The sequence below is a fragment of the Pantherophis guttatus genome, chromosome 2 (assembly GCF_059756535.1).
Source record: "Pantherophis guttatus breed Tessera chromosome 2, ASM5975653v1, whole genome shotgun sequence".
In the NCBI taxonomy this organism is placed as follows: Eukaryota; Metazoa; Chordata; class Lepidosauria; order Squamata; family Colubridae; genus Pantherophis; species Pantherophis guttatus.
The window spans coordinates 251,677,285-251,821,463 of NC_142064.1; the positions used below are offsets into that span (position 1 = coordinate 251,677,285).

Sequence of the window (144,179 nt, forward strand, 5' to 3'; positions counted from 1 at the left end):
TCTCTCTCCATCTCTCTCCATCTCTCTCTCTCCATCTCTCTCTTTCTCTCTCTCTCCATCTCTCTTTCTCCATCTCTCTCTCTCTCTCCATCTCTCTCTCTCTCTCCATCTCTCTCTCTCTCCATCTCTCTTTCTTCATCCATCTCTCTCTCTCTCTCTCTCTCTCTCTCTCTCTCTCTCTCTCTCTCTCTCTCTCTCTCTCTCTCTCTGGCTAATCCCAAGCAGGCTAAGAAAGGTGGGAATTGATAAGTGTTTGGATGGGAGGCTACTGAAAAATCCGAGAAAAAAAGCGGTAAACCTCTTCCATAAACTTACCAAAACAATTACATGGGCTATCCATATAGTCATCAGGAGTTGAGACTGACTTGAGGGAGAACTGACTTTTTGTTAATGTGAAGAACCGAAAACTGCTAATGCAGGTAATCCTTGATTTACAACAGTTCGCTGAGTAACTGTTCAAAGTTACAACAGCAGTGAAAAATGTGACTTACAACTGTTTTTCACAGTTGCAGCATTCCCATGATCATGTGATCAAAAGTCAGATGCTTAGCAACTGGTTCATCTTTATGATTGCTGTGTCCCAAAGTCATTTGATGACTTTTTGTGACCTTCTCACAAGCAGGGGAAGCCAGATTCACTTAACAACCAGGTTACTAGCAACTGCAGTAATTCACTTAACAACTGTGGCAAGTAAGATCGTAAAATGGGGCAAAACTCACTTAACAACAGACATTTTGAACTCAATTGTGGTCGTAAATTGAGGACTACTTGTATAGGGTCACATTCACATGCACCCTGCATTAGAATTTTTGTATTGGCCAGGGTGGCTATCTTTGTGCTTTTAATAGATATACTAAACTTTAGAATACTTTATACTGTGCCAATAAAGACAATTGTTCCAGTCACTATCATGATTTTCTGGTCCTTATAATGGCAGATAAGGACCATGGAATCATGATGATAACTGCAACAATTGTCTTTATTGGCACAGTATAAAGTATTCTAAAGTTTAGTATATCTATTAAAAACACAAAGATAGCGACCCTGGCTATCTAATGTAGGCAGTAACTTTATTAGAAAAACTCACAATTACAATAGCACATCAGGTGGTTCAAAAGTTGCTCATCAGAAAAGGTAACGTGGTGGAAAGTTAACAAGAAGATACATAATTGTTTGGAGAAACTTCAAGGAGACAGTAACTTCTCCTATTTTAGCTGTTCACTTCTGTCTACTCCTGGGAATTCTGACAGTTGGTCTGCACAATTGGATTGTGAACATTGACAACATGCAGTACTAGCCAGATAACTTTATCTCTTTAAGGGTGCAGTCTTCGTTCATTTAAGATTTCTTCCCACCCATAGACTCTCCATTAGTGTTGGAACTCATTGTTGGAATGTATTTTTATGCAACAACTACAGTAGTATTTAGCCAGTAGATGACAGTCAATGGTTACAGATTTGGATCAATGGTATATACCCTATGCTCTTTTGGTCTAAGGAGTTTCCTGTTTCCTGTTACAGTTACATAGTTGAGCAGTAAGGCACACGGTGACTGTACTCTTTGTTTGCTCTATGTGGTGCTTTTACACAGAATTCCTAACAATTAGCAGTTTTAAATGCAAAGCATGTTGCATTTTTGTTAAAGTGGTTTTAATTTAATTTTAGCCGCCCAGAGTCCCTTGGGAGTGGGGCGGCATAGAAATGCGACAAAATAAATAAATAATAAATTTTTAAAAATAATTTTATTTCAATTTAAAACCAGATTATTTTAAACTGGTTTATGCAGTTTAGAGTCCCAGGGATTTCTCCATCTCTAGGCCCAATTTAAAGCAGAAACGAAAAAACCAAAAAATTGAAGAGGCAGTGAAAATTATAATGTATGCTTTTATTATCATTTTCTGTATTCCTGGTTTTCCAGAACTCTAATCAGAGGAGGGTTGCAAACTGGAGAAATTACAAATTAAGGCTGTCTACAGGCCTGCTTGATGCCATAATGTGTTTTCTTCCCCATCAGTGAACCTGTAGCACTGACAATTTTTGATGGTTACAGGAAATATAGAATCAAAGCTTAGGAACAGTAGATGCTTGACATACCAAAGAAATATGGTCATACATATGAGATCTTTTAAAATGAAGTAGTAGCATAAACACACAAAGCCACTTTTAATAACAACTGTCTGTTTCTTTTCCATTCCTTTTTGAAAAGGGCAACAGAAGGACCCTATCTTTAGACAACCATGACTTATTGGTCATCCCTTTAGAGACAGTTCTTTACTAGATTCCTCAATCACTTGAACAATGGCAGAGCTAATGTACTATCTTCACTGAAAAGTTGGGACACATTCACAGATACAACTGCCTTGAAAATAGTGCATGGTGAACTTTATAGCACAGTAAAACATCAGCACAGGAAATGTTTTATGGTATCTTGTATTATAACATAAGCTGTTTTTATGATAATTTTTCTGTCAGAATAACAGAGTTGGAAGGGACTTTGGAGGTCTTCTAATGTAACCTCCTGCTCAAGCAGGAAATGCTATACCATTTCAAACAAATGACATAAAATGTATCATAAAATTTGCCAAATTTTAGTACTAAGAGAATCATAGGTTCTGGATTTTGGGTGCTTTTTGTAAGTTAGCCCATTAGAGGTATTTTGGTTCAAAAATTCTTGCCCTATGATGCATTGTTTCGCCATTGTTAAAGATGACAGAAATGAGAGTTTTAGTAGTACATATAGATTTTCCTGAGAGGATTTCCTTTCCAAATTGGGGTGGGATGCTAATAATCCTTTTCATTCTGTGGTTTATTTTTGTTTCCTCTAAAATGCTCTTAGATAGTTTGACATGTTTTGGCTGATATAACTTGATAATTTAGGTAGGCCAAATCAGCTTACTTCCCCCAATTCCTTCTGGCTCCAAACTCCTGGGACTACAGTTCCTAAAATTCCCAGTTAGTATTTTGGAAATTTTAGTCTGAAACATCTGGAAGTTGCCAGAATGGGGAAAGTGGCTGTAGTTCTCTGTTTATAATTCTCCTTTTGTTGACTTCCTTCTTAAAGTTGATTGTCACTGATCAGGCGGATTTTTGATGGCTTCTCAGAAGCACGATTCACATCTCTTGCTGCTGTCAGCCCTGACTTAATTGTGCTGTCCAACCAACCATGAACTTTGGTAGTGTGCTCCCCTGCAAAGTAGATTCTGCCTACAGGTTGAGCGAGTGGTTCACTAAACTCTTGAAACTGGTAGGGAGTGAAGGAGGTTATAGAACCCATAGCATACTTATCCAGGCTCCATTTTTTAATCACTGAGGGGTAACAGAGGGCCTGGATCTCTTTCTTGGGCAGCTGATGGATGAATGAAAGGTCATTAATGACAATATCAGCAGCACTCTTGATATCAAGAGCTTGAAAGAAATCGGCATCATCAGCAAGGACATAGGCCACGAGAACCCCAACACCACTAGTAAAGTTATGGTTAGGGTAGTAGATGAATCGGGATGGAAGATCAGTTGTGGACTTCCCACCATGAATGCCATCAGCCTCCCAAAACTTCTTAGTGCAAGTGAGGAAGATCTTGGTGCCACTTCTGTAGTGGGTAGACCGCAAAGCGTGTGCTTTTTTTGGTGGAAGGGGTGGTTCAAAATTGATGCGACGGGTGGCCCTTGACGTGGAGCACACAATGACATAATCAGCTGTCACATTTGACAAGGTCTTTGCCGGGGTTTGATATTCCACTCTGACTTTCTCAGCATTCTGTTGTATCTTGATTACTCGGGCATTGAGATGCACACTTCCCGCAATGGCTTTATACATGGATATAGGCAACTGATCAAATCCACCAATAATTTCATCAAATCTGCAAGACCAAAATGGGACAGAGGAAGTAAAAACCTGCTCTCCTAAAATTGGATAATGATATTAGTGAATAAAAAGTCACAGGACAATGAAATGAAAACAGTTCTGGAAAGAGGTTGGCAGCAGATTTGATAGAAAGCAAAGAACATGCTTTATTCTTACTTTGAATTTGCTGTCTATTATTTGTTATTTTTGCTCATCAAATTTGTTTGCCCTCCATTTCACCATGAGGCGGCTTACAATGTTACAATATCTAGTGATACCATATCAGGGATCTCACCAGGTAGGGCCATTAAACAAAAGATACCACTATCTTAATGCTTTTGTTTAATTCTTTGATAAGCAGACATCTGAAATATGAAATAAGTTTGATTTAAAAATGCCTTTCAAAATTATTGGCAATATCATTTTATCTATACAAATTTATCCCAGAAAAATATACACTGATAAAATAATTTTATATTTTTAACGTATTTTATGTAAACACATTTTATGTTTGGAAGAGAAGATGGCATTATCTCAAGTTGTCTACTCAGCAATAGCTGTCAAATATGATTCCATAAATCTGAGAGGAGGGAGAATATAAAAAGGGAAATTTATACCTGAGCTGAAATGAACAATTTAGTTCTTATTGAATTGTGTATAGTTTGGATAAGCAAATACTATACAAGTCTTGATATAGAAACTGACTGTGTGAATATTTGCAATACTAAGCAAAGTTTGCAAAATTCCGATACCTTTTTTGTCTATTTTAGAATTAATTGTGTTTTAATAAAATACAAAGAGTAATGGGTTAAGCCTTGCAGAATGATTTAACATGAAATGCTGTCTTTACAATCCAGAATGTTAGTCCCAAGGTTTGTTTTACAGAATGCTTCAAAAAGGATATCTGGCAACTGTTAACCTAATGGTTTAAACCAGGGGTCAGCAACCTGCGGCTCTGGAGCCACATGCGGCTCTTTGGGCCCTCTGCTGTGGCTCCCTGTCAAGTGATCCCACCAGGCTGTTCCTGCCCTTCGCCATCCCCTTTCAGTCACTCCTTGCCTGGCCTGAGAAAGTAAGGGCGACAATGGGGGATGGAGAAGCGGCCAGGGCAGAGACAGAGAGATGCAGAGAGTGGGGGAGAGAGAGACATAGAGAGATACAGAGAGAGAGAGAGGGAGGGAGGGAGGGAGGGAGAGGGGAAAGAGAGATATGTTAAAATGATTTTGTGGTTCCCGGTGTTTTTTAACAACTGGCCCTCTGTCCTAATGACTATCTGGGTAGGCGTGGCTAGGGGGAGTCATGTGACTGGTGGAAGTGAGTGATATCGAATTGGCCACGCCCACCCAGGTTTTGTGGCTCCCAGTGTTTTCTTTTCTGTTCAAATGGCTCTTTGAGTATTTAAGGTTGCAGACCCCTGGTTTAAACTAATGCAGAGGAGACGTTACATATAGAACAAGTCCGCACAAATGACAATCTACTTCATATGCCATTTCTAACTGATATAAAAATTAATATCTACCGATAATGTTACCATTACTGATAATTGCCATTTCTTGCAACTGCAATAGTATGTTAGCTTTGGTTTCAGTTGCCAGCTTATGGTTTGGGTTAGGGTTGGTGGGGGGGGGCGAAAGCCCTACTAAGTAGGTATATACAAGAGTATGAAGACTATTGCTTAACACATTGTAAGCCGCCCTGAGTCTCCGGAAAAGGGCGGCATATAAATCGAACTAATAAAATAAATAAATAATAACCTATACCCAACATAGCTATGCCATGACTTTATTTGGCAGCAAAGAGTTAAGAGTTTGTGTACATTCCCTCACCAATATAGGGAGGATTTGACTGTGACCATGTATGTGCCTGCCCTCCCGAAGATTTCTTATCTCCAGTTCCTTGCAGATTCCCATGGATCCTTCAATGGATAAACAAGGGTTTCATCTTTAAATTGGGACAATGATGAGGAAGTCATGTAATCCAAGTGATATAAGTTTGCTTACCTTTTTTCGTTAGAGAAGATATCATCGCTTTTCAGGCTCTCAATAAAAGATATGTAATAGCCAGAATCTTCATTCAGTAAGTCTCCAATCATATCTACAGCTCCGCGGCTCAGATTTCCTTCTTTAATTAGATATTCCTGTTTGAGGAGAGAAATCCTTAAATTTATCTGCAATACATTGTTCAAAAATATCATTTCAGAGCAAGGAGCTTGATTTCAGATTGAAACTGGTGGGCTGCAAATCGGACAAATTCTTCTAATTCTGAGGAGATGTTGAGTTAGAGGTTTAAGCACAAAGCAGAATCATTCTGTTATTGTTCTACTTAATGACCTCCAGGGGAATAATCTGTCTCTTAAATAACTTCCATTTTGTTGAAAGCAATTTTATTTATTTATTTATTTATTATTCAAATTTCTATACCGCCCTTCTCCTTTCGGACTCAGGGTGCTGAACAGCCAAAATAAAAACATCTATACATAACATTACAGTTAGAAATATAGTTAAAATAATTTATAAATTTGGCCCGTAATTTAAAACTTGTCAATTTAAAATCAATATTAAAATTTTAAAACTAACCCTAAAATCAAGACAGACCGGCTAACTGAAAAAATAAGTTTTTAGGGCCCGACGAAAATTCCGGAGGTCGGAGATAACTCGTATCTCTGGGGGTAGATTGTTCCATAGGGTAGGTGCCACCACAGAGAAGGCTCTCCTCCTGGGGGTCGCCAGCCGGCATTGTCTGCCCAACGGCATCCTGAGGAGGCCCTCTCTGTGGGAGCGAACCGGCCGGTGGGAGGCTATTGGTGGCAGAAGGCGGTCCTGTAAGTACCCTGGCCCTAAGCCATGGAGCGCTTTAAAGGTGATCACCAACACCTTGAAACGCACCCGGAAGTCCACCGGAAGCCAATGCAGGTCGCGCAGGAGAGGAGTCACATGGGAGCGCCCCGTCGCTCCCATAATCCCCCGCGCGGCCGCATTCTGCACCAGTTGGAGCCTCCGGGTGTACCCCAAGGGGAGCCCCATGTAGAGAGCATTAGTCCAGACGAGAGGTGACGAGTGCTTGAGTGACCGTGCGTAGGGAGTCCCGGTCCAGAAAGGGGCACAACTGGCGTATCAGGTGAACCTGACAAAAAGCCCCCCTGGCCACGGCCGTCATATGCCCTTCTAAAGACAGCCGTGCATCCAGGAGGACACCCAAGTTGCGGGCCCTCTCCGTGGGGGCCAATGATTCGCCCCCAATAACCAGCGATGGCATCAGCTGGCTATACCGGGACGCCGGCAGCCACAGCCACTCGGTCTTGGAAGGGTTGAGTCGAAGCCTGTTTCTCCCCATCCAGACCTGCACGGCCTCCAGGCACTGGGACATCACTTCCAAGGCATCATTGGGATGGTCTGGGGTGGAAATGTACAGCTGAGTATCATCAGCGTACTGATGGAACTCCACCCCAAAGCCACGGATGATCTCACCCAGCGGCTTCACATAAATGTTGAACAGGAGGGGCGAGAGGACCGACCCTTGTGGCACCCCACAAACAAGGCGCCTTGGGGTCGACCGCTGCCCCCCTGTCAACACGGATTGCGACCGGTCGGAGAGATAGGAGGAGAACCACCGCAAAACGGTGTCCCCCACTCCCAGTCCCTCCAGCCGGCACAACATGATACCATGGTCGATGGTATCAAAAGCCGCTGAGAGGTCTAATAGGACCAGGATAGAGGAATAACCCCTATCCCGGGCCCTCCAGAGATCATCCACCAACGCGACCAATGCCATTTCCGTGCTGTACCCAGGTCTGAAGCCGGACTGGAGTGGATCCAGATAGACAGCTTCATCCAGGTACTGGGGAAGCTGTCGCGCCACCACACTCTCAACAACCTTCGCAATAAAGCGAAGGTTGGAGACTGGACGATAGTTAGCCAAAACAGCCGGTTCCAGGGATGGCTTCTTGAGGAGAGGCCTCACCACCGCCTCTTTCAAGGCGGCCGGCAGGACACCCTCACTCAAAAAGCGTTGATAATCCCTTGGAGCCAGCCTCATGTAACCTCCCGGGAAGCCAGCACCAACCAGGAGGGACACGGGTCCAATAAACATGTGGTCACGTTCAGCCGTCCCAAGATCCTGTCCACGTCCTCGGGAGCCATGGGATCGAACTCCTCCCAGATAACACTCTCAAGGCCTGTCTCAGTCATCTCGTCTGAACTAACCCAGTCGGCAGCCAAGTCTTCCCGAATCTGAGTTATTTTATCATCCAGATACTGTACAAAATCCTCAGCTCGGCCCTGCATTTATGGATAATCCTCGACTGGCGACCACAATTGAGCCCAAAATTTCTGTTGTTAAGCAAGTCAATTGTTAAATGGGTTTCCCCCCCATATTATGACCTTTCTTGTCACAGTTGTTAAGTGAATCACTGCAGTTGTTAAATGAATCTGGTTTCCCCATTGACTTTGATTGTGAGAAAGTCACAAAAGGTGATTTACATCACTCTGGCACACTGCAACCATCATAAATAGGAGTCAGTTGCCATGTGTCTGAATTTTGATCACATGACCACAGAGATGCTGCGGTCATAAGTGTGAAAAACAATCATAAGTCACTTTTTCCACTGCTGTTGTAACTTCAAACAGTCACTAAATAAACTGTTTTAAATTGAGGACCAGAGATGGTATTCAGCAGGTTCTGACCAGTTCTGGAGAACTGGTAGCGGAAATTTTGAATAGTTCGGAGAACCGGTAAATACCACCTCTGACTAGCCCCACTCCCATCTATCTCTACCTCCCGAGTCCCAGCTGATCGGGAGGGAATGGGGATTTTGCACTAACCTTCCCCTGGAGTGGGGAGGGAATGGAGATTTTACAGTATCTTCTCCCTGTCTTGCCCACTAAGCTACACCCACCAAGCCACACCACGCCCATCAAGCCACGCCCACAGAACCGGTAGTAAAAAAAATTGAATCCCACCACTGTTGAGGACTACCTTTACATTATGTTCAATAAAGGGGATAAAGCTTGAGATGATATGACCAATGCCTGGGGAAATCTCAAGTAGGGTTATAATAGGAAGGTAGTCTATATTTTAAATTTTGTTGTTGTGCCTGCATTTCACTACTTTAACTTTGCATATATACATTTAATTTAATGATACACTTATAAAAGTGTATATGCCTATTAAGATCTACCCACAAAAAAGAAAGTATTGACAATTCTGACCCAGAATTTGGGAGGACAAAACAGAAGGGGATTGTTCAGTCTGTGAGTCAACATGGTAGCCTGCTGTTTAACCTAATTATATTCCATCTCATTCATTAAATACTGTATAATATGGACACCCTCTCCATTAGAGCAAATCAGGAGTGAAATGTAAAATTTGTTACTACCGGTTCTGTGGGCGTGGCTTGGTGTGTGTGGGGGGGTTAATGTGACTGGGTGGGCGTGGCCAACCTTTTTTTTAAAAAAACTTTTCAAAGCATTTTTTCTACAATCTCTTCAGATGAAGAGGTTGCAAAAAAATGCTTTGAAAAGCCTCTGCCGATCAGGCAACTCAGCTGGGATTGTCAGAGAGGCTTTTCAAAGCATTTTTTTTACCACCTCTTCGGCCGGAGAGGTTGCAGAAAAAAATGCTTTGAAAAGCCTCTGACAACCCCAGCTGAGCCGCGCGATCATCAGAGGCTTTTTTTTATTTTTAAAAGCATTTTTTCAGTGGAAGAGGTTGTAGAAAAAATGCTTTTAAAAGTAAAAAAAAAAAAAAGCCTCTGAAGATTGTGCAGCTCAGCTGGGCATGATGGGGAGGTGCAGGGATTTTTGCTACCAGTTCTCCGAACCACCCGCCGCCATCATTACCGGATTGAGCGATCCGGTCTGAACCGGGAGCATTTCACTCCTGGGCCAAATCCTTTACAAACTATAGTCCAAGTGTCTTAGACCAGACAGACAATTTAGAGATAAGCCAGCATGAGCAAAGAAAAGTTAAGCATGTAATGTAATTACTATATGTCCTAAGATGAAAATCTGGTACTTCTGTGATGCCCTTAATGACTTTTTTGTTGTGCTTTACTACATTTGTCATCGACTGTGATGCTTTACGGCAAGCATGTCGTAATTAGAATTCAAATTGATTTGGGGAGTCTCAAGTTCTCACTCACCACTTCGAGAACTAAGTTCAAATAGGCCAAACAGGCATTATCTCTGGCTGTGTCTGAGTCAGGCTTGGATTCTTTTTAAGAAGGCCATTGTGTGGCTTTAGGGGAGACACAATTACTTGCCATCAATCCTGCATGACAAAAAGGTCCCTCCAACCTGTGTTTTTATTTATTTATTTATTTATTGGTTCGATTTATATACCGCCCTTCTCTGGAGACTCAGGGTGGCTTACAATGTGTTAAGCAATAGCCTTCATACTTTTGCATATACCTGCTTAGTAGGGCTTTCAGCCTCCCCTAAGCGGTGTTCTTTTTTATGCAAAGTCAGCTTATTGCCCCCACAATCCGGGTCCTCATTTTACCTACCTCGGAAGGATGGAAGGCTGAGTCAACCTTGAGCCTGATGAGATTCGAACTTGCAGTAATTGCAGGCAGCTGGCAGCTAAGTGCTACTTAACAGCGCTTTAGTCCACTGCTCCACCAGGCTCCTTCTTTTACTACAGGTGTGTTGCATGTGCAAAATAAAAACCTCATCAAAATACAGGTGGATCTTCAAATGACACCATTGTCATTGACTGCCATCTTGCCCTTTGGATTGCAATCTGTTTTAGTATTTGAAACTCTCAGGCTCAGTAAGTAATTTGTCTCATATTCTAATAATACTGTAAGAAGAACATGATAATACATCTTAAAGATGACTCGCCAGGAGTGGGCTGCTGAGGATTCGCAGAGGTTCGGAAGAACCTCTAGCTAAGATTCTGTGCAGTTTGGAGAACCCCCAAATCCCACCCCTGGCTGGCCCCGCCCTGCCCCCCCCCCCCCCCCCAGGAATCCCAACGCGGCCTGTTTTGGATGCAGGTAAGTGCAGGGTGCGCGCGGAGGCTCGGGGAGGGCAAAAAACAGGCCTACCAGAAGTTTGGGAAGGCCGGAAACGGACCAGTTTTTGGCCTCCAAAGGGCCTCCAAAGCCTGGGGAGGCTATTTTCACCCTCCAGAGGCTCAAAGAGAGCTTCCAGAGTCCAGGGAGGGCAAAAATGCCCCCCCCCGTCATGGTGCAGGAGGTTGACTAGGCAATGCCCACCATGGCAATGCCCACACAGCAACCAGGCAGAGAACCTCTTGCTAAAATTTTTGAAGCCCACCCTCTTACTCCTCCCCCAAACACCCCCCCCCCAAACTGTACTATTTGGAGACTTGGTTTCAGGGCACAATCCAAATACCTTTGTTGAGTAGGTGTCATATTTATTCATTATATAGCTGCAGTTAGTCATTTTCAATTCTTCTATAACCTGAGAATGATTTGGAAAGGAGAAAGGAGACATAGGAGAAGGAAAAGGAAGTATTTCGTTAAATATGTATTACATCAAACCAAAGAAAAAAGCCACACCTAAAAAGGACAAATGTAGACTCAATATTGATAGATTATTATACTGTACAGATTAGAACTAGGTTTATGATAAATGGGAAAAATTATTAAAGTCAGTATGGTATAATAAAACTATAGCGCTATAATGAAACTATGGCACTCCCACACATACAGCCAAAAGTATGGATCCAATATGAAGATAACAGCTTTGTTATAATAAAAAAGGAACAAGTAGAGAATGCACATGAAACAATCAACAACATATTCCAAGTGATAAAATTCACATGGGGAGAAAAAACAATATGTTGCTACCCAGGGGTGAAATTCAAAATTTTTCCCTACTGGTTCTGTAGGCGTGGCAGGGGAAGGATACTGCAAAATCTCCATTCCCTCCCCACTCGTGGGGGAAGGATGTTACAAAATCTCCATTCCCGACCCCGCTCTGGAGCCAGCCAGAGGTGGTATTTGCCGGTTCTCCGAACTACTCAAAATTTCCACTACTGGTTCTCCAGAACCGGTCAGGACCTGCTGAATTTCGCCCCTGTTGCTACCCTTCCTGGATATCCTCAACAGCACAGGAAACGATGACAAATTAGAAACCCAAGCCTATTGAAAAACAACCAATACTAAACAAGTGATCCATTATTACAGTAACAATCTAACCTCCCATAAGAAAAGCTGTGCAAACACACTGCAGCAACCTTGAACATTGGGAAAATGAACCATCTTCCAACAAAATGGATAATTGTGCAATTTTATCAAAAAGTGCCTGACCACTCAACCCACCACAGCACAACTGACATAAGCTGTGAAAAGGATAACACTATCATACACCAATAATATCTCAGAAACAGCCAACAGACTATTACAACCACATGACATTGCAATAGCACAGAAGCCAACTTGTGCTTGTGTGGCCCTCCAAAACCATCCTAAATAAAGCAAAAGATCCAATAATCCAAGAACAAAAAACAGGTGTCATCTACAACTTACATTGTAAGGACTGTTACAGCCAATGTGTAGGACATACAGTCAGGAGACTAGCAGAGCGCATCCATGAATACCAACTAGCAATCTCCTTAATCTTAAGAGACTGACTCAGTCATATTTTCAACTAGGAAACTGTGAGCATCCTAGACCAAACTAAATCCAAAAATGCTAGGGAATTCCTGGAAGACCCAGATAAGCAAGTATTGATATCAGACAAACAATCAAGCAGGAAAAAAAAATGAACTAATTAAGGAGGAAACCACAGTTTCGCCAGTACTGGCAGGACACAGTACTGTATGTAAACAGGGAGCAAACCACACACTCATTAGCACTGATGATATTACCTAGTCAGGTAATGATGCAAGCAAACAACCAAACTTAGAAAAGATCAAGGTTCCCACATAGCTTTTACAGGTAGTCCTTAGTTAACAATTCCACTATTTAGTGACCATTCAAACTTACGGTGAAAGTTTGAATGGTCACTAAAATGCTGAAAAAGAAGGTTTGCAATAGGTCCTTATATTGGCCACTGAATATAGGTGGGAAATCCAAACTTATTCCATTCCATTCCATATTTATGTAAACATAGTTCATTAAGATAATTTCCTTTTCAATGTATCAAATTGAAACCCATTCAGAAAATGGATTAATTTGGCAAGTGGGTTGAGAGCTGTGCAAATACCATTGATGTCTGATTGAATAACTTTATCCACATCTGGTCATCTTTTAATTTGCTGAGGCTACAAATACCAGATTGTATTGGTGTTGAGTGGCCGACCCCCTAACCTTTCTCTGTGAGTCTTGGAGATTGGTATGGCCAGCAGTTGCAGGAACATTCTGATCAGAAAAGGGAGATGAGTCTAGGAGTTGCCTTTTTAATTGCTCCCAATGGCAATTAAATATTGCTCAGGGTTTATTTAGGATGGTAGCTGGAGTTGTATTTTCAAGAGACACCTAGGGCTAATGTTAAAAATCAGATAGATGGAGTCTGATACCATCATTTCAGACTAACACATTTTATTAAAAGACATAAATCCATCAGATGCATAGAGTGGCTAGACCAGAGTTTCCCACCTTTACAACATTAAGAGGTGTAGCAATCCCAGGTGCTAAGGCCTTAGCTTCTGAATGCCATTTTTCTTAGTCCCACATTTGAAAGCTGGTTTTTAGGAATTACTCTGAAATAAAATGGTTTATTCTTAAGCAAGGATCTCTCAGAGCTTTCTTGAGCAAGATTTATTAAAAGAACGTAGTATTGATACATGCATTCTAGCAAGTATAACATTTGTTAAAATAAGAACCAATTTATTATTTTATTAGTAGTAATTTTACTTATTGTTCTGTTTATATACCACCCTTATTTTTGTACAGCTCAAGACAGTGTATTTAATGCTCACTCCTATTTTCCCACAACTACCTTGTGAAATGGGTTGGGTTGAGAGAGAGGGGTTGGCTGAGCCAAAATCAAGCAGACGGGCTATTCCTTCCTTGACTTTAGTTTATGCATTTTAAGTGAAATAAACAGCCCAGGATAATTCTTTCCTAGCAATAAACTTAGAGAAGCCAAAACAAGACCAGGTAAACTTCACCAAAGAAGAAACAATAGCCCAATCAAGGAACTATCAAGGAAGAAACCACATCCCAACCATGATTGCTGGGGCTAACTACCATCTATTATCGGCCAACAAACTCCACTCTCCCCTTGCGGTGATCAGGTTTGTCTGGTAACAAAGCACCTGCAGGAAAACAATCAAGAATTCAACAGCTATCATTTTGTCAAGATGGGAATCTTCCCTGCACATTAAAAAACAGAACCTCAATCACCCCATTATGGGCTTCATTTTGGCTTTTTTGACCGTACCGTCAGGACAGCTCTGGATGATAGAGAAACAAGTTTTGGACAATGCTTTTAGTACCTTTCGTCTATGTATGCTTGAAACAAGCCATTGCATAAATTTCCTGATTAAAGATAAATTTTACGACTTATCTGAACCTTTTTGAGGGACTCTCGATATAGCTGTGAAGCAGATTTGCCTTCTTCTGAGGGCTTCACAGGATATTTGAAGACGCTGGGGTCTTTTTTCACTTCCCATACTCTCTTCCTGATGTTTTTAATAAAATACCAGGCATTCTCATTTTCCTGAAAAAATTCGTTCAACCGGAGACCAAACTTTCTGATATATTCCCGGATAATTCTGGGGAGAGGAAAGGAGAAAACAGTGAAAATAAAAATAAAAATAGAATGATGTATAGTTCTGTGCACTGAAAAGTATCCGATTATCAGGAAAATTAACATGGAAATGTGAAGTGTGAAGGTGAAATAATTGTTCTGGCATTATTTCTGGAGTATACACTATTGAAACAGCGAAGTCTACGCTGGCTGGGGCATGTCATGAGAATGGCTGATGGTCAGATTCCGAGAGATCTCCTGTATGGAGAATTAGTGCAGGGAAAGCGCCTCAGAGGGAGACCACAGCTGTGATATAAGGATATCTGCAAGAGGGAATGGACATTAACAACTGGGAAACCTTGACCTCCGATCGTTCAGCTTGGAGGCTAAAGACGCAGCATGGCCTTCTCCAATTCGAAGAGACACTTGTTCGGCAGGCTGAGGCAAAGAGGCAGTCCCGGAACCAGCGAAATCTGGGGGCTGGGCAGGGGACAGAATGTATCTGCCCTCAGTGTGGAAGGGATTGCCACTCTTGAATTGGCCTTTTTAGTCACACTAGGTGCTGTTTTAGGACCTCTTTCCAGAGCACGATACCATAGTCTCTTGAGACTGAAGGATGCCAATGATAATGATTTCTGGAGTATCACTGTCTCTCTTTCACTTTGCTTTACATATAGAAAGTAAAACTGCACACATTTAGCCAGAATTTCCAGTTTCAACACAACTTTTTCCCTCCGTAAAAAAGAGCTACCAATTGAGAAGAGGGGAAGAAAACAGCACAGAAAAACAACAACAACTCTCAAATTGCTTGATAAACTCTTACAAGTCATTTGTCTTACCAAAATCATTCGGGCTTATTTTTCTCCCATGAATAGATACTTGGAAGAGAGATAAGATCAAACAGAATGATTCCAATCCAAATTAAACTTGTTTTATTCTCAATTATTTTCCCTGGCTTTTAGGATGCTTTTTTTGACTTCCCCATGGAGCCTACAGTCTTAGGATTTCCTAGTAGTCTGCCATCCAAGTACTAAGCAATATCAGGTTGGGCCTGCTTAGCTTTTTGAAAGCCAAGCTAGATATTTCCAGCTAATTTGTCCTCTTAATTCTGAAGGAAATTAGCTTAACCAACCCTGTGAATGCTCCAGCAGCAATACTCCATTCCATGCCTCATCACATTTATCCTGTTCACTCAGTATAAATTGCTGTGGGCTCTGTTGCCAAGTTTTAAATGGCTAATGAACTACCCTTACAAATATGTGGAATTTAATGCTGGATTCCCAGAATCTAAAATAGCAATGTTGTTTCGGGACATACCTCCACGACCCTCCAGTCTTCTTGGTATGCAAAGAGAAGAGATAAGTAAACATGATCATCTCACATCTCACCTGTGTCTCTCAGGGAGACGCATGGGTCCCAGATTGACATACCAGCCTTCTATGTCATTTCGATAAGTGGTCACTCGTCCTCCCACACGTTCACTAGCTTCAAGAACCGTCACCTGGAGGCAAATAGGAAAGCCATGGCATCATTTTGACAATTGTTTCTTATTAAAACTTCTCTGCTTGGCTGCTTTGTGACTTATTTTGGGGAGATTTTCTTCATAGCGTGATTGATTTGGCTTTGAGATGTCAGTATTGTATGGCTGTTGGCACCTCTTCCCTTCCCTAAGGTTCCTTACCACAAGTTGGCATTTTTCTACGGTACCTGCCAGTGGTGGGTTTCAAATTTTTTTACTACCGGTTCTGCTGATGTGGCTTGGTGGGTGTGGCATGGCTTGATGGGCGTAGCAGGGGAAGGATACTGTAAAATCTCCATTCCCACCCCAATCCAGGGCAAGGATACTGTAAAATCTTCCTGATCAGCTGGGACTTGGGAGGCAGAGAATAGATGGGGGCGGGGCCAGTCAGAATTTTTACTACCGGTTCTCCGAACTACTCAAAGTTTTCGCTACCGGTTTTCCAGAACTGGTCAGAACCTGCTGAAATCCATCTCTGGTACCTGTTCTTCTCAACATTTGACATCTTTCCCTTCTGACACCCAGAGACCTTTCTCACTATGTTCTTTGAGGCACCTTCCCCCAATAGAGTCCCAGCACTTCAAATAGCAGAACTGCAATGTTGAAATGTGTTATGCTTGACGATTATTGGAAGTTCTATCACATTGGATTTGCTTTCCACCCTTATTTTGTGCAGGGAACATTTTGGGTGAAATAGCATTTCATCTTCAGATATCTCACTTGAATGTGTCTTAGAATCTAAGGAGATCTATTCTTTGCAATCAGGAGGACTTTTTCTTTTCTTTGTCTTCATTGTTTTAATCTATTTAAACTTTATTTAGTCACCTTTTCTTTATTTATTGAAAAGTATTCTAAACAGCATGATTACAGTTGCAGTCATTGTGCAATAGAAACTGAGTTTTGTCCTCCTATGAAACTCATAGCCCCATATCTCTGCAGCCACAAAAATAGGTTCTATGCTAAAGCCTCGAATTCAGTCACAAGACTCTATGCTTTGTTGTGGTCAGATCACTTTCTGATCAAAGTATATTATCCTGGATCTCTGCTAGGTAGGATGCCCTATTTGAATGGTCTATGTCCATCTCAGTGTCTAATGGATCTACAGCAGGAGTCTCCAACCTTGGCAACTTTAAGCCTGGCGGACTTCAACTCCCAGAATTCTTTGCTGGCTGGGGAATTCTGGGAGTTGAAGTCTGCCAGGCTTAAAGTTGGAGGTTGGAGGTTGGACACCCTTGATCTACAGGGTTTCCAGAGGATGTTTGGGGATTATCCTGACAATCAGTTGGACAGCTTGGTCTTACAACTTGTGAATTCCTAGAGATGGGAGGGCAATGGAGAAGATTGCCCCTTCACAGTCTCTCTCCAGTTTCTTAGGCCAAGCAACTCTTTTGTTTTCCAGGTTCCTACAGGAATGAAGCAACTGAAGACATTCTTAGAGCATAAATAGCACAAAAGTAAAAGTAGAGATTACTAAGTGTTTTTGAACCTACACTTGAGTCACTGCCACTAAGAACAGCAACTCATTAATACTTCTTTGTGCTTATTGCATTTGGAATTTTCTGATTGATAACCCATTCAGAGTGACCTAACCCCTTATTAAAAAATGTGGTTACAACAGGGCACCTGCAATGGCACATATAAGTTTGCAGGGATTTTTGCAGATAGTTGCTTGATTTTTATTCTTGGATGCCATTTGGACAAGATCAAGGGAAGGCAGCTTTTTGCGTTATGATTTGGGATATATTTGAGCTTGTGGAACCCAAGGAAATGAACTCTGTAGCATAAATTCTTCCATTTCTCAGCTAGATCCAGGACCTTCCTGGCTCTTGTAAGCAGCCAGGTGGGTATATAGGTGGCTGGATTTAGGAGGTAGTCAATGATTTATTGTGGGAAGTTATTATGCCATTGTCTTTAAATAGGGCGGTCGGTTTGAACTTCTCTCCTAAAACAATTCTCTTGACTTGGCTATGTGTGATGACTTTTGCACTGTCTACCACCTTCCCATTGTGAGGAAGGTTGTTGAAAAGGATGAAGATATTAATAATATAGAATCCTAGAGGAAGTGGATTATCTATATCCCTTTCAGCCGAGGTCTAGACTCAGGATTATGATAGAAACAGGCTGATTTGCTCTAAAGTATAATTTCTGGGACCTGGGAGGGGAGAATGCAGCTCTCATAATCCTAGTAGACCTTTCATTGGCTTTTGGTGCCATCATGTTATCCTTCTGGATTACCCAAGAGTTGGGACTAAGAGGCATCATTCTAAAGTAATTCTTCAATGGCTTACCTTATGTCCAGCCCCTGCAAGAACGTAGGCTGCACTAAGCCCAGCCATTCCTGCACCTACAACCACAACATGTTTTGGATTTGATGTCTGTTTCAGACCATTTCTGGCGATCTCTAGAAATTCTTCATAATCATCTTCTTTGAAGCATTCTTCTAGGGGGCTTCTGTCATCTGCACAGCTTCCCAAGGCAGCCAAGAATAGCACTGAGAAAATAACTGGATAAAACACATACAAAAATGGAATATGTATGAGGGTGGCATTTTCCTGGCTTTTCTTATTCTGGATTTATTGCCTCTTGCTCTGTTCATTTGTCCCATTCTTTTATGTGTGTCATTGAACCAACTTCTAACCAGACTTCCTACACTACATCTAAACCGCAATAAAACAAGCAAAAATGGACATGCAGTCATTCCTTCCACGTCTCTGGTCACACAAAGGATCTGATAACAAATATGTCCTCTTCATCTTAACTCCTTAACATCTTCTTTTCTTGGCAACAGTGGGAAAGGGGTTACAACTTGAAGGGTTTTTGCTTCCCAATTTAGTCCACTATCCAAGGATTTTCTTGGTGGACTCCTATTCAAATTCTTACTTGCTTAGTTTTTTTAAGATAATCCTTTCAAGTAGCTGTTAAAACACTTAAAAAGAAATTAATCTGGCCTGAAAATGCTGCTCAAATAGATGTTAGTGCTTCCCCGGATATGTTTCCATTTGTAGACAACTCCCCTGTCATCTTTTCGGGTTTTTACTGGCAGATAGAAAAGACACGAAGAAAAAAGTGTGCTTCCAAAGTCTTTTCCTTTGTCTTCAGCCACAATATTTCTTAATATATAACCCGGATTGTGGGGGCAATAAGCTGACTTTGTATAAAAAGAACACCGCTTTGGGGGGAGGGGGGTGAAAGTCCTACTAAACAGGTATATACAAAAGTATGAAGGCTATTGCTTAACTCATTGTAAGCCGCCCTGAGTCTCCGGAGAAGGGCGGCATATAAATCGAACCAATAAATAAATAAATAAATAAAAACACAGGTTGGAGGGACCTCTTTGTCATGCAGGATTGATGGCAAGTGATTGTGTCTCCCCTAAAGCCACACAATGGCCTTCTTAAAAAGTATCCAAGCCTGACTCAGACACAGCCAGAGATAATGCCTGTTTGGTCAATTTGAACTTAGTTCTCGAAGTGGTGAGTGAGAACTTGAGACTCCCCAAATCAATCTGAATTCTGATTACAACATGCTTGCCATAAAGCATCATAGTTGATGACAAATGTAGTAAATTAAATTGAACCAATAAATAAATAAATAAATAATAAATAAATAAATAAATAAATAAATAAATAATTTGGTTACAGAAAGAAAATCCATCCAGATGCCATAAGACCAGGCATTTGCCCCTGATAGGCTTCTATCTTCCTTATGGAGGAAGGAACCAGGTTAAGGAAGGTTGGCATGGATGCTATATCAGAGAAAAAGTACAACTCCAAATATATACCGGTAGATCTATGTCAGGTTTCTATCACCTAGTACCCTCAGGATGGGTTGGATGGGGTAGAATCAAGATCGTGTGAAGTGTTAATACTACTTTATAATGCCTTGGTAAGACCACGCTTGGAATATTGCATCCAGTTTTAGTTGCCATGAGATAAAAAGGATGTTGAGACTCTGGAAAGAGTGCAGAGAAGATCAACAAAGATGATTAGCGGACTGGAAGCCAAAACATATGAAGAACGAGAGCAGGAATTGGATATGTCTACTTTAATGAAAAGAAGGACTAGGGATGATATGATAGCAGTGTTCCAATATCTAAAGAGCTGCTACAAGGAAGAGGGGGTCAATATATTCTCCAACGCATCCAGAGGCAGGACAAGAAACGAAGGGTGGAAACTAATCAAGAAGAGAACTTAGAACTAAAGTGAAATTTCCTGACAGAACAATTAATCTGTGGAACAACTTGCCTCCAAGTCATGGGTGCTCCAACACTGGAGGTTTTAAAAAAGAGTTTGGACAACCATTTGCCTTGAAATGTCATAGGGTTTCCTGCTTGAGCTGGGGGTTGGACTAGAAGACTTCCAAGGTCCCTTCCAATTCTATTATCCTGTTATATCTGTAGGTTTTCTGATTGGCTAGGTCTCATGCTGCTACGTCACTTGGACAATTTCTGATTGGCTACGTCTCATGATGTGCCATTTAGTGTATAATACTTGAAAGTTGATTTTGGGACAGTCCTGATTCCTAGATTTCTGCAAAGATTACAAAATTCAAGACATCATTCTATTCAACGTATTTCTTGCCAAGTGGATATTTGGCTACTCTGACACTCCTCCAGCACTATCGTTCAAATTGCCTATGTATTGATGCTAATTGATTTTGAACACAACTATTTTCTAGCTTTATGCTACCCTTTTTAAGGAGTGATAGTCAGAACGGTACATAATATACCAAGTGTGTTTCCTTCGCAGATATGTCCAAAAGTATTATCATACTGTCAGTTATATTTTCAGTTCTTCTCCTAACAAATCCCATGCATTCAATTCACCTGGGCTGATATTTTCATTGAGCTGTTAATCAATATCCCTTTTCTGGTTAAACAAAGTTGGGAATATTTGTCTTAAAAAATTTCCTTACACTGAACACTTACTGACATCTCTCAGAAAAGATTCAAAGGCATCTGGATTTTATGTTACCTGCAGACCACATTTATTTATTTAAAGCACTGATATGGATGGTTGTCCAACTCAGAAAGAGTTGAGACTCTGGGAGATGTACAAAAAGCATAAAACACAAAAGAAAACAGCACACATCAAAAACTAAAAACAATTAAATGTAGATTGGAACTGAAATATACTACAGGTAGTCCTTGTCAAAGTTATGATAGACAGCAAAAAAGGGACTTATGAGCTGGATTCTAAGTTCCAACATCTGCCTATTTCCATGCCCACATTCTGGGCACTCAGCAACAAACCTGCATTTAGGATCATTTGCAGTGACTGCGATTTACGGTGGTTTTTTTCCTGGAAACTGGCATTTACTTCTGGTTCCTGGAAAAACCAATGCATAGCAAACAATGAGTTTGCATAATGACAGTGGCATTTGCTTAATGGCCACTGCAAAAAAAGCTGAAAAACCACACTTTGTGAATGTCACAACTTATGATGAAAATGGCCAGCTCAATTTCATTTGTAAGCTGAGGACCATCTATATAGCTCTTGGAAATTGGAATTTTTGCTCATCCTAATCCAAAGGTTTGGGGAAAGAGCCAGGTTTTCTCTGCCTTTTTGAAAGCCTGTAGGATTCTCAACCTATTGTCTGGGTGTAAAAAAGATGGCTCTGTTTTAATAAATTGTATCATTAAAGCAGCACAATTACTGATTCAGAACCTAGAACTAAGAAAAAAGTTCCTGACAATTAGAACAATTTGCCTCCAGAAGTTGTGAATGCTCCAATACTGGGAGTTTTTAAGAAGAGATTGGACAATCATTTGTCTGAAATGGTAGGGGCTTTGACTAGAAGACCTCCAAGATCCTTTCCAACTCTGTTTATTCTATTCTATTCTATTCTATTCTATTCTATTCTATTCTATTCTATTCTATTCTATTCTATTCTATTCTATTCCATTCCATTCCATTCCATTCCATTCTAAAATAAGAGGTGCAGCTTTCTAGGACTGCTGATGGCTCCAAATGTTTTTCCAAAGCATCCCAATGTGGAATGCACATTGTTTCCTTGGACATGTTTCCTTCTATGTTCAAAGCAATTCTATCAAAGCGTTCCAAGTTAAAAAATAACTTCCTTCTCCTACATTCCTTCTCCATGTTTGTTTCAGTCCTGGGAATTAACCCGTCTCCTCTCCTCTCCTCCATGAGATGGATGCCTTCTGCGTTTTTAAAAAACTCCCTTTATAAGTCTGAAAGTTGAATCATGACAACTGGATTTCTTTTCTTTTTGGTTTGAAGCGTTTTGCTGCTTATGCAGTTAGCTTCTTCAGTCACATACTCACTCCCTTTATAAGCAAAGTCAGATGGCATTTGGCCACAAACGCAAAGAAGGTCTTGAACTTTTTCAGAAAATTGCTTCAGGCTCCAACTGATGACCTGACTGAACTGAAATGATGACTGTTCCTTCTTGCTGCTGATGTCGAAACCCAACTGCTTTCTTAAAAGAATTTCATTAGAGGTGCCTGGAATATGTCAGACCTGGGGAAGTTACCTAAAAGCCCTGAGGAAGATAACTGTTCTGTCCCCAACCGCACGCACACACACCAACAGATGTTCAGGAGTTAAAGACCAAACCAGCCGGCAAAATCCTTTTCCTTATGATAACGGAACTTGGCAACAACCTAGTGGCTGCATGCGAAAAGTTTATTATTTACAAAGAGGAGAGATAACTTCTCCCCACTTCTGATACATCAAAGGAAAGCAGCTCAATAATTACAATCAAGTCCAGAGATAATCCAGTCTTAAAGCAAAAGTCCGGCAATGCAGAATGGTGTGGAAGCTTTCAGCTTTGTTCGTCACAAGGTTTGACTGGCCACCACGCTCCCTTTTATATCCTGTGGGGTGTGGTCCAGTGACTCAAGCTAATCTCGGGCACGCCCTTTCTTCTGTTGTGCGCGCTTATCTCTGCGACGCTGGCGTGGGTCCAGCCAAGACTCATTACTCTCATCACTGTCCATCTGTGGCTGCGTGGACTTGCTTGGCCCTGGCCCTATCTCTTGCCCTTCGGTGGACACCGAAGGCATTGCCAGAGAGGAGGGTCCTGGAGAGGGAGGCCTTGCCAACTCCTCCCCTTCACTCTCGGAGTCCTCTCCTGACGATGACACAGGCTCCGGTAACGGAGCGACAACACAGACCTGGGGAAGTTACCTAAAAGCCCTGAGGAAGATAACTTCTATAAAGGGTGGTTATGACTTCTGTTTTCTTCATCTTAGAAACTTTATAATCTGTAATTCTAAATTGCACTCCCCACCCTGTTTCCTCATGTTCTGCTGTCTAAATTCTTTTCCTGACTTTTGACTCTAATCATCACCCATGTTTGGATGCAGTGTCCCTCAACAAAGCACAGAAACATTATCAGAATGTAACTAAAAGATAAAGATTTTTGGGATTTGCAGTTATTCAGTTTCTATTAATTAAGTAGTGCTTAATTATAATTAATAGGGACACGGTGGTTCAGTGACTAAGACCCTGAGCTTGTCGATCGAAAGATCTGCAGTTCAGCGGTTTGAATCCCTAATGCCACATAACAGGGTGAGCTCCCGTTATTTGTCTCAGCTTCTGCCAACCTAGCAGTTCGAAAGCACGTAAAAAATGCAAGTAGAAAAATAGGGACCACCTTTGGTGGGAAGGTAACAGTCTTTCGTGCGCCTTTGCCATTTAGTCATGCCGGCCACATGACAACTTCGGACAGTGCTGGCTCTTCGGCTTTGAAACGGAGATGAACACCACCCCCTAGAGTCGGGAACAACTAGCACGTATGTGTGAGGGGAACCTTTATCTTTACCTTTTAATTGTAATTATGTATTTATTTTATTACATAGCTTATTGTCCTTTTGTTGCATTGACTGCAAGAGTTTGCTTTTGTACAACAATTAGAATTGCCTTACTGAACAAGTTTCTACATTCATACATAAAATTTAATTAATAGAATTGGAGGGTCCAACCAGAAGAAGGCAAATTGTTATATAACAAAATAACCTTTAAAAATCCCATTTAAAACAAGATCCTAATTCAATTCAGTGTTTGAAAAGGATCTGCTGCAGGGATCACTTGATTCCAGCTTTTGGGCACAGAGGACACAGGCAAAAGGCTGAGGGTGAAGAAAAAAGAAAAGGAAAGAGAAAAGAAATTTTAAAAAAAGCAGAATTCCCACTTAAGTAGCTGTCCCTTAGAGGTAATAGCCTCCAGGCATGAAGCTTAGTGGATGTTTTAGGTTGACTTTCACTGAATAATCTACTTAACAGAATAAATCAGTTCTTCAACCTTATGAACTTTAAAATGTGTGGACTTCAACTGCCAGAATTCTCCTGCTCCCAGAATTCCAAGCTGGCTGGGGAATTCTGGGAGTTGAACACTTCTTAAAGTTGCCAAGCTTGAGAAATCCTGGAATAGATGCATGGCCAAACTGGAGGACGGATATGTCAATGGCTATGAGTGACCTCAAATGACTATGAATAAATAAAAATAAAATAAATAACATCCTTTAAACTCTATTTACCCTATTAACAGAACTGTAACACTTATGGGTGCATTAAAAGACTTCTTGTAAGACTGGTTTGATTCTTCAACATAAAACTGGAAATGTGGGAAACAGAGTCTGAAAATAGCAGGTACAACACTGTGCAGATGATTAAATGTTTTCTCTGACGATTGTTTTTCTAGCTCAGCTTGAAGCACCACTCTAAAATTTTGATTCAATTATCTGAAATGTAATTTGTGAACAGGTTGCTGAGCCGTTTTACTTTTAAGTTCTCCCTTGTTCAGTTGATGCTCATCAAAGAATGGCTTTTTCATTTTTTACAGGTAGTCCTCAATTTACAACCACAACTGAGATCAGAATTGCAGTTGTCAGTTGTTGCGGTCATTAAGCGAGATGCCCATGTGACTGCTTTGCTCAACAATTGCATTCCTAAAAGTCTATGGAGATTCCCAGTCATCCAGGTCATGGTTGTCCTGAAGGTGCCTTTTCAGGAGGCAACTGGACTTTCTTGTTTTTTCTTGGAAGACATTTTGCTTCTCATCCCACAAGCTTCTTCAGCAGTCTTCCGTTCCCCACCATCCACTCCGAGCTGAAGAAGCCTCTTGGATGAGAAGCGAAACGTCTTCAAAGAGAAAACAAGAAAGTCCAGTTGCCTCCTGAAAAAGCACCTTTGGGACAATCTCATTCCTAGCCTTTGTAAGTGAGCATGCAAGGGATGCCTCAGAGGATGGGGCAGGACCTGGGAGGCCGAGCGCAGACCAAGCATGAACTGGAGAGATGCTGCAATGCAGTATATAGCATAAGCCGCCCCAGTCTGGCCTTGCAGTGCAGCGCTTTCAGTGGAAGCACTGGGCCTAGCCCTGAAGTAGAAGCCTGGAGCCTTCAGCAGTCTCAGTCAACTGCCATCATCCAGGCCTCAATCTCAGCCCTAGTGCCACCATTGCTTCTAAGGAGCGCTGCCTAATTTTACATATCCCCCTATTTTTCTCTTATTGAGGCCACCAAGCAGAGCAGTCCATGTCCTTAGGGCCTTCTGCAGTCTCAGCCTGCTGCCACTACCCAGGCCCCAACATTAGTCCTAGCACCACCATTGCCCCTCAGAAATGCCAGCTCGCATTGTTCTCCAAGGCGTCTGACCATTGGGGAATAGCGTGTTTGTCCCCATCACCCAGCGCTCCCAAGAATATGCCACACATAGTTTACCTTCAGGTGTTTTTCTCCTGCTGTTGAGAGGCTCATGTGGCCTATCCAATGCACCAGGCCTTCTTTCCAAAGCTGCCTTGGAGCCAATTCCAACAGGGCTTTGAAAATCTTCTAAAGCATCAGATCGGCCTGCATGGGCATCTCAATAGTAGGAGCAAAGTGCCCGGAGTGTCCAGCAGATCAGAGGGCTGGGCGGTGGGGACAATCACATAATTTTCCAAAGCTCATGTGCCTTGGAGAAGGGCATTATTGCCTCTGCTTTATGCTGCCTGCCTTCAAGAGCTCAACATTTAATCACACAACGGCAAGGTTGCTGCAAAATTGTAACTCTGGGCAGAATAACAGTTGGAAGGGACCTTAGAGGTTTTCTAGTCCAACCCCCTGCTTAAGAAGGAAATCCTATAACATTTCAGACAAATGGTTGTCCAATGTCATCTTAAAAACCTCCATTGTCAGAGCACCCACAACTTCTGGCGCAAGTCATTCCACTGATTAATTATTCTAACTGTTAGGAAATTTCGCCTTAGTTTTAAGTAGTTCTAGGCAGCATGAGTCATAACTTCCTTTGACCATCACCTTCATAATTTCAAATGGTTACTGAGTAAGTGGCGGTTAAGGGAGGTCCTTTGTACCACCAAAGACTTTGTGACAAACCTAACTTACTAGTTTTTAGTATACTCTTCTCTTATTACTACAAATATTAGAAATGTATCAAGGCAAATTGACTATAACCCATCTCATTAATATGAATTTGACCACTTGATTAAATGGCAACTGATTTTAAATGATAAAAGGTTATGAAATTTTGAAATCTAATTATGGAATAAATAATAATACACCTGTGACTTCACATTGTGTTGAACTAATCTTCTTCTTCTTCTTCTTCATCATCATCATCATCATCATCATGGATAAATTCACCGTCAGTCAATTGCAAAATGCAGCTTTACTTGGAACAGCTGACATCCTGTGAAAATACCTCTAATACAGGGGTGTCAAACTCGCAGCCCGTGGCTTGGATGCGTCATGTGCTGGCCCCGCTCCCACCTGATTTAGCGAAGGGGGAAAAAGTCCCGATATGTCACATGATGATGCCATGACGACACAAGTTTGACACCCCTGCTCTAACATCATAAAACATTGGTATCTGCCTATCCCAAGTCCTTAGGAAGGACTTGATAAGTGGACAAAAATGCCAAATCCAGTCTGAACATCTGGCTGATTGTGTGATGAACCAGTAATTAAAAATGTCTAATCTAGCCTAAACATTTGCCTGACTATGCTTTGAGCCATAATTTATTAAATAATACATTCCATTCAAGCCATAATTCAGTTAGTGAGTCTTAGGAAAAAAGGTACTTACAGAAGACTTTCATCTTGTTGGCTTGGAGACTGTCAATGGCAATGCTTGGAAGAAGATTTATTGATGCTATGTAAAGTGCTCAAAACACTTTGATTCACATGTCGAGAGGATGCATTGGAGAATGCTTTTATACCCTAACCTTCTCGCCTACACTTTTATCCTCCCCTCCCATTCTAATGATACATAAAACAAGGAACAAGGAAATCAGCTCTTTTGGATTTACACCCATGAGGAACACATTAATTCGGAGAGTTACAGAATTAAGGAATTTTAGATGGTGCTTATATATCTGGACCTAAGTGTAAAATGAAAATAAGTTTCAGTTGTCATTTCACATCCTAATTCCTCTTGCAATAATCTAAATAGTTTAAAACACTTGATTGAGCAAGCTGGTTGAGGAATTCTGAGAGTTAAATGTTCACACTTTTTAAAGTTGCCAAGGTTGAAAAACACTGATTACCGGAACATTTCTCAATCTTTTTATCTTGGAGGAACCCTTATAATAAATTTCAAGTCTTACTTGAAAAACGTCTGCATAAAGATCACAAAAATATAAAAACATTGCAATATAGTTAACTTCTAACCTAGATAATACATGTTTTACATGAGCTAGCAGCTAAGTTATAGCACTTAAAAATGTCCATCAGTGTGAGCAATAGCATAGTTCAATGTGAAAAGTTAAAGAAAAAAAATCAGATTTACAGTATTCTTTTCTGTCATAATCTCTTGTAGAATCTCTGGGTCTGAGGAATCCTAGTTGAGAAAGGCTGCAGTATTAATGTCCTGTGAATTCCCTCCAAATTCCCCCTTCAATTTTCAGATTGGGATTATTCAAAAGTAAATTTAGTATATTGATAAGAGTCAGAATTATACATCTGTTCCAATACCCTCCAAATATACGTTGCAAACTTTAATATAGGAAATACAGAACAATTTCTGACGTGATGCAAGAGAGGTCATACAATATATTTCTAACTGTGTCCATAGTGGGTTTCGAACTTAATAGCTTGGATTCTTTAGAAAAATAGAGGTCATACCGGTATATATGGCCAATCAGAAAAAAATAAATGATGGAAAGATTTAAAAAATCCTGTTGTTGTATTCTAGCTATAATTAAGATACAGAAAATTTAATGGTTTGTCATTCCATTAAATTGATGGAACGTAATGGTGGCGCAGCAGACTAAAGTGCTGTTAAGTAGCCACTTAGCTGCCAGCTGCCTGCAATTACTGCATGTTCAAATCTCACCAGGCTCACGGTTGACTCAGCCTTCCATCCTTAGGTAGGTAAAATGAGGACCTGGATTGTGGGGGCAATAAGCTGACTTTGTATAAAAAAGAACACTTCTTAGGAGGGTCCGAAAGCCCTACTAAGCAGGTATATACAAAAGTATGAAGGCTATTGCCTAATGCATTGTAAGCCGCCCTGAGTCTCCGGAGAAGGGTGGCATATAAATCGAACCAATAAATATAAATAAATAAATAAATTTTATAAATAAATAAATAATCAATAAATCAATATGGGGATTCCTCCAAATCTATACATCCATATATATATTAATACATATAATATATTTATTTTACAACTTTTAGTTTTTCCCAAAATCTCACTACTGTAGATTTTAACCATTTATTTATATTTAAATTTATCTGAGACAATAAAGGCAATTTAAAGCATCAAATAAACTCCAGGTTTTAGATTTGCATAAATATCTTAGAGACTACAGGAAATTTATGTGACTAATTATCTGAGTAACCTAATAATATGCAAAAGCTGTATCAATTTATTTTGGTATGGATCATTTATACTGTAACAGTGAATAAGATTTAATGTATTATTGGCACAGAGAACAATCTATGACCAGCTCAGCTTTGTTTATGCTCAGGGTGGCTTTGATACTCTGATCAGACAAAGCCAGTCAATATTCCATTAAACATAACTTAATGTTGATAAATATTGCTACATTGAACATTTGTTTATTTGTTTATACATCTCCTGCCTTTAATATTTTTAAAAATAACTCAAGTCAAAGAACATATCTCATGCTCTTTTTTTGTTGTACTTTCCCCGCAACAAAAACCCTGTGAGGTGGGTTAGTGACAGGCCCAAAGTCACCCAGCTGGCTTTCATGCCTAAGGAAGGACTAGTACTCCAGTCTTAACCATTAGACTAAACTAGCTTTCTAACATAAACATATTAAACATAAGAGATTAAGGATGTTCTCGATAAATTTCATGAGACATCTTAATTGGTGAGTAAATTATCTTGGTTGAAGGATTAGAGAAATATGTTTGAATCCAATTAACAAAAATAGAAAGCTCTCTGTATTTTGTTCAGGAATATGCTTTGTATCTAACAAGGCCACTAATACATTCATTTTTTTTCTGAAGGAAGATCAGAATTATCAGTTTGCATTCTATCATTATTCAAAGCGGTTTCATTTTTTAAAACTAGACTGCATAGGATGGATAAACAAGGCCTTGCCAAAATGTTGGCATTTATATTTAGAAGAAAATTAGGCAGCTAAAACTTGACAGTATGATTTTTCCAAATCAGTTATTTAATGTATGTAAAGATCACCCAGTCTGGCTTAGTTCTTAAATTCTGAAAACGTCAGGCTAGAAAGTGGGAAACTGGGAATCCCAATTCCACCTTAGGCACAAAGCCAGCTGGATGACTTTGGATCAGACTCTGTTTTAGCCCTAGGAAGAAGGCAATGGCAAACAATTTCTGAAAAGCCTTGCCCCATGCAAACGACTAGCTGTTTGCAAGGAATATAAATCCTTCCGTTGCCCACCACCCGGTCAGAGCTGGAGAAGCTTCTTGGATGAGAAGTGAAATGTCTTCAAAGGAAAAACAAGAGAGTCCAGTTGCCTCTTGAAAAAGCAGCTTTGCGATTTCTCCAGTAACCTTTGACTCAGTATTATTATAAAGTAAAGAATGACGAATAATGAATGCCAATGCATCAGATCAGTATCATTCTACTATGCATTTTTCCCCGTGGATATTTACCAGTATTTATCACCATAGCACTGTTAAAGATGCTATCATAGGATTGCCTGGAAATTTCCCATCAAATACTCATCCTGCCTACTGCTGCTTAGTTGTTTGAAGAAAAGCCAAGATCAACTCAGTGAGTATCTAAATCATGCATCTCTCAATGCGTAACACCTTGATCATTTGCAAAAGAAGCGTTGTGTTGTGGCAATCATTCCTATGACAGTCTCTAGTCCTTTGTGTATCCTTATTATAAAATCAGGTCCAAACATGGGGTGATCCACTTAATGTCTTTCACCACTTATGACCATAATTGCAGGGTTCAATTAACGTCATAATTTAAGGGCTACCTGTGCTTCCCAAATAACCTTCAGAATAACTGGAAATCAGGCAGCATATACATTTAATAAATTATGATTGTCCTTACCTGAGAAAATAGGCTATTTGGCTTTGGGAATTTTTGGTTGTTGGCTTGCAAACCAAATTTGCATTTCCCAACTAGAAAACATCATCAATTCTTTTGTTAAAAGGCCTTTCCATGGTTGCGTTCCAAATCTTACTGTGCCAGGGTGTTCCTAGAAACGTTGTGGCTGAAGCAATAGGTACTGGTTGACTTGATATCTCTCCCTCTCTTCTGCTTTCCCCCAGAACCCTGGTGGCGCAGCAGACTAAAGCACTGTTATTAACATCAGCTGCCTGCAATTACTGCAAGTTCAAATCTCACCAGGCTCAAGGTTGACTCAGCCTTCCATCCTTTCTAAGGTAGGTAAAATGAGGACCCGGATTGTGGGGGTAATAAGCTGACTTTGTATAAATATACAAAAGTATGAAGGCTATTGCTTAACGCATTGTAAGCCGCCCTGAGTCTAAGAAGGGCGGGATATAAATTAAAAAAAAAACAACAGATAATAACTTCCTTCACGTTAATAGTCCAACTCCCACCTTAAGTACTTTGTCCAGTTTGGCATCATTCTTTAAGAAGGATTCAGATAATTGGAAAACATTACAAAAAGGGCAATGGGGACCATGAGGAGATTAGAAAGTAGAACTTGCTGCCCCCCAGCAAGATGCAGTCAAAAAAGTCAAGATGATGGCTGTAGTGGTCCTAGCAAGATTCTGTTCTTATATGCAGAGCTTCAGTCGCACCATTGAGGACACCATCTTGACGTTTTGACTACACCTTGCAGACATCCTTGCAGTGTATGATGAAAAAGGTTATTTGGAAGAATAAAGTTGGGAACCCTTTACAGTAAACCAAAATATGTTTCCTGAGAAGATTGGTGGTGGCTGCTTTAAAGAGAGCTGGGAAGTGCTGTGTGAACTTGACTTACGATCACAATTGAGCCCAACATTTCCATTGCTAAAGAAGACAGTTGTTAAATGAGTTTTGCCCTATTTTACAACCTGTCTTGCCATAGTTATTAAATTAATTACTGCAGTTAAGTTAATAACACGATTATTAAGTGACTCTGGCTTCCCCATTGACTGTTGCTTGTCTGAAGGTCGCAAAAGGTGATCACATGATCTCAGGACCACTGTCATAAATACATGCCAGGTGCCAAGCACCTGAATTTTGATCACATGGCCGTGGGGATGCTGCAATGGTCCATGGGGTAGCAAAGAGTTGCACACAATGTAGTGACTGAACAACCACAAAATTTGCCTCCCTGCATATAATTTGTGTATGTATTGTTGTTGCTCAGAACAGCGTGAAAAAGGGTGTTTAGTCCCTATTTTTCCAGTGCCACTTTAACTTTGAATGGTTAATTAATAAATGGTTATAAATCATGGGCTATCTGTAATCCAGAGAACAATTTTCCTTCCAATCTGCAGCATCCCAAACTACAAGGAACTAAATCCTGGGAAGAGAGATTGGCAGAACTGCAAATATACACTTATAACACTTCACCAATCTCTGCAAGGTGGGCCAGAGCAGGCGGAGAGCTAACTCTCTTGGTCCCAGATTTCAGAACCACGGAATAATGAATTTGAAATGCAGGGAGGCAAATTTTGTTGTTATTCAGTCGCTACATTGTGCGCAGCTCTTCCCAACCCCACGGACCATAGCACAACCCTCCTCCTCCTCCCCCACGTTATGTACGCTAATGAGGAGTCAAGCCAAGGAACGTAGTCTTCACTCAGGTCCGCCTGTCCGGCGGGAAAATAAGTAAATCTGATTGGTTGAGCTGTCTGACAGCTCCCCTTTAAAGGGCAAGATGTCGGACAGGCAGAGAGTTTGTATTGTATCTGTTTGCAGAATAAAGAGCTGTTTATTTGGAACTCTGCGTCCTGCCTCTTCAATCACCCAATTTAACCCCCCCCCCGCTATCTTCCACTGTCCCCCAAAGCAATCTTAAATTCATACTCATTGCCTCAATGACACTATCTAACCATCGCATCCTCTGCTGTCCCAGTCTCCTTCTCCTTTTGCTTTCGTTTTGTATTTCAGCTTCAATATTTGTCCTTCCAAAGGACTGTCAGGGCTGATTTTTCTTTAGGAAAGGAGCCAAATTAAGGAAGGGAAAAAAACAAAAACACAACGGGCTAGCAGTAAAATCATTTCCCATGTGCGTTCCAGGAGAGACTAGAGAGCCTTTGGTTGCCATGCACTGGATAACTGGTTCGTTATCTTATTTTGGTTCAAAAATCTCCTAAATCCTGAATCCACCTTTTCTCTCTCTTTAGAAAAGAAGGTAACGAAGCTCACTCAACCATTCATATTAGGGGACCAAATGGCCGCTACAACTGCCTCCGGATTACCTGCCCCCTCCCGCTCCCCCCGCCCCCCCCTTGAGACAAGAGCGAATTTACAGCTTGTTGAATCAACCCTCGCCGGAACGAGAGATTCAGCTGCGATATCTGCAGGGCTGCTGGCTTTCTTTGGCCCCCGTTTTTCCTAAGTCGAGTGTTGCTTTGTGTTCGAGCTGTTTGCTAAATAAAAGAGAGCAACAGTCTGCGGGTGTGATCGGGCAATAGAAATCCTGTAGCTCTCCTTGGAAACGGAGAGGCTGCTGTATTGTCGCCTGCGCAATGGCGGTTGCGAGGAAGTTGAGGCTGGGGAGAGACATTTGAGATTTTAATGTTAAAAATTTCCGTTGGGAAGAGGGGAAATGGGCCAGGTCATTCCTGGCGTTTGCTGCAGAAGTTTATAGCGAACCCTAAAAGGGAGAGATTTGGGGTAGGGAGGAAAAAAGGTTTATGTCAGAAGTGGGATTTGAACCCACGCCTCCATTCGGAGACCAGAACACCCAACACTGGGAAAGGAGCGAGCCTTGAGTCTGGCGCCTTAGACCACTCGGCCATCCTGACATCTGGGGAAATGAGGTTTCTGAAAATAGTTACCTAATTGTTCCCATGCTAATTCATTTGTGTCCCGTAATTTGGAGGCGCTCCCCTTCCTTGTTACAAGGCGTCGCCTTTTGGATGTTACGGGGAAAAAAAGAGCAGCGTCTATGTTGCACAAACCAAACCCAGTGACACTTCCTTGTGAACAAAAGGGGGAAAACGTGCGGTCTGGCTAACCGCTCTTTCCTCTTACTCAGTTAGATATAATTGCAAAATCAAAATTATTTGTCAGGTATTGAAGATATTTGCAACAATGTAGAACAAAGCCGCTCTTCTTATGATTAGTATTGTTTAAAAATACAGGTTGTACGGTTTTATTTAAGTTAATAACTAATGATTTATTATTGTTTTTACACAATGCAATTTCTCTAAAGGTGGCAATTTCAATTTTTAATACAGTAAACATTAATAAATATAACACACGTACACAAGGGTTCTTTTGGGGTCCTCCATCATTTTTAAAAGTGGGAAGGGTTTCTGGGGGGAAAAGAAATGCTGCTCTACATAAATACTTGTGGTGTCATTCTTCCCCGGACTGGAAATTATAGCCACACACCCTTGAATGGGTGAAGAACTTCATATATATCCACTGTCCTCTTTGCCAATCTTTTTCCTGATAAGAGTTCTTTTTTAAAAAGTGATCATAATCTCTGTTTTCTAAGGAAATGGGTGAGGAAACTTAGCACTGGTTTCCATCTTTCTTGAGATGTGAGATAAGAGGAAAAGGCCATGTCAGCATTAGTACAGCTATGGATGACTTGAGGGTGTCCCTGTCATGGGGACTTATAGAAGAGAATATTTGTATCTTGGGGTTGAACTGTGGGGTCTTTAGTGCTCTTTGAGTTTGATTGTTTCCTTGCAAACATTCCATTATCCAACTAGGTAACATCCTCCTCCACAAGTGATAGCACTGATAATGTTACCTACTTGGGTAATGAAATGTCTGCAAGAAAACAACCAAGCTCAGAAATCACCAAGGACCCCATTTGGGGTCTTAGCAGGAAAAAAAAATGTTGACAGGGAAGGTTGTGTCTGGGTTAAGTACAAGTAGGGTCATGACCAGTGGTGGGTTCCACTTATCTTCGCTACCAGTTCATAATGGGAACGCGCTTGCTTGCTTGCTTAGCTCGTGTGCGATGCTTCTGCGCATGCGCAGTGCATCTGTGATGACGTCCAGGCGGGTGGGCGAAGCCTCCCCCCACCGCTACTAGCGGTTCGCAGGATCCGGAGTGAACCGGTAAGAATCCACCACTGGTCATGACAAAGACCAATCCTTCTCTCCATCAAACACCAGAACTGGACAGTGGACCTATTGATTAAATTAAATGTGCCACAATGTTTTAGAATAGTTTTGTCCAGATTTTAAAAAGATGAATTTGTCTGTTTTGTTTTATAAAATTTTTAATTCCTGTGGAATGTTTAAAAAGTGGGTTTGGTTATATTGGTCCAACCCTGGTTTTAATGGTTTTTCAATATGCTTAGTAAAAGCAACTAAGAAGACTCTGAAAGTAAAGACTAAAGCATATATTGTTAGCATACACTTTCAAGAACTAACATTTGCTGCAATAATGTGGAAAATGCAAAAAGTTCAGGACCTTGCTTCTTTTCCACCCGATGTTGCATTTCCTGAGTGGTGTACCATTTGGAGTAAGAAAGCCCATGCTGGAGGACACTAATTCAGCAAACTGTTTAATTCAGCAAACTGCAGCATGTAGTAGGCAACCAGATACAACCAGGAAGCTCGCAAGGTTGGGCAAAAATGAACAGCTGTTGTTTCCTAATTGCTAATAGTTAATACAAGCTTTTTCCTACCTCCTAGAGCAGTGACAGGAGGTGACCGAACTTAAAAGTTCTCTCCTGCCTCCTGTTCTCTGCAACCACAGCTCTTTAGTCAGACTCTCCCCCCTACAAGTGCGGCTCTTTTAAATGGGGAAAGAAGACAGGCAAGGGAAGGAACACGTTTAGCAGGTAAACTTTGGAGTTGCCCGATCATCAGCCAAGATCCCAGTGGGGAAGAGGATTTTTTTCTCTGTTTCCACCTCCTGTTTTCTGCAAGCACAGCTCTTTAGTCAGATCTCTGCCCCCTACAAGCGCGGCTCTTTTAAACAGGGAAAGAAGATAGGCAAGAGAACAAACACGTTTAGCAGGAAGCTCTGGAGTTGCCTGATCATCAGCCAAGCGAATTCCGGCTCTGGAGCCACCCCAAACCCCACGAGCGTGTCAGAAGAAGGGAAAAGCCCCTCTCTTTTCAGTTCTCCATCGGGCTGGCTCCACCAAAGGCTGCCTCCTGGTCTCGGAGCCAGTTCCCTCCTAAAATTTCAAGGGCCGCCACATGATTTCCATGAACTTGAGCTGAGCAGAACTGCGGGGACGAGCAGGGCGAAAGTGGTGGCTCCTGGTTTTCCCGGCTGCCAAGCGCTCACTTAGAGAAGAGGAGCTGGGGAAGCAGGCAAGGCGCAGCAGCAGTGGCGGCAAGCAGGTGTCAAGGAAGCGTTGAGGGCAGCACTCGCATCCGGGATGCCCCTCTAGGTGGCGGTGGGTGCAGCCAATTCCCGTCCCCTCCTGCTTGGCCTGCAGTTCCCAGTGGGAAGGAGCCTAGGCAAGCCATGCATTCAAAGCTTCCCCTGTGAGACCAAGAGCACGGCCATCAGCCAGGGAACAGTGGCTCCTAGCGGGAAGGAGCCCAGGCAAGCTGCGCATTTGGAGCTTCCCCGGCGGGCGCATGGCAGTGTCGAGAGCGCTCTCACCAGCCTGGGAAGGGCAGCTCCCAGCAGGGAGGAGACCACCCCATGGGGTCATCTGTGCAGGCAGCCCACGACCACCACCCCGCCCTCACTGGCTGCTGGTCCAGACCGCCTGGGGCCGTGCAAGAAGCCCGGGCAGGGAGGGAGGGAAGCCCTGGCTTATCTTGCTCTGCTCCCTTAGGATTGCCTCTCTGCGTCTTTTGGCACGCGTGCCTGTTGCTGGTCTTAGCGCGCGCATGTGTGCCAGAAACCAGACCAGCTGGCCGGTGCGCATGCGTACTCTGGAAACAGGAAGATCATCTTCCTGGAGTGTGCATGCACAATGGGCGGCTGCTCTTCCGGTTTCCAGCCTGCCGGTGTTCATGAAACCCAGCTGGCCAGTGCACCGGAACCCAGAAGAGCAACGGGGGACAGCTCCGCGTGCCCGGAGATATGGCTCAGCGTGCCACTTCCGGCACGTGTGCCATAGGTTCACCATCACGGTCCTAGAGGCAGGGGTGAAATGCTCCCGGTTCAGATCGGATCGCCTGATCCGGTAAGGATGGAGGTGGGTGATTCGGAGAACAAAAATTCCTGCCCCCCCCCAGTACCCAGCTGAGCCGCGTGATCTTCAGAGGCTTTTTTAAAAAAAAATTTAAAGCATTTTTTTTACAACCTCTTCGGCCGAAAAAATGTTTTGAAAAATTAAAAAAAAAGCCTCTGATGATTGCATGGCTCAGCTGGGATCGTCAGAGGCTTTTAAAAGCATTTTTTTACAACTTCTTGGGCCGAACAGGTTGTAGAAAAAATGGCTTTAAAAGTAAAAAAAAAAAAAAAAGTTGGCCACACCCACTCAGTCACATTACCACCCACCAAGCCACGCCCACAGAACCGGTAGAAACAAATTTTACATTTCACCACTGCCTAGAAGTAATGAATAGCCACCATCTAGTAACAATTGATAAATATCTCCTTGATGAAGGTATGGATTTGTCCAGTCTCTTTATAAGATAAAGTTAGAGGCTTCATCAATTCAGTTCAATTATTGGACATGCCTATGTTCTTTACCTGGCTGAAATACGGACTTTGTCACTGTCTTCTTTCAAGAACCATTTCATTTTACTTTTAGCTTATTCTGACAATCTCCCATTCAAGTACTACAGGTAGTCCTTATTGGTTGTTTAGCTTAATCCCAAAAAAGCTTGTTACATCTTGGATTTGATGTTCCAACTTTCACATACCCATCGGCCCTGTAGTCATATTTTAGGTGTTCAACAACCGGCCTGCATTTACAGCTATTTGCAGTGCCCTGTGGTCACACAATCACGATTTATGATGGTTTTGCCAGAAACTGGTGTATATTCTGGCAAAATTTGCTCCATAATGAATAATGAGTTTACTTAACAACTATGGTGTTTACTTAAAGAACAGTTCAAAAAGGTTCATAATGTGATGACCCACTTAATGAGTCATGATTTATGATTGAAACTGTGACCTCAGTGATGGCTAAAGTTGTGGACTACTTGTAATTAAATTCTTGCCTGCTTAGCTTTGAGGAATCAGTCATGTTTAGTGATGTTGGCACCTGTTGTGATAGTCCCTTTCAAAATGACTAAACTGTTGGACACCCTTACCCATAATGCAATTAATTTCACAACTGCATTGATTGGGTGGAGAGAAAACAGTGTTTAAATGTTTATTCTTTCCACTGCAATCTTCAGCACCACCTTTGTTGCTGCCCTGGTTCTCTGGAATATTTAGGAAAGAGGTCTGGGCAGGGCATTAGGTGTTAGAAGGGGTATTCTGCAGAGGGAAGCAGCTTTTTCATTGCAAGGAAACTTATGCTGGATCTCAGCTGTGACAAATATGTAAAAATATATGATGTAGTTACACAGTTATCTTTTTTCGTAATTATTGTTGCACGTGGATAATATGCGGAACAATTACCCAAGAACAATAGTTTGAGGAATGGATTATAAACCCTTTATTTATCTACAAGGAGAACAGGACCTCTTGCTAAAATATATTATCCTACCCTGTTTCCCTGAAAATAAGACATCCCCTGATAATAAGCCCAATTGGGCTTTTGAGCACATGTGCTAAAATAAGCCCCCCCCCCGAAAATAAACCCTCCCCAAAAATATTTAAACGCATGCGCAGCTGGTCCCCGCCATTTCCTCTGGTTTACTCTATGTGCACCAAAATAATAAGACCTCCCCGAAAATAAGGCCAAGTGCTTATTTCGGGGTTCAAAAAAATATAAGACAGGGTCTTATTTTCAGGGAAATATGGTATCAGTAAGAATCATCCGTTTCTTAGAACTTTAGATCCAACTTTTAGATGTATTTGGCAGAAAGTGCCTTAGCTGAGACAGAGAATTGAAAAAAAAAGCCTTTTCAAATTTTAAAGAATATAATAGGAATGTTAATATTTATAAACTTTGGCTCTTTATAATTGCTAGCTATCTTACATGTTTCATGCGTAGGCAGCAGTGGTGGTATTCAATATTTTTTACTACCGGTTCTGTGGGTGTGGCTTGATGTTCATGTGACTGGGTGGGTGTAGCTTGGTGTTCATGTGACTGGGTGGGTATGGCTTGGTGAGCATGTGACTGGGTGGACGTGGCTAAGTCTGCGTCACTTCTTTGCCCTAATCACCTACAAAAAGAAGATATACAAAAAGGTAGTTTATTATTTCGTGCATTTTATACTTAAATAAGAATAAAAGAACTACAGAAAACAAAAAAAGAGGTACACAAATACTTACATAGAAGTATTTTATGTAAGTAAAATACTTACGGATGTTTTTTTTTTCTATAAAAGATATAAGTTTCTGTTATAAATTGGTATTTTAGAAATGGATTTATGCACAAGAGAATATGAACCATTCGACTCACTCTCTGTAATTGTTTGGAATGATGATGGTTTTATGTTCTGTTTTTGTTTTAAAATAAAAAAAAATTCTCAAAAAAAAAAAAATTAGAGCACTTGGCAACTGGCATGTATTTATGATAGCTAGAGTGCCCTGGGCTCATGTGATCACCATTTGCAAACTTCTAGCTGGCTTCTGATGAACAAAGGCAATGGGGGAGCCAGATCCACTTAATAACTCCATGATTCACTTAATAACTGTGGCGAAAAGGTCATAAAATAAGATGCAACTCACCTAACTGCCTTAGCAACAGAAATTTTGGACCCAGTTGTGGTCGTTAAGTCCAGGACTACCTATAACTGTAACCCTCACTTTAAATTGTGGAGTCTTGCTGAGTCCATTAAAATTTTATTTTGCTTCAGTTCTTTAACTCATTTTTTTCTGCAGTACTGTTACACAGTATAGAAGAAAACACATACATAGATTGATAGATCTACCTATCCATAAGGTGGAGAACCCAACATTTATGTAATAATGCTTGTTGTAAGACTGTCCAAAACAAAGTTTCTTGCAATTTAAATTTTTGTTGTTACCATTTATATTGGAATTGTGATGGTGGGAAGGTCATTTTGATGCTGACAGTAGTGAGTTATCGTGCCCTTATGCCTGTTAAAATTGGTCCTGGTTATTTCAGTATATCAGTACGGCATATCCGGTATATGCTCCTCCTCATTGGCAATAGTCAATTTCGGATACTTGGTATAGACCTGTGATGACGAACCTATGGCATAGGTGCCACAGGTGGCACATGGAGCCATATCAGTTGGCACGTGAGCGTTGTCATAGCTCAGCTCCAGCGCACATGTGTGCGCCGGCCAGCTGATTTTTGGGCCTTCCGGTGCTACCAGAAGTTAGGAAATGGGCTGTTTCCGGCCTCCAGAGGGCCTCCGGGGAGATGGGGAAGGCTGTTTTCGCCCTCCCCAGGCTCCTAGAAAGCTATGCCATCGTGTGCTAAAGGGGGGGGCACATGCGCAAGGGTAGGGCGCATTGAATTATGGGTATGGGCACATATATGGGCGACATCGCCATGCTCCCCCCGCTTTTGGCACGCGACGACAAAAAGGTTAGCCATCACTGGTATAGACTGTTGATCTATCTCTCTTTCCCCAATTCAGGAAAATACAGACCATTTTGATTCTGTGGCAACCTTGGTGCTCTCTGAGGTTGGTTGTTTTCTTGCAGACATTTTGTTACCAAATTAGGGAACAACATCAGTGCTCTTTGACTCTTTCATATCTGCATATGCCTGCTTCATATTCTGCCATTGTATCCCCAGTCCATACTTAGAAACCGTAAATCTTGCCCCTAAAATACATATGAGTATATGTGTGTGTACATACACATACACGGCATTCTGTCTATTTTACCAGAACTAATCCTGCAACTTTTATTTTAAAAGAACACTTTAAAGCTAGGCTGGTTTACAAAATACTTGCTGTAAACATCTTAGTAATATAAAAATAAATTAATTTCTCGTAAGATGGTGACATGTATTTGTGAGCATCATCTAATAATTTTAAATTAATACTATTTTTGTTTCTCTGTGATTTATCTAAGTTTATTTATTTATTTTATTTTATTGATGTAATTTATATGCCACCCTTTTCCCGAAGGACTCAGGGCGGCTTACAAAGAAAACATTCAACAAATTTGAAAATTACATAAAAATTAAAATCCAATTAAAAATTAATTAAAATTATTTCAATGTAAAAATCCCCCAACGGGTCAGCCCATTTGATGAAAGAGCCACGTCTTCAGTTCGCGGCGGAAGGAGAGGAGGTCAGGTTTGTCTAAGTTTGTCTAAGTTATTGCATAATGTATGCTAATAGCAAAGAATTGAGATGAATGTATATGCTACATTAACACTGTTGTGCAATACATTCTATATATGAAGTTCCTGGGGGGAAAAGTCCCACTAAAGTTAAAGTGTGGATCCATACACATAGGAATGTGTTGTAATGTGATACAAAGTGTAGTATGCAAAGGTGGTATGTATTAGTGGTGAAACCCAATTTTTTTTACTACCGGTTCTGTGGGCGTGGCTTGGTGGGCGTGGCAGGGGAAGGATACTGCAAAATCCCCATTCCCTCCCCACTCCTAGGGGAAGGATATTGCAAAATCTCCATTCCCACCCCACTCTGGGGCCAGCCAGAGGTGGCATTTGCCAGTTCTCCGAACTACTCAAAATTTCCACTACCGATTCTCCAGAACCTGTCAGAACCTGCTGGATTTCACCCCTGGAATGTATATGTCAATGTTGGTAGCAAATTCTTTGGATTTTCTTAATTTAGACACATGGCAAAATTATACATAATTATTACAGATATAGCGGTTAACATGGACAAAGTAATAGTTATATCCGGCATAAGATTAATAGAACAGACAAGAGAAGACAGTGAACCATTAGCATGCAATATAATCCTTGTTTATTCAATAGGAACACCCATTGGCTTCAACTGAGTTTATAATAAATATATATACACAACTGTATAAAACAACAACAACATGGGCAGCGCTACTCAATCCCTCAGGATCGAGCAGCCTAGGTGGAGTCGATGTTCAGCTTCCCGGGCCAAGAGTTTACAGCGCAACTGAGTGGAGCGCCAGCCTCATTCCATGGCGCGGAGCAGCTCGGACTATAGCCTCACTCTTCAGACTGGACCAGCTGTGGCAGTGGTAAATCTGGGGATACAAATGACCCAACAGCCCAGCCTGCTGAACCAGCCCAGCCAAGGAATATTGGGACCGCAACCAGGCTTCTGGTGTTTTTCCATCCCACAGCAGCTACAGGTTTTGGGACTGCTGCCAGTGAGCCAAATCCCTCCTGGGTGGGCATATTATCCTGGCAAAGGATGGGTGCAATACCAATGGACACCGGCTCTGGTCCCACAACCGATGCCTTTCCAGCATCTCTGGCCCTTCCAGCCACCAGTCACTGCATTGCAACAGGCTCCAGTCCAACCGCAGCCTCCACTTCAAGCCCCAAGACATAATCCCACAACAGGCACAGGCCCAGCAGCAGATCCTTGCAGGTCCAAGCCCTGCAGCAGCTGCCCAGCCAGCAACCTGCTCAAGATCAGCAGCAGGTCCCACCAGCTGCCCTCCCTCTGCGGTTCCGAGTGACATTTGATGGGACCCCAGGGAGGCTAGCCTATTTTCTCAGCCAAGTCTGGACCCACATTGACCAGTATGGACACCAGTACACATCCGATCGGGAATTAATCTTGGCCATTGTGGACAGCATGAATGAAGGGGAAGCGACAGAATGGATAGCTGAGCTCCATGATGAAGAAGCCGCTGAGCTGGAAGATGCCAATGAATTCATCCATCTGATGAAGACTCGATTCAGGACCATGGCCCATTGAGTAGAAGCCAAAACACAAATCCAGGTACTGAAGCAAGCCAGCTGGCCCATGAAAGAATTAATTTGGGAGTTTCGGAGACTGGCTGGGAAACTAAGGGACTGGCTGGAGTGCCTACTAATACATCACTTTAAGGAGGCCCTCGACCCAGACCTCAGGCAAGCTTGCGGCATCAGGGGGTTACCAGACCGCATACAAGCATGGTACAATACAGCTGTCGCTCTGGATCTGGAAATCCACCCCCACATGAGACCAATTGTGGACAAGCCAGCAAGAAGGCCCCTGAGGCACCGAGCCCAAGTGAAAAAAGCTGAAGCTCTGGCTCCCACACTGTCTGGAACTGTCAAATGCTACCAGTGTGGTCAATATGGGCACTGGGCTTCCGACTTCTTGGCTCTGGCCCCGGTCCTCCAAGCCCGGCCTCCAACTGTGGCTGGGATGAGGAGAACCCCACAAAAGCCACCCAACAAAGGATGACTCGCCCAATAAGCTGTTGAAAGTCTGGTCCTTCCACGTGAAGCCAAGGGAACTCCAGCCAGCGAAAACCATCCAGCCCCAGTGGAGGAAGGCAGCGGGGATGATGACCTGATGATGAATGCAGCCATCTGGCCATTTACTATCAAAACTAAGATAGTAGTGCCAGAAAGGGGATCCAAGGAGAAATAGAGGCTGTCATAAACATGGGCTGTGCTCAGTGCCTAATCAGCCTCCCCATAGTCGAGCAACTAGGCATATGCACGAGACCCCTAGTGCACCCCATCCATTTTGAACAGGTTGATGGAACACTAATTGGAGGGCCCCCTGCCACATTAGTCACCAAGCTCGTCAGATTGGAGATGGGTCGCCACCGAAAGCTCATCCAATTTGTCATAGCCCCAAAAATGACTGAATCAATTATATTAGGGCTTGCCTGGCTGGACAAAGGGGGACCCACCATCTCCTGGGAGGATAGCTATAGGAAGTTAAACATCGGCATTGGGCCACTTCTACCCATTAAATCAGACCAACACCAGGAAGCCATGGCCCCTGGCAGAACCAGCAGACCCGAAACCACAGCCCCCGCCAGTGACGAGCTGCCTGGCAGCCAGCAAGTTCTCAAAGAATACCGAGACCTCTCCAAGGTTTTTAACAAAGAAGACAATCATTTGTCTGAAATGGTAGGGGGTTTGACTAGAAGATCTCAAAGATCCCTTCCAACTAGTAGTGGGATTCAATTTTTTTTTACTACCGGTTCTGTGGGCGTGGCTTGGTGGGCTTGGCTTGGTGGGTGTGGCTGGGTGGGTGTGGCTGGGTGGGCATGTGAGTGGGTGGGCATGGCCAACTCCACATCACTCACATCGAGGGGCACCTTGCCTCGCCCCACTTACCTGGCCTCCCGAGTTCTTCTGGTCTTTGTCTATTAATTTGTCTACTACTACAGTGTCTGGTTGATTATCTAATACCTGCCTATCCTTCTGGATCTGGAACTCCCACAGATTCTTAGCTCTATTATTCTCCACAATCTTCTGTGGAAACTCCTTGATGGCTGGCTGGAGAATTCTGGGAGTTAAAGTCCATACATCTTTCAGCTGAGAGACACTGATCTACCCCTTGGGTTCTACCTAGTGTGGTAAACCCCTGCTTCTGTGGATCTGGTGCTTAGTGTCTGTTCTTATGCTGTTATGATTTGTGATCAGTACCACCTTTTACACACACCCCACTTCATGAATAATTATAAAAATTATGATTTCTCACTCATTTCTTTACTAGTAGTAGAAACAAAATAAGCAGCCATAAATGTCATCTAAAGTTGGAGCCCTATATTTAGATTCTGATGCATATTTATTGTTGTGAATGCTTTTGCAAAACAGTGGCTGGGAAGACTTGCCACAGATAAAGCACCTATTTCAAATAATATTTCTTAATTGTGTATTCTTACTTGCTCTCTTGTACTATACCACTGCATTTTGAATTCAAATGCAAAAAAATATATTTTGGAGAGCACAGAGAAAGGAATGCTGCATCTGTTTGCAATTCTTTAAAGCAAGTGCCAAGGCGCAGCAAGGGCGCACACGGGGTGGGCAGCAGTGGTGAAATGCTTCTGGTTCGCACCGGTTCAGGCAAACTGGTAGTAAAAAAAAACTACCGGTTCCTCTGAACTGGTATTTCCAACGATCAGCTGTGCCGCGCGATTTAAAATTGCAGGAAAGCAGGAAATCCTGCTTTCTAATGAATCTAAATTGCGCGACACAGCTGATCCTCCCCTCACTGTTCTACTTACCTTCCCAAGCCTCCTTTTGATATGCATTGTGCATGCATGTGCACTTGTGAGTTTGGTGCGCACCATGCACCACGCATGAGTGTGCACAGTGCGTGCTTGGCACACACCGCGCATGTGTGGCCAGCAAACCAGTGGAAACCGTTTCAATTTCACTACTGGTGGGCAACCGTTCACTGAAGGAGGGTCTACTTGTGCGTGCGCACTTTCCTGGCCCTGCCACAGCTGGCCAAGGAGTCGTGAGAGGAGGAGGAGGAGGAGGGTCGCCAGAGCCTTAGTGCAGGAATGGAGTGGCCCTGTAGTTTTGCTTCCTGCCGCTTCGGTCTGGAGCTCACACCCGCTGTGCTCGGCCGAAGAGCTGCCGGGGGGCGGGGGGATAAGGCAAGGCGATGGCTGGAGCCTTAGTGCAGGGAGAAGCCACATCCTGTTGTGAGAGGAAAAGGAGGGTGGAGGAGGGTTGCCCAAAGAGGCCATGTACAAATCTTAGGAGTTTGTCTGAGCTAAGCTTGGTTGAAATTTGGTTGATACAGTGAAGGGACTTGTTGGGCAATTCCTATTGTGGCTGAGGGATAATCCTACCTTTGTTCAGACCTTGCTGCAGGGAAATTGCTTATGAATAGAGATAGCTATCTCTTTATCTCTTAAGTACTGGCATCTGCTGTTTGCTATTAAGAAAGGTGGCGGCTGCTTTTCAAGAGAATGTTTCTCCATTTAGGAAATATAATATTCTGCTTTTTTAATATTTCCTAAAATATTTCATTCTTCTAAGAGAGGGGTGGGTGCTAACTTTCTACAACTGGAAACTGGAAAAGACAAAACTGGTACGACATGTGTTATCTTTGATTGAATTGGCATATAACAACCTGTGCTCTTACTCAGACTTTCCAACTGCCAATGGCTTTTGTCTCATCTCCCCTTTCCCACTTTGATTCTATGAATCAAGTACTTTTTCACAAGTACTTCAAACAGTGCAGCTATTTCCTCAAAGAAATTAAAATGTATGTAGCTTTGTGCGTTGGCTTTAGTCCTAAGGGCCCGAGTGCCTCACTCTGTTAATTTGCAGGCTTTGGGATTAATAGAATGATGGTTTCAACCTTTTTCAGTTGCTGGAAATGTCTTTGGAGAGTTTTCCACCATTTACCTGATAGTCATAGGTAGAATAATGTTGAGGCATGGGAAGTCCTCCCAGGTCAGTCCCATAAGGACAAAATTGTGATATTGTTGAAAACAGAGACTGTGTGATCAGTGGTGAAATGTAAAATTTGTTTCTACCGGTTCTGTGGGCGTGGCTTGGGGGGGTAATGTGACTGAGTGGGTGTGGCCAACTTTTTTTTTAACTTTTAAAACCATTTTTTCTACAACCTCTACAACCAAGAGGTTGTAAAAAAATGCTTTTAAAAGCCTCTGACAATCCCAGCTGAGCTGCACGATCATCAGAGGCTTTTTTTTTACTTTTAAAAGCATTTTTTCGGCCGAAGAGGTTGTAGAAAAAATGCTTTTAAAATTTTTTTAAAAAGCCTCCGATGATCGCGTGGCTCAGCTGGGCATAGCGGTGGAGGCAGGGATTTTTGCTATGGGTTCTCCGAACCACCCGCCACCATCGCTACAGGATCGGGTGATCCGGTCCAAACCGGGAGCATTTCACCTCTGGGTGTGATGCGCTTTTCTTCTGGCCTGACTAGCTGGCCAATCACATTGACTTTAATAACGCTTCAAAAGATGTTCATGCTTGATTCCCCCTGTACATCTTCTTGTGTGCCCACTTTGTCTTTCTTCATTTTAAACAAGGGCGTCTGCAGGGAATTATTTAAAAAAAAAATCAAGATGGTAGTCATCTAAGTATGATCAAAGATCAGTTTGTTATGTGTGTTACACTATTATGGCCATCCTTGGGTTTTTGACCTTTTCTGTGGAAATCTCTGTGTGCTTTATTGATTATCTCCTTGATCCTATTTTGCCTCTCTTTTGCTTGTGCTTTTCATGTTATGTTAATCTACGGTAGGCAAAAATCAAAAGGAATCTTTGGAGGTTTAACACATTTTAGTCTAAGGCATAAACCTTCCTGAGGGTACAATCTAAGTAATGTAACTCTTCTGAAGAAGAGTATTAAAAAATAGACTATATCACTCAAAATAAATGCTTTCTTCTGAAGAAGCATTTATTGTGAGTGATATAATCTATTTTTTAATTTAAAAAGTCACATGCAATTTAGTTTAGGGATTTCCCTATGTAGATAGTAAAGTCTTCTGCCACTGCTGTAAAATGATTGGGAGATGTATCAACCATCTAATAGATATTCTAATCAAACTTTGTTTCTGAATGGGGACGGCACTATCACTTGTGAATAAATTATGATAATCTGATTTAGTGTTTCATTATCCATTTCTTCCTTCTCTCTCTCAATTGATATATTCATATTTCTTCCTCTGGCTGTTACTTTCAATTGTCTATTCTCCTCCTCAACGTTGTATGCCATTCTTTCATTTTGTTAAAAGGCAGATTTTTATTTTTTAGGCCTATCCTTCTTATTCAATCCGCCTGAAAATCATTCTTGTAGTCATTTCTATCTTTTTAAACATTGCTGTGTGTGACTTTTCTGTCCTCTTGTAACAGTATGCTCAGCCTGCTCCTTGGGTCATTCTAACAGATGTGTCTTTTATTGTATTTGACAGTATCATCAGTGGAATCCAGATTGAAAGCACAAAAAGTAGAGATGGGTCTTCCCAAAAACTTTCAAGAGAAACATTGGGAGTTTGGGATATGGGAAGGTAATGGAGGTAGTTTCAGTAGATAGTTGCTAAGGAGAAAACTTTGAAAAGCCCAACTCTTAATGCTATGAATTTCTGCTAACCCGAACCCTACCTTTCCAAACCAGAACACATGGATGTTTTTACAGCACATGAGAAAACATCTCTAATTAAATGGATCATGTCCTAATTTAAGCATCCTGCCTAAACTGGTTTCTCCATATCAGGATATATTAAAATAATTTTGATTGCAATACCTAGAATATCAAACCTGCCCATTTATTAAATTTAAGGAGTTCAGCCCTATGATAAAGATATGTGAGTCATTAGGTTATAGCAAAATTTGGCAAAATTCCTGTTTCCTTTATTTGTTTTTCCATATTGCATCAAGTTCTTATGTTGTTGTGAAAATAAAAGGATTTTTATCCTAAGAATTCAGACCGTATTTATTAAGAGGTTCTTTTTGAAGGAGCAGGATTAATTAAAAGCCTGTCTCAAATCAAGATATAACAAATTACTCCTAGCAATTTATTATTTTAACAGCAAAAGTGATGTGGGTTTTAGTTGTCTCCTTATTTGTCTTCCAAGTTCCCACCAGCCAGTCTCTGAAAGGACAATGGATGCTTCTGGAAGGTTCTCTGGTGCAGCTTGTCATCATTTCACCAGGCTTTAAAGAGAAGTCTTGATTGATTCCTGAGAGAAATAAACACACAACCATTATTCTGAAGCCACCAAAACCGTAACTAGGTTTTCAAATGGTGCCTTTGAGATATGGATGCCATTTTCAAAGAGGTTCAACCTATGTGGCAGCCCTTCATAGTAGGCCAGTTCAAGACACAGGCAAAGCAGAGATTCCAGGATGCTCTTCTCTGTAGTAAGGTAGAATAAGATGATTTTATTTATTTTTGTTTATTATATGTATCTCACCTTTATTTTTTTTTACAAATAACCCAAGGTGGAGAACATAACCCACACTCCTTTCTCCTCCTATTTTCCCAACAACAACAACCCTGTGAGGTGATTGGGCTGAGAGAGAGTGACTAGTCAGCCTATTTATTATAAGGGGAACACAGAGTACCTTAGATGGATTTTTAAAATTAAGTCACCAGGCTAAAAGTTATCAGACTGTGAATTCTAATCCTACCTTTTTGGCTTTCATGGCTAAGGTAGGATCAGAACTCAGTCTCCTGATGTCAAGTCTGGTGCCTTAATCTTAACCTTAAAAGTCCAACTAAGGTGCTCTGCATTCCCCTTATACTAAACATGGAGGGGTTTGTGGAATCAAAATGCAGGACCCAAAGCATGTAATCAATGCTCACTGCAATATTTACTGTTAACAGTGTGCACTGGAGAAATTCTCTTGAGAAAATAATGGGAGGAACTCTTGCAGAGAAAAGGATGCTGTCAGGCTTGTTCCAGCTTGGATGTTTAGGAAAGAAAGACCCTCAAATCCATTTGTAGCAAAAGGTATACTTTTACTAACGTCAAGTGGTTACAGCGCAAAAAAAATGGATTTGAGTATTCCTGTGCAAAGTCTGCCTTTTCCCCTTCTCCCAGGTCCTCCCATCTTGACCAGTTTTAAGAGTCCAATAATATTAGGAGTTTTGGTAACAGCTTTAAGGTTTGGTGCCTCTTTGGTGGAGTTTCGCATTCCATTCTCATGCTCCTGTTGTTGGATCAACCAGTCTGTTCCAGATTGACACCTCTGGCTTCTGTCACCCTATCATCCCCCTTCCCATTCTCCCCCTCCCCGCCTTTTATGGCAGGATGCCAGCGAAGCAAAGTAGGCTGAAGCCATTATGATGGCAGACCTGACAAATTCACTCATATTTATACATTTCAAAATGGAGGGGGACTTATATGCATGCATATCCATTGGTAATTAATAACCTAACTGATCTCAAGTTACTTCCTGCCCTTCTGTTACCTAGAGAGGACAATAGTCTTCGTTAGAAGAAATATTTGCATCTTGAGATTCAGAGGTGCCTATGGGAATGTTCTGATAACATTTATCACTGGGCTACAAGGACACATTCCCAATGTCTCCATTTGTCTATTAAATAGTCTCATTCATATGAAAACTGATTCCCCCCCCAGGCTGAATTTCATTCTCATGCTTTCTCTTTCTCAGCACTGTGTAACCTTCTCTGTAAGTTACTCTTGGTGGCTCAATTCCTTCCTTCCCTATGCCCAAGATCTGTACTTGTTTATGCTGAGATCTAGAGGTTTCTCCAGGTTCCTCTTCCACAAAAGCCATTGGCATCAGCTTGGAGAGCTTCCGTTTCACACAGTGAAGCTGAGCCACAAAAGTGCTACTTAAAAATTGTTTGGCATGCCGATGTGAAACTACTATTTAGAAAGAAGTCTAGTCCCCTTCTGAAATCATCCAACTTTATCCCAATTGCTGGCCGTTACTACCACCAAGCACTGGATTCCTACCTGCTGTCTTCTTCCTAGTCTGAGGAAACAGAATCACCTTTGGACTTCTCTGCAGAACGAAGAAAAATGAGATATCAAGATAAGGTGTACATTTTATCACTAAAGAATCTAAATCTAGAAGTAGGATTCTGAGGATTCCATGATGCATGGCATAATATATATTTATTAAATATATATCAAAACATTATTGGTTGTCACATGGACAGCCAGATGTTTAGACTGGATTTGACTTTTTTGTCCACCTACTCAGTCCTTCCCAAAAAGCTGGGATGGGCAGATATTTTTTGATAGTATTAAAGTTATCATTGCAGGATGTAAGCTATTCCAAATAAAGCTGCCTTTTGCAATTGACTGAGAGGGATTTTGTCAATGACGATGGTGGTCAAAAGATGATCCAGATGTTTTCGGATTCATTATAGTTGTTGTTGTTATCTTTATGTGAGCAATTAAGGCTTACTTAGAGGATATTACTAGAGACCCAACTCTTGGAACATCATGAAATATGCTTGCTCTATAAAATTTATCACTAGCATTACAAAATTGCCCAGTGCAAAATCAAATGAGTATGTTTCAGCAAAGAGTGGCAATAAAGTCATTTTTTAGAGATTGCTCTATGAGTGAGATGGGCAATGTCTATATTTTATATATAAATGATTTTTAAAAATATCTTTTTCATCAACCACTACTCCCTTCCAAAGGCAGAACTAATAGCTGAACTTACGTGTCTCTTCAGCCTTTGAAAAAAGGCTCTTTAAAAAATCACAGTGCTCTTTCACCCTTTCCTGGAATGGCTCAGTATTAAGAAGGAAGAAATTCTGCTCTGTGGGATTATAGAGTGGCCACTCATCCTTGCTGGCTGCTGACCCAGTGGGATTCCTAAGGAGGAAGAAAAGGACATTGATGGAAACTAATCATGGGGAGAACCAACCTAGAAATAAGGAGAAATTTCCTGACAGTGAGAACAATTGATCAGTGGAACAGCTTTGCCTTCAGAAGCTATGAGTGCTTCATTGCTGGAGGTTTTTAAGAAGAGATTGGACAGCCACTTGTCCAGAATGAAATAGGGCCGTGATGGCAAACCTATGACATGCGTGTCACAGGTGGCACGCATAAGCCTCTCTGCCGGCACACGAGCCCTTACCCCAGCTGAGTTCTGCACGCGCACCTCCCGCTGGCCACCTTATTTTCGGGTCTCTGCAGCGCTGTTGTTTAATCAAAATACAGTTAAAACACTATACAAGCCATCGAGAATATAACTATATACATCCAAAAGGAACAGAAAGTGCCTCATAGGAGCAGATAATCCTAGAGAGGCAGGAAATGCATTACTGAACAATGGAGATGAATGCCAGAGAGGAATAAAGCTGCATACAAGGCAGACGTAACATCTGTTACAACATTAAATTCATGGGGGGGGGGGCAGGGGGAGCGCAGGGGGTGTGTGTGCCCCTTTTTTTGGTCCCAGGAGGCTTCAGGGAGGCCTGCTAGACCCAAAACGGGGCACGTGTGTGTGTGTGTGTGTGTGTGTGTGTGTCGCATGCGCATGCATCGGGGGCGGGAGAGCACGCATGGGGGGGTGGCATGCACATACACAGGGGGTGTTGTGCGTGCATTGTATTATGGGTGTGGGCCAGGGATGGGTCCTAATTTTTTTTACTACCGGTTCTGTGGGCGTGGCTTATTTTGTGGGCATGGCTTGATGGTCATGTGACAATTATTTAGGATTTAGCAGAGGTACTGGTCTACCAGGCTTTTAACTGCTTGCAGAGCTGTACCGATCTACCCATTTATTTTTGCAGGCACTGATCTACTCATGTATTTTTGCAGGCATCGGTCTACTAATTTGTTTTCTTTTAACACTGATGATGATGATGATGATGATGATGATGATGATTAATATTTCTATGCCGCCCACTCTCCGAGGACTCTGGGCGACTTACAACAATCGACAGTATACTAAATAGCATATTTCCCCCTAACAATCTGGGTCCTCTGTAGGGCGGCCCTTTGAAGCCCCGCGGCAAGAGTTTAAACAGTTTTTTTCCCTCTAGCCATCAGCTGGGATTCAGGAGGTTTGAGAGAAAAGTTATTTCTCAATTGCTGTGCCTATTAATGGCTTTTGGAATGGACAAGTAAATAAGCCAATCAGAAAGCAGCTAATAGGTTTGAATCTCCTGGGCTTTTATATTCCCTCCCCTAACTGTCACAGTTGACAGTATAAAAGGAGATTCTTGACAGAAAACCGAGCTCTTCTGTTAGAAAACTGTGGGCAGTTTGGAAGTCAGTTAGAAGGGCAGTTCTGATGGTTTAACAGACTCTTTCTTCTGAGGAAGAATAGCCAGAACTAACATCGCTTAGAGCGATTACATACATACATACATACATACATACATATATATATCTGACAGGATATTTAAGCAAAGTAATAAAATACTATTTAATATTTGAATATATATTGTTTTGTTTTTATATTAATAAAAACATTTATTGTTAACTGCTTCAGAGGCTCATTTGTTAAAGTAGATCTTAATAGAGATAAAGGTTTACGATACATTGATTTATTTACACCTCAACAGGAGGCAGCAATAGATTGGGTGTGGGGCCAAATAAAAGGTAAGAATAACGCGGGGGGTGGGCGGGGAGGCAGAACCGGTTTGGTGACATCATATCGTCACCGCTACCGGCTCGGGAGAACCGGGCCGAACCGGGAGGAACCCACCACTGGTGTGGGCATGCATGCATGCTGTTGTGCGCATGTGCATGTTTTTGGACAAAAAGGTTAGCCATCACTGGAATAGGGTCTCCTGCTTGAGCAGGAGTTTGGATTAGAAGGCTTCCAAGGTCCCTTCCAACTCTGTTATTCTGATGTAGCTCTTTTCCAAAGCGACTGGTTTTGACTTGACAAACTACAACCAAGGGGAACTCCCAAAGGGGACTTTGAGGGAGGGGTGGAGTTTGGCTTGGTGAAATCTCTTATGTCTCCTCCTTGCTGATCCAAACCCAGGTCAGCTCCTCATAGACTCTTGGATCTGCCAGTCCCAATCCTCACAACCTGGGCACCCTCAATCTTGTGAGTTTCCCCTTCACTACTTACTCCCTTGCAAGCCTTTGCTCGTTCTCTTAATGGTAGAATAACTTTTTATTCTAAATTTCTAAAAAATTCCCTTTTGCTTTCTTTATTCCACTTGGAGAAATAATGTACCCTGGAATATGTGTGATAACACTGAACTCATAAAAGAACAATGATTTATAAGTGACATTATTAAGAATTCTTAAAAATTTCAGGGCTGTTTCCCGTACAGGTAGTCCTTGACTTTCAACTATTCATTTAACGTCCATTCAAGGTTACAATGGCATTGAAAAAAATGATTTACAACTGGTCCTTGCACTTACAACTATTCCAGCATCCTCACGGTCACGTGATCAAAATTTGGCTGCTTGGCAACTGGCATGTATTTCCAATGCTGCAATGTCCCAGGGTCACTCAATCACCATTGGCAACCTTCCCAGCTGATTTTCAACAAGCAAAGTCAGTGGAGGAAACTGGATTCACATAATCATATATTGTACATAAAAATTGCAGTGATTTGCTTAAAAACTGTGGTAAGAAAGATTTAAAAATTGGGTATGATTCACTTAACAACTGTCTTGCTTAACAACAGAAATTCTAGTCCCAACTGTGGTCGTAAATCATGAACTACTTGTATTAACACAATCTGAAAACATACGCAAAGGAATAGCGTGCATTTCTTTATGGCTGCATTACTTTAGATATAAAAGTGCATTTGTTGAATGGGGGGGGGGCTTTCTTTGTATTTACAATACAAATTTATAGAAATAAAGTGAACCACTTACCCAGTTCTGGCAAACTCTGCCCAGTAGTGCATCATCTGACGGCTCAGCCTGGCTTCAGCCTCTGTGTATGTTTGATTGAAAGGCAGCGTTGATTCAAGGGTTCCAAAAACAAAAGGAACTTCAGCACCGTGAGATGCCCCAATCCATTCGGGCCAAACTGACCATGAAGGGCGATGTGCGAATAAATAGGCATATACAGGACTCCCAGTTTTCCTGATATTTCCTGCAGCTTCCCTCAATGGACATGCAATGATCCGATCTGTATAGAAGTGGGACAGAGCAGAGCGGTATTGTGCTGGGCCGTAGTTTCCTTCACTGTACCTCAGTGCAATAGTCCGAATAAAATCTTCAGTTGCATTTTGCACCAACAGCTGAATTCCTTTCAGAAGCTGCTCCTGGTTGATGAGATTGTGGGTGGTGTTAGAGAAAACGAAGTGGACAAATGTGGCCATTTCATCAGAGGTTTCACCTATGAGGACAGGTTTGACCTGAATTTGCCCCTCCTCCATGAGCTTTTCTGGTTCACCAAGCAAAAACTCCCCATCTACAGTTGGCCTGAAGGCAAAATTGACAAGGAAGCCACCTTTGAAGAACAGAGCTATTTCATGCTGAATAAGTTCAGAAACATTTTTTGTTTGCAGACAATGCACTATGCTGATAGTATTGTCCTTGGAACAACCTAGCAGATGAACAAATTCCAGTGATTTTTGTTTGGCTTCCTCAGGAGACCTCCAAGCATAGAAGGCATTGGCTATTCCGCTCTGGATCACCGCTTGGGCAAAAAAGTCCTGGCTTTTTGGTGCGAGAAGATGGAAATTCACAGAAGCTCCTCCAGCACTGTGGCCGAAAAGGGTCACCCGAGAAGGATCTCCCCCAAAGGCAGCCGCATTCTCTTTTACCCACTTCAGGGCCAGCTGTTGGTCCCATAAGCCAAGGTTCCCCGGAGCAGCTGGTGGCCAGGGCTCCCAAACGATAATTGATGGTGACCACAATGATGTTCTCAGCGGCAGCCAAAGGTGCCCCATTGAACATGTCCACAGAAGATGTGCCCATTAAATATCCCCCTCCGTGTATCCAGACCAAAACAGGGACTGGGGAAGAAGGTTGTGGGTGTGGCACCCAGATGTTGAGGGAAAGGCAATCTTCTGACAGTGGTGTTTTAGGAGACCATATTTCTGCTTCAGGGTCTTCCAGGAAAATAAATTGAGAACAGGAATTGCCAAAACTGGTGGCTTCCAATGTTTGCTTCCATGGCTGATGCGGAAGAGGTTTCTGGAAACGCAAGTTCCCCAGGGGAGGCTTAGCATAAGGAATGCCTAGATAGGCTGTCACAGATCCAATGCCGGCCAGGAACTGCTTGCCCTTAATAGGGCCACTGCTAGTTATGACCACTGTGTCTCCTTTAGAAGCAGTACTGGAGGCTAATGGAAAGGGGAGGAGGAGGAGGAGGCAGCACAAGAGAGACGGGCATAGCAGACAAGGCATTGCAACAGTAGGACGAGTCGATGGACCTGGAAAAAGTTACACCCAATATGAGATTATTCCAATACTGTATAAACACACTGTCAGACCTGGAAGCCATCTTTCTACCTTTGTGCCTTCAGGCTTCAGGCTTGCCACAAATTCTACTGTGGGAAATTGGGAGGGGGGATTGTATAGAGTGAAGAAGATATATAGTCAAAATAAAATTCTTTATAGAAAGTCAAGGCCATTGTGCCTTGCAGCTTTGTTGAGAAGAATGAGGAGGTATCATCTGTTCCGGATGGCACCTGATTGGATGTGTGGTGGACATGTGGGTGGGGGCAAGGTCTTGAACTTTTTTTTGGGTGTGGAAAACCCAGAAGCTCTCAGATTTGGGTTTTCCTAGATGTGCCAATATGACATCTCTAATAAAAGTTAGCTTTGAGGAACTTCAAGCCTCGGAGTTTGATTTTGTTGGGGGTGTTACTTGGAACCCTGACATTAACCTGAATCCCCTTTCAACTAAGGCAGCTCCCCCAAGTCCTGAGCCCCAAGTGTCGACCCGATAATGGGTGGCGCGAAGACTCAGGGAAGATGGAGGAAGAGAAGAAATCCACGGAGGGAGCAGCAGGCATGGGCTCAGCAACTTCTTCTGACACCCTCTACTCCCTTCCCTGGCTATGGAGGAAGCCATGAAAACTGCAGAAGCCGAACGCCAGCTGGGCACTCGACGCAAGGAGCCAATGCCAGAACAGAGGTTGCAGCCAGACCTGACTCTGCAGAGCTGTGAGAGTTACCCCAATCCAGGAATTGCTGTTGGAACCACGAGTGGATGCAGGGCAAGCCTCAACCCTCAGCTGGGGAGTGCAACAGAAACTGCACCATAGGCACTCTGGAGAATGGGGCTTCCCAACATTGTCATGCAGCCAGTAACTGGCTGGTCTCCCGGAGCAGTTGAGCCAACTAAGCATGAGCGAGATGGCCCAGCCCCTCAGCACCAGGAAGCTCAGATGGACATTGTCGCAGCCAACATTCACCTTCCCAAGCCAGGGAGTTGCAGGACAATGGACGGAGCGTCAGCCTCTTTCCATTCAGCCCCGAGTGGCTCGACTCCCAGCCTTACGCTCCAGCCCAGCCTGGTGGTGGGTTCCCTCCACCCAGGGGCACAATTGGTGGGAGGGGCCACCCAGCAATTTAACTATCAGTTCACCTGAACTGGGCCAAACCGGCTGAATCCCACCACTGAAAGACAAAAAGGACAAGTATAAAAAGTGGAAAGAGGGGCAAAAAACTAAGGCAGAATATGAAGTGAGGAAAGCTAAGGCTCACAATGAACAAAGGCTTGCGACTAAAGTAAAAAATAACAAAAAAAGCGCTTCTTCCAACATATTAAAAACAAGAAAAAAGTCAAGGAAACAAATGGCCCATTGCTGGGAGAAAGTGGCAAGAAGGTGACAAGCAACAGGGAGAAAGCAGAACTACTTAACTCATTTTTTACATCTGTCTTTACACAAAAGAAAAAAACAGTCCAACCTATCAAAAACAGCACCACAAAAAACAGATTAGGAACACAAGTTAAAATAGGGAAGAAAATGTTAAGTGAACACCTGTCTACCCTAGATGAGTTCAAATCACCAGGACCAGATGGATTACACCCCAAGGTTCTGAAGGAACTGGCAGACGAGATCTCAGAACCACTGAACTATATCTTTCAAAGATCCTGGAGCACAGGGGAACTGCCAGAGCACTAGAAAAGAGCTGATGTAGTTCCCACCTTCAAAAAAGGAAAAAAAAAAAAAAGATCCAGGAAACTACAGACCTATCAGTCTGACCTCAATACCAGGGAAGATTCTGGAAAAGATAATCAAGCACGAATCACCAAACACCTAGAAGCAAACCAAGTAATAGCCAAAAGCCAACACGGGCTTGTCAAAAACAAATCATGCCAGACTAATCTTACTGCATTCTTTGACAAAGTGACAAAATTAGTGGACCAGAGGAATGCTGTCGATATAATTTACTTGGACTTCAGTAAAGCATTTGATAAAGTAGACCATAACCTACTACTAGATAAAGTAGAAAAATGTGGGTTAGACAGCATCACCACCAGATGGATTCGTAACTGGCTGACCAACCGCACTCAATGTGTAGTCCTCAATGGAATTGCATCTACACGGAGGGAAGTACGCAGTGGAGTACCCCAGGGCTCTGTTTTAGGCCCAGTGCTCTTCAACATCTTCATCAATGACTTGGACGAGGGGATAGATGGGGAACTCATCAAATTTGCAGATGACACCAAGCTGGCAGGAATAGCCAACACTCCAGAAGATAGGCTCAAGATACAGAAGGATCTTGACAGACTTGAACATTGGGCGCTATCTAACAAAATGAAATTCAAAGGTGAAAAAAGCAAGGTTCTACATTTAGGGAAGAAAAACAAAATGCACAGGTACCGTATATGTGGTACCTTGCTCAATAGTAGTAACTGTGAGAGGGATCTTGGAGTCCTAGTGGACAACCATTTAAATATGAGCCAGCAGTGTGCAGCAGCTGCCCAAAAAGCCAACACAGTTCTAGGCTGCATAAACAGAGGGATAGAATCAAGATCACATGAAGTGTTAATACCACTTTATAATGCCTTGGTAAGGCCACACTTGGAATATTGCATTCAGTTTTGGTCGCCACGATGTAAAAAAGATGTTGAGACTCTAGAAAAAGTGCAGAGAAGAGCAACAAAGATGATTAGGGAACTGGAGGCTAAAACATATGAAGAACAGTTGCGGGAACTGGGTATGTCTAGTTTGATGAAAAGAAGGACTAGGGGAGACATGATAGCAGTCTTCCAATATCTCAAGGGTTGCCACAAAGAAGAGGGAGCCAAGCTATTCTTCAGAGCACCTGAGGGTTGAACAAGACGCAATGGGTGGAAACTAATCAAGGAGAGAACTTAGAACTAAGGAGAAATTTCCTGACGGTTAGAACAATTAATAAGTGGAACAACTTGCCTGCAGAAGTTGGGAATGCTCCAACACTGGAAATTTTTAAGAAGATGTTAGATAACCATTTGTCTGAAATGATGAAGGGTTTCCTGCCTGGGCAGGGGTTGGACTAGAAGACTCCAAGGTCTCTTCCAAATCTGTTATTCTATTTCTATTGCTTCCAAGTCTGTCTATTCTATTCTATTCTATTCTATTCTATTCTATTCTATTCTATTCTATTCTATTCTATTCTATTCTATTCTATTCTATTCTATTCTATTCTATTCTATTCTATTCTTATTCCATTCCATTCTAAAATAAGAGGTGCAGCTTTCTAGGACTGCTGATGGCTCCAAATGTTTTTCCAAAGCATCCCAATGTGGAATGCACATTGTTTCCTTGGAAATGTTTCCTTCTATGTTCAAAGCAATTCTATCAAAGCGTTCCAAGTTAAAAAATAACTACATTCCTTCTCCATGTTTGTTTCAGTCCTGGGAATTAACCCGTCTCCTCTCCTCCATGAGATGGATGCCTTCTGCATTTTTAAAAAAACTCCCTTTATAAGTCTGAAAGTTGAATCATGACAACTGGATTTCTTTTCTTTTTGGTTTGAAGCGTTTTGCTGCTTATGCAGTTAGCTTCTTCAGTCACATACTCACTCCCTTTATAAGCGAAGTCAGATGGCATTTGGCCACAAACGCAAAGAAGGTCTTGAACTTTTCCAGAAAATCGCTGCAGGCTCCAACTGATGACCTGACTGTGAACTGAAATGATGACTGTTCCTTCTTGCTGCTGATGTCGAAACCCAACTGCTTTCTTAAAAGAATTTAATTAGAGGTGCCAGGAATATGCCAGACCTGGGGAAGTTACCTAAAAGCCCTGAGGAAGAAATTTCTATAAAGGGTGGTTATGACTTCTGTTTTCTTCAACTTAGAAACTTTATAATCTGTAATTCTAAATTGCACTCCTCACCCTGTTTCCTCATGTTCTGCTGTCTAAATTCTTTTCCTGACTTTTGACTCTAATCACCACCCGTGTCTGGATAAAGTGCCCCCAACAAAGCACAGAAACATTGTCAGAATGTAACTAAAAGGTTTTGCCTTACTGAACCAATTTCTACATTCATAAATAAAAATTAATTAATAGAATTGGAGATTCCAACTACACGAATGCAAATTAAATTGAATTAAAAAGATCTTAATTCAATTACCCTATTAACAGAACTGTAACACTTATGACTGCATTAAAAGACTTCTTGCAAGACTGGTTTGATTCTTCGGCATAAAACTGGAAATGTGGGAAGTAAGAGTCTGAAAACAGCAACATTTTATCATACAATGGCAGGCTTGCTGCAAAATTGTAACTCTGGCCAGAATAAATTGGAAGGGACCTTAGAAGTCTTCTAGTCCAACCCCCTGCTCAAGAAGGAAATCCTATTGAAGGGACATAATAATAGTAGAATAGATAGAATTACTGAGACGTAATAATAACACTTCTGTAAGAATTGCTTTGCTCCTGTAAGAATTAGAATTGCCTCTGCCATTTGCTTCTACCACTGATCTAACTCCGGTTATCTTGTTTTTGTGTACAACTCAGTGCCTGGTGCGGGGTGTCATGGCCTGGCAGGGTCAAATCAGGCAAATACCTGTGTTGCTAAGCACTCAACCCCCCTGTTCCTTGCTGCACAGGCAATGCAGGGCTATAAGGAAGGCATGGGCCAGGGGGCCAGAATTGGGTACTAAGCTGATGTTTCTGAAACAGTGGTGGGATTTAGCCGGTTCTGTCCGGATTGCGCAAATTGGTAGCGAAGACTGCGGGAGGCTCCGCCCACCCACTCAGATGTAATGCGCGACAACTGTGCATATACAGACGGCCGTACGCATGCGCAGACCTGGCGTACACGCTCACATTTGCGAACCAGTAGGGAAGGTAAGTGACCCATCTCTGCTCTGAAGGTATAAAAGGATGCCATACCTTCTCCAAGGTGTGGCCTTTCCTCTTTGTCTGTATGTTATGGAATGGTCTACCCAGCTCTTTGCTTTGATCAAAAATAAAAGCTGATATTTTTTCCAAGCCTCTTCTTGGATCTCTCTCTTTAGCATTCTGGTGACCCAAGTACATTTTGGGACCTTATACTATAACATTTCAGACAAATGGTTGTCCAATCTCGTTTTAAAAACCTCCATTGTTGGAGCACTCACAACTTCTGGAGCAAGTCATTCCATTGATTAATTATTCTGTTAGGAAATTTCTCCTTAGTTCTAAGTAGTTCTAGGCAGCATGAGTCATAACTCTCTTTGACCATCACCTTCATAATTTCAAATGGTTACTGAGTAAGTTCTGAGTAAGTGGTTCAGGGAGGTCATATGTAGCACCAAAGATTTTGTGACAAACCTAACTTACTAGTTTTTAGTATGCTCTTCTCTTATTACTACAAGTATTAGAAATGTATCAAGGCAAATTAATTGTAACCCATCTCATTAATTTGAAGGCAACTGATTTTTAAATGATAAAAGGTTATGAAATCTTGAAATCTAATTATGGAATAATAATACACCTGTGATTTCACATTGTGAACAAATAATAATAATAATAATAATAATAATAATAATAATAATAATCATCATCATCATCATCATCATCTTAAAATTAAGAATTTTAAAATTAAAATTAAGAAGATATTTGGTTGATACCTAGGACGCTGGCAGCAACCTGTGTCAACCATTAGCACCAGTCAATGGTATTTGTGACACATTTTTAAATGATCAGTTGACTGAGTTTCATGGTTAATGAATAAAAGAGATGATGATGATGATAGACAAATTCACCATCAGTCAATTGCAATTGGCAGCCTTACTCAGAACAGCTGACATCCTGTGACGATACATCTAAAAGCATAAAACATCAATATCTGCCTATCCCAGGTCCACTTGATAAGTGGACAAAAATGCCAAATCCAGTCTGAACATCTGGCTAACTGTGCAATGAACCAGTAATAAAAAATGTCTAATCCAGGCTAAACATTCGCCTGACTATGCTTCAAGCCATAATATATTAAATAATACATTCCATTCAAGCCATAATTCAGTTAGTGAGTCTTAGGCAAAAAGGTACTTACAGAAGACATTCATCTTGTTGGCTTGGAGACTGTCAATGGCAATGCTTGGAAGAAGATTTACTGATGCTACGTGTTCAAAACACTTTTGATTCACATGTCAAGAGGATGCATTGGAGAATGCTTTTATGCGCTAATCTTCTCGCCTGCACTTTTATCCTCCCCTCCCATTCTAATTATACATAAAACAAGGAACAAGGAAATCAACTCTTTTGGAGTTACACCCATGAGGAACACACATGAAAGGAACATATCAGTTCTGAGAGTTATTCAGGAATTTTAGATGCTGCTTATACATCTGGACCTAATTGTAAAATGAAAATAAGTTTCAGTTGACTACCCTGTCATTTCACATCCAAATTCCTCTTGCAATAATCTAAATAGTTTAAAAAAACTTGATTGAGCAATTCTGAGAGTTAAAAATCCACACATTTTAAAAGTGGCCAAGGTTGATCTACAGGAACCTTTCTCAACCTTTTTATCCTGGAGGAACCCTTATAATAAGAGATTAAGGATTTCCTTCATAAATTTCATGAGGCAATTGGCAAGTAAATTATCTTGGTTGAAAGATTAGAGTAATAAATTTTAATCCAAGTAACAAAAATAGAAAGCTCTCTGTATTTTGTTCAGAAATATGTTTTGTATCTAACAAGGCCACTAATGAATTCATTTTTTCTAATGAATTTTTCTAAAGATCAAACCACCGCCCACCCATCCTCCACAAAGCAATCTTAAATTCATACTCATTGCCTCAATGACGCTATCTATCTAACCATCGCATCCTCTGCTGTCCCCTTCTCCTTTTGCATTTGAGCTTCAGCTTCAGTATTTGTCCTTCCAAAGGACTGTCAGAGTTGATTTTTCTTTAGGAAAGGAGGCAAATTAAGGAAGGGGAAAAAAAAAACAAGAACGCAAGGCGCTAGCAGTAAAATGATTTCCCATGTGCTTTCCAGGAGAGGCTAGAGAGCCTTTGGTTGCCATGCACTGGATAACTGGCTCGTTATCTTATTTTTCTTATTGGTTCAAAAATATCCTAAATCCTGAATCCACCTTTCCTCTCTCTTTGGAAAAGAAGGTATCGAAGCTCACATGTTAGGGACCAAATGGCCCATAGAACTGCCTCCGGATTACCTGCCCCCTCCCGCTCCCCCCCCCCCTTGAGACAAGAGCGAATTGTTGAATCAACCCTCGCCGGAACGAGAGGTTCAGCTGCGATATCTGCAGGGCTGCTGGCTTTCTTTGGCTCCCGTTTTTCCTAAGTCGAGTGTTGCTTTGTGTTCGAGCTGTTTGCTAAATAAAAGAGAGCAACAGTCTGCGGGTGTGATCGGGCAATAGAAATCCTGTAGCTCTCTTTGGAAACGGAGAGGCTGCCGTATTGTCGCCTGCGCAATGGCGCTTGCGAGGAAGTTGAGTTTGGGGCGGGAACCTTTGAGGTTTTAATGTTAAACATTTCCGCTGGGAAGAGGGTCAGATCGTTCCTGGCGTTTGCTGCAGAAGTTTATAGCGAACCCTAAAAGGGAGAGATTTGGGGTGGGGAGGAAAAAAGGTTTATGTCAGAAGTGGGATTTGAACCCACGCCTCCATTCGGAGACCAGAACACCCAACACTGGGAAAGGAGCGATCCTTGAGTCTGGCGCCTTAGACCACTCGGCCATCCTGACATCTGGGGTAATAAGGCTTCTGAAAGTAGTTACCTAATTGTTCCCATGCTAATTCATTTGTGAATGTGTTGCGGATCCCCCTCCCCGAATTTGGAGGCGCTCCCCTTCCTTGTTACAAGGCGTCGCCTTTTGGATATTACGGAGAAAAAAAGGGCAGCGTCTATGTTGCACAAACCAAATCCAGTCACATTTCCTTGTGAACAAAATGAGGAAAACGCGGTCTGGGTAATCGCTCTTTCCTCTTACTCCGTTAGATATAATTGCAAAATCAAAATTATTTGTCAGGTATTGAAGATATTTACAACAATGCAGAACAAAGCCGCTCTTCTTATGATTAGTATTGTTTAAAAATACAGGTTGTACGGTTTTATTTAAGTTAATAAATAACCTAATGATTTATTATTATTGTTTTTACACAATGCAATTTCTCTAAAGGTGGCAACTTTAATTTTTAAAAAATTAATTTTAATACAGTAAATATATAACACACGTACACTCGGGTTCTTTTGGGGTCCTCCATCATTTTTAAAAGTGGGAAGGGTTTCTGAGAAAAAAAATCAATATTGCTCTACATGAATACTTGTGATGTCATTCGTCCCTGGAGTTAAAATTATAGCCACGCACCCTTGAATGGGTGAAGAACCCGTAGTAAAAAAACGTAAAAAAAAGTTCCAACAATCAGCTGAACGGCGCAGGATCCTGGGAACTTTTTTTAAACTTTTTTTTTTTTAAATATTTTTTTATTTTTAAACAAACAAACATAAAATCATCTTCAATTGCAAATAGTGTGTCGGTTGGTTACAAGTCTTTTGTGCATCGTTCACCAAATTCATAGCTTACAATTTACAATTTACCTAGATTCTCATATCATCGACCTAATATATATCTTTATATTGTTATCCTCATTAATCATTTATTTGACTATGACTATTTCTTCCCTCATTATCATTCAAAGTATTCTAAAATTTGCTTTAATTTTTAATATAACATTCATATTTATCCAATAATAATACATCTATATGTTATATTTCGCATAGTTCTGCACTTTTTGTATTGTAAAAGTCTCTGCCATATTTCATTTCCATATTCTTTTTATCTAACCATTGATAGAATAGGGTTTTTTTTACTTTTTACAGCATTTTTTACTACCCGTTCAGGTGAATAGGTAGTGAAAAAAATGCTTTAAAAAAGTAAAAAAACAAAAGAAGGTTCCTACGATCGCTTGGCACAGTTTTTAAAAACTTTTTTAAAGCATTTTTTACTACCTATTGACCCGAACCTATTCGCCCGAACATTTTTAAAGTAAAAAATGCTTTTAAAAAGTTTTTTAAAAGTTTCCCAAGATCGCGTGCCACAGCTGATCCCCTCCCCTCTTCTACTTACCTTCCCAAGCCTCCTTTTGGCACATAGTGTGCATGTGCATGCAACACGCGTTGGTGTAAACTGCGCATGTATGCATGTGTAGCACATGCTTGGCGCAGCGCGCATGCATGGCCAGTGAAGCTGTAGCAAACTGGTTCAGATTTCACCACTGATTTCCCCCCTGGGGTGTCCCTCTCATGGGTTAGACAGGGGAAGGTCATGTCATGGAGACTTACAGAAGAGAATATTTGTAGCTCGGGGTTGAACTGTGGGGCCTTTGGTGCTTTTTGAGCAATGCTCTGTTGACCACTGAAATAGCAGTCCGAACTAAAGACAAAGGGTCAAACCACTACACCCATGTAAACATAGTGGAAGAACTTAAAGGGTGGCAAGTGATTCCTGGAGAAGACCCTCTGAGAATAAACATTTCCAAAAACTGACATGGTCATTGTGGTATGCATGGGTTTCGTTCGTGATTTTTCTCGTTGCAGGAGTAGCAACTTTTTGGTATTTCCGGCCTGAGTGGTGGCCTATGTTATTCTATCTGAAGATCCCAAAAGCAGCTGTGGAACTTCACACTCTACAGATTGTGTTGGTTTTGTGATTGTAACTGTGTCACTGAATGTTGTTGTTATTATTGTTGTAATTGTGAACTGATACATGCCTATGGGGAAGAGTGGGACACTGTGATTGTGGAAATGTGCAAAGGATTGCTCCCCATATAAACTCTATATATTGGGACATTGGATCAGATCAAGAGCCTTGATAGTACAGTGGTCTAAGCACCCTGTTATTAACACAGCTGCCTGCAATTACTGCTGGTTCGAATCTCTCCAAGGCTCAAGGTTGACTCAGCCTTCCATCCTTTCTAAGGTAGGTGAAATGAGGACCCAGTTTGTGGGGGCAATAAGCTGACTTTGTATAAATATACAAAAGTATGAAGGCTATTGCTTAACGCATTGTAAGCCGCCCTGAGTCTCCGGAGAAGGGTGGCATATAAATCAAATTAAAAAAAAAAATTAAAAAAAAAAACTTAACTTGAACACAGTAGTCCTAGGAGAGAGTGATATCATAATCCCTGACAATATAAAATGTATTGATTTAATGCAATGGTTCAATATTTGGGAATAATTTTCTTATGCGTAGGACTTATTACAATTACCCAAGAACAATAGTTTAAGGAATGGATTATAAACCCTTTATTTACCAACATCTACAAGGAGAAGAGGACAATGACTTGCTAAAATATATTATCCTATCAGTAAGAATCATCCATTCCTTAGAACTTTAGATCCAACTTTTAGATATATTTAGCAGAAAGTGCCTTAGCTGAGAAGGAGGCTTGGGGGAAAAAAAAGCCTTTTCAAATTTTAGAGAATATAATAGCAATGTTAATTGTATTTATAAACGTTGACTCTTTATAATTGTTAGCTATCTTATATGTTTCATGCATAGGCAGGTAGGAAATAAAGTATGAAAATTCTAACATACAATGCTTTTGCATTGCATACTGAACGACAAATGCAGAAGAAACTGCTAAGATATTGAAGGTATTGGTTCTAAATCCCACTTTATTAGTTTTTGTTTAGTTTAATTGTTTAATTGTTTTATCTCCTCTTGAAGGAAGCTTTCTTACATGCTGGGTAAGATGGAAAATCCAACATCCTTTGAAACAATAGGATTTTTCTTCTAGTGAAAAGTAGGATTCCTCTGGTGATTGAGCAGTTTGTAAAATCTTAAGGCTGGCTACGTTGTTTAAGTCTTTAAGAAGTGGGCAAAGTCATTTATTTTTTTTCCAGATGCTAGACTTCTTGGTTCCCTGGGTGCAGGGTGGATGATGGGAAGATCAGGCTGGCCAATTCTTCTCTTATATAGACCAGCCAGGGATCCACATGCGGTTAAAAAGGAGAGGCATTGGGATCATTGGCAAACACACATGGTATCAACTGACGGGGCACCATCTCGTTTCCTTCGTATTGGAGATCCTTGGAGCTGAGAGTGCAGACATTGTTACCCATCTTGCCACAGAGAGCTGGAGAAGGCACTGTATTGCTGAGGATGCATTGCTGCCCAGCTTGCCACAACTGGTTGTTGAGGGAACTGTGTTGCGGAGTACACATTGTTGCTGGCCAACTTGTCATGGATGCCTTGCCAGGCCATATCACTGCCGGGGTCCCAGCGCTGGGGCCCACAGTGGCTTGTGAGGACATATAGTTGCTGAGGAAACATTGCTTCTGCCCATCTTGGGTTGTGAGGATACAGCGCTGGGTAAAGATTGCATTCTCATTGGCCTTAGCCAGCTGGGATGCTTTTCCTTGGCACAGATTTTGCAGCACCTTTGGCACAAAGGTTTTGGAAGGATGTTTCACTGGCTTTGTGTTCAAGTTGCTCTGACGTTGCTTTTTTTGCGGCTTCCTTGGCTGCCGTTTCTTTCTTCGCTGAGGCTGCTTCTTCTTCTTCTGGTTGTAGGTAGCAGCCATGGTTTCAATTGTCTATGTTCACTCCTGTGTCTTGGTGATGAATGCCTCTGTATCTCCTTTACATTTGTTATGATATAACGGCTTGCATTCAAATGAGGGACTAGCTCTTGGCCTTCTGATTGGTTGGCTAGAACAATACTCTGTTTTGAGATGTAACCATAGTACCTGAGCAGATAGCATCTCCTCATAATATGCCTCTGTGAGCCATTTCTCTTTGCTACCTGCGAAGGTGGGTGAGGTGATGACATAAAATTTGGATTAAACAGGAAGAATAAATTTGATAGAATGTCATTTCAGAATCTAACTGCTGTTAAACCATAGTCTTTCTGCATAATAAAAAATTGGTTGGGTTTTTTCCCCTCTCTTGTCTTGCATTCATTGGAAGAAAGCAGATCCTGGTCTGTGCATGGCATAATGAATCCCAGTGGAAGTCAGCTCCCCTGCATTAAATCTAATTTCTACAAGGTTTGAAACAATGGAGTGGATGTTTCTTTGTTCATTGAATAAACACTTTTTACCCAGATCATAAAATGTGATGAATTACTTATTTGGAGAACAGCGACAGCTTGAAGAACCACTGTCATTCCCATTAGGTAGACCAGACCAAGAAATCAACTACATTTTTTAGTTATGGAGACTGGCTGTAATAGAATATTGCAAGTCTGATTGTGCTGTACCTCCTTATACACTGCTCAAAAAAATAAAGGGAACACAAGCAGAAGACATCCGAGATCTGAATGAATGAAATAGCCTTATTAAATACTTTGTTCATTACATACAGTAGTTTTGTGTTCCCTTTAGTTGTTTGAGCAGTGTATAAACTACTGTATGTAAAGAACAAAGTATTTAATAAGGCTATTTCATTCATTCAGATCTCAGATGTCTTCTGCTTGTGTTCCCTTTATTTTTTTGAGCAGTATATTTCAGTGAATTAAGGAGGTGTCTGCCTGAGCCATTGCCAAATGTTATCTTGTTGCTTTAGATTTGAAATACGTTCCTTTTGCCCATGTAGTGGTTCCTGCATATTTCCATCAAGGTCACCTTCCTTGCTTTCCACAAATGATTATTACTTAAATTCCTTGCTGTAGCATTGAGGGAATTTTCCAGAAAACACTGTGATAAAACACTCAGCAATCTTGATAAGGTCATTTAGGGTTAAAAGCTCACTTGGTAATTTAATCCCCTTCATTGGAAGCGGGAATTCTGGAGTGCTTGGAAGCACCATATTCAAATACTGGCACAAATAATGACAGATTTTACATGATAAGATAGCAGTCTTGTCTTGTAATTAGTGACTGTAAGAGAGAAGCACAATATGGGGTCCTATAATCTTAGCATGTGTCATCTACAAAGTCCTAATCAAATGTTTGGAGAAATAGCAATAGCAATAGAAATAGCACTTAGACAAGTACTGTAAAGCAGTATACAACCCTCTCTAAGCAGTTTACAGAGTCAGCATATTGCCCCCAACAATCTGGGTCCTCATTTTACCGACCTCTGAAGGATGACAGGTTGAGTCAACCTTGAGCCTGGTGAGATTCGAACTGCCAAATTGCAGGCAGCCAGCAGGCAGCAGAAATAGCCTGCAGTACTGCACTCTAACCACTTCATACCATGGTGGCGCATACCACGGTGGCAAAACGAGAGCTATGTGCTCCAGAGTTTAGCATCATGCCTGTACAGTACCTTTTTTGGCAAATATTCTGGGCCTCCTTGCCAAACAAAAGGCACAATGATTTTATTTGCAATAAAGTCCACTTTTTCTCTTCTTATCTAAGCATATCTGTTCTCTTGGGACCAGTTTGCTTAAAAGATTTGGATGATCACTCATTAAAAACACAACTCTGGGCAGATCACAACCACAACGATCCAAACTCGCTAGAAGGATTACCCCCCTTCTCTAGCTTGTTACAATAGGCACAGTGAAGACAGTTCTGAGCACTGTAGCAGGTCTTTATTTGGATGGCCAATATCTGGAATATGGTTGTCTATGTCTGCACTGGTCAGACTGGTAGATGCTCTGATTCCAAGACTGAAGTTGGAGGAGAAAATAAGGGCTTAAAGAACCTTTGACTAGGAAAAAGAGAGTAGACAGGCAGATAATGGCTGGGGAAATGGTATGGCTCCTTGTGACTAGGCTGCAGGTCTTCTCTGATTTGGGACAGGTGAAAAGTAAGCTGTAAGCAATTCAGTACTGGATGGAACAGTACTGAAATCCTCTGCTAGACTGGTAAAGAAAGAAAATGATGCACATTCAAGTTTAAGAGATGCATCTCACCTAAAGTAGGGGCACAGGAATCTTTTGATGTTGGGCAGATTTTTTTTTTAGCAATAAAGGCTATTTATTGCTAAATAAATCATTACTAATAATTGCTAAATTATTACTGTTATTTCCTCAAGTCTCTTGCACTGATTTTTATTGCAAAACTGGTATAAACTGATGAACAGATTGATTGCCAAGGATTTTTTTTTAAAAAAAACCTATGATGTCACTATACTATATAGATCAGAATTGTGCAGACCATGGCATTCCCTGTAGCACTCTATGGAAGTGAAAATTCGAACTTTGAAGAAGCAGGATATTGACAATTTTGAACTTTGGTGCTGGAAAGACTACTGAAAATATTGTGGACAGCCAAGAAAACAAACAATTGCTTCATTGAACAAATCAAACCAGTTCTCACTTGAGGCACAAATGACCAGGCTCCAATTTTCCTACTTCAGACACATGATTCAAAGACCTAGCTTCCTGGAAAAAGCTGTAATTCTGGGTAAGATGGAAGGAAAGAGAAGAGGATGACCAGCAGCAAGATGGATCATCTCAATTACAGCAGCGATAGGTACAACATTAGAAGACCTGACAGACCAAGTTAGGTACAAATTGTTATGGAGAAAATCTATCTAAGTGTACACTAAGAGTCAATACTGACTTGATGGCACATAATCCATCCGTCCGTCCGTCTGTCAATCAATCAATCAATCAATCATTACTGTAATATTCAATTAGATTGTTTGGAACACTTTTTCCCATTGTGTCCTTGGATGCACTGTAAACTAGGTGACTCCTTACCACTCAGTTTCTCAAAATCTTCCTATTATTTCTTTAGCTCCAGAGTCTGAGGTTTTATAGAGCCAAAGGTTCAAAAAATGCTGATTGTAATTAACAGACCCCTTCTATAATAAACCCAAAGGCCCACTGCACTAGGAAGATTCTGGCAGGCCTGTCTGGTTGGAAAAACTGTTCCAGTTTGAAGGAAAGCGGGGCGGGGTGTTTTCCATAGGCCCTTCTGTAACCCCTTGCTTGCAGCAATTCTGGTAGCAACAGGGAGCAAAAGCAAGAGAACCCAGCAATGACTTTTCCAAATGAAGATTGTTCTAGCATGCCCTCTAAATTTCTCCTATTTGTATTGCTGCTTGCCAGGCCTTGGTAAAACCACGACTGATGTATATGTTAAAGCACACCTTCTTTGCATAAAGTGGCAACCTTCTCTTGTACTCGAAACTTTCCTTTGTTCCTCTCTGAATTCAGTGTGCTATCACTGTGTTCTGGAGAAAATAAATGTACCAAATAACATGGAGGTTTCACCCTCCCTACTTTTTGGACATGAGCAGGGTCAAACTGAGCTTCTGTTTTTGTCTAGTCCTATCTGATTCAAATTGGTCCTCCCTGCTTCCAGATAAAACCCTCCTGTAAACCCATCAAAATAAGTCTCCTCAACCCACTCAGAGAATAGCCCAAGGGCAGCTCTTACAACCTAGAGGAATCCCAGTCTTTCATCCTCGATCAGCTTGATTGCCTCAACATTCCTTCTCCTTCACAATGCTGCCCTCCTGAAAGGACCATTTTGCCTAATAATAGAATTAACTGAGATACTAACAAGGGCCTGCCTAGCTTCCTTAAAAAAGGTAAAGGGTAAAGGTTCCCCTCGCATATATGTGCTAGTCGTTCCTGACTCTAGGGGGTGGTGCTCATCTCTGTTTCAGCAAATCTGATCCCTGAAATTTCATGCCTTATAGCTGTCAACTGTAAAAATCTTTGCTTTTCCTTTGTTCAGGATCCCTCTTTTTTATAAAGTAGGAACCCAATGATTGTTGCAATCAACATGGTTCTGAACCTCAGGAGAACCTCAGGAGAGCGTATCTTTCTCCTTCTGTCCTGGCCACTTTTTTATAGAGGCACGACTGAGAGCGTTTCAGCAAACTGCATCACTGTTTGGTTTGGTGGCAGCAGTGCCTCAGATAGAAAGTCCATACAGAGAGTGGTAAGGACAGCTGAGAATATTATAGGAAGCTCGCTTCCCGTTATTCAGGATACTGTTTATAAGTGCTATATGCTTAAAGTTCAAAGGATAGTTAGAGACCCCACACACCCACTTAACAGTCTGTTTCTGTTGCTCCCCTCTGGGAGGAGGTTTCAAAATATTTCTAGCAGGACTTCCAGATTCTGTAACAGCTTTGTTCCTTATGCCATCTGTTTGGTAAGCTCGCAGGATTTGTTTCTCACGCCATGTACATGTATACATCTGAACTAGACTGTGTTGTTTCTCCATGTCATATATGTGGGTATATGCATAATTTTGTATTTGTTTATTTATTTATTTAGTCATGTTTATGTAATGTATATTAGAGGTGGAGACCCTTTGAGACCCTTGTACACAATGAAATTTCATTTTAATGTATGCCGATTAGTGTACACTTGTAGGAAGAAATATCCTTCTGGGTTCAGCTCCAAGTGGGGAAAAAGACACTGGAAACATGGAGACTGCTTGGAAAGATGGTTTAATGGTGGACAGGATCACATGGTTTGAGTTCCTGAACAGAAAAGGGGCGAGACACAGCAAGTCCCCAGGTTTTATGCCCTCTCTGGCTTTGAACTTCCTGGGGCCCAGAAAGAGTATCCTGATTGGTTGTCAGACTCCCAGGGGGTGGGGGTCTTAGCTAGCCTTGCTGGCTGATGTAATCTTCCCAGGTGCCATGTGGTGAGTTTCTGTTGCTAGATGGGTCCTATTGTGTTGCAGATGATGGGCCATTGACAAAGATTGAGTTTCTGCCTCTGGCCTCTTGACAAAGGGTGCGGGTAGGAAGATGGGAGCTACTTCGTCTTTAAAACATGCTTCTCCATTTCTCATCCAGGGAAACATAATATTCTGCCTTTTTAATATTTCCCAAAATATTTCATTCCTCTAGGATAGGGGTGGGTGCTAACTTCTTACACACTCAAAGTGACAAAGTTATTCTAAGTCTGAGTTTAAGGTTCTTCTCTTCTGTATTTCTAAGTTTTCCATGGGACTCTGGGTTCCAGAACAGTTTCTCATTGACTTCTGGGCTCAAGGCCATTATAATTGTTATATATCTTCTTAACTGTAATTTTTATACTCATGTTACTTTTTCTGGGGTGGTGCCTCTAAACTACAATCTATATCTTGTATGCCACACTAATGTAGATCGAGGTATGGAATGCATTTGAAGTAATTTTCCACAGACATTTTCATGTCAAAATCAGCTAGTGGATGTATCATTGGGATTAAAAGTTCACTTCAAAACAATTACATCATTTGGGATAAATGGTTTGCCGGAATACAAAGAGAGAACTTGTTCACCAGGAAATTGTTGCATAACCGGGGATTAAAAATTCATGGGGAAATCAACTCAAAATCCTGTTATTGGGAGGGGAAAATTACAAGGCTAATTCTGAGGTAATTGGAGGTTAACTATTTAAATATTTATTTATTGAATTTATATTGTCGCCTATTCGCCCATGGCAACTCAAGGTGGTTATTGGTACCAAAAGTGAATTGCCATTGCAGAATTTATTATAACCCAGATCTTGCTAAATAAAGAGCATGGCATTTTTATATGCAGTAAAACACACTATTTTTCTCTTCAGTATGTGTATCTGTCATCTTGGAATAATGGATTTCCTCCCCTGGCTTGTTACACCTGCTAATATCAAAAAGACAGAATATCAACCCTTTTCACTTTTATTGTAATCGGAACAAATGACCACTAGCACAAAATTAATTCATGGTAGAAAGTTAGAGCGTAGTACTATGTGCTGTACATGTATGTTTGTAAATTTAAGGGGCAAAACTCACATGTGTCAGTCATCTATAATGCTTGAGAAGATGTGAATTTGGGAAAAGGTGCTAGAACCATAATCAACGTATGCAAACCCCCAAATTTTGCAATAAACATGCTCAAGATACATAACACTGTTAAACAGGTGTCACTCATTCTAAATCCCATTTTATTTGTATGTCAATAACTAGTTGCTTTTGCTGTTTCTGAAGGGAAATTCTTCAGTCACAATATGAATGTTTGGAAGTACAACACCCTGAGGAGTAAGATCTTTTTCTAATGAAAACTGTGTCCTCTGCTTGGCTGATTTTCCTTCTCAAGGCCATTCTGTGTGAAGATCTGCTATATTCCTTGACTATTGTAGGTGGCAAGATTGTTGTCATAAAATGATTGGGTTTGGGAGGTACCTTAGATGGTTTTCCATTGGGTGAAAGATGGGATTTTTCTCAGGCTGGCCACTTGTACTCTTCCTTCTCTCCTTCAGAGACTAATTTAGGCCAGCCAGGGAGGAAGGACGTGATGACTCTGCTAATAAGGAGAGATGCTAGGGTCACTGGCAAACAAGCATGGTATCAACTGCCTGGATATCATCTCATTCACTTCGTACTGAAGATCTTTAGTGGTGAGAGTGCAGAGTTTGGTCCCCATCTTGCCACAGATAACTGGTGAGGGTACGGCACTGCTGAAGACATATCTTTGTGGGTCATCTTGGCACAAGTGGGTGGTGAGGGCACTTTGCTGCTGATGTCTCACCGTCACCGGCCATTTCACCACAGGGGGCTTGCATTGCCACACAATTGCTGGATACACCTCACTGATGCCCATGCTGGCTTGGGAGGACACGTAATTGCTGAGGTAGCACTGTTGCTCCCCGTCTTGTGTTGCCAGGAGGTATCGTTGTGCAAAGACTGCCTTTTTATTCCCCTTCATTGACAGAGGCATCTTTCGTTGGGAAAGGAAAAGAGGTGGCAAAATCTTAGCCTCAAAACTCTCACATTTCCTGATTTGACTGATTGCCAAGTTCCTTCGTTGCCGATTTCTTCCTTGTTTCCTCTTCTGTTTCTGTCTCAATTTCTTCTGAGGTTGTAACTTTTTCTGGGCTTGGACAATAGCCATTGTTTCAATCTTCTGTGCTTATGCTCACCTGAAGTTTGTAGTGATAAGTGCCTCACTAATGTCTCTCCCTTTTCTGTGATATACTGACTTGTATTCAAATGAGGGACCAGTCCTTTGCCCTTTGATTGGTCAGCTAGAACAATGCTTTACCTTGAGAGTTAACAGTAGTACCCGAAAAGCCCAACACTTCATAATAAGTATTGTGAGCTCTCCCTCTCCCACATAGGAGAATAAAGAGGGCTGTGACATCACACGTGTCCATTGACCAATAGGAAAGGATAGAACAGACAGGTTAAGAGAATTTTGAAAAAAAGAAGTTAGAGGGTTTATCTAGTAGCCCTACTTCTAATTGATGTTCTTACTGTAGCAGCAGCAGTAGTAGTAGTAGTAGTAAACAAATACATATAGATGTTCCTAACTCTTACTTCTTTGCCTTTCATGAACAAGAAACATAATATATATATAATATTTTGTGCAGATAAAAGCAAGCATGCAAAATGAGACCCATCACACATATTTGCCCTCTTTGTTGCACAACAATTTCTTCCCCGAAAGAAAGAGATGGGAATTGTGTATACATCTGGAGACATTCACATGAGGAAATATAATTTAGGAAGTTTTGAACCAAGAAATGCCATTAATAGCTATTGGTTATTCTTTTGCAATGAACAGAATTGGCAACTTTGTTCCTTTAAATTAACATGAACTAAATCTATTTCCTAAATCTGGTTTAACCAAACTCTTAATGATCTAGAATCTCTAGACCAATATAGATCATCAGGAAGGCTGTACTAGAATGATTTCAACAATAACGAGAGTCTTTATTTTGGTCACAGGCCAGCATAAGATAACATAAAACCATGAGGATATAACAATTACATCCATTTGAACAATAACTGAAGATTAATATTGTAGCTTAATATTGTAAAATATTACACCTCCATAATAATACTAACATAAACTGTATGTGAGAAAATATAAATACTATGGTACAAGGTTATAAAATAGTTTTTGTAGAAATAAACTATACATCTAAAATAAGAGATTATCAGTTTAGTGTTGATTGCAATAAATAGAAGTTTATATAATAGCACCTGAAAATTTAGCAAAGTTGCTAAATCTTTTTTTCTTAATCAATTCCGGATGGGTTTTATAAACACAAGCACAAAACACACACACACACAAAGAAGCATTTTGGATGTTATCGAAGAAATATAGTCAATCAGTTCAATTTGCAAATGTGCCTGATCAGCATGCCCTGTTGGCCTTGCTCATCCATCCATCCATCCATCCATCCATCCATCCATCCATCCATCCATTCACTCAATGTATGTAGCCAACCATCTCACTTTTATATGACACTAGGGGGTTTACAATAAAATAAAGTAAAATACATAAAATACACAATATCAAAAATACAAATAAGATACATAGCAGCCAGATAATTATCGATTCAAAAAATGGGCTCTATTTCACACTCAGGGACCCAAGCCAATCTAATTTCAGGGGGGATGATGTTCCATTGTGGGGAACTAATTAATGTGTGCCTTTATGTAGCAGGCACCAGACAAGGACATGCTCAGCCAGCTCAAAACACCCAGTGCAACAAAGGAATTTCATATTCAGGATCTTCTTATACCTCAGTTTTGAAACCGCAGAATGGGAGGCATTCAGGTGCATTAATACAGGGGTCCCCAAAACTTGGGCTGCAGCCCATTGGGACAAGGGGTGGCCGAGTGTGCAAAGCTTCATTTGCACATGCATGAGAACTAGGCTGTGCTTGTGAAACCATCTCCTCCCCAGCCACAACTGCTGCTGCCAGTCCATGGAGCCAGAAATGTTTGGGACTACAGTATTAATGTACAAGTCCTTCTCTGCTTTAGGATTTATAATTTCATGAGACATGCTGCTGGTATGCAATGGTATACAAGAAAGACCTTGGAAGATGGGATAAAGAAATGCAGTCTAGGGAATAGTCAGATAAAGAGAGAGCATAGCTCCCAATCATATCTTCACGGATTCTGAGCCTCCTAAATTTACTTCAAAAAGAGTTGACCGAACACCTCACCTGGACAAAAATGCCTGAGATTACTCTTCCTCAGACTGCAGAATCCTTCCCTCTGCTCTCTTCTGTCAAATTCCCTGTTATGAAAGCTGTCATATGGATATGGGGGTGACAATTCTAAATTAAAGAAAGAAACGAAGCAGAGGAAATACTAGAAACACTGCAGGAAAATAGATTTCTTCTGTAAGCCTGAAAGCATCAAGAGCTAAAGTACATTATGTGACAGACCTTGGAAGACGGGACAAAGAAATGCAGCCGAGGGAATAGTCAGATAAGAGAGAGCATAGCCTGCAGCTGGAGAAAGGTTGGCGCATGATGTCAGCCTTAACAGGCAGACCACACAGGAAGCACAAGCAGAAAAGCTACGTTAACAGAAGCTTACAAATATGAAAGTACAGTCCTCCCAACATTTCCTTTATAGCCTGAGAAACTAGGGAGGAGGGTCCTTTCTGAGTCTCTTGCTCTACTCAGTATCCAGCTGTAGTCTAATATCCCTCTTATCTGGCCATTCCATAGGCAGCCTCTTCTTGTCTCCCAAGGTCTTTCCCACATTCCATAATTCCATTCCATGGTATTATTCTGTACCTATGATTCCCAGCAATGGTAGATTAGGCATCCTAAAAGACAGGATTGTTGCTCCATATTCTAAAACCTGATGCAAAGTGCGTCAAAGACTTTTCATATCTCAAAGGTTATGAGTTAGTCAAAGTTCAGAGTCAATTGAAAATCATCTCCAAGAGTTAGCTTGTTTATTAGTTTATTATATAGATTTCTCTTATCAAATAGCTCTGGGTGACTAACCAACAAAACGTCTGAAACATACATATAAAAATAATAGAAAAACAACAAGAACCAACGGATACCAGACAAAGAATAAACCACATCAGCCCAAGTCAAGAATGCAAGATGGCTTCTGCCAATATCCAGGCCCTCAAGCCTAGGAAAAAAAAATCCAGGTTTTTAAAGGCTTTCTGAAGGTAAAAACAGGGTATTTCAGACCAAGGTTGTAGGGACTAGCCGCACAAGAGAGCAAACTCTAGCCAGTGTTTATAGCTATCTGTATCTTAATCTCTCTTTTTACTATGCCCACTTCAAGGAGCAGGCTCTCTTGAGGCAAATCACTGGACTAGGAGCCTTGAACATTTAGCAAGATGTTTTCCAGCAATCTGAAGTCAGCTAAAGAACCTACAGGTAAGAAGCACATTCAGGAAAGGCTGCATACAGAGAACTGCTGGAGCAACTACAATATTTTATTCTTTTATTCTTAAAACATGTACCTTGCATGCAGTTTACTATTGATTTCAGGAATGGCATCATTCCTTTGGGGCTCAGTGGATCAAATATTCAGAAAATGCCTAATTATTTTGCCAGTATGTCACATTCCCCACCCCACCCAGAATAAAAGAGTAACAATTCTTTATCACCCCCACATCTAGCCTACCTTGAACAGCAGCACTTAGCAACAAACAGTATTGCAGGAGATAGTGGAAAAACCAGGTTTAACTGGCTTCAATGTGCATTAAAAAAAATGACAGTTGATTATTTTGGGGCAAATCGTTTCTTACAACTTTACCTGATCTTGAAAAGTTGTCACTTAAAAAAAAATCAGAATGACTATAGAACAAGAAAATGGAAATAATTGTTAATATTCTCCATTGGACTTCTACAAAAGTACGCGAGCCTCAACAGTGCAAGACTTGGTGGAAACTGGTGATCATTTTCAGACAACCCTGCTGACTGGTGTCCTTCACCCAGTTACTTTCCTCCATTCCATTCATTGCTTGGGGCGCACCAGCTTTCTGGCCACTACATCTAAATCAAGTCTTCCCAGCTGCTGCCAAAAAGGCCAGGATTCCTGGGCTTCTGTTTTGCTGGAGGGGAGATCTTGCACTGGCATAACCACCACCAATCCACCATGGACAACATTAGGGGCCTGAAAATATCTACTATGTTCTGTCTCTTTTTCAGTGTTTCTATGTGACTCTGGTGGTAAAAGCCAAAAGAACCACTAAGATGGAATGCCTAGAATGTTCGTGTCTTGTAAATTGACTCTAGCACTAGGCTACGGAAGATAGACATATTATTTAACCTTCAGGTCAGCTGCGTAGACAATCCAGCTTAAACAATGTGTGTTCTGTATATTCACGCATGCGCTACTTGATTTCCAGAAAACTAGAACTGCTTGATTTAAAAATAAACTTTCTTAGGGCTAATGGGTGGGCACCAATCATACCAGTTTTTCTGTTCACACAACACTCTACCTCTATGACTCAGTTAAGCATGTTGGGTGAAATCAAAACTCAGGAAGAAGGGGACTTTCTTTTTCGACTGATGTTCCCGAAGCAGCATCTTGAAGTGGAAGCTACATTTCTATCTGTCAGTTTTTGATTTTTGTCCAACCTGTGCAAATTTCATACATCTCATTTTGAATCCCGCTGAGCAAAAAGGCAAGTCTTAAATGCTTCTTCTGCCTTACCGCTACTGGATTTAGAATATTTTTTTATGAAGTGTCTCATTCATTTCAAGACAAGCTTCCATAAAATAGCCATGCTTGAGTGGGAAACAAATGCAAAATTAATCTAAGGGTTTGTCATAGTCCCAAATGAGGTTTTCTTAGAGAACAGCAATAACTATTACTTAGTTTCAGATTATCCTGGAGTGCAGAACTACTTATCTGGAAGATAGTGCCATTTATTCCTAGGAAAATCAAAGCCAGCCAGCATGGTATCAATGCTTTTGCATGGAATGTCTACTGTTTATGAAGCTCCTTCAGGCCAATCCTAAAAAATGCATTTTAAACAAGAGGCCTGCAATTCTTATAGAAGATGGACACAAAATTAAGTTCCAAATGCACACTGCTTCCCTCTGGCTCCATAAAAGCATTTGCAAGAGAGTTATTAGTGAATTCCTGGAAAATAATCATATAAAAATTGCATGGAAATATTTCCCAGTGCATTTCCAGTGCTTATAACAACATAGACAAGTTTTTTTCATGTGTGAATTCTTTCATGCTTAATAAAATCTGATCTGTTGCAAAAAGTATTCTGACATTCAAAGCACATGCAATTTTTCTTCCCAGAGTGAAACAGCTGGTGTTTAATTAGCTGATTTTTTTTTCCTCAGGAAAGACATTTATATGGCTTTTCTCCTGTATGGATTTGCTGATGCCTAGTTAGACAAGATTTTACCCGGAAGCTCTTCCCACAGTCTTCACACTGAAATGGCTTCTCACCTGTGTGGATCCTATAGTGTCCTTGTAGATGGGATTTCATGTTGAATTTTTGGCCACAATCAGGACAGCCATAAGGTTTCTCTCCAGTATGAAGACGTAAATGGACATTAAGATTAGACTGCTTATTAAAACATTTCCCACATTCATTACATGGATATAGCTTTTCTCCTGTGTGGATCCTCTGGTGTGTAGTAAGGTGTGAAGATTGATCAAAACTTTTCCCAGACTCACAACAGACAAAATTCCTGTCTGACACTGTAATTCCTATTGGGGGCTTCTTACTTATATTTTCGATGAAGTTTTCTGGTACAGGAATTGCATGTGTCACCTCTGGTAATATTGCCTGAGTATTGCCTTTTGATTTGATCTCAATTGGTTTGGACAGCTTGGGGTCTCCTATATGGATTCGGCGGTGCTTATTTACGGAAGCTTTAACAGGGAATCTCTTCCCACAGACTTCACATTCATATGGCTTCTCCCCTGTGTGCATCCTATAGTGTCCAAGTAAATGAGATTTAGTACAAAACCTTTTGCCACATTCAGGACAGCCATAAGGTTTCTCTCCAGTATGGAGACGTAAATGGACAGTAAGGTTAGATTGCTTATTAAAACGTTTCCCGCATTCAATACATGGATATGTCCTTTCTCCTTTGTGAATCCTCAGGTGTTTAGTAAGGTGTAAAGGCCGCTCAAAACGTTTTCCACATTCAAAACAGACATAATTCCTGTTTGACACTGCTATCTCTATTGGGGAATTGGTACTGATAATTTTAACTATTTTTTCTGTATCAGGAACTGTGCACACCTGTATCACTTCTGGTAATACTGCCTGGGTATTGCCTTCTGATTTGATCTCAGATGGTATGACCGGGTTGGGGTTTCCTGAATGGATTCGTTGGTGCTTATTTAGGGAAGCTTTAACAGGGAATCTTTTCCCACAGTCTTCACATACATAAGGCTTCTCCCCTGTGTGTATCCTGTGGTGTACACGTAAATGATATTTGGCATTGAATCTTTTGCCACAATCAGGGCAGCTATAAGGTTTCTCTCCACGATGGAGCCGTAAATGGACATTAAGATTAGACTGCTTATTAAAACGTTTCCCACATTCATTACATGGATATAGCCTTTCTCCTGTGTGGATCCTCTGGTGTTTAATAACATGTGACGGCTGATCAAACCTTTTTCCACACTCATAACATCCATATTTTTTTCTTGTTGCTATAGTAGCTAATCGGGAGTTACTTCTAGGCATTTTCTTGTTAGCCTTGGAAAGTTGTAATAACTCCGGTGATAACTCCTGCCGCCTTCTGGATTTGATCCCCATTTTTTCAGAATGTTTAGGATTGAAGGAAACATCCCACCGCAATGGTTCATGAAATTGCTCTGCTCCAGGCTTCTCTTGATGAGGATTCTTTCTTGTATCCACATTTTCTGCAAGAACAATAAGGATGCAGAGGAAATACTGGAAACACTGCAGGAAAATAGATTTCTTTTGTAAATCTAAAAGCAGCAAGCTCTAAAGATGTACATTATGTGATGGCCATCTGGAAAAGACAAGCTTATTGGGTAGAGTTTAGACTTACTGGGACTTAGCGTTACTGAAGCCACAATGTCAATTAAAACAGGCTTTGGCAGGGGCTGATGAATTGGAATGGCTGTTAGTGAATGTCCCCCTGATTCTGCTGAGTGGCTGAGGATGGCTGAGTGGTTAACCCTCAGAAACATTCTCTGATTTAGTACAGCCAACTCAGATGGTTGAAAGTGGGAGGTAATGAAATTGGTAGGGCAACAGTTACAACTACAGTAGTGGCCAAAATTGTGGAAACCTTTTGGGAAAAGTGTGTTTTTGAGGTTTGGTGGCTAATAACACCACTTTTTTTTTAGAGTAGTACCATAAAATTATATATCAATGGAAAGATAATTTAATCAAGAATGTAATGCAACAAAGTTTGTTCAATTATCTGTATTCTATGAAACATTATAGCCAAATAACCAGAAAAAGGAAGCACAACTTGCTTAGGTTGATATCAGGTAGCTTTCCTTCATCTTATTGGAGCCAATGAGCATGAGTGTTTCAAGAGCCAATCGGGTATCATCTTGTTTTGGCAATGAGCCAATCAGTTCACAGTAGGATTCAGTTACTAATGTCATGTATTGAAGCTGAGAGGAGGACATTTGTCAGTGTGTTATGTGATTGCTATCAAGTTGGTTGGGGTTTTTCTGTGTTCTTTCATTTAGTGAGCTTGTAGAATGTAATAAAATTAAAGTAATGGTGCAAAGAGTTGACTGTTCACTCAGAAAGCGATGTAAAATAGTATTATTAAGTGAACAATGCTACAGTTATGAAGAAATTAGAAGAAAAATTGGTGGAAACTTAACCAAAAGTGGTATTTCTAAGTTTTTGAAGAAGTATAAAGAGACTCAGTCACTCCAAAACCACACTGGTAAAGGCAGGAAAAGGTGCACAACAGCAAGTGATGATAGAAGAATTAAGAGACTGTGCCCACACGACAGAAGAAAATCATCTGGGTGTATACAAGATGAAATGGCACAATGCAACGTGAAGTTGAGTGCAAGGACTGTTCGGCGCAGACTGCAGGAATTTGGCCTAAAATCTAGAATTCCATGAAAAAAGCCACTTTTATCTCTCAAACAAAGGTTAAAAAGACTAAACTGGGCTAAAACCCATGCTACCTGAACAGAGGAACAATGGGACAGTGTTATTTGGAGTGATGAGAGTGGTGTTATTAGCCATCAAACCTCAAAAATACTGTACACTTTTCCCAAAAGGCTTCCACAATTTTGGGCACTACTGTATGTTAATGGAAGAAAAGGAATATGTCATCCCACACATGAGCTAAAACCTATGTATTTGGAGATATTCTGATCAATTAGATGTATCTCCCAACCGCCCTGGGTCTGGGCAGTAGACAGATTTAAAATGTTTGAATTAAAAAATAAATAAATTGTATGACCCAATAAAATGTAACGAAAGGATTCTTTTGTCAAAAAAAAGAAAGACCTTCTTACCAACCGCAGTTACGTCCTCACAATTTACAATCCCTTGATCAATAGTGTCTTTTCCTTTCATTGTCTGGAGATCAGCCATCTGTGATATTTCTCCCCAGTCAAGCTGGAGATATGGATCTGGTTTGGAAATTAAGAGCTCTAGAGCAAGGGAAAGAAACACAATAAAAGAGAAGAGGATTATTGATTCTTTTATAGCCATTTAACACAATAAAATATCCTGGGTCCGGCTGGTTATTTAGTTAGCTTAAAATTTCAACACCTCCCTTAATGCCCAGTTCAACTATTCAAAGTGACAATGCCACTTTGGCATTGGCATTTGAAAAAAATAACTTACATTTTATGTAAGTTCTCACATTTATGACCGTTGCAGTGTCACCACCATAACCATTCAGGAACTTCGCCAAGTGGACAGTATTTATAATCATTGCAGTATCCCGCAGTCATGTGATCACTATTTGTGCACTTCACAACCAGGTTCCAACAAGCAGAGTCAGTGGAGAAACTGGCAGATCATGGCCACATGATGTTGCTTTATAACTTATGGTTACTTGCTTACTTACTTACTTACCAAATGAGAACTGAAGTCATCAATTCCTCATGGTCATGTGTTATGCTTAGTGACTATGCTGCTTAGTGACAGACTTGCCGGTCCCAATAATTGTCACTAAGCAAGAACTACTTATAGTAGTGAAGATGTGTGGCTCAACGTTGAACTGTTTATTTCTTGGACCTCTTAACTTGGTTGTTTTTCTGCAGACATTTTATTTGCCAGGCAAGATATCATCATCAGTGCATGAGTGCGTGGTGTATGCTGGTTGTTTATAGAAACTTGGTTGGGGTTAAGTTGCTTTCTTGATTGTGCCTCGATCAGAGTATTTTTTTCTTTTTTAATTGTTTCTCTGGTGCTGCTTCCTGCAGTATGCAACAATGATACCAAGCCTGTTTGTTCCCTCAGGGATATTTGTAGGAAATCAACCAACCTCAGACAACACGAAGAACTGAATAGGTTAGAATTGTCTACTAGTATAGTGTAGTAAAAGTAATGGATTAGACTTGGGGAGAACCAAGTTAAAATCTACCTGTGCCATGGAAACTCCCAGTGACCTAGCATCCGTCCTTCTCTCTGAGCTCAACCTACCATACAGGGTTGTTGATAAAATAGAGAGACCCAAGTAAGCTTTAGCTTCTGGGATAGAAATCTATGACATTTTCTTTTTTAGGCTATTTAATTCACTATTTGTGTTCCTGACATCCTCTCCCTTTCAGTGTCTATGCTAATTTCCAGCCACTGTTGGCTGAGGTAGTCCTTTAAAAAACAATCTTTATTAAAGTTTTAAAGAAGGTAAGATCTAACAAAAATGAAGACTTAGAATAAAAGAAGAGGAAAGAAGGAAAGAGATAAGAAAAAGACAAAGCCAGAAGTACGGATAAAATGAAAGAAAATTATAAAGAAGTGATTTTTCATTTTCTTTTAAAGCAGTTGTAAAAATGTAATTTAACCTCTTATTCTCTCAATTACAATTTTAGTATCAACTATTTTTTAAATAATCATCAAATATATAATTATTATATAATCATTTGTATAATAATTATAATTAGTTCCATTTTTTTCCTGTTTCATGCAAAAAATCAGTAAAGGGGTTTCCAATCAGCATTAAACTTAATAGGTTTTCTCTAACCAAGACTGTCATCATCTTTACCATCCATAGTGGGTAAGTCAAATCTTTCACTCATTGCGCATATAATAATCTCAGTGCAGTTATTATATATAAAAACAATGTTTCACAGGCATCATAAATTTCAACTGCTGGTCTCCTTGGCCAATGCTGGATTGTCAATGGCAAATCTTAATTTTCAGAAATGATGGGTTTCATTTAGACTATGTAGCATGAGGCAGGAACAGCCCTTGGGGATATGGAGAGGGTTCAACAGAGCTTTCCTAAAAACCTTAAAAGTAAGGAAGATGACTTTACAAAAACATACAATTTGCCTGTTACACCTAGGCTGATTCTTTGTTTGGGACTGACACATTCAGGAAAGTTTGTATGGCCTTACAGGAACTGGAACCTTACCTAAGGAGGTCACGTTCTCAGAATTCTCTTGCATGACCGTGTAATACAAAATTCTTTGTTCGTTATCCAAAAGGTCCCACTCCTCTGGGGTGAAATATACAGCGACATCCTGGAAAGCCACAGGGCACTACAAGAGGAAGACAATTGAACAAAACAATGCATTTGATCTACTATTCTGATGGCTGGTATTTCATTTAGCAAAAATATTCAGTAATTATGTCTGCTTTATATCTTGAATTTGTAATTCCTGATTCAAGTTTATATTAAGTTTATATTAAGCTCCCAGGTGGTTGAATTTCAAACACAATACTGAAGAAGGGACTGCCTAGCTCACATTAAGGCAGGAGGAGGGAGGTTAGAGATTTAACTGTACTCCTACAACTGAAACACAACTCACTGTTTGGACTTTTGGTTGTAATTGTAATTCAGCAAGCTATAGAAATCCAGCCACTGCCTTATTAGGTGACTGAGTTGTCCTAAAATGGCGTAATAATATTACTGGGATTCTAACCCAGAATTTGTCATTACAACTTGTGTGAGCCTAGCTACTGGGATAATGTCTTTATGTTAAACCTGTAGTTCTCCAAGTAACAGCAGGCTTTCCTAGAAAGTTGGGAACTATCTCAAGGGAGATGAAATTTTTAGCATTCCCTCTTTCTACTGCCCACTCCAGTGGTGGGCTGCTCCCAGTTCTGTCTGATTCTTGCGAACCGATAGTAAAAGCGGTGGGAGGCTCCGCCCACCCACCCGGATGTCATCATGGACAATCTGCGCATGCAGATCTGAGTACGTGTGTGCGTGCTCCCATTGCAAACCGGTAGTAAAGGTAAGTAGAACCCACCCCTGGCCCACTCCATTTATAACCTATAGCAGGACAAATTCAGGTGGGTTTAGAATCCAGCCTACTGGAGACACCTTCTTGCTTGGCCAGTGCTTGTGGTTAGAGGAACAACATTCCTAGCATTAGGCTATGAATCAAGGGTTCCCTTTCTTATTAACAAGGATACCTGTTGCTCCAGGTAAGCTTCAGCCAGCTGAGCTGCCTCCTGGCTGGTACTTGGCTTCCTGGCTCTCACCCAAGCCTGCATTCCCAAAGGAAGCACATGCAGAAACTGCTCCAAGATGACCACATCCACAATCTGTCCTTTGGTGCGGTCCTGTGGTCTTAGCCATCTCTGAGCAGCCTCTCCCAGCTGGAACAGAGTCTGCCAAGGACGTTCTCCCAAAGAACGAGCGTTGGAACGAAACATCTGCCTGTTGTACTCTTCAATGTCCATGAGCAGAGTAGTCACTTCTACTGAAGCTTTCATGGAGGCTGACCATATGCATCTTCTCCTAGAAAAGGCACTGAGCTGATCCACTGGGGCCAAAACAACTAGTTCTTCTGCTGGGATTTGGGAAAGGCGAAACGTATGGGGGTCCATCTCAAAGGAAATCTTGCAACTAATTTTGGGAGAAAAGCAAAATACATCTCACTTATTGGGCAGTGAACCATACTGAAATCAAAAATAGCAAAGGGAACGAAAAACTTCACCCAAGAACTGCAAAAGCAAGACACAAGGCATGTAAAATACTTCACAAGTGACAAAATGGGGCGAGTAGGGAGACACACAGGCACACACTTAACTGCTTTTGGGATATTCTGTCCCCTCTCCACAGAGAAATATCACCACAATCCGCTTTTAATTTTACTAAGATGGCTTCTCTGCAAATAATAGGACCCTTCATGCTGCTTGGAGTTCACCTGCTTTTAAGATTTTTCTCTGCATAGAGAAGAGACCGATTTTACACCGCAGATTCCCCCATCCCATCCCATCCCAATACTCAGAAATAAATCTTCCTTCAGTTCTCTCTTTCCAGGTTGGAGACAAAAACTGGTCAGCAAAGCCAGGGCTCAAAAGAGACTCTCTGCTGCTGGGAACGACTTACACATAGATGGACCTGCACTGCAGGATGGGCAAATCCACAAAGAGGTGGATGGGCGGACGGAAGGATGGGGACCCACCTGCTTTCTACCTGCCCAGGTTCAGCCCTGTGTCAAGAAGCCTTTTTAGCCGAATATCCGGCTGCTGGAGAAGGAAAACAATTCTTACTTTAGCATTAAGCCAAAAAGGAGAGAGAGAGATTTTTTTTCTCTGCTAGACCTTCTTGCATTGAAATAGGACGGCCATGTAGCCAGCGGAACGATCACAGCAACTTCCCAATAACCCGGAAAAACAAAACAGGACTCTTTCCTCCGAGCTAGCTGGTATTTCGGCTCTAGCAAAGAGAAAAAAGGGAGAGCCCTCTCGCGGGCAGAGGAAAGAAACGTTTCCTTGTTTTGCCTCTGCTGAATGACAGTAAGCTGCCACCGGTCATTCTTCAGCGGAGCAGAGCGGTTTTATAAAAATCCGTGAATTGAAGTCCCCACATTTGAGAGTTTTGCTAAGATTGAGAAACACTGGCATGGAAGCATCAATGGTGTGTGCATGTCAAACGAAGGCAGCTGAACAGCAATGATCCCAATCCAAGCTTCGCCCCGTCTCCTTCTGTCCTTTTATTGGGAGTAGTGTTTGCACCTAAAAGCGCGATGCTGCTTGGCTCATTCGGATGAATGAGCATCAAATCCCGCAGACATCTCTGGCTTAGAGCACCCTATATTTCAGGGGGGAAATCTCCATTCACCAAATTGTTTCCTTCGAGGTGTGGAATAAAGGAGGCAGCAGCTTTCCGTCTCTATTGTTATGCCATGATTTACAGAACAGGCTGAAGCTGGAATAACCAAAGGCCCCTTTCTTGGGAACTGTTCGTGCTAATTATTCACAGTATGGTTTCTGGTGTGCCTTTTAATGAATATGTTAATCGTTCTTTGGTTTTGCTTGCCTTTATTCTGTTTTGCCAGTTAACAGTTTGGATGTAACCAACGAGGTGATCATTGCATTAGTATCCCAGGACTAAATCTGTTGGAAAAGTTTTAATTTATTGCTCTTTCTTTTTTTAAAATGAACATTCTAGAGTTTAGCACAATCTCCTAGACAAAAACAAACTCTAACCAATTAGCAAGGCATCCAAAAAACCAAACAAACATTGAGACATCCATATAACACAACTGTTACAGGTATACAGGTTGTCTTTGGTTAACAATGACAATCTGGACTAGAATTTCCACAGACAAGCAATGCAGTTGTAAAACATAGCATCACATAACCACATTACTTAGCGATGGAAATCCCGGCAGTCCTCTTTGCCATCACTAACCAAATGTCATTAGGGGAGGATCCACCCCTCCAATCCAAGCCATTCTTGGCTTGGTCCTTTCTCAAGCCTCACTAAGGTTAAGGGACTGCCTCCTCTCGAATGATGGCAGTGCTGGGGCTGAGTGTTAAGATACTTAAATTTAGTAGCTGGAGCAGTGGGGTTGTGCAATGAGCCAGGACACAGTTATAACTGATTGGTTGAAGAGTGCTACCGGTAGCTCCTGTGTGAGGCAATCTGCACTGTGATTGATTGCTGTGGGTGTGGAGAGAACATTTCCCCCTTTTCCCGCCTTTTTTCCCTTGTGTGCCTGTGCGCTCTGTGATTTATGATGCTCCTGTTTGCCTATCTTTGGTGTATATATAGATGCAAAATATAGTTATTTATATAACTATATTAAAATACATATGGAACCCGCACTGCATATTGGACATTAGTACAATTGAGCACGTCCAGAAATATTTCACAAGAAGAGTCCTCCACTCCTCTGCTCATAACAAAATGCCCTATGCCACCAGACTTGAAATTCTGGGTTTAGAAAATTTAGAACTACGCCGCCTTCGGTATGACCTAAGCATAGCTCATAAAATCATCTGCTACAATGTCCTACCTGTCAATGACTACTTCAGCTTCAACCACAAGAATACACAAGCGCAGAATAGATACAAACTTAAAGTGAACCGTTCCAAACTCAATTGCAGAAAATATGACTTTAACAGCAGACTGGTCAATACCTGGAATGCACTACCAGACTCTGTGGTCTCATCTCAAAACCCCCAAAACTTTAACCTAAAACTGTCTACTGTTGACCTCACCCCATTCCTAAGAGGTCTGTAAGGGGCGTGCATAAGAGCACCAGCGTGCCTACCGTCCCTGTCCTAATGTTCCCATTAATTGTATTCATTTTATGTATTCAATTCATGCTTATACTTATATATATTATCTAATATGTACTCGACAAAATAAATAAATAAATCAATATCAATATAAATATAAATAAAACTACAAGTTTGTGTCAGTGTCTCGGACTTCATTTGAACACCAGCTGCGCAATTCCATCATAGAGGCCTAGGACTTTCAGTAATTTCAGCTGCCCCCAGACCTCTTTCTCAGCCTCAGTACCGCAGGTGCCACCACTGCCCCCAAGGAGTGCCACCTTGAGTCCATGCTGCAGCCACCCACCCCACTGCTGAATCTCAGCTGACATACCTTGTGCCAGACCTGCCCCGTGCAGCTGACCTTCTTTCCTACATGAGGCACCTGCTGCCCACGGTAACTCTTTTTCCTGAGGCTGCATGTGCTGTTTTCCAAATGAAGACAAGTTCTCAAGTTTTTTGGGAGAATGGTGCATGCGGTCTCAGGAACAAGGCCAGGCATGACAATAGCTGCCTTGCACATCACTAGGCTGGCTGCACTTCAGCAACAGCAGCAGGAAGAAGCCATCAAAATGATAGAAATAATGGTGGGAGGGAATAGGTAGGCGGTGGGGGGGAAAATTGAAGTGCTCCTACAGTCCTAAGTGTAGGTGGGCTGCCAAGTGCCCAAATTTTCATCAAGTGACCATGGGGTTGTTGCAGAAGACATAACTTCAGGGACTGGATTCAAGTACCATTTGTTCAATGGTGCTGTAACTTTGAAGGGTCACTGAATGAAAGATGGTTAAATGAGGACTACTTGTATGGCAAAAAGATCTTCTTTCAGGACAAGAGATATCTTAATGGGTCTTTATTCCACATCAGAGACCCACAATATTTGCAGATGATGAGTGGGAAACCCAGATTTAACTGGCTTTGTTAGGCATTAAAAAAAATGGCAGTTGATTATTCTTGGGCAAGTTGTTTCTTATAACTTTATCTGATCTTGAAAAGTTGTCATTAAAAAAATAAGAATGAAAAAGCAGAGTTACACTGACAAATGCTGTAGAACAAGAAAATAGAAATAATTGTGGATACTCCCCACTGGATTATTACAAAGACAAGCATGCTGCAATTGCATAAAGGTTGGTAGGACCTGGGGTCCATTTTCATACAATCCTGCTGATTGGCATCTCACCCAATTACCTACCACCTTTTCATGTACCATTGGGGCCACACCAACTGTCTAACAGTTACACCAACAGTCCTCTTACTTGCTGCCAAAAAGGCAGAGAAGACAGGACTTCCAGGACTTCTGTTTTGATGGAGGGGAGATCCTGCTCTGGCATAATCATCCCCAATCCACTATGGACAACATTAGGGGCTTGGACCATTTATCCACTAAGTTCTCCCCCTTTTCACTTCTGTGTGGCTCTCATAGTGAAAGCCAAGAGCCACAAAGATGGAATGCATAGAATGTTCATTTCAATTCTAAGATTTTGCATGAAAGGCAGAGTTACAGTATTACTTAACTTCCAGGTCATCTGTTTAGGCAATACAGCTTGTGTATGTGTGTGTGTGTTTGTGCAAGCACACACTCTTGTGCACAGGCTACTTTATGTCCAGAAACCTAGGGCAATTTGGCTTGAAAATGAAGTCTCTTATGGGGTCAATCAACTTATTTGTTCTGTTCACATAACACACAACCCTTCATTACTTAGTTAACTATGTTGTGCAAACCAGGGTGTTACAGTCATTAGGTGCATAAATGGACTGGAACAGAAATGAAAGAAACTCAAGAAAGAAAAGCACTTTCTTTTTTCAAATGATATTTCTGAAGAAAGCAGTATCATGACATGGAAGGTACATACTTTATATGCTAATGTTCAATTTTTCCAACCTCTGCACATTTCATCAACCCCTTTTGAGTCCCACTAGGTTTGAAAAACAAGTCTTACAGTAAACGCTTCTGCCTTATAGTTACCAGATCGAGGACATATTTTTCTGAAGCACCTCATGTCGTTTCCAAACAAGCTTCAGTGAAATACCCATGCATGAGTGGAAACAAAATATGTAATTAACTTAAAGGATTTCTAATAGTCCAAATTGATTTCTTAAAGAATATTAATAGCTCTTACTAAATTTCAGGTTACAATGAGGTGCAGAACTACCTAGCTGGAAGGTAATGCCACGTTCCTAGGAAAATTGAAGCCAACCAGCCTGGCATAAACCAAAATTGAATATCTGCTGTTTACTAACTTCCTTTGGCCAGCCCTAAAGAAGGCATTTTAAATAACAAGGGACTTCAGGACAGTATAAGTTGGTCATTTCCATGGTCTCAGGGCAAAATATTTAAGTTCCAAATGCACACTGCTTCCCTCTGATTCAATAAAAGCATTTGCAAGAGTTGAGTTCCTTAGGGAATTCACTGAAAAATAACCATATAACTAAATATATAGTGTATGTATATGTGTCTCTGTGTGTTCTGCTGTGAATCATTCCTGAACATTATCCCACAGATAGGCCCCCCCAATACCTGTCTTCCGTATGGATTTATGGATTTATTTATTTTGTCCAAAAGGAACATAGGCAAGGATTTTGTCCTGTGTGAATTCTTTCATGCTTAATAAGATTTTATCTGTTGCAAAAGTTATTTTCCCAAGTTCAGATCATAGGCAATTTTTCTCCCCAGAGTGAGTGAGCTGTGTATAATTAGGTCAGATTTTCTTCTCAGGAGAGACATTTATATGGCTTTTCTCCTGTATGGATTTGCTGGTGCTTATTTAGACAAGATTTCACCCTGAAGCTCTTCCCACAATCTTCACACTCGAATGGCTTCTCACCTGTGTGGATCCTGTAATGTCCATGTAGATGGGATTTGATGTTGAATCTTTTGCCGCATTCAGGACAGCCATAAGGCTTCTCTCCAGTATGGAGACGCAAATGGACATTAAGGTTAGACTGCTGATGAAAACGTTTCCCACACTGAATACATAGATATGGCTTTTCCCCAGTGTGGATCCTCTGGTGTGTGATGAGATGTGAAGGCCGATCAAAGCCTTTCCCACACTCGGAACAGGAAAAATTCTTGTTTGACACCGTGATTTCTATAGGGGGCTTCCTACTCATAATTTTAATTATTTTTTCTGATTTGGGAGCTGCATAAACACGTGTCACTTCTGGCATTATTGCCTGGGGACCCTCTGATTTGATCTCGGATGGTTTGGAGAGCTTGGCAGCTCCTGTATGGGTTCGCTGGTGCTTATTTAGGGAAGATTTCACACGGAAGCTCTTCCCACAGTCTTCGCATTCATAAGGCTTCTCCCCTGTGTGTATTCTATAGTGTCCATGTAAATGTGATTTGATACTAAACCTTTTGCCACAATCGGGGCAGCCATATGGTTTCTCTCCAGTATGAACTCTCAGATGGACATTTAGATTGGACTGCTGGTCAAAGCATTTCCCACATTCAGTACAAGGGTAAGGCTTTTCTCCCGTGTGGATTCTCTGATGTTTAATTAAGTTAGAACGGCGATCAAAACTTCTCCCACATTCCGAACAAGGATAGTTCCTTTTTGATACAGTAGAACCTACTTGGGAGCTACTGCTGGGCATTTTCTTGTCAGCCTTAGAAGTTTGTATGAGTTCCAGGAATAGCCCTTGCGGTCTTTTAGATTTGACCTCCATTGGTTCAGAAATTTTGGGATCAAATAACACATCCCATTGCGTTGGCTCCTGAAGTCGTTCTGCTTCAAATTCTTCTTGATGTTTTTTTTCCCTGGTAGTCAGGCTTTCTGCAAGAACAAGAAAGATATAAACTAAGTTTTGAAGACAGAGGCAAAAGAAGTAAATAATGGGGTGGGGGAGCAAAGCAAGAAAAGGGCAAAAATACAATAGGAAGATTCTGATAGTTAATCTGTGATGCAAAATTATGCTTGCCGGCAACATAAGGACAACAAATGACATTGGCACAGATAATTTTTCTGGCAACCATTAAAAAAATGAGCAAGGTCTGCAGAAGCTGCCAACATATGAAAGGAAATAACTTTTCCTAACTTGACTTTCCAGCTCACTCCAGACCAGTGGCCTTGGGTGCATGAGAAGTTGACAACTATAGTTCCAAAATATCTAAGAGACAAGAATAGGAAAGAATGGCCAATAATGGTTCAAAGCAGTGGTGAAATCCAAATTTTTTTAGTACCAGTTCTTGGGTGTGGCAGGGGAAGGATACTGCAAAATCTCCATTCCCACCCCACTCCAGGGGAAGGATACTGCAAAATCCCCAATTCCTCCCCACTCCTGGGGGAAGGATATTGCAAAATCTCCATTCCCACCCCACCCCGGGGCCAGCCAGAGGTGGTATTTGCCGGTTCTCCGAACTACTCAAAATTTCCACTACCGGTTCTTTAGAACCTGTCAGAACCTACTGGATTTCACCCCTGGTTCAAAGTATCTCCTAGGAAGTTCTGAAGGGTGTGTCCATTCACTTGTGGGAGGACTTGTAATGACAAAGCTGGAACTACAGGTGGTTGAAAAACTCACAACTACTCAGTTTTGCTAAGGCTGAGCTTAAAACAGTTTCTCCCCATTGAAGCCTGATTAGCTTCCACTAGCATGATCAGTGCTTCTTCAGGTGCAACCAACAACTTTCTCAAAAAAAGGAGGTTGGAGATTGGATGAAAATGAACCAGAAGAGTTCAGTCCAGAGATGACATCTTCAGAATGGCATGTACTACCTCCTCCCTGAAGTAAGTTAAAGCACTTCATGGACTTAAATGTATGTCACCTCCCAGGTGTCTTTAATCAATGAAGTAGGACAAGGATCTGATAAGCAGGCTATTGGGGTAAGAATCCCATCAACTGTCTAATAGAGAAACATTCCTTTCAGGAATTTTGATAAAAGCAATAGCACCTAGATTTATATACTGCTTCACAGTGCTTTATAGCCCTTTTTAAGCGGTGTACAGAGCCAGCATATTGCCCCCAACAATCTGGGCCCTCATTTTACCGATCTCGGAAGAATGGAAGGCTGAGTCAACTTTGAGCCGGTGAGAATTGAACTGCCGAACTCCTGGCAGCCGGCAATCAGCAGAAGTAGCCTGCAGTACTGCATTCTAACCACTGCGCCAACACGGATAAATGATCTGTTCCCAGAAGGTTTATGTTTTGCTCATTCATAACGTAGAAGGAAGCTGGACCATCTTTCCTCTTCTTTCCTGGAACCTGCACCTTCACAGGTTTGTTTCAAAAAAAGAGTTGCTCTAACATCTCACCTGGAAAAGAATGCCTCAGATTACTCTTTTCCTCAGACTTCTGAATTGTTCCATCTCCTCTCATATGGAAGGCTGTGTCAGATTTACCATTATGGAAAGTCTCATATGGATATTGGGTTGGCAATTCTGAATTAAGGAAAGAAGTGAAACCAGAGAAAACATCAAAACTAATGCAGGAAAATAGACAGTTTTTTAAACTGTCTCAAAGCCATCAAGATCTTAAGCTTTACCTTGAGTGGTAACCACTCAGGTGGTTTTTGGCAGGCTATAATTCAACATATTACCATGTTGGAACTAGTTAGGGTTGATTTAGGGACAACACCCAAGTCCTCCTTGGTTGTTGTGCTGTCCATCATACTCTCAATGGGTGTCTCCACTTAAGATCTTGTCCCACTGATTACCAGGTACACCTCAATAACATTTTTGGTGATCCAAATATGTGGAACTTTCTGTGGCTTTGCAGACACAACGAAACAACACTATTGGATGTGGCTTAGACTTAGTGGAATTTAGAGCTACTGCAGTAGCAGGGGCCAATTAAAACAGGCTTTGATGGCAGGAGGGCTGATGAATTGGAAGGGCTCTTACTGAATGTCCCCCATTCTGCTGAGGGCATCCACTGGAGTGGCTGAGTGGTTAACATGAGCCCTCAGAAACACATCTCTGATATCCTACAGCCAAGCCAGCTGCTTGTCAGTGGGAGGTAATGAAATCGGCAAGGTAACAGTTACAACTACCATATTTTTGGGAGTATAAGACGCACCTGAGTATAAGACGAACCTACCTTTTTTGGTAAGGAAAAGAAGAAAAAGAAATCTCCCTCTGCCTTTGAGTAATTTTGCCCCTGCTGCAACATACAGCAAACAGCCTGCTTTACTTTCAGTTTCGTTTTCAGCATAGCTTGATTAGCACAAGGGGAAAAAAATCTGCTCCAGAAATTTACCTCTTTGTAGCAAGCAGCAGAGCCCTGCACAAAACAGCTGAGAGTAAATCAGCTGAGACTTGGGAGGCCATCCAATCAACTTGTGCTAATTAGGCTGTGCTGAAGCTGAAAGGAGCTGTTTTTTCTTGCTGTTTCTTTGCAAGGAGGTAACTGCTGCGAGGCAGAGGCCAAAGGGTGGGGGCCAGTGGGTGGGCAGGGCTACATTCGGTGTATAAGACACACCTAAATTTTCACCCCCTTTTAGGGGGGAAAAAGGTGTGTCTTATACTCCGAAAAATACGGTATGTTAAGGAAAGGAAAGGAATATGTCATCCTGCACATGAGTTAAAACCCAGGTACTAAAGGAATACAATCTAACACGGTAGACATTCTGATTAATTAGATGTTGTATATTCCAACTGACTTGAGTCTGGGTGGCAGACAGGAGAGGTATAACAGTAACAGAGTTGGAAGGGACCTTGGAGGTCATCTAATCCAACCCCCTGCTCATGCAGGAGACCTATACTAGGGATTTGAACCGCCGAACTGCCGACCTTTCTGATCGACAAGCTCAGCGTCTTAGCCACTGAGCCACCTAGCCAGTAAATTGTAAATAAAAGTAAATTATATAACCCAATAAAGCATATAAAAGGGTTTTTTTGTCAGAGAAAGAAAGGCCTTCTCACCAACCACCGTTATGTCCTCCCAATTCACAATTCCTTTAACAATAGAGTCTTTTTCTTTGAATATCTGGAGATCAGCCATTTGTAATCCTTCTTCCCACACCGTCTGGAGTCTTGGATCTGGTTTGGAAACCAAAAGCTCTAGAGCAAGGAAAAGAAACACAACAAAAGAGAGGAAGATTATTGATTTTCTTTATAGCTATCTAACGATAAAGTGTATTATCCTGGGCAAGGCTGGGTAATTATTTACCTCAGAATTCCAATGCAAAAAGACCTGAGCACAAGTTCGGTAAATCGCGTGCGCGAAGCGAACTGGTGGTAACAACAGTTGAAACCCACCACTGTATCCAATAGTATGGTTGAAGTGTTGGACTAGATTTGGGAAGAATCACGTTAAAGTCCACCCCAAGCTATGGAAACTTCAGGAAACCTTGCATTTGTCCTTGTCTCTCAGCTGAATCTACCACACAGGATTATTTTTGTTGTAGGGACAAAACAGGTTCCCGAGTAACCTATGATAGAAATCTAAGAACACACAAATTAGAAAATACCTTAATTGGTTAGAAGGCATCTCAGATTCTCCTAAAGAGGACTATGCTATTCTCAGCTGCTGAACACTTTTTAACTGGAGATGAATAAACCTATGGCCTTCTTCAAGGATCTAACTGAAGCCAGGTTTCCTTTCCTCAAATCTTATTTATTTATTTATTTTATCAAATTTATATGCCGCCCTTCTCCCGTAGGACTCGGGGCGGCTCACAGAATAGAAACAGCATAACAATAAAATAGTGCTAAAACAAGCCAATTTAAAATCCCCAGACAATTAAAACCTCGTGGCAGATCAGGGAATTTGCTGAAAAAGCCATGTCTTCAGGTAAGTGCAGAAAGTGCGGACGTCGGGGGCCGTCCGGAGCCCGGTGGATAACCCATTCCAGAGGGTCGGTGCGACCACAGAGAATGCCCTCATCCTGGGGGCCGCCAGCCGACATTGTCTGGCCGACGGCACCTGGAGCAGGGCAGTCCTATGTGAGCGCACTGGGCAGTGGGAGGCCAGTAGGAGGTGGTCTTGCAAGTACCCCGGGCCCATGCCATGATGTAAATCTTAGACATATTCCTTAGCATTCACTATGGAACAAATACCACTATTTGAAATTAAGCATGAAATGTGATACAACAGACATTTTCATTTCTGGGATATTTAATCCATTATTACAGGTAGTCCTCAATTTATGACTGGCTCTTTAACAACAGTTATGACAGACTTCAAGAAAGGTAATGAATCGCCCTTAAAGTTATAACTGCTGCAGGTACACACTTTAATGACGTTTAATGATGACACTATTTGCTTAAAAACCACATGATTTGCTTAACAACTAAAGTGACTTACTTGACAAAGTTTAATCATGTGGTGCCTTTATTTACAAGTGCAATGACTTACCAAAATCCCAAGCACCCCTGTAGTTATAAGTCAAGGATGCTTTTATTTGTGCAACAATGGCAAATTTTATTTGTGTTCCGGACATCCATCTGAGGGGTGGGATCCTACCGGTTTAACAACCAGTTCGCTACGCACGCTTGCACAGTTTGCAGAAAACTCACCTGCCGCACTGCTGTTGGCAAGGAAAACAGCTGAGGCACAGAAATCCACTCTGCTACGCCAATCAGCTGGGCTTCGGAAAACGGAAATATAACACAGGGGCAGGCAGGCGGACGGGCCCACTTCAAAATCGGACCGAACCGGTTTGCTCACAGCTGAAAGTCGGAGCTAACGGTTCGTCAGAACCGGTGCGAACTGGTAGAATACCATCACTGATCCACCTCTTTCTGATCAACCTATGCTAATATTTCAAGCCATTGTTGGTAGAGATAGTCCAGAGCATTATAGATTTCAACTGCTTGCCTCCTTGGCCAATGTTGGGTAGTCAATGGCAAGTCTTAATTTTCAGAAATATGATGAGTTTCATGTAGACTATGTAGCATGAGGCAGGAACAGCCCTTGGGGATATGGAGAGGGTTCAACAGAGCTTTCCTAAAAACCTTAAAAGTAAGGAAGATGACTTTACAAAAACATGCAATTTGCCTGTTACACCTAGGCTGATTCTTTGTTTGGGACTGACACATTCAGGAAGGTTTGTATGGCCTTACAGGAACGGGAACCTTACCTAAGGAGGTCACGTTCTCAGAATTCTCTTGCATGACTGTGTAATACAAAATTCTTTGTTCCTCATCCAGAAGGTCCCACTCCTCTGGGGTGAAGTATACAGCCACTTCCTCAAAAGCCACAGGCCACTAGAAGAGGAAGAAAATTGAATAGATTAATGCATTTGATCTGTCTACTTTTCCAATGACTATTGCAGTGGTGAAATCCATTTTTTTTTACTACCGGTTCTGTGGGAGTGGCTTGTTGGGTGTGGTGTGGCTTGGTGGGTGTGGCAGGGGAAGGACACTTCAAAATATCCATTTCCATCCCACTCCAGGGGAAGCATACTGCAAAATCCCCATTCCCTCCCCACTCTTGGGGGAACGATATTGCAAAATCTCCCTTCCCACCCCACTCTGGGACCAGCCAGAGGTGGTATTTACCGGTTCTCTGAACTACTCAAAATTTCCGCTAATGGTTCTCCGAACTGCTCAAAATTTCCACCACCGGTTCTCCAGAACCTGTCAGAACCTGTTGGATTTCCCCCCTGGACTACTCACCATTCCATTTAGCTATAGCAGCCCAGTCAGTGACTTTTTTAACAGGTCACGGGTTGAATCATAATATGGTACGGCTATAAGATGTTATTGAATCTGGGATACCAACCCAGAGTTTGTAAATCAGCAGGGTGTGAACCAAGATATTGACTTATATATTAGATCTGTAGATCTCCAAGTAAGAACAGGCTTTCCTAGAATGCTAAGAGTTGTTATCAAGAGGGATGAAATTTTTAGCCTTCCCTCTTTCTACTGCCCACTCCATTTATAACCTATTGCAGGACAATTTCAGGTGGGTTCAGAATCCAGTCCACCGGAGAACCCTTCTTGTTTTAGTCGGTGCTTGTGGTCAGAGGAACAGCAACAGTCCTAGCATTAGATCAAGAATCAGTGTGTGTGTGTGTCCCTTTCTTATTAGCAAGGATACCTGTTGCTCCAGGTAAGCTTCAGCCAGCTGAGCTGCCTCCTGGCTGGTACTTGGCTTCCTGGCTCTCACCCAAGCCTGCATTCCCAAAGGAAGCAAATGCAGAAACTGCTCCAAGATGACCACATCCACAATCTGTCCTTTAGTGCGATCCTGTGGTCTTAGCCATCTCTGAGCAGCCTCTCCCACCTGGAACAGAGTCTGCCAGGGACGTTCTCCCAAAGGAAGAGCATCGGAACGAAATCTCTGCCTGTTGTGCTCCTCAATGTCTTTGAGTAGGGCATCCACGTCCACTTTGACCTCCTCAGGGATGCCAATTGGTTCCTCTTTCCCAAAGCGATGGGCTTCTGGATCTTTCATGGATGTTGACCAAGCAGATCTTCTTCTAAACCAGCCACCCAGTAGATTCACTGGAACCCAAGAAATTGCTTCCTCTACTGGGACTTGGGAAAGGCGAAACGTATGGGGGTCCATCTCAAAGGAAATCTTGCAACTAGTTTTAGGAGAAAAGGAAAATATGTCTCACTTATTGGGCAGTGGAAAACTACCAGTTACTACCAGTTCTCCGAACTACTCAAAATTTCCGCTACCGGTTCTTCAGAATCGGTCAGAATCTGCTGAAACCCACCTCTGCTCTCCACACAGAAACATCACCACAATCTGCTTCTAATTCTACTAACGATGGTTTCCCCTGTAAATAAGAGGACCAGGTTGATTGCCATCCAATCCTGCCTGGAGTTCATCTGCTTTTCAGATTTTCTCTGCATAGAGAAGAGACCGACTTTGCATCACAGAAATTTCTCTCTCCCCCCACCCCTCCCCGCCCATATACTCAGAAATAAATCTTCATCCAACTCTTCCCTTTGCATGTTGGACGGGGGGGGGAGGGGGGACGGACTCTGTTGTGCTTGCCAATCCCTCCATCTCAATCCTCTTTCTGCCTCCTCTTTTCTGACTGCCCTTCAACCTGGCCAATTTCTCTGCTGCTGAGAAGAGACCCCGCGAGGCTATGAACGACTGCGCAAAGATGGACCTGCAGGCGGGTGGATGGGTGGACAGAAGGATGGGGACACCCCACCACACCCCGTTTTCTACCTGCTCAGATTCAGCCTTGTGTCAAGAAGCCTTTTTAGCCAAATATCTAGAGAAGGAAAATAATTCTTCCTTGGGGGTTAAGCCCCCTCCAAAAAGAAGAGTTTTTTTTCTCTTCTAGACCTCTTTCCACCGAAACAGGACAGCCATGGAGCGAATCAATCTCAGCAACTTCCCAATAACCCGGAAAACAAAACAGAAATCTCTTATGCCGTTCACAGCGAAGAGGGAAAAAAAGCTAGCCGGTAGTTCAGGACTAGCAAAGAAAAACCCGAGAGCCCTCTCGTGGGCAGAGGAAAGAAAAGTTTCCTAATTTTTACCTGTTTTAGATATAGTAAACTGCTTTCCACCTATCATCTTTCAGTGGGCAAGAGGTCCTTATTGGCTTGGCACACAGAGTGGCGTTTCTCAACCTTGGCAACTTTTTAAAAATTCTGGGAGTTGAAGTCTACATATGTGATAGTTTTACTAAAATTGAAGAAACGCTGGCATGGAGGCACTGGTCAGTGGTTTTGTGTGTGTCATATGAAGGCAGATGCACAGCAGGGATCCCATCCAAGCATCATCCCGTCTCCTCCTGTTCCATTGTTGGGAGTCACCATCTAAAAAAAGAGCAGAGCTTAGGGTGCAATGCTGTTTTGGTCATTCGGATGAATGCATCCTGTGGACACCTCTGGCTTAGAGCACCCTGAGTTTCAGGGAGGAAGTGTCCATTCACCAAATTGTTTCTTTTTGGTGTGGAATAAAGGAAGGATCGCTTGGCAGCTGCTTTCCATCTATATTATGCCATGATTTACAGAACAGGCTGAAATTGGAATAACCAAGGGCAGAGCATCTTACATATCTTTATAAAACAATTAGGTCTATCCGACCTCACTTTACTCGTATAATATAAGTTTCTCAATACATATAGTTCCTCTTCTAATTTGGGTTATATTTTCCTTTTCTCAAGCCATTTATAAAAATTTTCCCAGGATAAACATACTTGTGTTTGATCTCTATCTTGTAATTTTTTGGTCAATTTATCTGCTTCCGCACAGTCTAAGATGCTCTGTCTTCTCCAGATTATAATATAGATATACAGTGCCGAGTACTAGGTTATCAAGGTACTGTTTATAGATATGCTAGCATTGTAGGTTTTTGTTGTCTTGTTTTGTATGTTTTGTTTGTTATTTATATATTATGTCGTTCTCTTGTTGTTTTTTAATGGTAAAATGTAAATAAAGATTATTTTAAAAAAAAAAGGAATAACCAAGGGCCACTTCCTTAAGAGACCCCTTATGCTAATTGTTCTCAGGATCATTTCTAGGGCTCTGGAAAGTTTTATGCCTTTTAATGAATATAATCCCAATTCTTGCCTAATTTTGCCCACCAATTCCCGAATACAGCTCATCTGTCTGGAACCCGCACTGCATATCGACATTAATACAATTGAACGTGTCCAGAAATATTTCACAAGAAGAGTCCTCCACTCTTCTGCTCGCAACAAAATACCTTATGCCACCAGACTTGAAATTCTGGGCTTAGAAAACTTAGAACTAACTACGCCGCCTTCGGTATGACCTAAGCATAGCTCATAAAATTATCTGCTACAATGTCCTACCGGTCAATGATTACTTCAGTTTCAACCCACAACAATACAGGAGCACACAATAGATACAAACTTAAGGTAAACCATACCAAACTCGATTGCAGAAAATATGACTTCAGCAACAGAGTGGTCAATGCCTGGAATGCACTACCTGACTCTGGTTTCATCCCCAAACCCCCAAAATGTTAACCTAGGTGTCTACTGTTGACCTCGCCCCATTCCTAAGAGGTCTGTAAGGGGCGTGCATAAGAGCACCAGAGTGCCTACCGTCCCTGTCCTAATATTTCTTCTATTTGTATCTATTTTACGTATCCAATCCATGCTTATACTTATTACCAAATATGTTCTTGACAAACAGACAAACAAACAAATAAATATTTCACCAGATCACAGCTTGTGCGTTTGCTGAATGTGAGAAGAGCAGCTGCTTGCAAAATAGTCAGCATTTGGGCTGCTGGTGCCCTGTCCCTTTAAGCCCTCTCCCTAGTCAGCCCAGCAATTACGGCTATAAAAGCTGAGCAGAGAGGCAGCTGCCTGTAGCGTATTGGCGTGGTGGTGTGGGAGTGAGAGAGGGGAAAAGTGGTTTGTGTTCGTTTGGGACTCTAAAACGGCATGAAGCAGCCTGTGGGGAGAGTTACTCTTCTCCAGAAGTAGGATTAACAAAGCTAGTGGAGAAATGGGAGTTGTAGTAGAATTGGGAAAAGGTAGTAAACAGTGAGTAGCAACCTTTAAGTGCTTGTGGGTGTATGTCTAGGTAGGGTTGTGTTGGCTTTCTGGCATTTTTTGCAACCCATTGATTTGGGTATATGTAAAAGAACCCTTTTGACAAAACGGTGCCAGTAGGATATTCATGAAGTGGGATATCCATAAAGCAAGGTGGATATCCAAAAAAAGGGAATATCCAATACAAAGGGGCAGCCACACAGGTAGAGGTGGCTTAAAATCAAGCAGTTTAGTGCATTCTATGAAAAAAACAAGCCTTGGTTGAAAAGGGGGCTGTAAAAAGGAGAGAGCTTGGTCCTTGCAAAGCCCAGACCTTGTAGAAATTAGCCAACAATCCTGGCTGAGGAAAGCAAACCTCGTACCAGAGCTTACACCAAACGTACCAACATGGAAAAAGGAGGGACGGCTTCTCCCTTAGAGGAGGCTACTAACTTAGTTAAAAATGGGAGTCTAGCCTAAATTAGTGGTAACTGATAAGGCTGTAACAAGAGGAAAGGCTGCAATTAGAGGAAGAGTTGCTCTGGGGTTGAGCGGGGAGAGGAAAGATTGCCTGGAAGTGAGAAAGGAGTAAAAAGGAAATAAAAGAAGAGTTTTAAGGGCTGGTTATCTACTATATGAAATACAGTCACCAGAAGGAGTATATTCAACTTTCAGAAGGCATAGAGTATGGAGGTGATCCCAAAGACACCACAATGCGCAAGTTGTGAGAGGAATACATAAGACTATTTTAAAATGTTTGAAAGAATGGCTACCTCTTGCAAGTGGCCTGAGAGTGAATGGGGTGGCCAGACTAGCCCCCTATTTAATAGGAAAGGCTTTGAGACCTTATAGTAGTTTTCCAGCATGAGAAGTAGTGGATTACTCTCAAGTTAAAGAAGCAATTTTACACAGATATGCCACTCCCTACACCTATAGGCAGAGTTTTAGGAGCTACACCTACAACAAACATGAAGGGATTTGTGAATTGCTGTCAAGGTGGGAAGACATGGGCAGGAAAGTGGTTGAGGCCAGATGAAAGAAACAAGGAAAAAGTGGTAGAGGAAGTAATTTTAGTACAGTTTCCACGTATACTTTCTACCATACTGAGGTCTTGGGTGCAGGAACGCAACTGAGTCAGATCAAAGGAATGTTGAACTAGCTGAGGAAAATATGGCAGGGTAGAAATCTGAGGATATTAGAAAGGAAGGTGCAGAGGAAGGAGAATAAGAAAGCTTGTTCCAGAAAATAAGAACTTTAAGGAGATGGAAGAGAGAAAGGTAAAAGGAGAAAGAAGCCTTTAGCTCTTACCCAAATCAAAGGGAAAGCATTGGGAGGTCAGAGACCCGTAGCTGTTAACACCTGTGGGGAAAATGGCCATTTATCCAAAGTCCGTAAAAGCCAGAGGGGGAAAAAAAAAAGAGAATGACTGCGATAGTACAAGTGTTTCTGGGAGAAGAAAAATTAGGATCTCAACAAAAAATAATGGGGCCAGTGTGAAAAGTTTAGTAGATACTGGGGAGTAGACAAACCTTGTTGCATCCTCATTTAATAACAAAAAGGTAGGATTTATGGAGAAAAAGCATCTTATAAAAGTGTTTTAGCAGACTGAGATAGCCACGTTGGTTAAAGCCAAAGAACAGGCACAGGGAAAGGAACATACAAAAAATTGTAGGCGTAATCCCTAATATGCCACATAACCTAATGAGAACAGACTTTCCATTTACTGAAGATTGGACCTGAAGAAAAGGAGTCAAGAAAGAAACTAAGATAGTGGGAGTAACTACAAGGGATCAGTTGAAGATGAGAGAATGCAGCTTGAAATGGGAAGGGAAGGAACCCGGGATTCTTCCTAACTATCTTGACTTAATAGGAGAAGTGAGATGTTCTAGGAAAAACAAAGCTTTAGAGGTAAACCTATAGGGATAGAGACTCCTAAATGGGAAATTCACCTGGGACCCTTGCAAAAGAAAGAGCCAACAAACCCTAAAACATGGTTGGGTAGCAACAGAAAAGGAGGGAAACAAGGACACAACATTCAGATTTCAGCAAAAAGAAGAGTTGTAATGAATAAGGCTTCATCCCTATACAAAGGAACAAAATTAACGAATAGTAGCTACTCAGGGATATCGCAAAGCAATGTTGGAGCTAGCCCATGAAACTCCATGGTCCATGGTCCTCCATGGGTAGGAATAGGGATGGATATAGAATTTTGGATAAGGTGGCATTGGCCAGGGATCTGTGGGGTGATGGTATTGCAAGACCTGCCCTGTGTGTCAGTTGGTAAAGCTAAAAAGAGAACAGAACAACGTACCTATGGAAAAGGGTACATTTTAGCCCCTATTTCCTTTAGCCCCTAAAGTAGCCATGGATATTGTAGACCCTTTGCCACAATCTAGTAAAGACAATGAGTGGTATCCTGGTTGTCTGTGACTACACCACTCGGTACCATGAAGTTGGTCCATTAAGGAATGTGATTGCCAAGCAAATAGCAGAGGAGTTGGTCTCAAGATCTTCAGTGCTGTAGGCATACCAAATGAGATCCCAATGGATCAAAGGGACCAATTTCCAATCAGCACTACTAAAATATCAATATGCAGATATGTGGCTGATAAGTTTGCATACAGGGAAATTCCCAGGTTTCCACAATATTCAACTCCTTTTGAGTTACTGTATGGAAGAAAACACACTGTGATGTTCTAGATATCATTAAAGAAGGTTGATGCAGAAACATAGTAGGCTCGAAAAGCCTAACTGAATATATCCTAATGCAAAGGAATGTTGTAAGCCTTTGGTCAGGTTGCTCAGAGGAACATTCAGCAACTGCGAGAGAAAGCCAGAAAAATATTATAATCAAGGATTATTAAAGGCAAAGTGATTTAACAAAGGAGGCCGAGTCAGTGTTACTTACTGCCATTACTGTTACAATTTTTCCTGAGGCTGTAGTTTTCCAAATTGTTTGCCCCATTCTTGACATTTGAAGAACAGCGTCTGAAGCCTCAGGAAAAAGGTCTGCCATAGGCAGTAGCTGCCTTACATAGGGCACACCTTGTGAGCAGTGGGAAGAAACCACAAAAGAGTGCCACTGTGCAGGGCAGCCAAAGGGCAGAGATGATGAGAATAAGCGAGCAAAAAGAGTTGAAGTACCCCTATGGTTTTAAGTGTGCACAGGCTGCCAAGCACCAAAATTTTGATTGTGTGACCCTGGGGAACTGCTACACCCATACTTTCAGGGACTGGGCATAAGTACCATTTGTTCAGTGCCTGTAGGAGAAGCAATTGCAAGAGCTGGGAACAGTTATAGTGACCAGCCTAGAATCTTTACATAGCAAAAGTGGACTAAGTTTAACCATCCCCCACCCCTGAATTCTGATGACTTTTAACTAACTCCAAACAGATGCTAACCATTCATTGAGAAGATTTCTGTGTATAGCTTGTATAAATAGTTTTAACTGAGCCTTCATGTGTGGACTCAGTCTTTTGCGCCTGACAGTGCCATGGTTGGTCACTGAACTAATCGTTATTATATGAGGTCTACCCATAGGGCAAACTTTTAAAGACCTGGCCACTGAAGGCAGAGATATTACTTAACCTCCAGGTCAGCTGTCTAGATAATTCAACTTAGATTGTGCATGTGTGCACTCACACATGGGCTAATTTATCTCCAGAAAACTAGGATTGTTTTAAGGATGAATTCTCTTAGGGCTTAATTGGTGAGGTCAATCAATCAATCCAGTTTTTGAGTTCACATAACATAGTCTTCATGACTCCGGTATGCTGTGTGAACCAGGGTGTTTTATGTTGTGTGAACCTTCACTGTCATCTGGATGTATAAATGGAAGAACAGAAATGAAAACTCGGAAGAGAAGGAAAAGCACTTTCTTTTTTCAACTGATGTTTCTGAAGAAAGCAGTATCATGAAATAAAAGCTACATTCCTTATCTGACAATTTTATTTTTCCAACTTGTGCATATTTCATCCAATCCGTTTTTGACTCCCACCGGGCCTTGAAAGGCAAGCCTTAAAAACATCTGCCTTACAGCTACCAGATCAAGGGCATTTTTTCCTGAAGCATCTCATGTTATTTTCAGACAAGCTTCAGTAAAATAGTTATGCACGTGTAGGAAGCCATAAACAGAATTAACCTAAAGTTTCTCTCTTCCCCATTGAGATTTTCTTAGAAAACTATTACTTAGTTTCAGGTTATACTGAGGTGCAGAATTACCTATCTTGGAAGGCAATGCCACTTGTTGCAAGGAAAATCAAAACTAGCTAGCATGGCATCAATACTTCACATGGAATGACTATTGTTTACTAAGTTCCTTCAAGCCAATCATAAAAAGGCTTTTTAATCAGCAGAGGATTTAAGGGCTCTGGAGGTTAATTTCTATCAGTTTGGGGCATGAATGAAAAAGTTATTTTTATCCCATCTTCGTTATTTTTAAATAACTCAAGGGAACCAACATACCAAATATTCCTAATCACAACACACTGACTTCCAGTGGAAAAAATACCCAACTGACGACATGCCCAGGGAAGGATCCCTGAGAGGTTTTTCCCTGGACTGTAGTTTTTTTCAATTTACCAGCAGAAGGAACTGGCATTCCTTCAGTTTATATGACTTCCTGGGTTAGAGTCCTAGAATCACCCCACAAGATCCTCCCTATGGCAAAGGGTCTGCAAGTAGCTTTGCCAATTAGGTAGATTTGTTACATAAATGGCTAATTACATACTAATGTGTAAAAGTAAAAAGTTGAGGCCGTAATGTTATCTTGTACTATGCTAAAGAGTTGGAAGTCAAAGTCAAAGTCAAAGCTAAAACAATAAAAGCCATGAGCTAATTGCCCTACACTAGAAGAAGCTGCATGAACTTTCTAGGGAGAAAATGAGCATAATCACCAGGCACCCCCTAAGGCTGTTAAGGATATCTGTCCAGAAAAAGGGAAGAACCCACCCAAAAAAGTTAAGGGGTGTCATAAGGCAAATGGCTCCAACCAATCCAAAATTGATGCAATCTGTAGCGTATATAAATATCTGTTGTGAGGAGCATGCAGAGGATGCTTGCTTTGTGATGCTAATCCCAGTGTGAGCTCTTCTGTGTAGAAACGAAGTTCTTAATGTATTCCCACCCACCTCTGTGTGGTTATTAGCTAAATTGCACCAGGTGAAATGAACCACCGGACTTCATGCTATGCCAACATGCCTTCCTCTGCCTATTTTCTTCCTAATAACCTTGTGAGGTTGGTTGGGTTGAAAAGGAGGGACTAGAACTCAGTCTCCAGGTTTCTAGACCAGCACCTAAGCCACGATATCAAACTAGCTTTCAATTTGTTCTAAATTTAAGACATTTAAGTTCCAAACACAAACAGCTTCCCTCTGACCCAGTGGTGAAATCCAATTTTTTTTTACTACCGGTTCTGTGGGCGTGGCTTGGTGGGCCTGGCAGGGGAAGGATACTGCAAAATCTCCATTCCCACCCCATTCCAGGGGAAGGATACTGCAAAATCCCCATTCCCTCCCCACTCCTGGGGGAAGGATATTACAAAATCTCCATTCCCACCCCACCAGAGGTGGTATTTGCCGGTTCTCCGAACTACTCAAAATTTCTGCTACCGGTTCTCCGAACTGCTCAAAATTTCCGCTACCGGTTCTCTAGAACCTGTCAGAACCTGCTGGATTTCATCCCTGCTCTGACCCCCATAGAAGCATTTGCTTTTGTTCCTTAGGGAATTCACTGAATAGCCTCATCCAAAAAAACACCCCATGGAAACGTTTCTCAATTGTTGCATTTCAAATGATTACAGCTTGTACCGTATGAATTATAGTGTACATTTTAAAAAATTCCCTTCTCACCCCTATGGCGATATGTGTTTTCTTCAATCTTGGGTCCTCTACCGGAGGCCTGGGAGTTTGAGGGTTAACTATTCCTAACCCCTGCACTCTTTTGAACAGAGCTCTGGTGTTGTTCCTGAGGTCTGTTGGAGCTATTATCCCAGCGTAGGAGTCACAGCCACAGGCACTCCTCCCACCACTGGGACCACTTCGACTTTCGACATCTCCTCTACATCCTCCTTCAGGCCCTGGAATTTCTCCAATTTCTTATACTCCTCCTTCCACATTGGTGTCATTTGGTACCAATACATCTATGGCCATTGCTGTCTTCTATCCTTGTCTATTACCATGATGTCTGGTTGATTGGCTAGTACCTGCCTATCTGTCTCAATCTGGAAGTCCCACAGGATCTTAGTCCTATTATTTTCCATGACTTTATGTTGAATCTTCCATCTGGACGTGCTGTAGCCCATACACTGTGCATATATTCCTGTACACAATGCCAGTTATCTTGTTGGGCTGTTCAGTGTGCTGTTTCTGCCTGCATCTATGTGTTGTATCTAGACACCACGTGTTGGACTGCCTCTGAGGCCTCTCTGCATAGTCTGCATTTGTCTAGATAGTAGACCCCTGTTTCTATGGATCATGTACTAAGTGCCTGTTTTTGTGCTGCTATGATCAGTGCCTCAGTGCCTCCAACCCTTTCCAATCACTGCTAGAACTATCTTCCTGAACATTTCCCCACAGATTAGGCACCCACAAAGACTCTGTAGATTTTCAGATGCTTATTTCTTGCGGAAGGAAAACGGAAGGATTTTCTCTTGTGTGAATTCTTTCTTGTTTGATAAAGTCTCGTCTGTTCCAAAAGTTACTTTTTCCCAAGTTTAGAGCACAGGTCTCCAAAATGACCTGATGGTTTAATTAGGTTAGAACTCCAGGTTTTTTTCTCAGAGACATTTATATTGCTTTTCTCCTGTATGAACTTGCTGGTGCTTATTTAGACAAGATTTCACCCGGAAGCTCTTCCCACAATCTTCACACTCGAATGGCTTCTCACCTGTGTGGATCCTGTAATGTCCGTGTAGATGGGATTTGATGTTGAATCTTTTGCCGCATTCAGGACAGCCATAAGGCTTCTCTCCAGTATGGAGACGCAAATGGACATTAAGGTTAGACTGCTGATGAAAACGTTTCCCGCACTGAATACATGGATATGGCTTTTCCCCGGTGTGGATCCTCTGGTGCGTGATGAGATGTGAGGGTCGATCAAAACCTTTCCCACACTCGGAACAAGAAAAATTCTTGTTTGACACTGTGATTTCTATAGGGGGCTTCCTACTCATAATTTTAATTATTTTTTCTGATTTGGGAGCTGCATAAACACGTGTCACTTCTGGCAATATTGACCGGGGACCCTCTGATTTGATATCAGGTGGTTTGGAGAGCTTGGCAGCTCCTGTATGGGTTCGCTGGTGCTTATTTAGGGAAGATTTCACACGGAAGCTCTTCCCACAGTCTTCGCATTCATAAGGTTTCTCCCCCGTGTGTATTCTATAGTGTCCATGTAAATGTGATTTGATACTAAACCTTTTGCCGCAATCGGGGCAGCCGTATGGTTTCTCTCCAGTATGAACTCTCAGATGGACGTTTAGATTGGACTGCTGGTCAAAGCATTTCCCACATTCAGTACAAGGGTAAGGCTTTTCTCCCGTGTGGATTCGCTGATGTTTAATTAAGTTAGAACGGCGATCAAAACTTCTCCCACATTCCGAACAAGGATAGTTCCTTTTTGATACAGTAGAACCTACTTGGGAGCTACTGCTGGGCATTTTCTTGTCAGCCTTAGAAGCTTGTATGAGCTCCAGGAATAGCCCTTGCTGTCTTTTAGATTTGACCTCCATTGGTTCAGAAATATTGGGATCAAAGAACACATCCCATTGCGTTGGCTCCTGAAGCTGTTCTGCTCCAAATTCTTCTTGATGTTTTTTCTCCCTGGTAGTCAGGTTTTCTGCAAGAACAAGAAAGATATAAACAAAGTTTTGAAGACAGAGGCAAAAGAAGTAAATAAGGGGGTGGGGGAGCAAAGCAAGAAAAGGGCAAAAATACGGACTCTGTTTCAATACCAAACTTTGAATTATTCCTTCACATTCCTTAATTATTGAAAAAATACCATTATTTGGATTCAGGCCTGACATATGACATTTTGATTTCTAGGCTATTTAATTCACTATCAGTAGTCCTCAACCTATGACCAGTCACTAAATGACAGTTCAAATTTATGACAGACTTCAAGAAAGGTAATAATGGCCTATCCTCGTAGTCACAACTGATGCACGCACACAAATACCCCACTACACCACAGTCATGTGATTATATTTTGGCTGCTTGGCAACTGGCTCACATTTACAACAGCTTGCAGTGGCCCACAGTAAGGTTTTTAAATATTTGGCCTGAAATGCTTGGCTAATTCAGTTAAACCACCATTCTCTCTTCACCTATTTTTAGTACCCCTTTTCATTTATTTATTTATTTTGGAAAAATTATGTAGCCGCCTACTTACTCACAGCGACTCTAGGCAGCTTACAGAAAATAAAAACACAATGTAGAAGAATTAAAAATAATAAAAATAATAAAATACACTCCCCCTCAGCAACCACACATACTAAGCCATTTAATGGGTTCCATCCCACTCTGGATTCCCCAAGCATGCTGGCCAGGGTCTTACTAAAGCATCAGAGTGGGGTCTGGTCTACTATCTGGAGGGATAATGTTCCAGAGGAAGGGAGCCACCACGGAGAAGGCCCTTCTTCTGGGTCCCGCCAGATGTACCTCCTTAGGGGACAGGACCTTGCCTCCCCACTCTAGTTGGTTGGGTGGATGTGACTGGCAAAAGACGGTCCCTCAGAAAACCTGGTCCCAAGCCATGAAGGGAACTATCAAAAATAAAAGTACCTTCCTCACAATTTGATATACTAACAGAGTACTAAAGACCTTACTTCCTCTGACATTCTAGATACAGAAGTAATAACAAGGATGGAAAATAAATTGGAAAAATGAACTGCTGTGGCACTGGAATGTTTTGAAGAACACTGGAAAACTGCTGGGCTAACACACACACACCGCCCCCCAGGAATGCCAGATAGGCCCGGCCTCAGGAAAACAAAGTTCTTCATTGTTTAGAATGTTTGGTTCCCGAAGGTTTATGTTTTACTCATTCAAAAGGAACCTGGATCTGTCTTACAGAATCATCTCTCCTCTTCTTTCTTCCCATCCTCACCTTCCCAGGTGGCTTCAAAAAAAAAACAACACCCCAAACCCTAATCCTAACAGTTTACCTGGAGAAGAATGCCTCAGATTACTCCTTTCCTCAGACTCCTGAATCATCCCATCTCTTCCGATCTGGAAGATCACATCAGGTTCACCGTTATGCAGGCAGTCATATGGATATTGGGGTGGCAATTCTAAAATAAGGAAAAAAGTGAAGCCAGAGGAAATATTGGAAACAATGCAGGGAAAAAAAAAAGACTAGTATTAGATGTCTAAAAGTCATTCAGTCTTTACCTTGACTGGAGACCAGTTTTTCTCAGGCTTTAATTCAATATATTGCCATGCTGGAACTGGCTAGGGTTTATTTAGGGGAACACTCAAGTCCTCCTGGGATGTTTTGGTGGCCACTATACTCTCAATGGGGCTCTCTGAAATCTTTTCTACTGATTACCAGATGCACCTAAGTCACAGTTTTGGTGAGGCGTCCAAATGTGTGTGCAACTTTTTGTGGTTTGTGGACACCAAGAGACTACCTTATTGGGTGGAGTTAAGATTTACTGGGACTTAGAGTTACGGCAGCTGTAATGGGCCAATTAAAATGGGCAAAGAAGACTACTGAATCAGAATGGACACCCCCCCCCCCCGATTCTGCTGAGGGCATCCATGGGAATGGTTCAGTGGTTAATGTTGAGCCCTCGGAAACACGTCTCTGATTTTGTATAGCCAACCCAGGTCCCTGACAGAGGGAAGTAATGAAATCAGCTGGGCAACAGTTAAGTTAATGGCGGGAAAAGCCACCAACATAGGAGCTAAACTATGTACTAAAGGACATTCTGATCAATGTTGTCTCATCCAACTGCTGTGTGTCTGGATGTGAGAAAGGTGATTCAAAGTGCTTGACTTTGGAAAAAAAGTAACATATGTTAGCCCAATAAGACTTAAAATAGGTAGATTCTTTTGTTACAGAAAGACTTTCTCACCGACCACAGTTATGTCCTCCCAGTTCACAACTTCTTCAATAGAGTCTTTCCCTTTGAAGGCCCTCTGTGCCTCTTCGTCCCAGTCAGATTGGAGAGACTGATCTGGTTTTGAAATCAAAAGCTCTAGAGGAAGGGAAAGAAACACAACAAAATAAAAGGAAGATTATTGATTTTCTTTATAGCTAACTAACACAATGTGTCTTATCCAGGGACAGGCTGGGTAAATTAGCTAGCTCAAAATTCCAATATAGGTATACCTCATAAAGGTAGATAGATGACAAGTTGGAATCTAATTTCTTTTTTGATAGTGCCCTGATGAGAACATTGTTCCTTTCTTAATTGTTTCTTTGGTATTGCTTCCTGCATTGTGCAAAATGATACTGAACCTCTAGGTTACCTGAGTTATTTGTGGGAGAACAACCAAGCTCAGAGAATACCAAGAAACCAAATAGCTTAGAATTGTCTACTAATGTAGTGTAGTTGAAATGCTGGGCTAGATTTGGGGAAAATCAGGTTAAAGTTCACCCTAAAAGCCATGGAAACCTCAGGGAACCTTGCTCAGTCCAATCTAACACAACGGTCTGCTTTAGAGATAAAATAAAAGATTCCCAAATAAAATGTAATTTGCTCCCAGGCTATTAGATTGGCTTAATAAATAAATAATAAAAACTCACAAGGACTATTATATAAACAAAATGGAGTTGACAGCTTCAGAAAGGATTCCATGATCTTACAGGAATGGAAACCTTACCTAAAGAGGTTATGTTCTCAGAATTTTCTCGCATGACGGTGTAATACAATATTCTTTGCTCCTCGTTTAGAAGGTCCCATTCATCTTGGGTGAAATATATAGCCACATCCTGGAATGCCATAGGACACTATAAGAGGAAGGAAATGGAATAAATTAATGCTTTTCTGTCTACTGTTCTTTTTTTTTTTTTGTAAATTTTTTTAAAAATTTTTTACACAAACAAACACATAATACATCAATGTATTCCATGTGTCATCTCGGTGTTTCTTCAGTAACTTCTTCTTTTTTTTTTTTAAATTTTTTTATTTATTTAAAACAATACATCAAAAAAAAAAAAGAAATAGTCAAACAAATGATCGCAACAGGAACTTTGCATGATATTTACACTTTCTACGGTATGTAGGCTTCAGTCAGATTTAACATATATTAAACATAATCCTGGTTATACTTGACTTTTTGGGCGTCTGTTGTTCAACCAAACGTACCATTTGTCCCAACATTGGAAATATACGGAGTCCTTTTGATCTCTCAATGCTTTAGTCAGTCTGTCGGCTTCCGCATAATCCAAAATTTTCTCCAAAGTAACTTCTTCTTTTTGATTACTCCTCCTATCTTCATTTCTTCCCTTATAATTTCCATTTCTCTATTACAATATTTCCCCCCAAGTATAATACATTTAATATAATATTCTCCTATTTCGTTATCAAAATCTTTATCTATTTCTCTTTTCTAACCAATTATAAAATTTCCTCCATATCTTAAAATATTCCGTATATTCCCTCTCTTTAATCAAGGTTAATCTCATCATTTCTGAACAGTCTAAAATTTTTTTAATTACTTCCCCTTCCAACGGGATTTTCTTTACTTTCCATCTTTGTGTAAATACTATCCTCGCTACAGTTATTATATGAATAATCAAATATACATTTTCTTTACTAATTTTCTCTGGTAGGATACCCAGTAGGAACAGCTCCGGTTTTAAATCAATATGTTGTTCGGTTATTTCCTCTAACCAAATCTGAATTCTGTTCCAATAGAATTAAGATTCCAAACATGTCCACCACATATGATAATAAGATCTTGGTATTTGATGGCATTTCCAACATTTAGTTTTTCTGTCTACTATTCTGATGACTGGTAACCATGCCATTTAGCAAAAATATTCAATAATATGTGCTGCATCTTGAATTTGTAATTCCTTATCTAAGTTTATATAAAGCTCTTTGGTAGTTGATATTTAAGCATAATATTGAAGCAAGGTCTCCCCTAAAAAGTAGCAGGACAAAGATTAGAAATTTAACCACAGTCCTACGACTGGGATCCAACTCAGTTTTCATTTGTTGTTGTGATTCGTGGTTCAGCAAGCTGTAGAAAACCAGCCACTGATTTATTATGTTAACCAGGCCATTGGATTAAATTACAATATAACTATAAGACATTACGTGAACCTGAGGTACCAACCCAGGATTTGTAATTAGCAAGGTATGAACCCAGATATTGGGGTATATTTTAGATCTATAGCTCTCCAAGTAAGAACAGGCTTTCCTAGAAAGCTGGGAATTGTTATTAAAGGAGATGAAGTTTTAGCTTTCCCTCATTCTACTGCCAACTCCTTTTATAACCTATTGCAGGACAAATTCAGAAGCCAACCTGCCCAAGGCCCCTTCTTACTTAGTTAGTGCTTGTGGTCAGAGGAACAGCAAAAGTCCTAGCATTAGACCAAGAATCTGTCTCTCTCTGTGTGTGTGTCCCTTTCTTATTAGAAAGAATTTACCTTTTGCTCCAGGTAAACTTCAGCCAGCTGAGCTGCCTCCTGGCTGGTACTTGGCTTCCTGGCTCTCACCCAAGCCTGCATTCCCAAAGGAAGCACATGCAGAAACTGCTCCAAGATGACCACATCCACAATCTGTCCTTTAGTGCGATCCTGTGGTCTCAGCCATCTCTGAGCAGCCTCTCCCAGCTGGAACAGAGTCTGCCAGGGACGTTCTCCCAAAGGAAGAGCATCGGAACGAAACCTCTGCCTGTTGTGCTCCTCAATGTCTTTGAGTAGGGCATCCACGTCCACCTTGACCTCCTCAGGGATGCCAATTGGTTCCTCTTTCCCAAAGCGATGGGCTTCTGGATCTTTCTTGGAGACAGACCAAACGGATCTTCTTCTACACCAGTCGCCCAGTGGATCCCAAGAAATTGCTTCTTCTACTGGGACTTGGGAAAGCTGAAGTGTCTGGGGGTCCATCTCAAAGGAAATTTTGCAACTAGTTATAGGAGAAAACAAGCAAGACACAAATCATGTAAAACATTTCATAATTGATAGAAACAGTCACACACTTGCTGTTTTGGCTCATTCTGCCCTCTCCAAAGAGAAATGTCACCACAATTTGCTTCTAGTTCTGCTATCTTATTCTCCTTGTTATTAAGAGGGTCAGGTTGCTTGCCGTCAGATGCTGCCTGGAGTATTCCCCTGCCTATAAAAATGTTCCCCCCAAAGAGAAAGAAACCGATTTTGCATTGCAGAATCCCCCCCCCGCTCCTCTATAGTCAAAAATAAATCTTCATCCAGTTCCCCCTTTCCAGGTTGGAGAAAAAAGCTGGTCAGCAAAGCCCGGGGCTCAAAATAAAACCCCGGGCGTTGTGTTTGTCGATCCCTCCATCTCAAATCCTCTTTCCGCCCCCTGTTTTCTAACTGACCTGCAACCCGGCCGATTTCTCTGCTGCTGAGAAGAGACTCCAGGAGGGGCTGCACAATACACCCACAAAGCTAGATCTGCAAGCTGGTGGGCGGACGGATGGGCACCCGTGCACAACATACACACACACGCACACACATACACACACCAGCTTTCTACCTGCTCAGATTCAGCCGCGTCAAGAAGATTTTTTTAAGCTGAATATCGAAGGGAAAAAATTCTTACTTTAGAGTTAAGGCAAAAAGGAGGAAGAGGTCTCTGCTTTTAGACGTCCTTGCATCGAAATAAGACGGCCGTGTAAGCGGAGCAATCACAGAAACTTCCCAATAACCCGGAAAACAAAACGGGACTCTTGCATATGCTGTTGGCAGCTAAGAGGAAAAACTAGCGGGTACTTCGGGTCTAGCAAAGAAAGACCAGAGAGCCCTCTCGTGGGCAAAGAAACCGAACGTGTTTCCTAATTTTGCCACCCGTCCTGCTTCGGTGGGTAAGGTTTTTTTTTTATCTCCTTGGCCCAGAGCAGCGTTTCTCTCTCTCTTTTTAATTTTAATTTTTTATTTTCAATTTATATAACAAACATTTTTAACAGTACTGTGTCATGTGTCTCTTACAGGTATTTTATATTTATTCCTATACATTTTTGTTTCTCTGTTCTAACCAGTTATACCACTTATCCCACACCTCATAAAATTCTGCTTCTTCCTTGCCTTTCATTTCTAAGGTGAGCCTATGCATCTCAGAACATTCTAGTATCTTGTATATAATCATCTCATTGGCTGGTGTATTATCTAGTTTCCAACATTGAGCTGTAGACAATTCTCGCTGCAGTTACTATGTGTAAAATAATGTATTGGAGTTGCTTCTTGATCTTTCGGTTAATCATTCCTAATAAAAATAGTTCAGCTTTGAATTCAATTTGTTCTCCTGTTATCTCCTGCAGCCATCTCCTTATCTGTTCCTAATATTTTTTTGCTTTGGGGCATTGCCACCACATGTGATAAAATGTTCCATCCTTGTGCTTGCACTTCCAGCACTCCAGTTTCATATTTGTATACATTTTAGCCAATCTCGCTGGTGTTAAATGCCACCTATAAAACATTTTTCAGAGCAGCGTTTCTCAACCTTGGCAACTTTAAGAATTCTGCGAGTTGAAGTCCACACATCAGAGAGTTTGACTAAGACTAAGAAATTTATTTATTTATTTATTTATTTATTTATTTATTTATTTATTTATTTATTTATTTATTTATTTATTTATTTATTTATTTATTTATAATTTATATACCGCACCTTCTCCCGAGGGACTCAGGGCAGTGTACAGCCAGATAAAAACATACAATACAAACATTAAAAACAATTAAAAAGATATATATTAATTTGGCCCCAATTTAAAATAAACTAATTAAAAAATTTTTTAAAAATTTATTAAGCCAGCCCGGCTTGCTGAAAAAAGAAAGTTTTAAGGGCACGGCGGAAGGCACCGAGGTCTTGGATTCTTCTTATCTCTGGGGGCAGCTGATTCCAGAGGGTAGGTGCCTCCACAGAGAAGGCCCTCCCCCTGGAGGTCACCAGCCTACATTGTTTGGCTGATGGCAACCCGAGGAGGCCCTTCTCTGTGGGAGCACACAGGTCGGTGGGAGGTCATCGGTAGCAGCAGGCGGTCTCAAAGATAACTAGGTCCTATGCCATGGAGCACTTTAAAGGTGGTAACCAACACCTTGAAGTGCACCCGGAAGACCACTGGGAGCCAGTGCAGCTCACGCAGGAGCGGTGTTATGTGGGAGCGCCAGGCGGCTCCCGTGATTACCCGCGTGGCCACATTCTGGACCAGTTGGAGCCTCCGGGTGCTCTTCAAGGGGAGCCCCATGTAGAGAGCATTGCAGTAGTCCAGGCGCGAGGTGACGAGGGCGTGCAAAGGGAATCCCATCAAGAAAGGGTCGCAACTGGCGAATCAGGCAAACCTAACAGAAGGTCCCCCTGGCTACAACCATCAGATGTTCCTCCAAGGACAGCTGCGTATCCAGGAGGACTCCCAGATTGCGCGCCCTCTCCGCAGGGGCCAAAGACTCTCCCCCGATAGTCAGTGATGGAGTCAACTGACTATATCGGGATGCCGGGAACCACAGCCACTCAGTTTTGGAAGGGTTGAGCTTGAGCCTGTTCCTCCCCATCCAGATCCGCACAGCCTCCAGGCACTGGGACATCACTTCAAGGGCATCGTTGGGGTGGCCTGGGGTGGAGATGTACAGCTGGGTGTCATCAGCGTACTGATGGTAATTCACCCCAAAGCCATGGATGATCTCACCCAGCAGCTTCACATAAATGTTGAACAGAAGGGGCGAGAGGACTGACCCCTGAGGCACTCCACAAATGAGAGGCCTCGAGGTCGACCTCTGCCCCCCTGCCAACACAAACTGCAACCGGTCTGAGAGAAAGGAGGAGAACCATCCTAATATGGTGCCCCCCATCCCCAACTCCTCTAACCGGTGCAGCATGATACCATGGTCGATGGTATCAAAAGCCACTGAGAGATCTAACAGGGCTAGGACAGAGGAGCAACCCTTGTCCCGCGCCCTCCAGAGATCATCTACCAATGCAACCAATGCCGTTTCCGTGCTGTGCCCAGACCTGAAACCCGACTGGAACGGATCTAGATAAGACGTTTCCTCCAGGAATTGTGGAAACTGTCATGCGACCACACTCTCAACAACCTTCGCCACAAAGCGAAGGTTGGAGACAGGACGGTAGTTGGCTAATACTGCCGGGTCCAGGGAAGGCTTCTTGAGGAGAGGCCTCACCACCGCCTCTTTCAAGGCAGTGGGGAAGTAACCCTCACTCAACGAAGCGTTGATAATTCCCTGGAGCCAGCCTCATGTAACCTCCCGGGAAGCCAGTACTAACCAGGAGGGACACGGGTCCAGTAAACATGTGGCCGCACTAAGTCTCCCCAGAAGCAAGGAGCCACGAGGGATCGACACCAGCTCAGAGGCCACAAAGGCACAACTCGATCCAAGGCCACACCAGATGCCCGGTCCCAGGCAGCCACCAGGTCCTCGGCCGAGTCATGCGCCAGATCCTCAGGAAGTGGCCCAAGCTCCATCTGGAACCTATCAGGATCCATCAGGCATCTGGGGTGGACCCATCTTATTGGCTCCGCCTCCCTGTGGTGGGGTATGGTGGTTTGAAGGTCCAGGTGAAGGAGCGAGTGATCTGACCATGACAAGGGTTCCATGTCTATATCCCCTATAACAAGACCACTCAACCACTGGCCAGAGACAAAAATCAAGTCCAGAGTGTGACCCCCCCTGTGGGTTGGGCCATGAACTAACTGGGTCAGGTCCATAGCCGTCATGGAAGCCATGAACTCCCGAGCCAACTCAGACGTTTCACCAACGGATGGCAAGTTGAAATCACCCATGACCATAAGCTTGGGTATATCAACTGCCACTGTGGCTATCACGTCGAGTAGTTTGGGCAGGGCCGTTGCCACGTGGCAGGAAGCCAGGTACGTAAGCAACAGGCCCATCTGAACCCCATGACCCCATCTCACAAAGAGGGATTCACATCCGGCAGTCTGAGGCACAGTGGTCTCCCGCGGACCGAGACCTTCTTTAATAATGACCGCCAATCCCCGCCCCTCCCCTGGGCCCTCGGCTGGTGGAACACTCTGAAACCTGGTGGGCACATCTCAACCAGGGGGACCCCTCCCTCCGGGCCCAACCAGGTCTCTGTAATACCCGCCAGGTCCGCTCCCCCTCCTGTATGAGATAGTGGATGAGGGGGGCCTTATTTACCATGGACCTGGCATTGCATAGCATCAGCCGAAGGCCCAGATCCTGAGTATCTGTGCCACCTAGCATCTGAGAGGAGCCTTGGGGACCGGGGCGTGCAATAGCTCTCAAACAGCGAGTGCGCACCCCCGACACAGGATATGGCCCTCTGCTCGTGCCATATCTGCCCCTCCCATTGACCGTGCTGATGGTACATCCCTCATTAGGATAGCCCTCTGTCCCCTCCCCAATCCCTCGTCCTGCACCCTCCAAACCGTTACCCTGTGCCGGGCTCAGCTCCGACCTTAATGGATTCCCCCACCCATCCCCTTTGGTCACCACCCGCCTCCTGGGTCCCCTTAAAATTTGATTAAAAGCCTTAATTAAAAAGCCCCTCAGACTACGCTTCGAGGCATGCTACCACTCGAGGTTTCAAAACCCGTCCTTGAGGTAGGCCTTCGATAAATTCGAAGGCCATGTCTGTGAGAGGGGGGCATCTCGCAGAGCGAGGAGGGTCGCCAAAGTGTACGCCAGAATAAACATAAGAGGTGGATGTAAGACAGCGACAGGGAACCAAGATGGTAAAAAGAGGGGTAGATATGTCAAGATAGGAGTAAACCAGGCCGGTATAACCACCACTCTCTCACAGCTGTGGAGGAGTCTGAACAGCTGCAGTGAATAGGTCCAACGGAACTGGCCGCAACCGTCCTCTCATGGCGGCTAGGCAGAGAACAACCGCCAGCGGAGTCATAGAACAGTTCTTAGGAACATAATGCAGCAGCAGTCCACCAAGACTCACGGCTCTTCAGCCTGAGGATCCATATCTCTGTCCAATACGCCAAGTCCAATAAAGGCAGTAATAGGGAGTAAAAGTATGAGATGTAACACATCGCGATGGGAGAAAAGCCAGGGATCAGATAGCAGATCAATAAGGAGGAAGATGACAAAGGTCCCAACAAACATCTGAAGATGAATAGGCAGGGTGGGCCAAACTGAGCCAGGCAGTAGTCTGGGGGGGGGGGGCATCAAAAGTGTGGGGGGGGAGGCCCCAGGGAAGAGCAAGATGTACAATTACCACTTCCCCTCCGGCAAACTCCCACCCCCCCCAGATCTTCTCCAGGTCCACTCACCCTGCAGTCATAGTCTGTCCTCACAGGGCTATTACAGCCCAGATCTTCCCGGCCTCACACCCTTCAAGGGCAATTAGATGTAATCCCAGCGGAATGGTCTGCTGGGTCATTCCCAGCACCTTCAGTATGGCACTCTCTGCCATTGACAAGGCCTCCATACTGCCCATGACGCCACTGTTCTAGCCTCAGCAGATCCTCCAGGGGGGGCTGACGATCTTACAGCAGCCGCAGCGCCTGTAGCAGTCCCCCCCCTCCAATCCAGGAGCACTGAGAGCAAAGCAAACCGCGTCTGGGTAGCGCCAATCCAGCCGATGGAACTTTAAGGCCGCGGTGCTATTGCAGAGGCCGAGGCCACCCTCCCAGCGGCGCCCAGCTGATGCAATCCTCTCCTCGCCAGTCCCAGGTCGTCCGAGAGCCGTCTCTTGCCGGAGATGGCTCATTTGAACTGCCGGAGGCTCAGCATATTGGGCAGGGGGTTGAAGAATGGAAAAACGGCCTCCCCCAGTTTCCCGTCGCTCATCTTTCATCCCCCGAATTCAGCTGACACTTCGGGGAACCGCCATCTTGCGCATGCGCAACATGCCATCATAGAGGCATCAGTGGTGTGTGCATGTCAAGCGAAGGCTGATGATTAGCAGTGATCCCACCCAAGGTTTGCCCTGTTTCCTTCTGTCCCTTTGTTGGGAGTCACATGTATCTCAAAAAACCAAGCAGAGCTTATGATGCAGTGCTGCTTTGGTCACTCTGATGAATACATGAAATCCTGAAAGCACCTCTGCAATTATAGCACCCTGTACTTTAGTGAGCAAAGGTGCTCCGTTAGGTACTTTATCTCCATCCACCAAATTGTTTCATTCCTTCTTCTTCTTGTTCTTGTTGTTCTTATTCTTGTTCTTGTTCTTGAGCCATAACAGCCATTGGACGTTGGCAATCCTATTTTTATCAACAGCCGCACGAAAAGGTGCTGCTGAGTTTTGTCCAAATCAGCCCCTTAGATTTTTTTTTTAAATATATTTTTATTATTTACATGTAAGTATATCAAACACAGTGTGACTGTCCTGGCATTTCATCCGCCATAAAAACCAAAGTAAAAGACAAATAACGTGTATACTACTTACACAGTGCTAGTCTTGTACAATTATTTTTGACCAACGTATTCATTCTAATAATATTTCATTCCGGGTCTACTTAGCCTAACTTTTTCATGTTCCGACTCCCACCTCATGCTTCCAGCCATTGATAAAATCTGTTCCATGTGTCATAATATTCTGTCTCTCCTTTGTTTTTTAATTCTTTTTTATATATATATATTTATTTATAAGCATTTTTGAATACAGTGTATGAATGCAGGGTGTTAAGGATATTCTTGGCTCATAACTGTTTATATAATCCCTGAGCAACTAATCGTGCTTTATGGGTTACAGTTCCATCAACTCCAGTTTTTAATTTATAAACCCATTTATAACCAATTAAACATTCGCCTGGTGGTAAATTAACATTTTCATATACAGTTCTTCTTGAGTTTCAAAACAGGAACAAGTTCAATATCAAAACATCAATATGCTTAATATATAGCAGGCCCCACCTAAACTTGGTTGTTTAGGTCCAATTATATCAGCAAACACTACTTCTAATGGTTCCTTAGTTGAGAAACCATTTACTCTGTTTGCTGGGGTTAATTTGCTCTTCTCCTGATTACAGGCATTACAATTGAGGTATTTGTTACATGGTTTTAACTTTATCCCCTCAGATAATTCTACTGTCCTTCTCAACACCTTAAAATTCATATGTCCTAAACACCGATTAAGCAAACGAATGCATTCGTCATGTGGCTTCTTATTGTCATAAACCGAGTTAGCATTAGCCACAATTGCTGGATCATCCTTCAATATAAACAAATCATTTTCTAGCTTTGCAGTAACACTCTTACCTTCCTTTTCTATTAAACATTTATCTCCCTTAAAGGTTACTACAAATCCAGCGTGTAATAATGATTGTACAGATAACAAGTTGAATTTTAGTTTAGGTATATACAACATTGGTAACTGCTCATTTATAAATGAACAATCTGCAATACCTTCTCCAGCTACTTTCATTTTCCATCCATTGACTAAAACATCTCTATTTTAATACAGACATTCATAGTCTTTTTTTCCTAATTCTTACCCATTTTCTCTAGCCACTCATAAAAACTGTTCCATATCCGGTAGTATTCTGAGTTTTCTTTATCTTTAATTTTAAAAATCAACATATCAATTTCAGCACATTCTAAAATTTTCCGAATCACTTCTCCATCTGGCGGAGTGTTTTCATTTTTCCAGTATTTAGCAAGTATAATCCTTGCTGCTGTCAGTATATGTAAAACTAAATATGTGGCCCCTTTATCATAACCCTCTGGTATTATTCCCAACAGATATAATTCCGGTTTCAAATCTATATTCTGTTTAGTTATTTCTTCCAGCCAATTATGTAATTTCTCCCAATACTTCCTTGCTTTGCTGCACGTCCACCACATGTGGTAGTATGTGCCTGGGGACTGATTGCATTTCCAGCATTTTGTACATAAACATTTTTGCCAGCAAGACAAATCTATACATTTTGTATAGATTTTCTTTATAAGCCGAGGCCACAGTCAATTTATAATTCTATCCCATAATTTTTGCCATTTCTCTAATTCAATGTTATAACCAAAATTTCTTGCCCATACAATAATTGGTTTTTTGACCTGTTCCTCTTTCATTTTAAATGTTGATAAGTAATTATACATTTTCTTTATCAATTTTTCATCTGTCCCCATCAGTATTTTATCAAGTGCTGTTGGTTCTTTATTTACACTGCATGTTTTAACATCTTTCTCATATCTCGATTGTTTCTGGAGCCACCAATCTAACTGCAGCCCTTGGTTCTGTAGTTGCTGTCTAGTTTTCAATTCGCTTTTTTCATTCAAAATATCTTTGTAGAATATGATTTTTTCAAAATTAATGAGGTTTGGGTATATTAATGCTTTCAGATTAGAATTAAAAGAACAAGGGTGGAATTGGAATGGTGATCATACCTGCAAATACAATCATGTTATGTGAAGGATGTGAAAATATGGGGTATTTATAGAGAACAAGCCAACATTTGCCAGTTCCCTGGCATGGTCGCTGTAGAGGTTGGCCATCCAGTCTGCTGCCTTCCCTGCCAGCACAATGGTGATAGCCACAACCATTGCCCATTGTGATGGGTAGAGTCGTCCATACAAGTCCATGTGGCTTATAATTTGGCTCAGAAAAAGCGCCACCCTATCAGGGCTCCCTTCAAAGGTGGCCTGAATAGGTGGTGGACCCCAAAGCGTTTGTTGTGGCCATGTCCCTGGAACCCATACAGGGCCCTGCTCAGTTGTTCTGGCAGCGCTTGTACTCCTGCCATCCACGCAATGATGGCTGGATTGTTTCCTCGGGCCCTGTTCTCCAATGTCCTGCGTCACTTGTACCCTGTGTGGGCCCTGGTCAGCACCGCACAGCACCTCCCGGGCATTGCCTGCCGTGATATCATTCACCAGTGTCAGGTCTCTCACAATGCTCCTCTCCCTGTTGCAGCATGCCCATCAGCCTACTACCCATCACCATCACCTGTGCTCCATGCTACTTGCTCCCATTCCCCCAGAGGTTCGTTCTTGCTTCTCTGTGGTTTGATGCTCCCCTATATAACGATGTGTTGAGCTGAAGCTGGGCTTGACACCAATGCAATGACCACTTTATTATTGTGTCAGGGCTAAGTCTGTGATTGTTGTGACCTAGGCTCACTTAATCATTACAGGACACAATTAGTCTTAAACAAAACTATTTTATTATAACAGCTGAGAATTACTTCATTCCCAGCTTAGTCCAAATTAATTCCAAAACAAGTCCTTCAGAAAAAGTCCTTTGGGCTTATTACAAACCTTTATCTTCTTTGGCACCCTGCCAAAGGCCTTTCTTGGCAAAGCCCCATGAAGTTCAGAAACAAGAGACGCCGACTGGAAAACAGATTTAGCAACATTGCTTTCCTACAAAGAGCCCAAGAGTCTTTGCTGCTCTTTTAAGCCTTATGGGAGGGGCCAATCATCTCCTGGCCTTACTCCCGAGTTGTCCTTTTTGATTTAGCTGCTCTTGCCTTCTGGCAGCTCTGTGCATGGGTGCACTAGGAACAGGCTCCTCCTGTTTCTTGCCTCTTTGTTGTCCGATTCTAGAGGCTCTGGAGTCCGCACATCACTCCCAGATGGCCCTGGCCCCATCTCTGCCTCTGAGGCAGAGCCCTCGTCTGGGCCTTCCCCTGACTCCAGGACTGGCCCATGGTCCTCCCCAGCCTCCTCATTTTCCAACTCCGCTGCTAGCTCCGTGGGCTGCTGGTGGACCACAACAGGGATGTTGGAAGACTTTTTAGGGATCATGGATGCTTAAGAATGCACCTGGAGCTTAGATAAAAAATTCCCTTATCAGGTAGCATCACGGGCACCGTGCCTATCTCTGTTGGCTCCTCTGTAAGACTAGAGTCCTCTGGCCAGCTGGAACTGTTGAGAGAACTCAGGTTCTGAGCCCCCTAGACTCTGACACTGGAAGGTGGAAAACAGAGAGAAGGAAAATTGCATGGCTGTTTCTTCTCCACTACCAATCTAGCAGCAGTGATCCTGAGCTCCAGGAAGATTTCCTTTCTTCTCCTTAGTGATCCAAAAATTCGCATGCCATTTCCACTTGACCACTAAACTTAGGGTGACCTTTATCCCTCCCTCCCTTTGGAATTATTAGATATTCTTTGTTAATATACCGGAATTGTACTGCAAGGCCATTGGGAAAAAAAGTAACGTAAACAAAACAAGGCAATTGGTCTTTCATATTCATGTTTTGTATATGTGTAGCAGAGCACACAGACTGCAGAGATTGGCGGTGACCAGGAGTTGATTGGCATTAAAAAAAATACTTCTAGGAAATCTCAATGACCTACTTTAGGAGCACTAAGATAGTTGCAATAGGATTAGGATCCAACAGAATGCCTCTAAATCAGTGTTTCTCAACCTTAGCAACTTTTAAGATACGTGGACTTCAACTTCCAGATTTCCAGAATTCCCCACCCAGGATGCTGGGGTTGTTGCTGGAAAACCCATGATTTAAAGCATGACTTGGGAGTTTTCTACCTCAGAATGGTTAGGATATTATGGCATCAATTTTAATAAACTGTAGTCAATGGTATCTCTGGGACACACATGCATGCGCATGCACACACACACACACACACACACACACACACACACACAAGTTTCAGGGGACTCACAGCCCTTGATCTGAGATTGCCCTCTTCTGATTTCAAGGAGACACGATTAACCATTAACTTTTTTTTATTCAATGTTTTGTCCTTGGGGAATTACTTTATTTTTGAGAAGTTCAGACACTACAGAGAATTAAAGAGAAGAAATTCATAACTGATGCAATTACTTTGTACTTATTGACTTGAGACTTGGGCAAATTCTTCTACTGAAGCTTAACTAGTACTAATTAGACATCTAATTGGACATTGGGCATTGTGTATCCATTTCTAATTAGAGTCCTACACTAATATAGAACCTCAGACAAATTTCTCCAGGTAATAATAAATATTCTGAATAAGTTTGTAATAAAATGAAGATACAATCATTTGTGAGAGTTCCTACTAAACATATGGTCTATACAATATTTCAGATTCAAAGAAAAAATGTGCTTCCAGTGATGCTACAATTCTAAGGAGACCTATTAATTAATGTATCTGAGTTTACAAAGCAAAGCTAGCTTTCACTACCTTCAAGTTTAGGGCATTTGAAATATTCTAGACTCCTAATGTCATTAACAACACTCAGAAACCATGACCTGTTCTCCTAGATGTTTGACAACTACTCAAGTACTCAATTTACTGGGTGGGATAGGGGGCAATGGCTAGGTTGGTTGAGAATTCTGAGTCCCTGTAGCATTCCTGGAGACGGCCAAATAAATCGTATAGTAAAAATCTCTTTAAAAAGGCTCTATTCTGAAGAGACAGGATGCTGAAAATGCAATGCCTAGGTAAGATTTTTTAAAAAAATAATTGTCTCTCCTGAGGCTGGATTAAAAGATTCTTACATGTTGACTTAGCTGTATGTCGGCAGAAATTTGGTGTTTATAAACTTACGGGGAAAAAAAATCTTAATGTTTAAAATATATACAAATGTTGCAAATTCAATAAACATCATGGATTTGACACCTTTCTATCTGCCTAACTCAGGGGTCTCCAAACTTGGCAACTTTAAGACTTGTGGACTTCAAGTCCCAGAGTTCCTCAGCCAGCTTTGCTTTGCTGGCTGAGGAATTCTGGGAGTTGAAGTCCTCAAGTCTTAAAGTTACCAAGTTTGGAGACCCCTGGCCTAACTGTTTCCACAGTTGCCAACCAAACTCCTGTCAGAAGAATAATTTGGGGTTCCAAGTCAACCTGGGATTGCACATGAACAAATCAGAATGACAGCTGTGAGATTTGCCTGTGGCGGGGTGGCTACAAAAAATGAGATACAAAAATGATCTGTTTTATAGGGAGCTTGTCCTTGGTGTGGGCCTCGATGGGTGTGGAGGGGCGTATGTGCTAGTTCTAGGGTGACACTTGCGGGGTGTGGGCATTCCAGGTACAGGTCATCTAGGATGTTTATTTTAGTGAAGATGCAACACCACTGGGAGACAGTTTTAATATAACTCTATTTGTGTTTTCAGACCTTCTTTGACGTGTGGATTAAGTCTGGGTTTAAGGAAGTTTGAGTAAAAGATTTTCCCCTGTTTGCTACTTTTACTTGATAAACTTAGTTTCAGCTTGACCATCAATTATCTAGTGGAGATGCTGATTTTCAGTCCCTTATGGATTCTGTTAATGTTTAAGGGAAGATGGAGACAGTATAAGAAATACTATATTTTGATATAAAACTTTTAAGTGAGAAATGTTTTTGGGAAGAAAATAATTTGAAAGGCTCCAAGCAAGGCCAATTATCCCAATAAATTACAACCCTCACAATCTGCCATATCTAGTCTTCCACAGGTTTTCCCTGGAGTTTTACTTGAGGTCTTGTTTGCACATATATGTGATACCTGGCATTTATTTATTTATTTAATTTGATTTGTATGCCGCCCTATCTCCATAGGACTCAGGGCGGCTCACAACAATTAAAATCAAACCAGATAAAAACATATTAAAATACAAATTAAACGTATGTTAAAACTCATTAAAATAATCAAACCCCATCAGTCCAGACTGGGCGATTTAAACAGCCATGTCTTTAGTTTGCGGCGGAAAGTGCGAAGGTCAGGGGCCAACCGGAGCCCCAGGGGGAGTTGATTCCAAAGGGTGGGCGCGCCCACAGAGAAAGCTCTACCTCTGGGGGCCACCAGCCGACATTGTCTAGCCGACGGCACCCTGAGTAGGCCCTCCCTGTGAGAACGCACCGGACGATAGGCAGCTGTTGCTGGCAGCAGATGGTCCGACAAATATCCTGGGCCTAAGCCATGTAGGGCTTTATAGGTCATCACCAGCACCTTGAATCTCACTCGGAGGGCAACTGGCAACCAATGCAAGTCGCGCAGGAGAGGTGTAATATGGGAGTATCGGGACCCTCCCATCACAACCTGCGCGGCCGCATTCTGTACCAGCTGAAGCCTCCAAGTGGTCTTCAAGGGCAGCCCCAAGTAGAGAGCATTGCAGTAGTAGATGCAATATTGAAGTATACCAATAATTACAAACATACAGAAGAATACCTCTTTTCCCACCCACCCTTTGTTCCTTTACCCTAACACAGATTGGGTCCTAGTAAGAATTCAATCAGTCGTTTAGTTTTGGCAATGTAGGCCGGTCTTGGTGTTTATGGTAACCAACAGTAGAAATTTGGGCAGACAATTTAGTCAGTAAAGGCTAACCAAGTCCAATGCTGTTTAGTTTTCAATGGCTTGGAGAACTCTTCCTGAAGTGACTGCAATTTCTCCTATTGAAGTCTACCAAATCAAAAGACAAACATTAGCCATTGTTGTGGGGGAGCCAGGGTTCTATTAACACTCACCATACATCTATAACTAGTGGTGCCAAATCTCTTATTGAGTTGTCCATCCACGTACCATATGTCATTGTGCATTTTCAGGTCTGTTCCTATAGCGTTTGCATCAGCAGGAAGGCAGGTTCTTCTTTTTACACATGAGTTGTATAAACCTTCTCTCTCTCTCTTGCTTGGCATAGACTGGGTGAGAGGGTCAACAAATTGTTGGTTGGTGTTCAGGATATCTTGATCTCAAAGTGGCTTCCATTCCTTCAATGATCCATGTCCGGACAGGAGACAGATTAGCTGTTAACAGAATAACAGAAATCATTCTGCACAGAAAGCACATCTTTTTCAGATAGGTTATTGGTGTGAAGATGTACAACAACATCAACATCATAGTCATAGTCATTACTAGCATTCTTGAGTATCTTAACAAGGTGCCTCTTTTCTCCGCTGGCAGTAGTACCAGGCAGACACCTGACCTCTTCAGAACCTCCACATCCTTTCCTAAATTGACATCTCTTACAATTGAATCACCAATCAGAAGGTGACTTCTCTTTTTAGATACCTTGCTCACCTCAAATGACTGATGTGTAATACCTGATTCACGCCTTCCCCTATCCAAAACAACTACTTCCTCTCGGACCACAATCTCCTGCTCGGTTGAATTATCATCATCATCACAAACAGCTTGACCTGCCACCTTAGTATCCCTATTAAGTTCAGCAACAGCAGTGTATCTATTATATAGGGAGATACCAAAAGCTTTGTATTTATGGTTCATAGCTCTCACCCTGCCAGATCCCACTGTTGCCTATATTGCCTTTCTCCTGCAGGATCTTTATGGTAGAGGAGGCTGATAGCAGGGCAGCTCAATAAAACAGAATGGATGAGTTGGATATCTAATTTCTGCCTGGAGAACACAGGCTAGAGACTCCAGATAAGCAATCTGTCCTTGTAGACTAGCAATTTGCTTACAAATAGGACAGTATCCAAATTTTAAAAGAATACCATGAAAGACAGCTGCAAAACAAGTATTGTATTGAAATAAGCCAAACATTATAAAATAAAATTGCAATTACAGAATTTATTTATTTATTTATTTATTTATTTATTTATTTATTTATTTATTTATTTATTTATTTGCACGTATTTATATGCCGCCCTTCTCCCAGAGGACTCAGGGTGATGAACACAAGCAAAACATACAATAAAAATCCGAATTAAAACCAGTTAAAATACAATAATAATAAATAATAAAACCCAAGAATCTGAATCAGCCCATTTGTTGAAATAGCTAAGTCTTCAGGCACCTACCAAAGATGAACTACTGCTGTTTTAGATTTCCAGTTACATGATTCTCATGCCTTTAGGTGTGCAGGCCACTACCTTCATCCACTAGACTTCATCTCAGTCCTCCTGAACTCGCATTGAGCAGCTCTTCCTAGCAGTCTCAGGCCATAATTCCATATATTTCTTTTTCCTTGTTGGTAATATACCTGCAAATAGTTCCATTCCAAAATCCAAACAGATTCATTCTTCCTAACGTTATTCCCGCACTATGGCAGGGTCTGCTTGTCCATCCATCTCCATTTGGCTCGATCCAGGGCATTTTCAGGGGTGATACCCATGCATTTCATGTCCTCCTTGATGCAACCCATCCACTGTATCTTGAGTCTACCACGGGGATGCCGGCTATCAGGTTCTAGACACATGGATGTCCTCAACTCTGAGTCTTCTTTATTGTGTACAGGATGTCCATACTATTTAAGTCTTCTTTACCATAGTTTTGCTATGATTGACGTGATTCCCAGTCAATGTCATAACATCGTCGTTCATGGCGTAATTGAATCATGTTAATCCAAGGCTCCATGGAAGCATTCCCATTTCCATCATGTATAGGGCTTGTTCATGCTTTGCTGTCGCTGGCCAGCACTCCAATCTGCAGAGAGCAACAGGGTGCACTATCATTCTGTAAATCTTTGCCTTGAGGTGTAGGGGCATTCTATGCAGGATTCCAGGTACCTGGTGCCACTTCATTCAGATGGTGTTGACACTGGTGTGGGAATCCAGAAAACTATTTTTTAAAGTTTTTTATTTATAATACAATTTAAAACATTGGACATGGTGCAACTTTTCTGATTTGAACATCTCCATCAAGTTTTACCTTAAAACAAATACAGTTCATTTTCGCTACGTTAATATATACAATCTATCACAATTCAAACATATAGATTCTTTCGTCTGTGAAAATTACAACAATACCAATACCATTCCTATTTGTCACAGAATAATAACATAAAAACTTTTAAACTTTTGACTTATCAATAATCTTTTGTCCCGACATTCCTCCTCCTCTCCAACCAATAATACATTTTTTTTCCAGATTTCATAATATTCCGTATCACATTTATCTTTGAGTTCTAAAGTCAACCTGTCCATTTCAGCACAAGTCAGTATCTTGTTTAATACCTCTTCTTCTGAGGGGGCTTGTTATGCTTAATATCTAACAAACTCCTCCTAAACTAGGTTTTTTAGGACCAATAATATCTACAAACACTACCTCCAAAGGTTCATTGGTTGTAAACCCATTAACTCTGTTTGCAGGGGTTAGCTTACTTTTTTCTTGGCTACAAGCATTGCATTTTAAATATTTTTTACAAGGTTTTAGTTTTATCCCATCAGATAGTTCCACAGTTTTCTTTAACATCTTAAAATTTACGTGTAACATTCAATATATTGTTCCCTTGTTATATTGTCCTTTATAACACCCAAAAGAAAACGTTCTGGCTTTAACTCTATGTTTTGAGTTAACAACTCCTCCAACCATTGTTTTATCTGGTGCCAAAAATCTCTAGTTTTCGGGCACTCCCACCACATATGGTAAAAAGTCCCTAGTGTAACCTTACAATTCCAATGCATCGGTGAGAGGTTTTTGCTCATTTTAGCTAATCTTGTGGGTGGGAGGTGCCATCTAGAGAACAGGCATCCAGAAAACTATTGCTATTACTGCATATGAGGAACTGAGTTCTTGAACTGCTCTACATTCTTCAGCTCTTCTCCACCAGCGTTGATGGTTCCATCAGTTTGGGGGCCACACTCCATATGTTTGGTTTTCTTGATGTTCAGTCAAAGGCCAAATTCGCCAAGCTGTTCATTCCATTGCTGTTTGCTCTTGGAGGTCTTCACATTGTTCATTTGCAAAGAAGCTGCATAGAGGAATGACTATGCAATGGGGCAATTGGAGGTCAAGTGTCACAGTGTCCACACAAAGGATGAATAATAGGGGCAAATCTCCAAACCTTGATGTACTCTGACATTGATGGTGAAGGGAGATGTTCCCAATGCACATTAGACAATGCTAATGACATTCTGGTACAATAGTTGAATCCAGTGGACATAGGCTTCAGGGACATTTGGGGGGGGGTTTGTAGGTATGCCAAATGAGTTTATGTGAGACATGATCGAAAGCCGTTTCCAGATCAAGGAATGCCATGTGGACATTCTTTGAACAATTTAAACTAGCCAAAGCTATTGCTATTGCTAATTGTAGCAATGCATGCAATTCCAATGGATATCATTTCAAGAAAGCAGCCTCCCATATGCGGAATAGGGTATATGTGAATACAAATAAGCCTAAGGGCAAGACTAGCAATGCCCATTACTTGAGCTGCCAAGTATTTAATACCTTCCCACTTCTTAATAAATTGTACTTATCTATACATTCCATTTACCTCTTATAATCCAGTTTACAAATACCAAAGCAGAATGGGGCTAGTATTACTTTTAATATATTTTGCAGCTAGAGATTGGGAAACAAGCCTCTGCTGGATTGTGGGTTTGCATGGTCTTCCTCTTAAGGCGATAACTAAGATAGTAAGTTAATCAGGAATTAATTGAAGCAACCAGCTAGTTAAAGTTAGGACCGATTAAAGTATCCACTAGACTGGCTCCCCCACTCTTTTGCTGGTTTTCTTGCAAGATTGACAAATTACAGAAAGGAAGACACATTTGGTTAAGACACAGATTTTTCAAAACAGAACACTTGTCCTATTTCTTGGGGGAAGGGATGAGAAAAGGAAGGAAGAGGGCAAAAGGGTTCGTCCTCCTTCGCCCACTCCACATTGCTTCGCTGGCCAGGCAAATCAAGTTGGGGAAATAATTCCCCATAGTTTATTTCTGTCATTTTAAAAAGAGATTTAGAGGGAAGAAATGTTTAGCAGTTGCAAAAGGTCAGAATAGGCTGCAGAATGGAAAGTGATTAAAGACCCGCCCCCCCCTTTTCTTTTCTCAGCCTTCAAGCCATCTGGTTGTTAGCCAGGTGTAAAATGAAGGAACTGAAGGGAATATTTTGCTTTCTAGGGATTTTTATAAAACATTTTTATAGATTATCATCGCCACCATCAACAGCGCAATTAAGTCATCTTTTGTATTAACATTTCTTACTTTAAAACATAAAATCACAGTACACCTATAATGATAGTAAAATACTTCCATGAAGAAGGAAAGATAACATTTAGTGCTCCTAGTCAGGGATTTTTTAAAATAGAATATTTCAGCTTGTTTCAATTTAAAGTTGAAGAAAGGTTCATATAGCAACCTGACATTTCAAGAAAATGTTCCTTTAAGGAGTTTTAAAAAAAATTATTATTACAATTGAAAGTACCTTTGGCCAATTAAATTACCAATCTCATCCTTTATCTTCATCCATTTTTTACATAAATTCTGTGCATTTCACTTTTTTATTCCCAAAAGAAGCCAGGCATCCAACAATCTTCCCAATGGAGAGGTTGGGGAAACATGCAAAGTTGAAGTTCCCATTTTTTTCCCTATCTGACGTGCATGTCCCCATCAGTTTATATGCGTACACCCAAGGAGACCTCCTGAGTGACGTATGCAACTTTTTGCATTTTTATAGATCATCGCCATCAACAGCGCAATTAAGTGATCTTTTATATTAACATTTCTTACTTTAAAACATAAAATCACAGTACACATATAATGATAGTAAAATAGTCTCACTTACAAGATGCAACTGGTACCCTCAAATAATGTTGCTCTCTAATTTTCTCCAATACTAACATTAATGCATTTCTTATGTAATGTCTTTGTAAGTAACCATGTATCTTATTTTTCCCATACCAAAAGAAAGCATGCGAATCCAGTTGCAAGTCATGTCTTTCTAAAGTCATGGATTCCAGAATCCATTCTTTCATCCATGTTAATACTGCAGCCTGGTAATACAACTCCCAATTTGGTAATCCAAAACCACTTCTATTTCTTGAATCCTGCAACATTTTTAAGCTAATTCTTGCTTTTTTTCCTTACCAAATATATTTTAATATTTTATTTATTTATTTATTTTTATTAAATTTGTATACCGCCCTTCTCCTACTGGGCTCAGGGCGGTGCACAGCCAAAAATAAAAAACATTCCAATACAAAATTTAATTTTTTTTAAAAGAATTACACAACTTTGGCCCAAAATTTAAAATATCCCAACTAAAACCCATAGACAATTAAAAATCTAAAATCTCAAAAGGGTGTGTGTGTGTGTGTTACACCAGCCCTGCTTGGTGGAAAAGAAAAGTTTTTAGGGCATGGCAAAAAGCCCGTGGTATCATGCGTATTGTTTTATTGTTTTATTAAGTTCCTCAAAGTATTTTTTTTTCAATTTTATTGGAATTGTTTGAAATAAGTACAATAATCTTGGCAATATATTCATTTTAATTGTAGCTATTCTTCCTAATAATTCCTATAATTATTTATAAACTATAATTGTTCTCCTCCTTTCTGTGTGATAGACCTCGTCCTCGCTGCTCTCGGATTCCTCGTCCTGTTGCTTGCTCTTATGAATGGAGGCGGTTGGTTTTGTTGCTGCTGGAGCTGTAGTAAATTTCTGAAGGGACTTGGCCACTCTGTTTGATGACTTGGTTGCCCTTGCTTTGTCCAACACAGCCTGTCAGATTGGTCTTGGCCAAGAGCCTCCGCTGCAATCGGAGGTCTTTGACGCCCCAAATTATTTGGTCAATTAAAATATCGTCCAAGTCCCTGAACTCACAGTGGGCAGCGGCTTTTCTTAGTGCAGCGACAAATTGATTGATAGATTCACCATCCTCCTGCATCCGGTTCCTAAATTCATAACGCCTCACTGTTTTGGATGGTGTAGGAGCGTAGTGGGTTTTTAGTGCATTTTGCAGCACTTGCCATGGTATGGATTGTACCGGAGTTGGTTCAGACAAGGATGCAAAAGTGTTGAATATACAATTTATTTATTTATTTTATTTTATTTTATTTAAATTTGTATACCACCCTTCTCCTGGTGGACTCAGGGCGGTGCACAGCCAAGTAAAAAACATCCAATACAAAATTTAAAAATTTAAAAGAATTATACCCTTTGGCTGAAAATTAAGAACCTTACGACTAAAACCCATTAAACAATTAAAAAAATCTAATATCTCAAAAACGGGGGGTGGTGGTGGTGGTTTCACGCCAGCCCTGCTTGATGGAAGAAAAAAGCTTTTAGGGCACGGCAAAAGGCCCGGAGATCTGATATCCTCCGTATCTCCGGGGGCAAATCGTTCCAGAGGGCAGGTGCTACCACAGAGAAGGCCCTCCCCCTGGGGGTCACCAGCCGACACTGCCTGGCTGACGGCACCCTGAGGAGTCCCTCTCTGTGGGAGCGTACTGGCTGGTGGGAGGCTATTGGTGGCAGAAGCCGGTCCCGCAAATACCCAGGTCCGATGCCATGGAGCGCTTTAAAGGTGGTAACCAGTACCTTGAAGCGCACCCGGAAGTCCACCGGGAGCCAATGCAGCTCGCGCAGGAGAGGTGTCACATGGGAGTGCCCTCTCGCTCCCATAATCCCCCGCGCAGCCGCATTCTGCACCAGTTGGAGCCTCCGGGTGCACCTCAAGGGGAGCCCCATGTAGAGAACATTGCAGTAGTCCAGGCGGGAAATGACGAGTGCCTGAGTGACTGTGCGTAAGGAGTCCCAATCCAGAAAGGGACACAACTGGCGAATCAGGCGAACCTGATGAAAAGCCCCCCTGGCCACGGCCATCATATGCTCTTCTAAAGACAGCCGTGCATCCAGGAGGACACCCAAGTTGCGAGCCCTCTCCGTGGGGGCCAATAACTCACCCCCAATAGCCAGCAATGGCACCAGCTGGCTATATCGGGATGCCGGAAGCCACAGCCACTCGGTCTTGGAGGGGTTGAGTCGAAGCCTGTTACTCCCCATCCAGATCCGCACGGCCTCCAAGCACCGGGACATCACTTCAAGGGCATCGTTGGGATGGCCTGGGGTGGAGATGTACAGCTGAGTATCATCAGCGTACTGATGGAATTCCACCCTGAAGCCACAGATGATCTCGCCCAGCGGCTTCACATAAATGTTGAACAGAAGGGGTGAGAGGACTGATCCCTGCGGCACCCCACACATAAGGCACCTCGGGGTCGACCTCTGCCCCCCTGCCAACACTGACTGCGTCCGGTCAGAGAGATAGGAGGAGAACCACCGTAGAACGATGCCCCCCACTCCCAGCCCCTCCAACCGGTGCAGCATGATACCATGGTCAATGGTATCAAAAGCCGCTGAGAGATCTAATAGGACCAGGATAGAGGAGCAACCCCTATCTCGAGCCCTCCAGAGATCATCCACCAACGTGACTGATGCCGTTTCCATGCTGTGCCCAGGCCTGAAGCCAGACTGGCATGGATCCAGATAGACAGCTTCATCCAGGTACCCAGGCAGCTGCTGTGCCACCACACTCTCAACAACCTTCGCCACAAAGGGAAGGTTGGAGACCGGACGATAGTTAGCCAAAACAGCCGGATCCAGAGCAGGCTTCTTGAGGAGGGGCCTCACCACCGCCTCTTTCAAGGCTGATGGAAAGACACCCTCACCCAAGGAAGCATTGATAATACCCTGGAGCCAGCCTCGCGTAACCTCCCAGGAGGCCAGTACCAGCCAGGAGGGACACGGGTCCAATAAACATGTGGTCACATTCAGCCACCCCAGTATCCTGTCCACGTCCTCGGGAGCAACAGGATCAAACTCCTCCCAAATGACAGTCTCAAGACCGGCCTCCATCATCCCGTCTGTACCTACCCAGTCGGAGACCACGCCTTCCCGAATCTGAGTGATTTTATCGTGCAGATACTGAACAAAATCCTCAGCACGACCCTGCAAGGGATCCTCCCGCGCTCCCGAATGGAGGAGGGAGCGGGTCACCCTAAACAGGGCGGCTGGGCGATTATCTGCCGATGCAATAAGAGCGGAAAAATAATTAAATTTTGCCGCTTTTATCGCCACTAGGTAGGTCTTAATATGAGCTCTTACCCGTGTTCGGTCAGATTCAGACCGACTAGACCTCCAACTGCTCTCTAGGCGTCTTTTCCGGCGCTTCATCTCCCTCAGCTCCTTAGAGAACCAAGGAGCCAAGTAGACTCGGCAACGGGTCAGAGGCCGCAAAGGCACGACTCGGTTCAAAGCGCCAGTGGCCGCCCTATCCCAGGCGGCCACCAGTTCCTCGGCCGAGTCATGAGTCAGAGCCTCAGGAAATGGCCCAAGCTCCATCTGGAACCTATCAGGATCCATCAGGCGCCTGGGGCGGAACCATCTAGTTTGTTCCACCTCCCTGCGGCGGGGTGTAGTGGTTAGAAAGTCAAGCCTAAGAAGGGAATGATTCGACCATGACAAGGGCTCAATTGCTACTGCCCCCTATCTCGAGATCATTCATCCACTGCCCAGAGACAAAAATCAAGTCCAGAGTGTGCCCTCCTGTGTGAGTGGGTCCATGAATTAGCTGGGTCAGGTCCATGGCCATCATGGAAGCCATGAACTCCCGAGCCACCTCAGACGTTTCGCCGACAGATGGCAGGTTGAAGTCCCCCATGACCATAAGCCTGGGGGTCTCCACCGCCACCTCGGCAATCATGTTGAGTAGCTCGGGCAGGGCAGCCGACACGTGGCAGGGAGCCAGGTATGTAATCATCAAGCCCTTCTGCCTCCCTTGTCCTCACTTCACCAGGAGAGACTCACATCCAGCTATCTGAGGTGCAGTGGCCTCTCTTGGGACGAGACCCTCCTTCACAAGAACCACCACCCCCCCTCCCCTCCCCTGGGCCCTTGGTTGATGGAATGCGCAGAAACCTGGTGGGCACATCTCAACGAGGGGGACCCCCCCTCCTGGCCCAGCCAGGTCTCCGTAATACCTACCAGGTCCGCACCCCCCTCCTCAGTTGGATCACAAATGAGGGGGGCTTTATTTACCATGGACCTGGCATTGCACAACATCAACCATAGGCCCAGGGCCTGAGGGTCTGAACAACCCAGGGAGTGAGAAGAGCATTGGGGGCCGGAGCACGCAATCGCTCGCAAGTAGTGAGTGCGTCCTACCCTAACACGATGTGGCCCCCTGCTCCCGCCATATCTGCCCCTCCCACCCACAATGCCGATGGAAACACCCTCCCCCTATAGGAACTGAGCCCCCCAACCCCCTCCGACACCTGTGGGTTGCCCCCCAAACCCACCCCGGACGTACAAATTACATTCTCCCTCCCACCCCTTAAAAAACGAATTAAAAACGAATACAAAGCACTTTTAAAATCCCCAACGCCTTCGTGCCATCTCTCGGGATCCCAGGACCCGTCTTTGAGGTACTTTTTGGCAAGGCCAGTAGGCCACTTCCAGGAATGGGGGGCATTCCTCAAAGCCCATAAGTCCAAACTTGCATATAGTCGCGGAGCCATAACAACCATGGAAGAGGGTGCGACAAATGGCAAACAGAAGATGTTGATAGTGGACTGGGAACTGGTTAAGATTCTCCCAAACATCAGGAACCTCCTCACCCAGGCATCCCCTCACAACACCTGGGTGAGGCATAGCTGGTAAGTACCGTCATCCTCACAGCACGACGGCATCCTGAACTTCAACTGGGAGTTCTGTCCAGCGGTTTTCTCAACCCCTGCAGAGCTCCCACCTCTGCATGGCCAGTTCGATGACATAGAACCACCACTGCCCTCTCACAGCAGTGGGAGTCCCCGCCCAGGACAAGCCAGTTCCATGGTGGAGGTAAAACCAGCGTCCTCACAGCCATCCAAGTCTGAGTTCCAGCTCGCTGGTCCTGGGCGGAATCCCCAGATGGACTAAATGGGCCCAAGGTCTAATGCCCCCTCTCGGGGGGGGGGGCAGAGAAGTCTTGTGGGGTTACTGCCCTCCAAAGACCCCTCTTGCCCAGGGAGTGCCCAGGAAACACAATGGGCACCTGCAGTGGCTCAGGAACAGCACTCTTTTCCGGTTGCCGACAACCTGAGAAGGTTGTTTGCTTCCATGAAGCACTCAAACCTCATCATATAAGTGCCCCATTTCTCCTTTGCTGGGTTGAACGGTGCAGGCGGGTGGAACGCAGACATGCTTGCCACAATTCCATGTGTTTGAATTTGGCATGCAAGATGGCCGCCGTTCGTTCTTTGCCACCGGGCTGGGTTGTCTCATTGTCAGCTCTTTTTGGTCTCAGTGATTCTTCAGGATCCCATCCTCGTCGCCAATGTTAGATAGGTGGATTGAAGAGACTGGAGACAAGCTTTAGACAACAGCTCTTTATTCAGCAACTATTTACAATCCAGCAGCCAGTCCCTCTAACAGCCAGCCCTTTTATAGGAAACTGTCAGGGAGCCCAGCCAATCACATTTAAGCATTCTTCCCGCCTAAACAGCGGACTACAGGGAAAACCATCCTGTCAATATCTAACACCAGAGATTAGGGAATGCATTGAAGGCTGACAGCCAGTCAGTAGTAGATGACTGGATTGTTCTAGCCCACTTGGTAGAATTCTCTGTTTTAAGGCATTGCCTGATATTGCCTTAGAATCAACTTTGGCCCAAATTTATTTTATTTTATTTTATTTTATTTTATTTTTATTTTATAATTGGATTTATATAATGCCCTACTCCCAAAGGATTCAGGGTGGTGAACAGCCAAAATATAAAATACACATAATACAAACTTTAAAAACAATATAAAAACACATTAAATAATTTGGCCCAAACAAATTAAAACACCCCTATTATTTTAAAACAAATTTAAAATTAACAGTTAAAAGGAGGTTAGGCCAGGCCAGCCTGTTGAAATAAGAAGGTCTTGAGGGCACAGCCGAAAGTGCACAAATCTGGGATCCTCCGTATCTCCAGGGGGAGCTTGTTCCAAATGGCAGGTGCCCCCACAGTTGACACTGTTTGACCGACGGAACCCTGAGGAGCCCGTCTATGAGAGCGTACTGGCCGGTGAGAGGCTACTGGTGGCAGAAGGCGGTCTCATAAGTACCCCGGTCCTAAGCCAGGGAGCGCTCTAAAGGTGGTAACCTTTAGGTGGGGTGGTCCGGGGTGGAGATGTACAGCTGAGTATCATCAGCGTACTGATGGTACTTCACCCTGAAACCATGGATGATCTCACACAGTGGCTTCACATAAATGTTCAACAGAAGGGGTGAGAGGACCGACCCCTGTGGCACCCCACATACAAGGTGCCTCGGGGTTGACCTCTGCCGCCCTGCCAACACAGACTGCAATCGGTTGGAGAGAAAGGAGGAGAACCACCGCAACACGGTGCCCCCCACCCCTAACTCCTCCAGCCGGTGCAGCATGATACCATGGTCGATGGTATCAAAAGCCACTGAGAGATCTAATAGGACCAGGTGTTCTGTCCCCGTCCCACACGCACACACACCAACAGACGTCCAAGAGTTAAAAACCAAACCAGCCGACAAAATCCTTTTCCTTATGATAATGGAACTTGGCAGCAACCTAGTGGCTGCCTGCCAAGAGTTTATTACTCACGAAGGGAAGAGATAACTTCTCTCCACTTCTGATACATCAAAGTAAAATGTTCAATAATTATAGAGTAATTTAAGTCCAAATATAATCCAGCAAAGTCTATAGCAAAAGTCCGGCAATGCAGAATGGCGTGGAAGCTTTCAGCTTTGTTCGTCACAAGACTTGACTGGACACCACGCTCCCTTTTATACCCTGTGGGGTGTGGTCCAGTGACTCAGCCTAATCTCGGGCACGCCTTTTCTTCTGTTGCACGCGCTTATCTCTGCGACGCTGTCGAGAATCCAGCCAAGACTCATTATTCTCATCACTGTCCACCTGTGGCTGCGTGGACGTGCTTGGCCCTGGCCCTATCTCTTGCCCTTCGGCGGACACCGAAGGCATTCCCAAAGAGGAGGGTCCTGGAGAGGGAGGCCTTGCCAACTCCTCTCCTTCACTCTTGGAGTCCTCTCCTGCCGGCTCAGGTAACGGAGCCACAACACTATCCCCCACCGCAGGGCCCTTCCCCCTCGGCTGACGGTCGGGATGCGGTCGGGATGGGAACTGGTCATGGAAGGCCCATACCAGGTCAGGGGCATGGACGGAGGAAGCGTCCTCCCAAGTGAAATCCGCGGGCCCATACCCCTTCCAGGCAATCAGGTACTGGAAACGCCCCTTCAGCCAACGGGAGTCCCAGATGCTGTCCACCTCGTATGTCGTGGAGTCGTCCTCGTCGACTGAGGCTGGGGGGGCAGGCGTCGTCGGCCGTCGGAGATGGCATGATGGGTCCTCAGGGACCAGGAGGGACCGATGGAAAACAGGGTGGAGCTGCATGGAGCATGGTAGAGTTAACCGGTAGACCACCGGGTTGATGACCGCCTTGACCGGGAAGGGACCAATAAAACGGTGGTCGAGTTTCTTCACCAGCCGGTCCGTGGGGAGGTGTTTCGTGGACAGCCATACCCGGTCTCCCACTTCCAGCGGTGGCGTCGCCCGTCGAGAGCGGTCGGCGACCCGCTTGTAGTCCTCCTTCGCCCGGATTAGCTGCCGCTGCACCAGCTGCTGCACTGCTTGCAGTTCTGTGAGGAAGTCCTGGGTCTCAGGAACAGGGGAATCCGAGATCAACAACGGGAAAAGCCGTGGATGGTATCCTGCGTTGGCATGGAATGGGGTCATCTGGGTGGAGGTGTGTTGGGAGTTGTTAAAGGCGAGCTCCACCAGGGGAAGGTACTCGGCCCAGTTGTCCTGCTGCTGGTTGACGAAACAGCGGAGGTACTGTTCTAGGATGCCGATGACCTTCTCCATTCCCCCGTCAGTCTCCAGATGGTGCGACGACGACAGGCACACCTGCACCTCCAACACGGCCATCAGGCTTTTCCAGAAGCGGGCTGTGAATTGGGCCCTGCAGTCCAAAACGATCCTGTCCGGCAGGCCGTGGAGACGGAAGATGTGTTGCAGGAACAGTCAGGCTGTGGTGCAGGCTAATGGTAGTCCATGGTATGGGATAAAATGTGCCATCTTCGTGAGCGTATCCACCACCACGAGGACAGTCGTGAACGTAACGAACGGTGCCAGGTCCGTCAGGAAGTCCACGGAGATGGCTCCCCACGGTCTCTCTGGTGACGGCAGTGGCTGGAGGAGTCCAGGAGGTGAGCCAGACACGGCTTTGGCCTGTCGGCACGTCACACAGGACGTCACGTACGCGTGCATGTCGTGCCATACCCGAGGCCACCAAAAAGTCTGTGTCACTAGTTTGAGGGTTTTAAAGAAACTGAAGTGTCCTGCCGCGAGGTTGTCATGGCACTGGTTCATGACGAGGGCTCGGAGCAGACTTGTGGGCACGTACAACCGGACCCGGTGCTTCAGCAAGCCCTCCTCCAAAGTCCATGGGGACGCGGGGCCAACTTCCGCTTTCTGCTGCTGCAACCAGTCATCCCGGCACTGCGCTTCCAGCACCTGAGCCTGCAAGTCTGTCGGTTCCTGGACCGCGCCAAGGATTCCGCTGGCAACACCATCTGTGGGGAAAGGGAGTCCTTAGGGCAAAAGTACTCCTGCTTGCGGGATAGAGCATCTGCTCTCTGGTTGTGGCTGCTTGGGATGTAGGTGACGTGGAAGTTGAACCGGGCGAAAAACAACGACCACTGGATCTGCCGCTGGTTCAACTTCCTGGCGGTCATGAGGTGCTCCAGGTTCCAATGGTTCGCCCGCACCTCCACCTGGTGTCGGGCCCCCTCGAGGTGATGTCGCCAAGCCTCAAACGTGGCCTTGATAGCCAGCAACTCCTTTTCCCAGATGGTATAGTTGCGCTCGGAAGGATTGAGTTTCCGTGAGTAATAAGCACAGGGAAAAAGAGTGCCGCCATCCACCGGAGCCTGTAGCAGCACTGCCCCAATCGCCACATTGGACGCATCCATCTCTACCACGAATGGATGATGTGGATTGGGGTGCCTCAGGACAGGTTCAGTGACAAAAGCTTGCTTGAGGACCTTGAATGCCTGCTGCTGCGGGGGACCCCACTGGAATGGGACCTTCTTCCGAAGGAGGTGGGTCAGCGGCAAGGTCAGGGTGGCGAAGCCCTGGATGAAGGTCCGGTAGTAGTTGGCGAACCCCAGCAGATGCTGGACGTCCTTCACCCGACGAGGGGGTTCCCAATTGCACAAGGCCTCCACCTTGCGCGGGTCCATAGGATGCCTTCGGGGGAGATGATGTTCCCAAGGAACTCTATGGAAGTCTGGAAGAAGAGGCATTTCTCCAACTTCGCATAGAGTTGGTGCTCCCGCAGGCACTGCAGGCCATGGCGGACATGCTGGAGGTGGCTTTCCTGGGACCGGGAATAAATCAAGATATCGTCCAGGTAGATCACCACAAACCGGTCCAACATGTCCTGGAACACGTCATTCATCAGGTGCTGGAAAACTGCGGGGGCATTGGTCAACCCGAACGGCATGACGGTGTACTCAAAATGGCCATATCGGGTGCCAAATGCCATCTTCCACTCGTCCCACTCTCGCATGCGCAACAGGTTGTAGGCCCCTCAGAGACCGAGCTTGGTGAAGATACAGGCCTCCCGCAACCTCTCCAACAGCTCCGGGATGAGCGGCAGGGGGTAGCGATTCCGCACCGTGATAGCATTCAATCGGTGGTAATCACAGGACAGGCGTAAGTCCCCCATCATCTTCTTCACAAAGAGGACCGGGGCAGAGAGAGGGGAGGATGAAGGCCGGATGAACCCTCGGGCCAGGTTCTTGTCCAAGAAGTCCCGTAGGGCGACCAACTCGGGCTTCGACATGGAATACAGGCATCCCGTGGGCAGTGGCGTGTTGGGCAGCAGATCCACCGGGCAGTCGTAGGGTCGGTGCGGGGGTAATCGGTCTGCCTCCTTTTCGCTGAACACATCGGCGAAGGGTGTCAGTTCAGGAGGCAAGGAGATGGCAGGGGTGAAGACGTCCTGGCCGGCACAGGTGTGGCGGAGGTGGTCAACGCATTGCAGACTCGGAAAGAGATGGCATTTCTCGACCATGCCACCTGAGGATCGTGGGCCTGAAGCCAGGCCATCCCCAGGACCAATGGAAAATGAAGGTCTGCTGTAATGTAGAACTGGATCGCCTCCTCGTGTGTCCCAATGGTGAGGCACAAAGGCTGGGTAGCGAATTTAATGGGCCCCGCCACGAGTTTCCACCCATCGATAGTCTCGACCCTCAATGGAGGGTCCACCAGAACCAAGGGGACCTTAAAATGGGCCACAAAGGCCTGGTCCATGAAATTTGTCATGGCCCCCGAGTCCACCAGCGCATGCGCCAGAAGCCCCTCCGACCAGTTGGCCAACAAAACCCGGGTGTCCAGAATCAGGTGCCGAGGGGGCTCACAATCCACAGCCGCCGACTCCGGTGGGGCACGGCTACGTGCCTGGCCCAGGGTTTCCCCTAGGCCAGGCCTGCCTCGTTTCCTGGCTGGTCACACCGAGATTCCGGAACAGGCTTGAGCGCCCCACTTCACTTCCTGGGACACGAGGCGGCAAAATGTCCAGCCTCTCCGCAATAGAGGCACAATCCCCCTTGGCATCTCC

General features: G+C 42.6%; 4 protein-coding genes, 2 non-coding genes and 2 pseudogenes across 9 annotated transcripts; all 8 read right to left on the reverse strand.

Moving 5' to 3' along the window:
- Positions 1–1,869: 1,869 nt before the first annotated feature.
- Positions 1,870–27,170, reverse strand: LOC132709710 (L-amino-acid oxidase). 2 transcript variants are annotated; one of them, XM_087883839.1, is made up of 7 exons: positions 27,071–27,170; positions 18,309–18,523; positions 15,890–16,002; positions 14,325–14,526; positions 11,196–11,264; positions 5,841–5,977; positions 1,870–3,856 (listed from the first exon to the last, which is right to left on the reverse strand). In XM_087883839.1, the coding sequence occupies exons 1-7, from the start codon at positions 27,081–27,083 to the stop codon at positions 3,055–3,057; spliced, it is 1,551 nt and encodes a 516-aa protein (XP_087739965.1). In that variant the 5' UTR covers positions 27,084–27,170; the 3' UTR covers positions 1,870–3,054. The 2 variants fall into 2 exon arrangements, with proteins under 2 accessions (XP_087739965.1, XP_087739966.1); XM_087883840.1 differs by lacking the exon at positions 27,071–27,170 and adding an exon at positions 25,708–26,208.
- Positions 27,171–33,266: 6,096 nt separating this feature from the next.
- TRNAL-CAA (transfer RNA leucine (anticodon CAA)) lies at positions 33,267–33,376 on the reverse strand. Its single transcript has 2 exons — positions 33,339–33,376; positions 33,267–33,312 (listed from the first exon to the last, which is right to left on the reverse strand). It is a non-coding gene; the product is annotated as a tRNA-Leu (tRNA).
- Positions 33,377–47,866: 14,490 nt separating this feature from the next.
- On the reverse strand, positions 47,867–62,434 carry LOC117667993 (cholinesterase-like; annotated as a pseudogene). The gene is made up of 5 exons (XR_015731697.1): positions 61,284–62,434; positions 53,727–55,237; positions 50,593–50,747; positions 49,872–49,920; positions 47,867–48,125 (listed from the first exon to the last, which is right to left on the reverse strand). The product of XR_015731697.1 is annotated as a cholinesterase-like (transcript).
- A 397-nt stretch (positions 62,435–62,831) lies between these two features.
- On the reverse strand, positions 62,832–62,941 carry TRNAL-CAA (transfer RNA leucine (anticodon CAA)). The gene is made up of 2 exons: positions 62,904–62,941; positions 62,832–62,877 (listed from the first exon to the last, which is right to left on the reverse strand). It is a non-coding gene; the product is annotated as a tRNA-Leu (tRNA).
- An 11,828-nt stretch (positions 62,942–74,769) lies between these two features.
- Positions 74,770–86,620, reverse strand: LOC117667988 (uncharacterized). The gene is made up of 5 exons (XM_034421643.3): positions 86,473–86,620; positions 85,387–85,822; positions 84,380–84,506; positions 82,308–82,445; positions 74,770–80,708 (listed from the first exon to the last, which is right to left on the reverse strand). Exons 1-5 carry the CDS (start codon positions 86,478–86,480, stop codon positions 79,162–79,164), a joined length of 2,256 nt encoding a protein of 751 aa, XP_034277534.1. The 5' UTR covers positions 86,481–86,620; the 3' UTR covers positions 74,770–79,161.
- A 3,650-nt stretch (positions 86,621–90,270) lies between these two features.
- LOC117667990 (zinc finger protein 202-like) lies at positions 90,271–100,161 on the reverse strand. Of its 2 annotated transcripts, none has more exons than XM_087883832.1 (6): positions 99,879–100,161; positions 98,470–98,959; positions 97,508–97,634; positions 95,349–95,486; positions 93,741–93,866; positions 90,271–92,261 (listed from the first exon to the last, which is right to left on the reverse strand). In XM_087883832.1, exons 2-6 carry the CDS (start codon positions 98,938–98,940, stop codon positions 91,198–91,200), a joined length of 1,926 nt encoding a protein of 641 aa, XP_087739958.1. In that variant the 5' UTR covers positions 98,941–98,959; positions 99,879–100,161; the 3' UTR covers positions 90,271–91,197. The 2 variants fall into 2 exon arrangements, with proteins under 2 accessions (XP_087739958.1, XP_034277541.2); XM_034421650.3 differs by lacking the exon at positions 99,879–100,161 and adding an exon at positions 99,562–99,816.
- A 7,455-nt stretch (positions 100,162–107,616) lies between these two features.
- LOC117667992 (uncharacterized) lies at positions 107,617–115,448 on the reverse strand. The gene is made up of 6 exons (XM_034421652.3): positions 115,367–115,448; positions 114,453–114,933; positions 112,679–112,805; positions 111,928–112,050; positions 111,016–111,141; positions 107,617–109,688 (listed from the first exon to the last, which is right to left on the reverse strand). Exons 2-6 carry the CDS (start codon positions 114,912–114,914, stop codon positions 108,628–108,630), a joined length of 1,899 nt encoding a protein of 632 aa, XP_034277543.2. The 5' UTR covers positions 114,915–114,933; positions 115,367–115,448; the 3' UTR covers positions 107,617–108,627.
- Positions 115,449–141,908: 26,460 nt separating this feature from the next.
- Positions 141,909–143,090, reverse strand: LOC148115587 (uncharacterized; annotated as a pseudogene).
- Positions 143,091–144,179: the final 1,089 nt, after the last annotated feature.

Bases quoted from the DNA above. Each gene is read 5' to 3' on its own strand.
- LOC132709710 (XM_087883839.1), bottom strand. The intron at 11,265-14,324 runs GTTCAGATAAGT...AATCATTCTCAG, and splicing joins ATCGAGAGTCCCTCAAAAAG to GTTATAGAAGAATTGAAAAT. The intron at 3,857-5,840 runs GTAAGCAAACTT...TTGGTCTTGCAG, and splicing joins ATCTTCTCTAACGAAAAAAG to ATTTGATGAAATTATTGGTG.
- LOC117667988 (XM_034421643.3), bottom strand. The intron at 82,446-84,379 runs GTAAGGTTCCAG...CCCTTGCTCTAG, and splicing joins TGAGAACGTGACCTCCTTAG to AGCTCTTAATTTCCAAACCA. The intron at 80,709-82,307 runs GTAAGAAGGTCT...TTGTTCTTGCAG, and splicing joins TGAGGACGTAACTGCGGTTG to AAAATGTGGATACAAGAAAG.
- LOC117667990 (XM_087883832.1), bottom strand. From the start codon at position 98,940: ATGGACCCCCATACGTTTCGCCTTTCCCAAGTCCCAGTAGAGGAAGCA. The intron at 97,635-98,469 runs GTATCCTTGCTA...TTCCTCTTCTAG, and splicing joins AAGCTTACCTGGAGCAACAG to TGGCCTGTGGCTTTTGAGGA. The intron at 95,487-97,507 runs GTAAGGTTCCCG...TCCTTGCTCTAG, and splicing joins TGAGAACGTGACCTCCTTAG to AGCTTTTGGTTTCCAAACCA.
- LOC117667992 (XM_034421652.3), bottom strand. From the start codon at position 114,914: ATGGACCCCCAGACACTTCAGCTTTCCCAAGTCCCAGTAGAAGAAGCA. The intron at 111,142-111,927 runs GTGAGAAAGTCT...TCCTTATTTTAG, and splicing joins GGAGGACATAACTGTGGTCG to AATTGCCACCCCAATATCCA. The intron at 109,689-111,015 runs GTAAACTGTTAG...TTGTTCTTGCAG, and splicing joins TCTGAGGCATTCTTCTCCAG to AAAACCTGACTACCAGGGAG.